At 42.4% G+C, this 144,179-nt stretch overlaps 1 protein-coding gene across 1 annotated transcript; it reads right to left on the bottom strand.

Annotated features, from left to right (window-relative positions):
- Window positions 1-54,768: 54,768 nt before the first annotated feature.
- LOC149463177 (opsin-5-like) lies at window positions 54,769-117,071 on the bottom strand. Its single transcript, XM_089675745.1, has 7 exons — window positions 117,009-117,071; window positions 97,425-97,556; window positions 83,192-83,276; window positions 82,323-82,485; window positions 71,597-71,724; window positions 69,616-69,950; window positions 54,769-55,452 (listed from the first exon to the last, which is right to left on the bottom strand). The coding sequence occupies exons 1-7, from the start codon at window positions 117,069-117,071 to the stop codon at window positions 54,847-54,849; spliced, it is 1,512 nt and encodes a 503-aa protein (XP_089531871.1). The 3' UTR covers window positions 54,769-54,846.
- Between the last annotated feature and the right edge of the window lie 27,108 nt (window positions 117,072-144,179).

Below are 144,179 nucleotides of genomic sequence, written 5' to 3'. Positions count from 1 at the left end.
CACTGTGGCTGCTGTATTTATTTCAGCATGTGCTGCTGGTGAGTGTTCACTTTGTAAGGTGGTGCTTGGCCATCTCTGCACACAGAAGGATGAGAACTTGTCTGGTTGGTGGAAGATCCTTTTCTCCCCAAAATGTCCTTGGGATATATCATAGACTCTTAATTATTTGATTTGCAGACACTGGATTTATTAAATGCACTTACATATTGACGTTCGGGATCGTATTTTAATAGGCTAATGGTTGTTGGTATAATAATTATTTGATACTGCATACATTTGTTTTATGCTATCTTTGGTTCTTTTTTATATCAACCACCTGTGCTATACTTCTGCCACAGAGCAGATTCATTATTGAGATATCGTTTGTAACTTTGATGGTGACTTAAATTTCAGGGGAAAAAAGTGTTTTGTTTTGCTGTGTACAAATATGTTACCTCTAATGCTGGTTATCCTGGGCCCAGGTGACTGTGAAAGGTAAAAATGTTCATTTTATTAATGCTGGATATTACTGTCAGTGGTGATTTTCTGGTGTTTTATGACCAGTAGTACTATTAGCAACATGGTTTAAATGTAAAATATCCAATATTCACTTACACAATATTGATTTAACAATATGACTAGTGGTGCTAAGATTACTAGTGGTAAGAATTCAATTTAGTACTAAAGCAACCAATTTTAACTTAAAGTGTTACTAAACCCTCAACAGTAAAACCAGTCATTATATGCAGTAAAGCATGCTTGTTATACTCAATTCTCTGCATTGTGTAAAAACGCTGTTTGATCCTGACGTCTCTGATCCTCCCCTTATTCCAGTGCCCCTCTTATCTCCTGATAAGACATATCATGTGGAGACACTCTCCACATGCTCAGTTTGGTGTGTATTGCTAGAGAGTTTTTTTTTTACCTTGGGAGAGTGCATATGATCAGCACAGGGCCAATCAGCACTGTCCAGACAGAGGTCGGGGGTTCTGCATCCTCCTAGAGCAGAATGAAACCTACAAGCTGTAACCAGTGCTCTGCTGAACACTGATAGATGTCACAAGACTGCTCTAACTGCTGATGAGAAAAGGTATTTATCAGTTTATATTTGCTAAAATAATTGCATGTTGATGTTCTCTGTACTGTGGGAGACCAGATATAGTGACTGCAGGTGACTGGGTTTAGTAACACTTTAAGAAAACTATTACTACTAACCAGTAAAAAAGATAATATCAACGCAAACAAGATTCAAATAGGACAATGTATCTTAGGACATATATCTCCTTTATGGCTGGACTCCATTAAATTTATCCCTTCCCACCAGCAGCTCCGGGCTCTTTAGGAGGTTTGAGACACGTCATTTAGGTCATGTGACCGCAGTGATTGGCTTTAACAGTGGTCATATGATCGGAAAGCTCCCGACTGCAAGCAGAGGTCAGGAGCTTTCTGTTACCCACCGGTAACTGTGACGAGAGCGCACGCTCTCGGCACAACATTGATTACATTTTTATTATTATCATACAGGATTTATATAGCGCCAACAATTTGCACAGCAATTTACAATATAAAGGGAGACAATACAGCAACAATACAGTTCAGTACAGAAGGAATAGGAGGGTCCTGCTCCTGGAGCTTACAATCTAAAGGAAGTGGGAGGTGATACAAAAGGTGATAGCTGTAGACGATGTTCTGATGGAGGTGATTCAAGTACAGTTCTTAGGTAGAGGTGCAGTAGGCTTCCCTGAATAAGTGAGTTTTCAAAGATCGCCTAAAGGCAGACAGGGTGGGGGCTGACCGGACATACTGTGGTAGGGAGTTCCAGAGGATGGGAGAGGCTCTGGAGAAGTCCTGGAGGCGAGTGTGGGAGGAGGTGATGAGGGAGCTAGAGAGGAAGATATCTTGGGAGGAGCAAAGTGGGCGATTTGGGCGATATCTGTGGATGAGGTTGGTGATGTAGCTAGGGGCAGTATTGGGGATGGCTTTGTAAGCTGTGGTTAATATTTTGAATTTTATACGTTGGGTTAGTGCAGTGTTTCTCAACTCCAGTCCTCATGGACCCCCAACAGGTCATGTTTTCAGGATTTCCATTATTTTGCACAGGTGATTTGATCAGTTTCACTGCCTTAGTAATTACCACAGCTGTTTCATCTGAGGGAAACCCTGAAAACATGACCTGTTGGGGGTCCATGAGGACTGGAGTTGAGAAACACTGGGTTAGTGGAAGCCAATGAAGGGATTGGCAGAGAGGAGAATGTTTACATTTTGGTACACATATATGTGGCCTCTCAGTGTTAAGGCCCGCCCACCAAAAGGCTGCATATATGTGTATGACCAGCGGTTAGAGGTTAAAAACATTGATTGTGATCTGAAGGAGGTATAAAAAGATACAAATATACAACATTGTATATTTAAAATGAATGGTAAAGCTAAAAAATGAAATAAATATACAGAAGGTTCATAAATGATGTTTATATTTAGTCTCTGATTGAATAGATATTGATTGCTCTGGTTAGCAGATATTAGGGTTAGGATAACATGATTACAGAGTGCTGCACATATTAGGTTGTTAAATAATGGAAAATTAATTTGCAAAATGATGAATAAGAGAACATACAGTTACAGTATATGGTAAGCTCTTAACCAAAGGCAGCAGTATGGAACTAAATGTCAGGGAGCATGCCACTACTTAAAACAAAAAGTTATCAGACTTAACATGAGAGTGGGGATGAACAGAGAGAAGGGGAGCATGGAAGACTGACAAGTGGGAAGAAATGCATACAGTGAAGGAAATAAGTATTTGATCCCCTGCTGATTTTGAATGTTTTCCCATTCACAGAGAAATTATCAGTCTAAAAATTGAATGGTAGGTGTACTGTAACACTGAGACAGAATAGCAACAATAAAATTCAAAAGAAATGCATGTCTAACAAATGATGCACTGATTTGCATGTTCATGAGGGAACCAAGTATTTGATCCCCTTCACAAAACATGACTTAGTACTTGATGGCAAATCCCTTGTTGGCAATCACAGAGGTCTGATGTTTCCTGTAGTTGGCCACCAGGTTTGCACACATCTCAGGAGGGATTTTGGCCCACTCCTCTTGGCAGATCCTCTCAAAGTCATTAAGGTTTGGTGGCTGACATTTGGCAGCTAGAACTTTCAGCTCCCTCCACAGATTTTCAATCAGATTAAGGTCTGAAGACTGGCTAGGCCACTCCAGGACCTTAATGTGCTTCTTCTTGAGCTACTCCTTTGTTGCCTTGGCGGTGTGTGAGTGGGCAAACATGCAAAATCAGCAGGGGATCAAATACTTATTTCCTTCACTGTATATAAAGATTGGTAGGTGGAAAGAGTTGTGAGTGGGAGGAGTGACTTTTGACAGGTAGGAGGAGCTAAATGACAAGAACCAGAGGAGGAGAAAACAATGACAGGTGGTAGGGGCTAAACAACAGTAAACAGGGAAGGAGAACGAATGACAAATGGAAGAAATATAAACTGCCACAAAATGAAAAGTGGGGGGAAAAGAAAGTGAACAAGTGTGAGGGATTAGGATACAAAAGAATAGAGGGTGACTGGTGGGATATGTTAACTCACATGCCTGTCCATGGAACCATTGCATACCTGGGCTGCTTGCATGCAGCACCTGGTAGCTTCAGCTACATAAACAAATGGCTAATTCACAGAGTAGGGGCCTCAGAATCCATGTGAATGAGCTCTACAAGTGACCTAACTCTTTAACACAGGGGTGTCCAACCTTTTGACTTTCCTGGGCCACATTGGAAGACAAGGAATTGTCTTGGGCCACATATAAGATACACTAACAAAAAAAGGACAGATGATGAGCAGAAAAAGTTGGGCAGATCACAAGTTAATGATCACTGATATAGATAATGGACCTATCTGAGTAATAAAACTTCCTTTTTTCTGTGATGTTTTATTAAAAAGTAAAAGTAAGGACAACATAAAACTAGTGCAATATTTGATGTGGATATTGGATGTAGTAGCAATTTTCAATGCATTCTCAAGGTGCTCATCAGATATTTTGGTTCTAATTTTGCCCTTTTTGTGCTTCTTGAAAATAGCTGCTCACAAATATAGGTATTACCGAAAACTAATGACACAAAGAGTAGGAGATATTTCTTTGGGAAGATAAAACTTATAAAAGTTCAATAAAGAGACACAAATTTTTCTATTTAAATGCATTTTTACAAAAAAATTACCCCCAAAAAATCAACATTTTTAACTACTTGCCAACCACAAATAGCCGAATGACGGCTACACTGCGGCCGGCTAGTTCTGGGAGGGCATCATATGACGTCCTCCCAGAACGCGCTCGGCGCGCACCCGGCGATCTCCATGGTCGCTGTGTCCTACAGACACAGCTGATTACGTGATGTGGTAAAAGGCCAAACACAGCGGCCTTTTACCACTTGATCAGCCGTGTCCAATGACACGCTGATCACCGGGAAATGCAATTGCCGGTTCTTGGCTGCACTTTCCTCACGCTGTCAGATCGTGAGGAAAGTACTGCCGAGAACCAGCAGTTGTCAGAGCAAGGATCGGCACTGATCATCAGGGCACTGATGATTAGTGCCCTGATGATCGGTGCCCAGCAGCGCCACCCACCAGTTCTGCCCACCTGTGCCCAGCAGTGCCGCCCACCTGTGCCCAGCAGTGCACCCACCTGTGCCCAGCAGTGCCCACCAGTGCCACCCAGCAGTGCCACCTACCTGTGCCCAGCCTTGCCACCTACCTGTGCACACCCACCTGTGCCCACCTGTGCCCACCTACCTGTGCCCACCAGTGCCACCCACCTGTGCCCACCAGTGCCACCAACCAGTGCCCATCAATGCAGCCCAACAGTGCTGCCAGTCAGTGCCACCAGTCAGTGCCTAGCGGTTGTGCCGGTCAGTGCCCAGCATTTGTGCCAGTCAATGCCTAGCAGTGCCGCCAGTCAGTGCCCAGCAGTGATGCCAGTCAGTGCCACCTATCAGTGCTGTCTATCAGTACCCATCATCAGTGCCACCTATCAGTGCCGCCTATCCTTGACACCTCATTAGTGCTGCCTATCAGTGCCACCTATCAGTGCCCTTCAGTGCTGCTTATCAGTGCCCATCAGTGTTGCCTATCAGTGCCCATCAGTGCTGCCTCATCAACGCACATCAGTGAAGGAGAAAAATTACCTGTTTGAAAAATTTTATAGTAGAAACAAAGAAACCTTTTTTTTTTTCAAATTTTTTGCACACTTTTTGTTTATAGCACAAAAAGTAAAGTGCCCAGCCGTGATTAAATACCACCAAAAGAAAGCTCTATTTGTGAGAAAAAAATAATAAAAATTTCATATGGGTATAATCTTGCATGACCGCACAATTGTCAATCAAAGTGCGACAGCGCTGAAAGCTGAAAATTGGCCTGGTAAGGAAGGGGGTATAAGTGCCCGGTAGGAAAGTGGTTAAATAAATTTACAATTTTGTGTTGGGCCGCATTCATAGCTGTCTAGGGTTGCATGCATCCTTAGGCTGTAGGTTGAACACCCCTGCTTTAACCAATCAGACTGAAATAAACTTAAAGCTAAATAAAAAAGAACACAAATTATTGTGACTCACTAAATTCATAATTTAATCTTTAAAAGTACATGCAAGCAGTGTAAGCATTTGAATCTGATCTGATATCAGCGATGTAGTCCCTGTACAGCACACCAATAGATGGAGCTTATCACTGTGCTGCTTAAAATTTTACTGCCCAGTCAGAGGCAGGTCCATATCCTGGGCTCAGAAGAAGTGGATTAAATGATGATGGACGTCAGACTGAGGACATCTAGTGTCAGAAAAGAAGTACTGTGGGGAATAGCACTGGATTGAAATTGCATATTGCATCTAAAGCTGCTTTTTATTTTGTTTTTTAATGGGCTATTCATTTTATCTTGTTTTGTAGCTGGGATCTTGCTTTCAATATTCATGAACAGCCCCCGACACAACACATGTATACCTAGAAGCAGGGGCGGACTGACCATTTGAAAACTCGGGCACTTCCTGAGAGCCCGGGGTCAGTAGGGGGCCCCATGAGATGCCCCTGGTACCTTTTTCATAGGCTTTTTTGAGTTTGGGCAAGGATGCAGGGGCCCCATGATTCCCTATTGCCCGGGGGCCCCATGAGTTGTCAGTCCACCCCTGCCTAGAAGCATGACTGTGTGGTCACATGACATACACCTTTACTGTTGAGACTCAGCTGGATGAGTGAGAGCAGAACAGGTGAAATGCTGCAAGAAGACATTTTAAAGGACAACTTCATTTTAAGTGTTGTCCTTTAAAGGTTCCCACCTAAATATAAGCTACATTCAGCCTGGCTTTGAAGATCTTCACTGTGTGGCACAGTCTTTGCAAAAAAAGAAAGAAAACCACCCGCTCCATTCCTTCCTATGGTTGGGGTTGGTGAGTGGCCATTACAAAATGGGAGTGAAAAGATCAAGTGGAAACCATGGAGGATCAGCATTGATTTCACTGGACACTTGTGTGATGGACTTTTCTGCACATTAATGATTGGTGGACAATTTTCACATGTGTGGGCTGCACTATTACACTGTTTTTGTGATTGTTGACATTTATTGGCACTGTATAGGCATATGTGGAGTGAGCTCTATAAAATGATTTTTTTATATGATAATATATTTTTTAATTTCATATATTTTTCATGCTTGCACAGTAGTTGTACATACATCGCATGTCACAAGATTTGGTACTATTGCACTTTATGGTCATATATAAATTGAGCTTAATCAGATGATTTATGGTTTATTGATTTAATATATTTTTTTACATTTGCACAGCATTTGTATGCACTTTTTTCTTGCATAACAGTCAGTTCACACTAAAATGCGGTGCAGAAAACACACGTTCTGTGTGAGTTTCCCACGACGCATTCAAAATGCACTGCAGTTGCAATCTGCAGTGGGTTTTGTTTGCCCGCGCTGGATTGCATGGTACAAAAGTACCATACGATCCAGTTGCAGTGTGTTTGCAAAAGTAGTGCATGCACTAGTTTTGGTGTGGCGTGGTGCATTTTCCGCCCATTCAAAATGGATGTGCTGAAATTGCACTGCACAAAACTGCATGTGAATCATACTTGAATGCACTGATAGTTCCTTTGCAATCCCCGGTGTGAATTGGCACTCAAGGGAGATTGCACAATATAAGATTAGGGTTTGAGCTCTGCTTTTGGTAGATATAAACTTTGATTATCCTTTTTAGATATTTGCACAGCAGCTATATGGTTGATCTCTAGGGTTGCAGAAATTTGTGGTTTACAATCAGACACATATACTGTATATGGGGCAGCAAAGGGGCTAAATGGTTAGCACTTCCGCCTGGCCGTACTAGGGTCGCTGGTTCAAATCCCAACCACGGCATCACCTGCCTGGAGTTTGCATGTTCTCCCTGTGCCTGCGTGGGTTTCCTCCGGGTACTCCGGTATCCTTCCACACTCCAAAGACATGCTGGTAGGTTAATTGGATCCTGTCTAAATTGGCCCTAGTATGTGTATGTATGAATGTAAGTTAGGGACTTTAGATTGTACGTCCCTTGAGGGCTAGGGACTGATGGGAACGTACTACAGTGGGGATCGAAAGTTTGGGCACCCCAGCTAAAAATTTGTATTAATGTGCATAAAGAAGCCAAGGAAAGATGGAAAAATCTCCAAAAGGCATCAAATTACAGATTAGACATTCTTATAATATGTCAACAAAAGTTAGATTTTATTTCCATCATTTACACTTTCAAAATAACAGAAAACAAAAAAATGGCATCTGCAAAAGTTTGTGCACCCTGCAGAGTTAATATCTTGTACTGCCCCCTTTGGCAAGTATCACAGCTTGTAAACGCTTTTTGTAGCCAGCCAAGAGTCTTTCAATTCTTGTTTGAGGTATCTTTGCCCATTCTTCCTTACAAAAGTCTTCCAGTTCTTTGAGATTTCTGGGCTGTCTGTCACGCACTGCTCTTTTAAGGTCTATCCATAGATTTTCAATGATGTTGAGGTCAGGAGATAGTGAAGGCCATGGCAAAACCTTCAGTTTACGCCTCTTGATGTAATCCCCCGTGGATTTCGAGGTGAGTTTAGGATCATTATCCATTTGTAGAAGCCATCCTCTCTTTAACTTCAGCTTTTTCACAGATGGCATCAAGTTACCATCCAAAATTTGCTGAAATTTTATTGAATCCATTTTTCCTTCTACTCGTGAGATGTTCCCTGTGCCACTGGCTGCAACACAACCCCAAAGCATGATTGATCCAACCCCATGCTTAACAGTTGGACAGAGGTTCTTTTCATTAAATTCTGTGCCCCTTCTTCTCCAAACGTACCTTTGCTCATTCCGGCCAAAAAGTTCAATTTTAACCTCATCAGTCCACAGAACTTGTTTCCAAAATGCATCAGGCTTGTCTATATGTTCATTTGCAAAGTTCAAACGATGATTTTTGTGGTGAGGACGTAGAAGAGGTTTTCTTCTGATGACTCTTCCATGAAGACCATATTTGCACAAGTATCTCTTTATAGTGGAATAGTGTACCACAACTCCAGTGTCTGCCAGATCTTTCTGGAGGGATCGTGCAGTCAAATGTGGGTTTTGAATTGTTTTTCTCACAATCCTGTGAGCTGTTCTGTCTGATATTTTTCTTGGTCTTCCAGATCTTGCTTTAACTTCCACTGTTCCTGATGACTGCCATTTCTTAATTACATTCCGAACAGAGGAGATTGACATCTGAAACCGCTTTGCTATCTTCTTATAGCCTTCTCCAGCTTTGTGAGCGTCAACTATTTTCAGTTTCAGTTTTCTAGACAACTGCTTAGAAGAACCCATGGTGCTGATTGTTGTGGCAAGGTCAGATGAGTCTGGGCATTTAAAACCTTTGAGATTGACATCACCTGGTCTTTCCAGATGATGATTGAGAACAATCCATGACACTGGCAGGTCTCAGCTTGGCAAAGGGGGCAGTGCATGCTATAAATTCTGCAGGGTGCCCAAACTTTTGCAGACGCCATTTTTTTTTTTTTCTGTTATTTTGAAAGTGTAAATGATGGAAATAAAATCTAACTTTTGTTGACATATTATAAGAATGTCTAATCTGTAATTTGATGCCTTTTGGAGATTTTTCATCTTTCCTTGGCTTCTTTATGCACATTAATACAAATTTTTAGCTGGGGTGCCCAAACTTTCGATCCCCACTGTATATGTAAAGCACTGTGTAAATTGATGGCGCTACCTGAAATAAATAAATAAATAAATAAATAATGTATCCCAAGGTTTAATTCACATAGTTTTTAGTCGGGACCACTGGATCTCTTTACGTCAAAGGAGATTGGCAGAGGGACCTTGACAGAGCAGAAAAAAATTACATGTATTTGCAAATGTATGCAACATAAACCTCTGCTTTCGTCTTGAATAGCTGAAACAGTATAGTTAGGTTTTTAATAAGATAACTAGATGGAACTATTTGCTTGGTCTAGGGGTTTTCCTTACAGAAGGGCTATTTAACCTATATGAGCACACTTTGGGGTGCAGAAGGAAACCAGAGTACTTGGAGGAAGCCCATACAGGCACAGGGAGAACATGCAAACTCCACGCATGCTCCATGGTTGGGATTTGAACTGGTGGCCCTTGTGCTGCTAGGCAGAAGTGCTAACCACTTATCCCCGGGGCTGCCCATGGCCTCTACTTTGGACTTGATGATGCCAGAGAACTTGCAACCACCAGGGAATTTTAACGTCTGGACGAAGGCTGAAGAAGGAAAGGATTCGGTAGGTGAAAGTGGTTTTTTTGTCCCCCCCCCCCCAAAACCTAAACAAGCGTTTAATTCTTGTTGTGGGGTTGCATTTTTAATTCCCCTGCAGTTCGGCTTTAAGAAATCAGACTACAGGGATACACTGTGTGGTAGTCTGCTTCACAGGGTTAGTGCTTCACTAGGGTTCCAGTAATACCTGGAAATAGGAGAAATTAATAAATTAGGTAATTTAATTCAGTGAATTTCTACATATCTAAATAATCTGGGGGGGGGGGGGGGTGGACCTGATCTTAAAACTGAACCTTAACTGACTCCTGCACTCCCCTACCTCTACTCTTTTTCTTGATATCTTTTTGAACTGCACAATTATAAGTTAAAATGGTGACCAAGGATGGTGAGTCTTTCAAGAAGGGTTCCCAATATCAAGAGGGTACATTGAAAAGAAAGTGGGTTTGTCATTAATTTTCATCTATGGCAGGGGTGTCAAACTCAAATTTATCATGGGCTGCATCAGCATTATGGTTGCCCTCAAACGGCCAGTTGTCCAGAGCCTTCCCCTTCCATCAGATGTCAAGAGTCCCCCATCCTCCCTTATATCACAGTGCCCCCCCCCCCCTTACCACTCTTGGGAAGAAGCTGGGGTGGAGCTAGGAAGCAGAAAGTGCAGGATCTGGAGGAGGACCAGAAGAGGGCTAGAGTCTGCTGCTGGAGTCTGTTGAAGGCTGAGACCAGGGGATGCAGTGTCTGCACAGAGAGGTGCAGTATCTATAGGAGGAGTTCTGTCATCCTTTCTGCTGCCAACTGCTGAGACAAGGTGGAGGTGCAGATGGAGACAAGGGGGCTGCTGCAGCTGCAGAAAAGGTGTAAGGGCCACATGAAATGGCCTGGCAGGCCTGATTTGGCCCCCGGGCCTTGTATTTGACATGTGATATATGGTGTAAAGAAAGAGGAAGTGTGCTCAGAAATGCACGGCACAAACATCTGAGCAAAGAGCCATAATTTGGGGCAGCAGAGAATGGTTAAGAAGTTTCCTACAGTCAGTGGATTTGAGTTTCGGTATATGTATCTGCATAACGTGTGTGGTTTTAGGACTTTGTATGCTACAGTTCCTCTTTAACCTATAAAATGCTAAAGCTGTACTCAACGATATTTTTATATAGGGACACATCATACTAATGAAATCTAATAATAAAGCAAGTTTTCATTCCTATTATAAATCGAGAACATACACTTTCCTAGAAAGAGCCTTATATGGCAATGTATACTGATGAGCAGGCAATGGTAATGGAGGTTTGTGGATCTTACTATTAAAATAATTTGTGAGCTGTTTGTTGTTTGAGTAACCATACAAATATTGGAACACGCAACACCTGATATGTTTAGTCCTTCCTTTGACATCTGCAGTGTGTACATTGACAAACACTGCAACATTCAAACACAAAATAATGTATATGCAGGTGACAGCTCCTGAAAACAAGACTGCAGACCATTATGTCCTCAACCTGAGCATGTTTGAAGGGCAAAATACAGAAGCAACAAAGACTAGATATATGAGATATTTTATTTAACATGTAATGAATTGTATAGTGCTGACAACTTTCTCTTAGACATATGTGAAATCAACTTGATTATTAATTGAGACCCCAGGAGGCATTTAAAATGAAAAAGCGGCTCTGGCTTCAATACTCACTTCCTGTCCGGTACTGTCCTCAGGTGGTGTGTTTACCACAAGGCATTTGCCAAGGGCAGCATTTTTCAGCTGGGCAGCACTGCTCTCCGGAAGAAAGGACAGAAGAAGAGACACGTGCCATGGGGAATTAGGTGGGATCTGAGAGAGGCTGCAGAGCCTGACTCTCATTCCAAGGGATGTCTGTAGCTGGGAAGGTGAGTATCTTTCTCTCTATCGGTGGGGTGGGGGGTGGTGTATGGAGGATGGTGGTAGTGGAAGTCTTTCTCGGGTGGGGGGGCCAGGGGGGAGGGGGTGTAGGGGAGGTGTTGGTTAGTGTCAGGCTCTCTCCGTGGGGGGGGGGGGGGCTTTCGATTTTTGTGTTGCCTAGGGAAGCACAAAACCTAAATACACCACTGCTGTCCTCCACAGTAATTCTTTCTCCCACTAGCCCTACATAATTTAACCTGGAAGACTGAGGACATACTGTGAGTGCAAAGGTTCATGTCACAATTGTGCCCACATGCAGAGTGTGGCACTGACATCACAGCAACATCACTGTCTGTATAAAAACTGCCCATCGCTGGAGAAGATTCAGAGAGGAAGAAGAACCTGCGTGCCATGTTATTGGCCTGAAGGCATCTGGAAAAGACAAGTATAAAAAAATATAATATACAGCTGCGGGGACCACACAGATGAAGATAGGAGCCGAAAATTAGTCTTTGATATTTTATAAACTCTACATGAAAAGAGGTTTTAAGCTCTATTTTTTCCCCTTCCTTATTCCTGGTTCACACTGATGCAATTTCTGATGTGTTCCAGAATGCATGGAATCTCATGACAAGTGAAATAGAATGAGTTTCTGTGGATGCCATTCACATATATGTAGTAGTATTCCAATGTGAATTTAAAAAGGGTCGGTGCAGTTTGAAGCTACATAGACTTGTATGGAAATCGCTTATCTGTCCTAAGATAACATGATTCCAGTACATTTTCTGCAAGTCTTTGCTTTGTTCCTTATCTCCCATCCCTGGTCCATGTCAGGAGAGAGAGAAAGAGAGAGAGAGAGAAAGAGAGAGAGAGAGAGAGAGAGAGAGAGAGAGAGAGAGAGAGAATATGAAAATGCTGCCAAATAGCATCAGAATCCACCTGAATCGCTGAACAACTACCCCTTGAAATCGCACTGAAACTGGCAGGAAAATTGCACTGAATCTATGTGAACCTAGCCTTAAAGTACACCCTAAAAATAAACTTCTCTTATTGTTTGTAAAATATACCTTTGAAAACATTTAATTATATCTGTTCAGTAATCGCAAAAGGTACCTGTTGTTGTTTCTAGGATTCCTGTGAGCGGATACCATCCTGTACTCTCTGCTGTGCTGTATTATTATCACTTAGCATTGTTACCAGCTCTCCCTGTGGTCTACAGAACATTATCCCTCTATATTATGGAGATTAGAAGAGGGGAAGGTGTTCAGCAATCCTGTCCTAGGGTGACAGCGCTGCTCAGTACAGTACAGTAGGTTGTCATCCTCGGACAGAAAGTTACTGGCAGGATCACCAAGTTAACTAGTTGCAGACTTTGACCGAGCTACACACGCCCAAAAAAAAGTAATTGCACACAGGGCATGTGTAACACAGACCAGTCCTTTTGCCCTTTCCCCCCATTTCACTACAATTTGACGGTGATTAATCAAAGTTGTATTGCTGTGAACACAGAGAAGGTTAGCTATCAAAAAAAAAAGCAGTCTGACACTGTTTATAAATAACACTGCGCAGACACTACAGTTAGATACAATGTTACATATTGTATCTCCTTAACATATATTTACATATATGTGTAAACTTGAAAAAAAAAAACACTTTGCTTCATTTGCAGATAACTTTGCAATGCTTTGTACCAGAATCATGATTTCAGTCATTTTAAATATGACAAATTACAGAATAATATGTTAACTTTGTATTTGCATTAACACTATTTATTTTTTAACTAAAACTGGTCAAAAACAGAAAAAGTGAATTTGGTTTAGTTTTGTTATATTTAATTCTCTAGGGATTGAAAAAACACATTTTTTGCATGACAATAATTATTAAAAAAAATACTTATTTTTCCTTAAAAACAAAACATGGATATTACCAAAGACTGGGTTTCCTCCTTTCTGATGCTTTGCCAGGCTCTAACTGCAGCTGTCTTCAGTTGTTCTTTGTTTGTAGGTCTTTCTGCCTTTAGTTTTGCCTTCAGCAAGTGAAATGCATGCTCAATTGGGTTGAGATCAGGTGATTGACTCTGCCATTGCATAATATTCCACTTCTTTTCCTTCAAAAGCTCCTGGGTTGCTTTTGCAGTGTGTTTTGGATCATTGTCCATCTGTACTGTGAAGCGCCATCCAATCAACTTTGCTGCATTTGGATAAATCTGGGCTGACAGTATATCTCTAAACACTGCAGGATTCATCCGGCTGCTTCTGTCTTCTGTCACATCATCAATAAACACCAATGACCCAGTGCTACTGGAAGCCATGCATGCCCATGCCATCACACTGCCTCCACCATGTTTTATAGATGATGTTGTGTGCTTTGGATCATGAGCTGTTCCAAGCCTTCTCCACACTTTTTTCTTCCTGTCATTCTGGTACAGATTAATCTTAGTTTCATCCATCCAAAGAATGCTTTTCCAGAACTGGTCTGGCTTTCTTAGATTTTTTTTTGTCAAAGTCTAACCTGGCTTTTCTATTCTTCAGTCTTATGAATGGTTTTCAATTTGTGATGAACCCTCTGTATTTGCTCTTGTGAAGTCTTCTCTTGATTGTAGATTTTCACATTGATACGCCCACCTTCTGGAGAGTGTCCTTCACTTGTCTGGATGTTGTGAATGGGCTTTTCTTTACCATAGAAAGGATCCTGTGATCATCCACCACTGTTGTCTTCTGTGGACATCCATGCCTTTATATGTTGCTGAGCTCACCAGTGCGTTCTTCTTTCCTCAGAATGTACCAAACTGTTGATTTAACCACTCCTAATGTTGCTACTATTCTCTAATTTTTGAAGCCTTACAATGGCCTGTTTCACTTGCATGGACAGCTCTTTCGAACGCATGATGTAGGTTCACAGCAATGGATTCCAAATGCAAATATCACACTTAGAATCAACTCCAGACCTTTTACCTGCTTAATTGATGAAGAAATACCAAAAGAGTAGCCCACACCTGGCCATAGAACAGCTTTTGATTCAATTGTCCAATTACTTTTGGTCCCTTGAAAAAGGGGGGGTGGCTACTCTTAAGAGCTGTAATTCCTAAACCCTTCCTCCAATTTGGATGTACATGCCCTCAAATTAAACCTGAGTGTGCACTTTCAGACCATATCCATTGTATAACTATAGCTTGAATATGTTTTGGTAAATACCCGAAAAAACTAAAATTGTGCTTGTGTCCAAATATATATTGATCTAACTGTATATTATTCCTTCTCTTTCTGTATTTGGATGATGGCACTGTAATTATTTTATCAATTTAAATAAAAACCATCTAAGTACCTTTTTTTCCAAATTGGTATGATAATATGTTTTAATTGATTACTGCTCAATGTTGACCAGTCATTGACTTTAGTTTTTTCCATGTATTTACTGAATGTTGCTTCTATTTTGACACTTGCCTCATTTATGGTACAGCGCATTGCTTTATATGCGCCTTTTTCTCTTTTTATAAATTATATAAATCTTAATAAAAAAATAAATTCAACCCCAATATGCAACTGTACCTATTGTGTAGTTACACTTGTGCTGTGTTGTCACCCCCAGTATTCTGTATTCACATTGTTGCGTAGGGAGCCATTTATTGGGCATTCACTGCAATTGCACCCTTTTTGTGTTTTTATCAATTAAGAACAGGAAATGTCAAATGCTTGTTAAAAATAAATATTTCCCATCCGCCACTGCACTTCCACGCTTCCGGAAGAACACAGCAGTGAAGGTCTCATCTCCCTTTGATACACATATGCCTGTAGGTAAATTCATCGTGTCACATATATATATATATATATATATATATATATATATATATATATATACACACACACATTTATCACTTTTAAATGTATTCCGTGTGATTTGTAGGTAGCTGCTTTCAAGAAATGTATTCATTGTATGATTTTGTGAGAGACGTGTACAAGGAACAGTTTATGTAATTGTATTGCAATTTTACAGAACTATTCACAGAAGTAGATTTAGTTATGCAATGAAACACAATGCTGCTGCTGTCAGTTTTGTTAGCTAGCTGTCGGCTATTTGTTAGTAGGACAGCATACCCAGTCTTCCCTGCCACTTACAGAATATTTAATTATTCTTGATCATTCAAGATTGAGAGGTTGGCTGTGTGGCTTGTCTATGCTGCCATACACTTGTAAAAATCTGAACCCATGCAGGTGCTCTGCACTCTCCATTCAATTCTATGGCAATTTTAAATTCCTTGTTCCAAAAGAGTAGAGCTGGCCATACACTTCTCAAATTTTTGCTGATTCATGCTGGCTGGACCAAAATTCAAGCAGTGTATGGTCCTTCAGTGCATTATATTGTTCCAGCATGGACCAGTGTAAGTATACATGTCTCATACCTGACCAATTCCTATGGAATCTGCAAATCACTGTAGTAGTCACCATTACTACATTGATAGAAGAAGTCATCCAGGTCCAGGGCCAAGCGACTGTCCTTCTTCGTAGTATCTGCAGTTGTTTGGCACTACTATCATTCACAGAAAACTTATTATTTTTTTTTTCTTCCAAGCTTAACATGATGGTAAATGTAAATGTTAAATGTACTTGAACTTGAAGAAGCGTGTCCTGAAAATGTGGATGTCAGTGCAAATAAAAAAAAGTATCACAAATATTGATAGATAATTTTTTTTTTTCAATGAACTCAAGTCGTTCTCTGATTGGACAAAGTGAAGAGCTGAGGCGGTGACATCACAATCAAAGAACACCTTGGTTGATTTGTCAAAACTGGAGAGTGCAATATCTGGTGCATTTCTGCATGGAAACCAATCAGCTTCCAGGTTTTATTGCTAAAGCCTAATTGAACAAGCTGAAATTAGAAGCAGATTGGTTTCTATGCAGAACTGCTCCAGATTTTGTACTCTCCAGGTTTAGTAAATCTTCCACACTGTACTCATTGAAACAAAATACATGGCCCTGCATGGATAGAGGCAGTGCTGACTGAGTGACCCCCCCGTTGTTACTATGCAGAAGGGAAGCCACTCGGAACAAGAAGACTGCTGCTATCACTGTAGTATTGGTGACTACTACAGTGATTTGCAGCTTACGTTTCTGTAATGGGGGAAATCTGTGATTGGTGTGCTTTTGGATGGGGGGATTCTGATGTGATGGAGGTACTCTGATGTGATGAGGAGGCTCTGATGTAATTGAGGGATTTATCTATAGGGGGCCTCTGATGTATAGGAGCAATTCTGATGTGATAGGGGTGGCTCTCATGTACAGCTTCTGATGTTTAGAGGGGGCACTGATGTAAATGGGGGCCTCTGGCATGATTGGGGGCTTTTGGCATGAAGACGGATCTGATGTGATGAAGGAACCTATGGCATGATGTGGGGGGCCTCTGATTTGAAGGGAGGACCTCTGATGTTAAAGTAATTTCAATAAGGTGGTTGTGTGCATTGTGCCAGTCCCAGGTTTCCCATTGATAAGTAACATTTACGTTGTTTATTACGTTTTAGACTGTGGGTGCCTCAAGATTTTGAATATTTTTAAAGGTTGCAGCAAGAAAGGTTGCATGCTTTTGCTAGTTAAAGTGGAGCTCCACCCAAAAGGGGAAGTTCCGCTTTAATGCATTATCCCCCGCTCCCCATTAAGGATTGGCACCTTTGGGGAGTGGGTACCAGAATTTGACAGGTGCCCACTCCCACTTCCGCTGCGATCGCATAAGGCGATCGGTAGCGGAAGTTGTTCTCCCCCCCTCCCCTTAGTCTTCTAGGATACTTGACAGGTCCCAGAAGACTACTGGACCATTCTCAAAGTGCAGCACTTCTCACGCATGCGCAGTGGGCACCTGGCTGTTAAGCTGCAAGCTGTCAAAGCCGAATGCCCACACTGAGGATGCCAGCTCCGGGGAGAGAAGATGGCTGGTGAAACCAGCCATGGTGAGGACACCGCTGGATCGTGGGACAGGTAAGTGTCTGTATTTTAAAAGTCAGCAACTACATGTTTTTGTTTTTTTTTTAAATCAACTGGAACTCTGCTTTAAAACACAAACAGGAACTGTAACAAACATGTTAAATCTCTAATATTTGCATGTTTATCTATAGCTCAATATTAATTCCTGGATCAGTTATGAATGATTTGACCTATATTTACCCAGAACCTTATGTCAAGGAGACAGAAATACATAAATGGATCATAACACAAAGGAGCCTAGGTGCAACCTGCACGTCACTGAAAAGAAATGACCTACAAAATGACAGCAAGCTTTGTATTGTGTTGGGACACAGTTTGCTTGGATAGGAATTTAACCTTATAATCACAAAGCAGACCTTTGTTTACAAAATGCAATGAGTGACTATGAGCAGCAGTGGTTTTTGTATCCAGGAGAAAACAGTGTTAAAGGTAATATATATAAACAATGGGGTATGAGTCATCCATTCTTCATAGATTAGTTAGTCACATGAAACTCATAGGAAGAAATGAAAGAACATGAATCATGTTGTAATTTTTGGGTTAACATTAGTTTATACCCACATGGAAGAAAAATATATTTGAAATATATGTTAAAAATATTCTTCCCAAATATATTGACATTTGAAATGCTACAATTTTGGCCATATTCAATATATTTCAAAATATATTTCAATAAATATATTTATTGCATGTTGAAATGCATTTTATATATATATATTACAAAATATATGAAAAATATTTTTAAAAATATGTTTTTTTAAAAATATATTCTTCAGATTTTTTTGCAACATATAAAAAAGTCATTTTAACATATATCTGTAAATGCATTCCAAAAATGTAGAGTTGTATATTTAAAATGTATTTTTAAAAATCTTTTTCATATATTTTGTAATAAAAACACATTTCAACATGCAGTGTTTATAGATATACAGTATATATTTATTGAAATATATTTTGAAATATATTGAATATGGCCAAAATTGTACCATTTCAAATATATGTCAATATATTTGGGAAGAATATTTTTAAAATATATTTCATATATATTTTTCTTTCATATGGGTATATGTATAATATGTTGTACAGGGTGCCAGAGATGGGTTTTGAAAGGCAGATTTGTGTCCCCACTTTTTGGGTTGTGGTTCCTTTAGGGGTCTGAAAATAAGTACAGTTGGAGTCATCCAAGCAGGGTGAGAGGTTCCAGGCTTATTTGTAGCTTTACCAGGATTATTAGGTCCTCATATGGGGTCTAGAATGCGGAGCATCAGAGGAATTTTGGCTGGGAAAAAAGACTCTAATCCTGATTGCAGGTACTGAGGTACTGAAAGGGTTAACCTGCCTTCAGGAGAGAACTGAAAAGGGCAAGAAGCAGCCAGCAGGTGCCAGTGAGGTGTGATGCCAAACAAGAAGAGCTGAGTGCTGTTCATTGCTGAGACATGGTTACTGTGGTGTCATTTTCTTTGGATCACCTGAAGTAGGAAGGGACATTAAAGCCCTGGTAAGGGACAAGCTTTACTGGCTATGGGACAAAGTTTTACACTGTTCCAGAATTTATGAACTGCTTTTGTTTTTTAAGCTAAAGAAAGCTATTTTTGTTTGCATATTTTTAAAAATAAGGACTCTTTGAATTTACAGAGTTAGCTGGCTGGTGATCCAGAACCCATAACATCACAATGTCTACTATGAATATGCATAATAAATATTCCAATACAATTAAATAGTCTCTTCATACCCCCTCCTGCTGCTGAAAGTTACCATGTGTTGTTCTTGAACAAATAATATGGGATATCAAAATAATCAGAGAATCAAGCAAGTTCTTGTATTGACATTGAATTGTTAGGCCTCATTCACAATGGCAATGAATACATGCATTTCCATGCATTCATTGGACATTTTTAAATTCATATGCTGTATATCAGGGGTAGGAAACCTTTCAGAGGTTGATATCTACCTGAACAACATGGAGAAAATCAAAGATCCCCAGGTGAGGGGAGCTTGTACAGCGGTGTCAAGCTCCCAATAAAAAGATGGCAGGAAGAACACACTGTGTCACAGTACCGTCCTATGCCCCACTTCAAATCACCCCCCCCCCCCCCACAGTAATATCCTCTGCCCCCTGCAGTGATATCTTCTGCCTCACATCATTTTCCCTCCAGTAATGTATTCTGCCCCCCCACTGTAGTGTTCTCTGCCCCCCCATACAGTAGTGTCTTCTGCCCCCCCACACAGTGGTGTCCTCTGCCCCTCCCCACACAGTGGTGTCCTCTGCCCCCACACACACACAGTGGTATCCTCTGCCCCCCCCCCCACACACAGTAGTTTCCTCTGCCCCCCCACATGGTGGTGTACTCTACCCCCCACACACATGCGCGCGGTGGTGTACTCTGCCCCTCTCCCCCACTGTAGTGTCCTCTGCTCTTCTACACACAATAGCATCCTCTTCCCCCACCCCTCACATGGTAGTGTACTCTGCCCCCCCACACACACACACACACACATGGTGGTGTACTCTGCCCCCCCCCCCCCCCACTGTAGTGTCCTCTGCTCTCCCACACACAATAGCATCCTCTGCCCCCCCCCAATGTAGTGTCCTCTGCTCTCCCACACACAATAGCATCCTCTGCCCCCCCCATTGCAGCGTCCTCTGGCTCCCCATACTAGTGTCCTATGCCCCCCATAGCACTGTTCTCTGCAAATCCCCACTCATCCCCAGAGTAGTGTCTTCTGCCCCCTCCCAACAGTAGTGTCCCATCCCCTCCCCTCCTAAAGAAGTGTTCTCTGTCCCCCACAAGTAGTGATATTTGGCCCCTTTACAACACACAGCCGTGTGTAGGTACATCTCTCCTACTTTACATCGGCTGTACATCAGAGCTGAGTCGGAGGCAGCACAGTGCTGGATGGTGGGTGAGAGCTGCCAGAGTTAACTTTTCATGTTAACAAGCTGATGATTGGTTTCTATCACCACCTAGTAACCAATGACCTGCTTGTTAACTTGCAAAGTTTACTAAAGCAGTTCCCATGCTCCCGCCCTCCATCCAGCACTGTTTTGCCTCTCACTGTCTACCTGTTAGCTTTCCTCGATTGACAGGTAGATTGGGTTTGATGGGTAATTTAAATAGTAGAAGTCATACTGTGCATTTACCCACGTTTAGGTACATTCATTGTAAAGAAAATAGGATTCTGTACATCCAGGAGCAGATCAGAAACTCTGAAGAAACCTATGATAACATCTGTTATGTGAAAAACGGCTCCAGACTCTGCTTGCTCTTCCCAGCATGAGGTGCTGACCATGAGAGTGTGTTCTTATGCCCCGTACACACGATAAGAAAACTGTACGAAAAATTTAGTGGAACCACTGATAGAACGATTTTCTCTTTGTTGATGAGCAGGATGTTTTAACCAACAACAATATTGTAAACGAATAAATCCGGTTGAACAACAGTGAAAAATGTTGTCGTTTCGCATAGGAACGACCGATTTTCTATGCGGTGGTATGACGGTCCTACGAAAAAAATGTATCAAGCGCTATCATGCATGAGTGGAAACAGAAGATGACTCAGATGTTTATGTCCAAGGAATCTTCGTAAACGAAAAATCCAAATGTTAAAAGTAGATTTTCCTAATGAGATAATGAAAACATAATTCTGCATATTATGTTATATGTATCACTATTTATGTATATAGGTCATGTAATAAACTATATTATACTCATTGCTGTTAATTGTTGTGTATATCGCTCGTTCTGGCTGGAAGGGCGTGGCTACAAGGTCACACGCACACTGCATCACTTCCACTTGTACGGAAAACGTCAACACTATGTATTAGTCAACACTATGTATTACGAACGATTATTTTAGATTGGTTAATGTGGGCCACGATTTTGATCAACGAACGAACGTCTCTCGGTCGTCGAATGACCGATCGGTTGATTTTCTAATTGTGTACTCCCACCTTTACTCTAACACTCTGCACAATCTTTACAAGGAAGGCTGCACACTGAAGACCTTCTCTATGAGTAAGCCCTATCATGGTGAAATGTGTCGGGGGGCATGGCTTCAGGTGGGGACTGTCAGTGTTACAGTCCTGGAATATACTTGATCTAAGAGAAAGATGCTACAAGAAGCTACTTCAACGTGATACGCCACTGCACGATGGACTATCCGCAACAATGCGCCCTGAGAAACCTTTCACCTCCCTCACCTGTCCGCCACTCCGCATACCCTCCTAAAATGCCACCTGTATTCCTCCTCCTCATACTCCTCTCCTCCATTCCCCAAATCTCCTTTCTCTACCCCCTTTCTCCTCCAAAACAACTCTACATCCCACCCTCACTCCTTCCATCTCCCCACTACGGCTCTCACCACCTCTTCCTAATACTCCACTCTCCCACCGACCCACACGCCACCACTGGCAGACTCACACGCTCTTGCACATCCCGCTCCCATGCCACCTTTCTCACCCTTCTTCTCCTAACCGCTGGGGACATCTCCCCGAACCCTGGTCCCTCACCACCTCACTTACCCATTAGGCACCCTTCTACTTCCACGAACTGCCGCAAGACCCTCAACCTAATACCTGTCCCCTTACTCCCCACAACCACCCCTGCATTCTCGTGTGCACTCCTGAATGCCCGATCGGTTTGCAAAAAGCTCACCGCCATCCATGACCTCTTTATCTCCCGCTCCCTCAACCTCTTAGCGATCACCGAAACCTGTTTCCAAGCCACTGACTCCACCTCCCCTGCAGCACTCTCCTATGGAGGTCTCGTCTGGACCCATTCACCCAGACCGAGCGGTCGTAGAGGTGGTGGGGTCGGCATGCTCTTTTCACCGCTAAGCACCTTCCAGGTCCTCCCAAACCCCCCCTCTCTATCCTTCTCCTCCTTTGAGGCCCACTGCATCCGACTCTTCTCCCCCACCCCTCTGAGGATTGCAGTAATCTATCGGCCTCCTGGAGCCGTATCCAGCTTCCTCGACGATTTCTCCACCTGGTTACCCTTCTTCCTCTCCTCAGAGCTACCCACCATCATCCTTGGAGACTTCAATATCCCTATCAACGTCAATAACCCGGCTACATCCCAAATCCCCCACCTAACCTCTTCTTTTGCACTCACACAGTGTACACAGTCCTCCACCCACTCCGACGGGAACACCCTGGACCTTGTTTTCTCTCATCTCTGCACCCCCCACAACCTCACAAACACCCCTTTCCCTCTCTCTGACCACAACCTCATTACATTCTCCGTCTTCCCGTCCTCCCCCCCAAACGTCAAACCATCACCAGCCGTAACCTCCGCAACCTGAACCCTGCCCTTCTCCACTCTGCAGCTGACCGACTTTACGACAGTATCCTTCCACTGTCCTGCCCTGACCTGGCCACTACTGCTTATAACAACTCGCTGTCAGCCACCCTAGACTCCTTAGCATCCCTAACCACAGGTAGCATTAGACCCCGACCGCTTCAACCCTGGCAGAACGACCACATCAAAAATCTTAAATGACGCAGTCGTGCGCTGGAGCGATTATGGCACAAAACCAGATCCCAACAAGCATTCACCCTATGCAAATCTTCCTTCCTCACCTACACCTCCTCCCTCCACGATGCCAAACAAACCTACTTCGTAACACTCATCAACACCCTCTCCTCCAGTCCTCGCTGGTTCTTCTCTACTTTTAACTCCCTACTCTCTCCCCCCCCCACCTCCACCCAGTACCTCACTCACCGCCCACGAGATTGCCAACCACTTTCAAAACAAGATCGACGCAATTCGTAGGGACATCTCCAATGCTCAGACTTCCACCCCGCCTAGCCTCCCTCCCATGATAACCCCCTCAACACTCCCCTCCTCTGACCTCGCAACTGCCCAGACCCCCACCCCACCTAACATCCCGCACACTAAAACCCCCCCAACACTCCACTCCTTTGACCTTGCTACCACTGAAGAGGTCACTAAGGTCTTCTCCGAAGCCCGCCTCACCACCTGCCCCCTTGACCCTGTCCCCACACAACTCCTACGGTCACCCTCCTCCTCCATCCTACGCTCCCTCACTCACATCTTCAATCTCTCCCTCTCTACTGGTACATTCTCCTCCCCCCTAAAGCACGCGCACATCACTCCCATACTCAAAAAAACCCTCCCTGGACCTCACCGACCTGAACAACCTTAGACCCATCTCACTGCTGCCATTTACATCCAAACTCCTCGAGCGCTTAGTCTATAATCGCCTAAGCTGCCGCCTTAACAACAACAACCTCCTCGATCCCCTACAGTCTGGCTTCTGTCCCCTACACTCCACCGAAACCGCCGTACTCAAACTCACCAATGACCTGCTAACCGCCAAAGCTAATGGCCACTACTCAGTGCTCCTACTCCTAGACCTCTCCGCGGCCTTCGACACAGTCGACCACCCCTCCTCCCTAAAAAACCATACTCCCTTGGCCTCAGAGACTCCGCTCTCTCCTGGCTCTCCTCTTATCTATCCCAGCGCTCCTTCAGTGTTACCTACAGTGCTGCCACCTCCCCCTCTCTCCCCCTCTCTATTGGGGTCCCCCAAGGCTCTGTCCTCGGGCCCCTTCTCTTCTCCATCTACACCTCCTCCCTTGGCCAACTGATACACTCCCACAGCTTCAACTACCACCTCTATGCCGATGACAGGCAAATCTACCTCTCTATCCCTCTCCTCACCCCTTCAGTCTCTGCCCGAATCACCCGCCTACTGAACAACATATCAGATTGGATGTCACTCCACTTCCTCAAACTAAACCTTTTCAAAACCGAGCTCCTAGTTTTCCCCCCAGCCCACGCCCCCTCCCCTAACCTCCCCATCACGACCAATAACGCCATCATCAGTCCCACCCCGCAAGCCAAAGTTCTAGGTGTCACTCTAGACTCAAATCTGCCCTTCCAGCCCCATGTCCAATCGCTGGCAAATTCATGCAGGCTCCACCTCTGCAACATCTCCAAAATACGTTCGTTCCTAACCCCAGACACTACTAAACAACTCATTCACTCCCTTATTATCTCACGACTCGACTACTGCAACTCCCTCCTCAGCGGCTTACCTCATCACAGACTATCCCCGCTTCAGTCTACCCTGAACTCTGCGGCCAGACTCATCCACCTTCCCAACCGCTCCGTATCCACCACCCCCCTCTGTCATTCCCTCCACTGGCTTCCAATTGCCCAACGCATAAAAATTCAAACTTCTAACATTGACGTACAAAGCTACTCATAATACTGCCCCAAACTACCTCACCGACCTGATATCCAAATAGCACCCTATACGTACTCTTCGGTCCTCACAGGACCTCCTACTCTCTAGCTCTCTGGTCTCCTCCTCCCATGCCCGACTCCAGGACTTCTCCAGGTCTTCCCCCATCCTCTGGAACTCACTACCCCAATCCATCAGACTGTCACCTACCCACCTCACCTTTAGGCGCTCCCTGAAAACACATCTCTTCAGGGAAGCCTACCGTGCTCTCACCTAACTGCTGATCTCCTCCACTCCTCCTACCACTCCATCCCCCACAGCCATTTCCCCCTGTACCACTATCCCTTCCCTCCTAGATTGTAACCTCCAATGAGCAGGGCCCTCAAACCCCTCGTGTATTGTATTGTTACTGTATTGTCTCATGTCCTGTCTCCCACTGTAATGTACAGCGCTGAGCAAACTTTTTGGAGCTATATAAATACTGTATAATAATAATAATAATTAATGTGTGGCCTTCCTTGAAAAGATTCTGAACACATATAAAAGCATGTAAACACAAGCGTATTTAAAGTGTTACTTAACCTAGGACCCTGCATTCACTATATCTGGTCTCCCACAGTACGCAGAACATGGAAGTGCAATTATTTTAGGAAATATAAACTGCTAAACACTTTTTCTCATCAGCAGTTAGAGCAGTCTTGTGACGTCAGCAGAGCAGTGGTTAAAGCTTGTAGGAGGAGTTTTCTTTCTGCTCTAGAAGGAAACCCTTGACCCTCTGTCAGGACAGTGCTGATTTGCCCTGTGCTGATCACATGCATCCTCCCAAGAAAAAAAAAAACCTCTCTAGCCATACACACCAAACTGAGCATGTGCATGTGACTACAGATTCAGTCTGAATCAGGTGGTCATTTCAACAAGAGGAGGGGCAGAGAAGAAAGGATGAAACAGCCTTTTTACACAATGCAATGGATTAAGCTAGTAGGTTCCACAGTGAGTATAACAAGCCTACTTTACTGTATATACAGACTGATTGTACTGTTGTGGGTTTAGTAACACTTTAACCACATGAGAACTTGGTCTGGGAAGGATAAAGGTTATTAAAACTTCAATTTCTTCTGTGTTTAAATAAACCAACAGCAGGAAGCCAGTGTGAATGTTGCCTTAAAGTGGGCCTTTTCCCACTTTCTCTAAATTTCACATCAGCATAAGTCTCTAGATGCTGATGTCAAATCGTTTAACACGTTTTTTTTTTTTAGTTTTTTTTTTTGCTTTACTTACCTTTTTTCATTTCCCTTTTTCCCCCAAGCCAGTGGTGACATAGCCCCAGTCCTCTTTAAAGCTCAACTCCAGCCAAAACCTATTGAAAAGTTGTGAAAAGGCTTGGAAAGAGTAAAAAGTGCTGTTATGGTTATGTTGGTTCATGACCCTGTGGGGAAATGCCATCCTCCAGGCAGAAGGATGTGAAATGAGAGAAATGGTGGTAACAGAGACAAAAACCTCAGAAACTAACTTGACAGATGCTCTAACCCTTCCCCATTTTACTGTCCCTGTCCCTAGTGGAGAGATTTCCCACCACTACCTGTCCCACCAGGAAATGAGGGGATATCTCTCCAATGGGGTCATGTACTGCAGTAAAAACCTGAAAGGGGTTCTACATCTTTACTTAAAAAAAAAAAAGTTAGTACGAGCATTGGTGATTAAAGTTGTAATAAACCCAAAACCAAAAATGTATTATATTGCAGATTACCAATCATTAGATGTGGTGGTTGCATCAGTTTTCTATTCTTTGCCTTTTACATTCTGTTTTCACCTGGTAATCTGGCCAGTAATATAGTAATACTGCTTTGGAGGATACGTCCAATGTTTATGATGCCATCTATAATACATTAAAGAGCGCTGATTGACCACTCTTAGCAGCGGTCACAAGCTTTGCAGTAAGCCTTGCATGAGAGTGGATTCTGTCATTTTTGGCTATCTCTGGAAGTTTCCTGTTTCCATCACGCCATGTGGGACTAATCATCTTCACTACTATTATAATACTTTTTATGGACAGTTTAATTATTATATATTGGACATCTTAATGGCTTTATTTTTGGTTGGTTGAGGTTTTGATGAGTAGAGCGCTGCACTTTTTGTTGTACACTTTGTGAATGCCTGGTATCAGGGTATGGTGTTCAGCTGTTATTTTTTTAGTTCCCCTTTTTTCCAAGTGCAGATTTTAGCATATACTAGCCAGTAATACACGTCCTGTATTAGTGAGACACAACTCTAGAGGAATGAGGCCAGGACACAGCAGACAGCACCATTATCTGTCCGGGGGGAGGAAAGTTCAAATGTATCAGCAAATTTGAATACACATATATAATTAAAGCCAAACTCCAGCTCACACTTTATAATCAGTCACAACAACATTTTTTCCTTTTGGGATAAAGGCTTTACATGGATAAATAAAAATGGATCACTGTAATCACCCCTGCCAGTGGTAAATGGATGACCTCATCCATGTAAGCTGATGCATTCTGCTGCAGCAGGTTCTATACATTGCACAGATGTGCATTTTTAATTTTTTTTTTTTTACTTTAAACAATGATAAATGACTGCCCCTTTAAAAACAGTACTTCTGAAATATTTTTATTCACTGATTCAAGTCCCTCGGGGTAGTACCCAAGTCCCCATATCCCTTTTATGGCCAATAACTTGCTATAAGCCTTCAAAATTGGCACTTTTGAATTTACAAGTTTGAGTCCTATAGACTTGCATTATGTTCAATGTTCACGGTAGAACTTTCTTTAGGTTCGAATGTTCTACTGTGAACTGAACAGGGGGTATTCGGTCCATCACTACTGGAGAGCTTGAAGTTCTGAAAAATAGCAGAGTTGCTGACTGAATCACCAAATAAAATGGAAGAAAGAAAGCCTAAAAAGGAAACTAATACCGCCATCACATCTAAGAATTGGTAAGCTGCAATGTAATAAATGTTTGATTTTGGGTTTAATACTGCTTTAAGTAATTTTTTTTATCAGCAGCACAATGTTTTTTCAACTTTAAACACAACCAACCAGCTGGAGAAATTTGCTATACTGCAGAAAAAATATAGAAACCATTATTTTCATTATATAAAACAAGATTCCCCTAGGGAAGGGACATACAATTTTCTACATAAACAATTATATATAAGAAAAGGAAGTGTCATTATTTGTAATTAAACTGTAAGTTATTTAAGGGGCTCCCTGCTAGGTGTTTTGTATAAGGTAAATGCAATATGAATAATGACAGTGAGTGCAATTTCCTGTCATTATATTACAGGTGGTAAATGCTTACTAGGCAAACTTATTCCACACCTCTGACCATAAAATTTGTTGGCAGCTCTCAAAGAACAAACTATATTCCATAATAAATCTTTATATTATCTAGTAAATAGCATATTAGACGGCAGTCACTTTTGGTCTTAGATACTGAATAGCCGGGTACGTGTCAGGACTGGAGGGAGGGCCAGACTCCTGTGTGTTTCCCTGCCTGCACTCTTCTCTCCCCACTACTGGCTGTGCAGGGTGGCTGTGTGTGTACCCCCTTGCCCATTCCTCCCCATATCTTCTGGCTCTGCAGAGCGGTGACACTGGGAAATGTAGTCCAGAAGGTGAGCTGCACTGTGAAAGTGAATGGAGCTATCAACTACAAGAGCCAAGGACACTCTGTAATGGGAGGAAATATGAGCAAGTTTGGGCTTTGAAGAAGAACTTCCTCTTGCTGCTGGAGACTGGAGCTGTACTACATACCTGTGTGTGCCTATGTCGGAGTGCGGGAGACTGGAACTAGAGAGACCTGCATGCTGTGTAAGCAGAGTGCTGAAATCAAGATTGTGAGGACCTAGTGGTGGGACTGAGCTTTTGAAGACCAGATACCTGAGGACAGAGCCAGAAGGACTGCCGAGAGACAAGTATCCGGGCCAAGGCCTGCTGTTTGCGAGAATTGATGAGCAACTGCAGATGTGTTTATTCCAACACTGTTTTGCAGTTCAGCACAGCAGGAGACTGCCTATTTGACTAGTAGCCCAAAAACAATTCACCGCATGGAGTCTTACAGAGATGCACTGCCACACAGTTTGGGTCCCACTGTTAGCCGGCTGAAGTAGCAAGTCAAGAACCATATACAGAACAGTTATATTACAGGGGTATTCCTTTTCAAGAAAAATAATAATAATAATAATAATAATAATAAAAATATATATATGTGTATATGTAGCAGGCTCCTTGTACAAGAGGATTCAGAAGGAATCACATGATCAGCAGTCAGTCCTTTCTCTCTCTCTCCTATTTGTAAAACCTGGGCATTCTGCCAAGTTCATGACTCATCCACTACACAGCAAAGAACGCTGGGAGGGGGAGGAAGCAGGAAGTGAAGGGGAGAACAGAGAGACAGGAGGCTGGAGAAAAGACAGGGACACGTGGAGCCCGTCCAAGCAGAGGAGGAGGCACTACAGCACCCAGCGCGGATAGAGGGACCCTGCTGTGTGTTCAGAGTCTGGTGAGCTGTCCCCCTGGAGAGACTAAGACACACCATTTACACTTTGCATATAGACTGGGACATCCGCACCCCACTGCTGGGATCTCACCCATCCGGGGCCCTGTGCAAGCCACAGATCCCTCTGCCTGCTTTGCCCCTCACCACCAGTGTAATTGAGACTATCTGCCCCGGGGACTGACACATACTGGGAGATTGCATCCTGCGACTGCCCCTGGTCTTGGGGTGCTTTGTGTTGCGTTTAGACACTGAGGTTGGACCCTCTCAGCCCAGAAACCTAGTGAAATTGGATGTAACCCACACCAGCTGAAACTCCAAAGAAGCCTTCAGCTGCTATTTACTTCATTGTAAGGACTAAACGTGCACCAACTAGAGCTCCACCGTTACAAGGACTAGAGTGGGGGAATCTGGCTTAGTAGCTTTATAAGAGGTACCTCTTTATTGCATTCTGTTCTGACTCTGAGGTGATTTTTGGCTAACGCCCCTCAGAAGCAGAATCATACACCGGTGTGGGTAATACATTTCATTGATAGAGCATAAGTAAGTTTATTTGTTTGATATCAGTTGTATTCTGCTTAAAGTGCAACTCTGCCATCCGGAGACTCTTGGCTGTGAAGCCCTCTAGTGGCAGACCAAATTTACTGCATTGCACAAAGAAGAAAAGTAAGTTTTGAAGTTGAAAGGGGAACCCCACCCCTCTACACTGCATTTCATTCTCCATAAAATTGTTCTTGTTTCATTTAACCCTGTGTCAGCAAATTTCTTGGCGGGGTATTTGCTATTCATTACCAGTTGTGCCAGAGGGATTGGGTTTGCTTAGGGTTGGATCTATTGAGCGCAGGACCCATAATATATTCCAGCTTGTCCCAAGGGGCAGTGCTACACGTGGGGGCTCGTCCGGGATTCTTGCTGCTCAATTACCCAACAACCACTCAAGCAGTGCCCTATACCAACTCCTAAGATGGACGTCGCAGCCGCGACCAAGTGGTGCAGCAGGGAAAATGCTTGCCCAGAACGGAGTGTAGTGGTCGAGTTCCCCAGAGAAATTGGGACCGAAGAACAGATTACCAAGATAGTGAATGCACTACCCACAGAGGGAAAGAAAACGTGGGTGATAGATGTGATACCCGCCTCAGACACCACCGTGGCATATGCCCTGCTAGAGTGGAAGAAGGGGATCCCTGACAGTTTCCACGGAGCCAATATCCAAATAGAGGATGGGACAAGGCTCCAGTTACTTCAGTTGAACACCCCCGGGCCTAGTTGTGCAAGACCTGAGAGGGAAGAAGCCCTGTCCCAGACACCTCTAGCCACCATAGGCCCGGAATTCCTCACTGCATTGGGGGACTTCATGTTAAAATGCCACAAAGACCCCTCTCCATACACAGGAATGTATCGGAAGCTCCGATTCTTCTCGATTAGGCAACCAATACCTACCGGGGAGGATGGCTTTGAAGAGTGGCTAGACCAAGCCATGCAAGCACTAAGTGAATGGGACATTCCTGAGGCCCACAAGAAACAGAGGATTACGGAGAGCCTAAGGGGCCCTGCATTGGAGGCCATTCGCAACCTAAAACTTAGCAAACAGGATTGCACTGCTCAGGGCTATCTAGATATTTTACAAGATGTATTTGGGCGTACTGAAAAGGCTTCAGACCTCATCTATCAGCTAGAGCATACCTACCAAAATGAAGGGGAGAAACTCTCCAGTTACATGGGACGTCTAGACAAGATAATATACCAAATTCTGCTAAAAAGGGGAATAGGCCCTGAAAGAGTAGATGAGGTTCGGGCGCAACAAGTCCTACGGGGAGCCAGGCCCCTAGACCCCATTGCCATTCTATTACGAACTCGACGAGATGGTGGCCTCCTGAACTATCCAGACTTGATCCGGACTGTGAGAGAGGAGGAAGCCATTTTGGATGACAAAGAGAGACAGTCAGACTCTGTTGTAGGGGTCCGGGTAGTCAATGTGGGAGGTGACACCCCTGAAGTTGAACTCCTTAAGACTCAGGTGTCCCAACTAATGGAGATGGTGACCTTACTAATGGCGGGACCGTCGGGTTTAGCGAGAGAGACGAGAGCAGTTTCGGAAAACCTGTCAGGAGTTGCCCCAACGCAAGCATCTAGTCCCACCATTCAAATGACCTGCTTTAATTGTGGAGGGACCGGACATGTCAGGAGAGTCTGTCCGAGCCCCAGGAAGCCTGAAGCTAAGCGCCAAAAACCGGCGGAAAACTTCAGAGGGCCCTGGTGAAGGAGCAACCCAGGGACCCCACCACCGCAGCTAGCTCCACTCAACCAAGTAAAAGGGGGGTGAGGAGAAAATCTGGCCCTATCCAGAAGGACCCCACCATCCCTTACAAACAGCCTAGGGAAAATGCCACTTCACCTCAGGGAGTCAGTGCACACCTCAAACCTGGGAGTCAACCACGGCTTAGGCCGAGCCAAAACTCCCCCAGGAGGAGAGTAAGGATAAGAACTGCAGAACAGAAGAAGACGGCTACCTGTTCACCACTCCCTGATAATTTAATGGGACCCTCCCCTGTCGTCCCGATTCAGGTAGAAGGGATTTATACCAGGGCTCTTCTGGACACCGGAGCCCAAGTAACCCTTCTGTACCGAGACTTCTATGACAAGCATCTAAAGCATTTGCCCTTGCAGAAGCTGGAAGATCTGGAAATATGGGGCATAGGAACCCAGAAGTTTCCCTATGATGGTTACCTATCGGTCAGACTAACTTTTGATCCTTCCATGACAGGGAAGGCTGAGACTTTCGAAGCCTTAGCCGTCATCTGTCCCCGGCCGCCTGGGGCCAATGGGAGTCCCCTAATCATAGGGACCAACACCAATCTTGTCAGAAGGCTGCTGGCGCCATTGGTCGAAGAGCCCAATGATCAACCCACTTCTGTACATCCCATGCTGAGGCAAGCATATCAGCACCTGGTACAAGAGAGGAGAGCCCCAGCGGAAAGAATAGGGAAGATATGGCGCCTGGATCAACATGAGAAGGTGCTACAACCCGGAGAGGTGGCATGTTTACAGGCATCAGTCAAATTGACCTGGAAGCAGCCAGGCCCCTTCATTGTCCTTGAGGCTGGTGGCTGTGAAGAGAACACAGGAGTGGAGATCCTCCCGGAGGTAGTGTCAACAAAAGCGCTACGGAGGAGCCACGGAAAGGTTTCGGTCAGTGTTCATAATCCAACTGCTGCCCCAGTGAAAATCCCAGCTCGGGTGCTGTTAGGACATGTGGATCCTGCAACCCCAATCTTGCCCACTGAGCTAGGGGACAGAAGAGAGAAAGAAATCCCTGTCGATGCGTTTTACCCAAGGAACACCCCCCTTTCCCCGAAATGGAGAGAGAGAGCGAAGAATCAACTCCTAAGGTGGCGGGCTGCATTCTCCAGAAGTGAGTTCGATGTGGGGTGTGCAGAGAGTGCCCATCATCGGATCCGGCTTCGAGAAGATGCCCCATTCAGGGAAAGGGTTCGAAGAGTTCCATTGGGAGATTTGGAAGACTTGCGTGAGCAATTGGCAGAGTTGAAGAGGACAGGCATCATCAGAGAGTCCTGAAGCCCATACGCCTCTCCGATAGTGGTGGTCCGGAAGAAGAACGGATCTTTAAGATTGTGCATCGACTACCGGACGCTAAACCAAAGAACTGTTCCTGATCAGTATACCACCCCCAGGATAGAGGATGCTTTGCAAAGCCTATCAGGGGCAAAGTGGTTCAGTGTGCTGGACCTGAAGAATGGGTATTACCAGATCCCCATGCACCCAGAAGACCGAGACAAGACCGCGTTCATAACCCCAATAGGGTTCTTTGAATTTGACCGGATGCCTCAAGGTTTGTGCAACTCTCCAGCCACCTTTCAAAGGCTGATGGAGAAGACGGTGGGTGACATGAATTTAATTGAAGTACTGGTATACTTGGACGACATCATTGTGTTCGGGAAGACCCTAGAGGAACATGAGGAGAGATTGGAGAAGGTGCTCAAGAGACTTCATGATGAGGGACTGAAGTTGTCTTTGGAGAAGTGCCAGTTTTACCAACCCTCGGTCAATTACCTGGGTCATATCGTATCTGCCGATGGAGTGGCCACTGACCCCAAGAAGCTGGAAGCTGTCACCTCATGGCCGAGGCCCACAAATGTCACCGAGCTCAGATCTTTCCTGGGCTTTTGCTCCTATTATCGCAGATTCGTCCAGGGCTTTGCTCGGATAGCCCGCCCACTCAATGAACTGCTCAGAAACGAAGAAGACAACGATGATGCAGATCTTTCTAGAACTGCGAAGCCAGCAGTGGGACCCAGGAGGCCTAGGGAATCTATTCAAGGACAATGGACAACCCAGTGTGACGAGGCCTTTGAACGGCTGAAAAAGAGTCTAATCACCGCCCCAATCCTGGCCTATGCAGACCCAGCCAAGCCGTATGAATTGCATGTGGATGCAAGTAGAGATGGGTTAGGGGGAGTCCTCTATCAAGAACAGAATGGATGCTTGTGACCTGTCGCCTATGTGAGCCGGGGTTTGGCGTCCGCTGAGAAGAACTACCCCACCCACAAGCTTGAATTCTTGGCCTTGAAGTGGGCAGTAGTGGACAAACTTCGAGATTACCTATATGGAGCAGAATTTGTGATAAAAACAGATAATAACCCCCTCACATACATTCTCACTACAGCTAAGCTGGATGCTACTGGCCACAGGTGGTTAGCTGCCTTATCGGAGTTCAATTTCAGCCTCAGTTATCGGCCAGGGATTGGGAATAGGGATGCAGATGCCTTATCCCGAAGACCTCACTGTTCCAAGGATTCCCCAGAAGAGTGGACTCAGGTGCCCTCTGAAGGGGTACGAGCCTTATGCCAAGGAGTGGAACACCGAACAAGAGGTGGGTCCAGGGCAGAAGACATTGGGATTTCGGCGTCTGGCGTTCCCAGGTGTTATTGCAATGTCACCCAGGTTGGGGGTGAAGGCCTGCCCAAGCTTTCCAGGAAGGATCTGCTAAGAGATCAGTTGGAAGACCCCCTCTGCGGCCTAGTATTGAAGGCTTTAGAAAGCAAAAGCCCTGATTTGCTTCTTACATCGTCAAGGGAGGCCCGGCGGCTACATCGTGAGTGGGATCGGCTACAGTTACGCCACGGAGTGGTCTACCGAAGGGGCCCCTCTGATGATCCTGAAGAGAAATGGCAGATATTTTTGCCCGCAAAACACAGAGAAACGGTGCTGGCCGCTCTCCATGATGACCATGGCCATCTGGGACCAGAAAGAACCTATTGTTTGGTAAGAGACCGCTTCTACTGGCCCTGCATGCGGACAGAAGTTGAAAGTTACTGTCACTCCTGCATCCGATGTATTCAGAGGAAGACTCTGCCTCAACGAGCTGCCCCAATGGGCCACCTTCAAAGTCAGGGACCCATGGAGTTGGTGTGCATTGACTTCCTGTGCCTGGAGTCGGATCAGAGTGGACAGGGAAATATCCTGGTAGTGACTGACCATTTTACCAGGTATGCCCAGGCTTTTCCTGCTAGAGATCAGTTAGCATCAACTGTGGCAAAGATTTTAGTAGAAAGGTTCTTTGTGCATTACGGACTACCACAACGTATCCACTCAGACCAAGGGAGAGATTTCGAGAGCAATCTCATCAAGAGACTCTTGAGTCTACTAGGCATCCAAAAGTCGAGGACTACTCCATACCATCCTCAGGGAGATCCTCAGCCAGAGAGATTCAATCGTACCCTCCTAAATATGCTCGGGACTTTGACTTCAGTGCAAAAGCAACACTGGAGTAAGCAGGTAGCAGCCATCGTACATGCCTACAATAGCACTGCCAACAACGCTACAGGATACTCTCCTTACCGGCTGATGTTCGGCCGGGAAGCCCAACTGCCAGTAGACTTGGCTTTTGGAACCTCTGTAGACCATACCTCTGCAGCTTCCCATAGAGGATGTGTGGACCGCCTAAGGAAAAGCCTGAAGATTGCTTATGAGAAGGCTCAAGCCACCTCAGACGTCAGGGGACAGAGAAACAAAGAGAACTTTGTTCTCAGAGTGCGAGTACAGGACTTACAATCTGGAGACAGAGTCTTACTGAGAAATCTGGGTATCCCTGGAAAACACAAGTTGGCAGATAGGTGGCGATCAGAACCCTATGTCATCTGCAAACAATTGCCTGAATTGCCAGTTTACCAGATTCGACCGGAAAAGGGTGTTGGCCCACTCAAAACCTGGCACCGCAACCACCTTTTGCCTTTGTCAGATGCAGTCCGTCTATCATCACAATCTGATCCACAGTCTACCCCCTCAACTTCTCAGAGGACTAGACCTGTGACCAGGTCACAACCCACACCACCTCCTGCAGATGAAGAGGACAGTGAGAGTGAGGAGGTAGGGACAGATTTGCTGTGGCCATCTGACATTTCCGAACCCACCATTCCTTCTTCCACTGGAGTGACTGACGTAGTTCCTCTTAGGCCAGAGGCTCCTGAATTTGTGCCTCAGGCTCAACCTGCAGAAGACTTGCAAGAACTTGAAGACTGGTGGTCCATTGTTGATGAGGGAGAAGATGTGGAGGAAGCTGAACTGGGAGAGACAGAGAGCGTCGAGCAAGAAGCGAGGGTTGATGAGTCAGTAGTGTCAGAACCAACATCGGAAGCAACGCCAGAACCATTGCTAGAGCCCAGAGAACAGAGAGAGCGTAGAGTTATTCAACCCCCAAAGAGACTGACATATGATGTGTTGGGTGAAAACTCTGAGGAAGTAGTACATGCTTCTCAAAGGAATCATGTGACGCCTGGTTCTCCTACAGCAGTTTCGGTAGAGAGCAGCCCCAACTCACCCCCTGGCACATCTGGTTGGGCCATTCCCATTAGTGTGGCCTATGGGCAGGACAACCCTCACTCTGCTACATGGTGGGAGGTTCCTCTGCCAGATTCTTATGCAAGTGTGAATAATTTAATTTCCTGTGTGTACTAACTTTGCTTTTTCTCCGCGTGTATATAAAAAGCATGTAACAGATTGCTTTTACTGCTGTCTTTGGAGGACCAAAGCTTCTCTGGTGGGGGGAGTGTGTAGCAGGCTCCTTGTACAAGAGGATTCAGAAGGAATCACATGATCAGCAGTCAGTCCTTTCTCTCTCTCTCCTATTTGTAAAACCTGGGCATTCTGCCAAGTTCATGACTCATCCACTACACAGCAAAGAACGCTGGGAGGGGGAGGAAGCAGGAAGTGAAGGGGAGAACAGAGAGACAGGAGGCTGGAGAAAAGACAGGGACACGTGGAGCCCGTCCAAGCAGAGGAGGAGGCACTACAGCACCCAGCGCGGATAGAGGGACCCTGCTGTGTGTTCAGAGTCTGGTGAGCTGTCCCCCTGGAGAGACTAAGACACACCATTTACACTTTGCATATAGACTGGGACATCCGCACCCCACTGCTGGGATCTCACCCATCCGGGGCCCTGTGCAAGCCACAGATCCCTCTGCCTGCTTTGCCCCTCACCACCAGTGTAATTGAGACTATCTGCCCCGGGGACTGACACATACTGGGAGATTGCATCCTGCGACTGCCCCTGGTCTTGGGGTGCTTTGTGTTGCGTTTAGACACTGAGGTTGGACCCTCTCAGCCCAGAAACCTAGTGAAATTGGATGTAACCCACACCAGCTGAAACTCCAAAGAAGCCTTCAGCTGCTATTTACTTCATTGTAAGGACTAAACGTGCACCAACTAGAGCTCCACCGTTACAAGGACTAGAGTGGGGGAATCTGGCTTAGTAGCTTTATAAGAGGTACCTCTTTATTGCATTCTGTTCTGACTCGGAGGTGATTTTTGGCTAACGCCCCTCAGAAGCAAAATCATACACCGGTGTGGGTAATACATTTCATTGATAGAGCATAAGTAAGTTTATTTGTTTGATATCAGTTGTATTCTGCTTAAAGTGCGACTCTGCCATCCGGAGACTCTTGGCTGTGAAGCCCTCTAGTGGCAGACCAAATTTACTGCATTGCACAAAGAAGAAAAGTAAGTTTTGAAGTTGAAAGGGGAACCCCACCCCTCTACACTGCATTTCATTCTCCATAAAATTGTTCTTGTTTCATTTAACCCTGTGTCAGCAAATTTCTTGGCGGGGTATTTGCTATTCATTACCAGTTGTGCCAGAGGGATTGGGTTTGCTTAGGGTTGGATCTATTGAGCGCAGGACCCATAATATATTCCAGCTTGTCCCAAGGGGCAGTGCTACATATATATATATCCCTATCTACACTTAAGGGTATATACACAGAGTGCACTTTGATACCACTGTTGGTGATTTATTGCAGAGTAGATACTGTGAGACTGATCCTTGCTCTTTATGCTGTTCATTTGTTTATGCAGTTCACTGTTTACACTGCCCTTTATCAGTGCTGCTGATATTTTTTTTTAGTACCACTAAGATCTGAATTATTGTGGTATTAAACACAAAACCAAAAATATTATATATTTATACTTACCAATCATTAGATGTGGTGGTTGCATTAATTTTCCTTTTTTAAGCCTTTTTCCGCTGTTTTCACCTGGTGATCTGGCCAGTAACATACCTCCTGCATGAGGCTCCATTCACACCTGGTGTTTCTGCAACGCGCAACAAAGCACACAGAGAAGGCACATTTTGTTGTGCATTTCAGAAAACATGCATTGCGTTTATGGTGTCATTAATTGTTAATGACACCCCAAATGTGGGCAGCAGATGCATGTTTTGTCGTGCTTCAAACATGCCACAAATGCGGAAAAACATTCAGTGAACAAACACATCACACTCCACTCCAGAAAAGGTTCTGGAGCTTCTTTGTGTCATTCACAGGGCAGCCCATTCACCTATTCACAACATGCAGGAACACTTGAAAAAAAAAACATGCAAAAAAAAAAACATGAACAGAAATGTTCTTACTATGCTATACATGTGAATGGGGCCTTAGAGTGCCTCCGCTCTGGACGAATGAGCACAGAGGGCATATTTGGACAGCAGCATTGTCAATCTGTTGAAGGAGTGTAGGATGTTCTAGCTGATTTAAATACACTAACAAATTAAAGCAAAACTTAAGAACACACTTTATAAACAGTTACAGCAAACAGTTTTCTTCCTGTTTAGATAAAGGTTTTATATAAATAAATAAAAGTTGATCATTGTAAACACCCCTGCCAATGGTAAATAGTTTTTCTCCTCCCTGTGACTGACACATGCTGCTGGAGAGCCTGTCCTTTTGAAAAACAACACATTCATGGGCTGGATCACAAGGTGAAAATAGAAGATGAAAAGCCTAAAACAAAAACCAACACAGCCATCACATCTAAGAAATCCTTCCTCTGCCTTCCTTTTACACAAATAGTTTAAAAGTGTGGCCTCCATTTTCTGATCCCTTGCCTAGGTGAAGATGATATGGGAACACCGCCACCCACTGCCTCTTAGGTTGTTCACATACTACATCCCATGAAACAGTGCTTTAACCGCCTACCGCCCGTCATATAAGGAAATGAAGGGGCGCAAAGTGGTTCTCTCGTTCTAACCGCACTCTAACCGCACGTGCGCTGCTCCGGGGTCATGCAGCGCGGCGATTGGTGGTGCAATGTGTCCCTCAGACACAGCGGATCACGATCAACGGAAAGAGCCGAAGACGTTGTCTCGGTCATGTGATCAGCTGTGTCCAATCACAGCTAATCGCATGTAAATAAGGAATTGCCGGTTATCGTCATTTCTCTCCCCACGAGCTGTCATGCTGGCAGCTCGAGAGGAGAGGAGAGCCGGTAATCAGCATTCCTCAGAGGGGACATGTACACTGATCATCAGGGCACTGATCAGTGTAGCCCCAGCAGTACCACCTGTCAGTGCTCATCAATGCCACCTGCCAGTGCCCATCAATGCCACATCAATGCCATATATTAGTGCCTACCAGTGCACATCAATGCCCATCTGAGCTACCTTTCAGTGCCACCAATTAGTGCCAGTCAGTGCCACCTATCAATGCCAGTCAGTGCCACCTATCAGTGCTGCCAATCAGTGCCGCCTATCAGTGCCACCTATCATTGCCAGTCAATGCCGCCAATCAGTGCCAGTCAGTGCCGCCTAACAGTGCCAGTCAGTGCCACCTAACAGTGCCAGGAAGTGCTGCCTATCAGTTCCAGTCAGTGCCGTCTATCAGTGCCACCTATCAGTGACATATATGAGTGCTGCCTTTCAGTGCCCATCAGTGATGCCTGTCAATGCCCATCAGTGCCACCTACCAGTGCCTTCTCATCAGTGCCCATCAGTGCCACCTATCAGTGCCCATCAGTACAGCCTATCAGTGCCCATCACTGCAGCCTCATTAGCGCACATCAGTGAAGGAGAAAAATCACTTACTCGCAAATTTTATAACAAAAACTAAGAAAACATTTTTTTTCAGTTGTTTTAGGTTTGTTTTGCAAAAAATAAAAAACCCAAAGTTGATTAAATACTACCAAAAGAAATCTCTATCTGTCGCAAAAAAATAATAAAAATGTCATTTGACTACAGTGTTGCATGACTGTGCAATTGTCATTCAAAGTGTGACAGCGCTGAAAGCTGAAAATTGGTCTGGGCAGGAAGGGGGTATAAGTGCCCTGTAGGCAAGTGGTTAAGGAGATGCTCAAATGCCACAAGATCCCACACATGCGCAGACATGCCGATGATCTCTGTCTAGCAACCTGCAAAATGTTTGCTCACATCATCTGTGACATTAGCTGTTGTCATATTCCTTGTATCAATTTAGTGTTCTTCCATACGTGGTTGATACTCCATCCTCCAAATGTTACCCTTAGAAAAAAACGCACATAGTGTATTATCCTCACTACACTACACAAGTCCTCAGAGGGGGGTCGACCCCCCTCTGAGAATTTGTTTGTACATGATACGCATCAGGAGGAGCCACACCACGCCATGACGTCACGCCGCCAGAGCAACGTGGAACTCCGGCGGCCATCTTACAATAACAGATGGTTAGTCCTCATCGATCTCTGTCTGCTGTTTTACATTATCTACCCTTTGATGCATCACAATAAAGTAATTTTATACCTACTACACTATGGAAGTATCTCTGTTCCTACCCCCTGGGGGAGTTCTTTAGCTCACAGACCCATCACTCCAGGACGGATCATTACTTCCTAGTGGAGATCTGCACACCTAGAGAGATACAACAGGTCTTGGCAAGGGGACCCCTAGAGGACGAGGATCATCTACACCAACCTCATAGTATCCAGTTTGATGACCCACCATCCCTTAGAGGGAGGACCACCCATCTCCTGACCTTCTCTTTATCTGATGACACCTAGAATATTTACATAAGGCGCAATTATTATGCGCGTCCAGTGAGTGCGCATTACCTTATCATTATTGCACTGATACTGATATTGCACTGATTGTCCAGAGTCACCAAAGCACAAGAGTCACTTTATCTTGTTTATATTGTCTGCATATCGGAACTTTATTTATTTATTATTATTTAATCAGAGATGGGATACTTATATACATAATCTTATTTATATTTGCTTGGATAATATATATATATATTTTAGCGTTGCACTTTGCTATTTATCATAAAATAGAAACAGCTCTTCTTAGTCAGTAATATTCCCGGTTTCCAATGGCAGTATATAATGGGTCAGAATAGATCAATAGATATAGCGCAGTATGTTTTTTAAAACAGCTATTTATTCTAGTAAAAAAGCACTTACAGACAAACACAGCATAACAGCATTAGGCATATCTCCTCATTAAAATCAGCAACAGCGTTTGTTCACTATAGACCTCATCCAAGATGGCCGCTCCTCAACTTCCAGTCAACATCCGACGTCACTTCCTGACACGTTTTGTCATTTCCGACTTTATCAAAAAGTATTTTGTACACAAAAATCTATGAGGCTAAATATGCACAAATCTGCTCAAAAAGAGGCTCTGGTTCTTCTTCCTGCAATGGGTGGCACGCTACAAGTCACAGCTGCAGTGTATCCCCCTGGCGCTTTAGTGCCCGGGAGAGACAGGTATAGCATTCAGACCTGCTGCAGGCAGCCTGTCATATCAATGGCAGACTGTGACTGGACAGGGCTTAACCTCCCTGGCTGTATTCCTGAGTGTAGCTCGGGTAAAGTTTCAGCACCACAAGTGGTAACCCCGAGCTACACTCAGGAATACCATGCAGCATTCCTCGGGGATCTCTTCTTCAGTTACCTTGTCCTGCGCTCCAGCGATGTCCCCCCTGCAGTGTCCCTGGCAATGTCCTCCAGCCGATGCCAGCATCTGTCTTCCGGGTTCCGTTTCCTGCGACGTCAGGACATACGGGGGATGGAACTGACGGGAATTTTGAAAATTTTAAAAGTGACATTCACTAAATTCACTAAAATCACATAGTAAAACATTACTGTATCAAACCATTTCACATACATTTTGTGCCTAGTGCTTTGTCCTGTGCCCTGCCTGCATTTTTACTGTTCTTTCTGCCTGAGAAACTGAGAAATGTCCATGGCGTCCAAAAAGCGTCCCATTATGTCAAAAGAGGTTTTAGACCGGCTAGAGAACAGCGATAGTAAATTAGAACCACTTGCAGAATTGAGTGATAATGATTCGTGGGGAAATTCGTCATCAGACACTGAAAACAATTTTGCAACTTTCCTCAGTGATGTGCAAACTTGGCGCTCTATTTCAAATGTCAGTGTTTTTGGTGTGATTATATTATTGAATTAAACGTATTATTATATTATTATTTTTTATGATTATTTATTAAATTATAATTTATGATTTTGTGTTTCAAATTTTAACATACCTGGGATGTTTACTAGACTCTTGTTCACACAGATTTCAGTGAGTTATTCCTAAAAATTACAGGCCTACAATAAAAAAAACTACATATTTCCATGCAAAAAAATGTACCGCTTTGAGCACAGAAATACTGACATAATCAGACCGCTAGGGAGGCTACTGCTGCACCCAGCCATGTAAGGCCTGGTTAGTGGTTCTAGGATGCAGGTCTGTCCCTCCAGGGCTCCATAAAGCTATCATAGTTCTAGAAGGAAATGATGAGCTGAAGATCAGGAAATAATGACATTTCATGCAATGTTTTGAGCGTGGTCTTATTACCTGAAAGCAAAAAACACTTTTCGTTTGCACAGCCTTCTAGCATCCAACCATGAGCTTCTACAAAGCAGGCATGTGTCAGTGTTATTTTGTACATTTGATTCATTATATTCTCAACAGGGAAAAAAATATCAACGTGCATTATTGATGGAAACTGGAACAATGTGCTTTGAGGGGGTTCACAGATATACAACCGGCTCTGAATAACGATGGTTAACGACTCCAGCTTTCTGAGTGAAAAGTGAACGCAGACTGCATGAAGCATTATAAAAGGCAAGAAGAAGGTATTGTTTCTGCTTGCAGGGTGCACTTTTCAATGCAGTCACTGATTATGTGTGGGAAGCATTAGCTTTGAGCTGACTTTATGAATTGTACAATTACAGTGCATCAGCAAGAGAAAAGCTTCAAAAGTGGACTCTTATGCCATCTAGTGGTTATAAAGCAGATTCATACTAGTTTCCATATAATATAATAGTTCAGTGTTTCTCAACCTTTTTCAGGCAAGGCACCATTTAAAATTATGTATAGTCCCGAGGCACCCTTTAAAATTATGGACAGTCCCTCCTCTCAGCTGAAGGATTATTCATGAAGTGGCAGCGTCTCAAACAGAGAGTGTGCCGACCTGTGCTGTGCCCAGGCACCCTAGGTGGTGGTGCGCCATAGGTGGCCGCCTAGTTTGCCTAGTGGAAGCACCAACCCTGCATGCCCCTAATTTAACCACCTTCTGCCCGCCATATAGTACAATGACGGGTGCAAGGTGGTTCTCTCGTTCTGATAGGATATCATATGACGTCCTTCCATTCTCACCGCGCATGCGTGGCTCAGGGAGCGTGCAGCGTGGCTATCGCCGGTGCACTGTGTCCCTCTGACACAGCGGATCACGGAAAGAGCCGAAGATGTCAGCTCGGTCATGTGATCAGCTGTGTCCAATCACAGCTGATCACATGTAATCACGGAAATGCCAGTTATCGGCATTTCTCTCCTCTCAAGCTGTCATGCTGTCAAATTGGCCTGGGCAGGAAGGGGGTATAAGTGCCCAGTAGGCTAGTGGTTAAGTAATACTCAGCCTTTCTGTACACACAGAAAAAAAGGAATCATTAAAAACATTTTTGAAATGTTGACAACTATGCTGATACAGCACCATTTTTTCCTCTTAGCAACACCACTGATACAGAAACATTTTTCCTTCCAGTGACCTGACTGACAAAGGTATATTTTTTTTCTTCATCACTGTTAGCTCCTTATTTGCTCACTGATTTTAAACTCTGCAGTTTGTTACAGGGCACCACAACTATTGATACTATTTTGCACATGCCACAAACATTACACATATTTAGTTTCCTGTACCACTATTAGCCCTGCCCCCTGTGACGGGGGGGAGAGGCGCATTTTGCCATCCTCACCCTGGGCACTGGATGACCTTGTTCGAGTACAAGAATTTTAAATATATAGAGTAAGCAAACTACTTAACAAAAATGCTTTAGCAATAAAGTTTTATTAGGCGTACACATACAATTATACAATAGCTAAAAATGTTCAAGTATGTCATATCACATCAAGCATAATACAGCATAGGTATGAGAGGGATGTGTGTACTGGAGAAAAAGGTAGAATGTTTCTCCATATACAGTATTCATCAGACCCATCTCTGCTGTTCACTTTGCCAGAGGTGTAACGTGGTCTCCCCATTATTCTAGTCTGTTGTCAATCAACTTAGTGCCAGATTCATAGTGGAGTTAAATCATTGTAAATAGATTAAACAGACCGCATAACAAAATGCTTTAGCAATAAAGTTTTATTAGGCATATACATACAATTATACAATAGCTACACATTTTCAAGTACAGGCATACCTCGGCGTCCTTGTACAGTACTATATTTAAAGTGCACTTTATAAAGAGTTTTGAACAGATAAGACTTTTTTTACTTTTTTACTGACCTCTGGATCAGATTAATTGGTTTTCAATGCATTTACAATTTTTTTTTTAATCATGTCCTTGTACAGTATTTATGCCTTTAAAGTGCACTCTATAAAGAGTTTTTAACAGATATAGTAAGACTTTTTTTTACTTTTTTCTGACCTCCGGAACAAATTAATTGGTTTTCAATGCATTTACGAATTAATTTTTAATTATGTCCCTGTACAGTATTTATGCCTTTAAAGTGCACTTTATAAAGAGTTTTGAATTGGTAAAATACTTTTTTTACTTTTTTCTGACCTCCGGAATGGATTAATTGGTTTTCAATGCATTCCTATGGCAAACCGTGTTTTGGTTTACAAACTTTTTGCAATATGAAAAGTCCCGCAGAACGCATTATATTCGTAAACCGAGGTATGCTTGTATGTCATATCACATCAAGTATAATACAGCATAGGTATTTGCTCCACTGTTGAATCACACCAACAAATATACATGCATGTATATCGGTACAGTAATACTACACCTATACATATAGCAACTGATTTTCAGAAATACATACAGGATGTCAGGACTCAGAATAGAGTAATGAAAAGGATAGCTGAGCCAGACCTTGGTGGAAAGAGAGAGGAGGAGGAAAAAGCAATGTTTCAGGAATGTAAGTATCGCCTGTCTCAATAATCTCCTACCTAATTTATCATTTGATCACATGTCCCTTATATTAAATAATGCTGCTAACACCTACTTTCCCCAGCTGGCCGTAGGTGAAATCACTTTCACTTCCTGTTTCCAGGATTTACATCACTTCTGGTTCCTCCCTGACTTGCCAACCAGAGCATGGCTGGACCATGTGCCAGCCAGCTTCTGATAGGGCAAGACTGCATGGGTATGGGGTGAAAGTTAGTTTGAGCACAATGAAAATAAAAAATAAAAAGATGCGTGCACAAATAATGCTTAACAAGAACTCTAATGGAGAAGATAGCCGCTTCCAAAAGATGGTTTGTCAAAGATTCACAATCTAAAATATAAACAAAATGACCATGATCAGGAAAGGGACAAGTGCACAGCAGGTAACTATATTAGAAAAAGCAATGTGCACCCAATTCAGAACACTCTACACTGGAGGGATCTCCAGCACACAGCTTGTGATTGACAGCCTCAGCTCTGTTTCTGTGTGATAGTGAAAGGGGGTTTGGCCCTTCCATCCAATCAGCTCATTGAGCTTGGTGGTTTGTAACTTCAGCTCTCTGCCCCCTGTTTTCTGAAAGCGCAGACAAGCTTTATAAATTCTGGACTTTGAAGAAAAGAGCAGACTGCAGATAAGTAGTTACAACTTATGTAGGTGGTTTTGCTTCATCTCTGTATATCACCTGAGGCCTGTCACTTCACTGGGTATATGTAAGGGTTTACAATACCTTTAAATATGGTCATTTGGTTTATATTTTAGTTTGTGAACTTTCAAAAAGCCATCTTTTGGAAGCTGCTATCTGAAATTGCCCCATGAGTTTTTGCTAAGCTTTATTTGTACCACATAACATGCAACTTTTCATTTTTTATTTTCATTGTACTCAGACAAACTAGGTTTCACCCCACCCCTGTGCAGTCTTGCCCTATCAGAAGCTTTTTGGCACATGGTCCAACCATGCTGTGGTGGGCAAGTCTTGGGAGAAGGGAGGAACCAGTGATGTCACTCCTGGAAACAGGAACTGAAAGTGATGTCACATATAGCTGGCCAGTGGAAATAGCTGTTAGCAGCTACCATTGTATATAAGAGAGATGTGCTCAAATGTTAAATTGATAACATACTTGGATATTTGTACCTATTGTATAATTGTATGTGTATGTGGAAGACTTTCATTGGGGTGTATTCATTTTTGCAACATGGTCTTGAATTAATTTGTTAGGAAAAATACTTTTTTGTGTGTGCAAATTACCAAATCTTGTTTGCAATCAATGGCCCACATTTTTGAGAATATTTTGTAGTACAGTGTCCCATAGAAAATGTTGAATCTGCAAGGAAAGTAAAGATTTTCTGACAAATCTGTTGGGTTGTACTCATGTATGCTGAGCACTATATATATATATATATATATATATATATATACAGTGGGGATCGAAAGTTTGGGCACCCCAGCTAAAAAATTGTATTAATGTGCATAAAGAAGCCAAGGAAAGATGGAAAAATCTCCAAAAGGCATCAAATTACAGATTAGACATTCTTATAATATGTCAACAAAAGTTAGATTTTTATTTCCATCATTTACACTTTCAAAATAACAGAAAACAAAAAAAATGGCGTCTGCAAAAGTTTGGGCACCCTGCAGAATTTATAGCATGCACTGCCCCCTTTGCAAAGCTGAGACCTGCCAGTGTCATGGATTGTTCTCAATCATCGTCTGGGAAGACCAGGTGATGTCAATCTCAAAGGTTTTAAATGCCCAGACTCATCTGACCTTGCCCCAACAATCAGCACCATGGGTTCTTCTAAGCAGTTGTCTAGAAAACTGAAACTGAAAATAGTTGACGCTCACAAAGCTGGAGAAGGCTATAAGAAGATAGCAAAGCGTTTTCAAATGTCAATATCCTCTGTTCGGAATGTAATTAAGAAATGGCAGTCATCAGGAACAGTGGAAGTTAAAATAACATCTGGAAGACCAAGAAAAATATCAGACAGAACAGCTCGCAGGATTGTGAGAAAAACAATTCAAAACCCACGTTTGACTGCACGATCCCTCCAGAAAGATCTGGCAGACACTGGAGTTGTGGTACACTATTCCACTATAAAGAGATACTTGTACAAATATGGTCTTCATGGAAGAGTCATCAGAAGAAAACCTCTTCTATGTCCTCACCACAAAAATCATTGTTTGAACTTTGCAAATGAACATATAGACAAGCCTGATGCATTTTGGAAACAAGTTCTGTGGACCGATGAGGTTAAAATTGAACCTTTTGGCCGGAATGAGCAAAGGTACGTTTGGAGAAGAAGGGGCACAGAATTTAATGAAAAGAACCTCTGTCCAACTGTTAAGCATGGGGTTGGATCAATCATGCTTTGGGGTTGTGTTGTAGCCAGTGGCACAGGGAACATCTCATGAGTAGAAGGAAAAATGGATTCAATAAAATTTCAGCAAATTTTGGATGGTAACTTAATGCCATCTGTGAAAAAGCTGAAGTTAAAGAGAGGATGGCTTCTACAAATGGATAATGATCCTAAACACACCTCGAAATCCACGGGGGATTACATCAAGAGGCGTAAACTGAAGGTTTTGCCATGGCCTTCACAATCTCCTGACCTCAACATAATTGAAAATCTATGGATAGACCTTAAAAGAGCAGTGCGTGACAGGCAGCCCAGAAATCTCAAAGAACTGGAAGACTTTTGTAAGGAAGAATGGGCAAAGATACCTCAAACAAGAATTGAAAGACTCTTGGCTGGCTACAAAAAGCGTTTACAAGCTGTGATACTTGCCAAAGGGGGCAGTACAAGATATTAACTCTGCAGGGTGCCCAAACTTTTGGAGACGCCATTTTTTTGTTTTCTGTTATTTTGAAAGTGTAAATGATGGAAATAAAATCTAACTTTTGTTGACATATTATAAGAATGTCTAATCTGTAATTTGATGCCTTTTGGAGATTTTTCCATCTTTCCTTGGCTTCTTTATGCACATTAATACAAATGTTTAGCTGGGGTGCCCAAACTTTCGATCCCCACTGTATATATATATATATATGTTTTGGGATTTTTTCTTTACTTTTTTTAATCGCAGTATAGATTTACTGTATATATGTCCCAACCATGTTTAAATCCACTTACTGTTGACTAACTCACTGCCTCTGCTTGAAGTTCATTCCAAGCACCAATTTCTCCTTTGGTAAAATAATACTTTTTAAAAATAGTTTTGAACTTCCATCTTGCTAGTTTGAGGTCATGTACTCCTGTTCTTGATCTCAACTTCATATTGAAAATACTGCCCTCCTGAACCTTATTCATCCCCTTGATGAATTCAGTCATGGTTTCAGTGATGTCTCCTCTTCCCCTTCTTTCCTCCACACTGTATATGCTACGTTCCTTAAGTTTCTCCTGATATGTTTTGTCCCTCAGACCTTTCACCAGTTCACACATTCTATCCTATCAGTATGTATTTCTAAATGAGGTCTCAAGAACTGGACAAAGTATTCTAAATTAAGTCTAAGTAAAGAATTATATAAGGGAATCAGGACCTCTTTTCTCTTGATGCATAGAATTCTATTTGCTTTCCCTACTGTAATCATCTGAAATAAGTACTCCCAAATGTCTTTGTAGGAGCTAAAAAGACTTTGAATGGCAGTATGCTCACGCCTATATTTGCTATTCTGGCAGAGTTTAAACATTTTTACAAGTTTTTGTATGCCTCTAGCTACTACTCAGATCATGAGGATCGTATAACCTTTTTAACAGCTCTTACTCTTCCTTGTCTTAAATGGATAGGTCAAAATTCCTTAGAGTCCCCTATTACACTGGAAGAGATATCTGAGGTGGTATTGTTTTTGCCCCAAAATAAAGCACAAGGCCTGCACAACTAACCAACCAAAATACACCATAAATATAAAATAAATTTCTAGCTGAACTTTTCCATGCCTTTAACAAACTGGCAGAGATGAAAAAGCCTCCTTACTCTATGGAAGATGCAGCAATATAGGTACTAAGCTAAGTAAACATCCCAGGTAATTAGATTCATATAGACTGATTTCACTCCTCACCACCGAAATGAAGGCCTCAGCCAACCGACTCTTGAAACACAGTACTAACTTATTCCTCCAAATTTTTACCAAACAGACCTACAGCAATTAATATCCAGCAAATATATCTCACTTTGTAATCTCCTTCAGAGCCTTCTCTTTAGATACCAGCAAAACCTTTGACAGTGTAGAAGTTAATTATTTATTCGCAGTCTTGAAAATGTATGGCCTGGTTCCTAAATTTATAAGCTGAATAGAACATTTATCATAGCCAAGCTACTCACTACTGATTCCATGGCAGAACTTTTTATTCCAACAGGGCTGTCCCTTATCATCCCTTTAGCTGAAGTGATTAAAAAAATCTACTGAAATTATAGGTTTCCAATGGGAACAGTGAGAAGAGAAAGTAGCTTTCTATGCTGATGGAACACTTCTATTCCTGTGGGACACAGGAGAATCTGTAACATCTTTGATATGTTTGATAGAGTCACTTTATTAGGTACACCTTGCTAGTGCCAAGAAAATATCCCCCACACCATTGCACCACCAGCCTGAACCATTGATGGATGGATCCATGCTTTCATGTTGTTCACGCCAAATTCTGACCATACCAACTGAATGTTGCAGCAACCAGTCTGCCCATTCTTCTCTGACCTCTGACATCAACATTTTCATCCACACAATTGCAGCTCACTGGATATTTTCTCTTTTTTGGACCATTCTCTGTAAACCTTAGAGATAATTGTGCATTAAAATCCCAGTGTATTTGCAGTTTTTAAAAAAAATACTCAGACCAGCCTGTCTGCCACCAACAACCATGCCACGTTCAAAGTCACTTAAATCCCTTTTCTTCCCCATGCTCAGTTTGAACTTCAGCAAGTTGACTTCACCACGTCTAGATGCATAAATGCATTGAGTGGCCAGTAAGTGTACATCATTTGGAAATTCTAACCTGCAAAAACTGCAGAACATAGATATTTGGAAAATATTTGAAGTACAATAAATTTATCATATATTCCAAGATAACACCTTAAAAATCTTCCAGCAATTGAGGGAGGAGTTCTTGGTGCCAAAGGAGAGACTCTACCCCTATTTTAAACTCATATTTTCCTTAGTACATGGTAAGGTGCATCCTGAAACTCCTATTGCTACATCCCACTATCTAGTAAATCTCAACATTTTACTCTAATAAACAAGAGGGCCACTCTGGTATTATTACGGTATAAAGCAGAATGAAAAGACGACATAGGGCAGGTAACAGAATAAACTGAAACAAAATATTAAGTAGCGTCCCATAGGAAGGTGCATATGCTATTAAGACGTTCCAAATTGTATGGATAATGGTAACAAATCATACTTAAAACCAACAGAGTTTTCTCTTTGATGATAGGGCCAGACCCTAAGTTGCGCTTATTGGCCATTCGTGACCTGCCAGAATTAGATTGGTTTACCAAATTAGCCTTAACTAGAACCTTCTGAGCCAGGCAAATGATTACATTGAAGTTGATTTCCCCAATCCCACCTATGCTATCAATGTGAAGAGATCAGTTTAAATCTTCACTGCATGTTGCATTAGTGTACAATGTAGTAATGTGGGCCTTTTACTGTGGTGGTTTGAACAGGCTCAAAAGGAGAATATACAGTACAATCAGATTGTAATTTGTATGGTCAGCATTAGAGAGTGCTTCTGTTATTTCCTCTCTATTTGATGGACATGATAAGGAGTGAGCAATATTCTTTCCAATGGGGAATCAGGAAACAGGGTCCAAATAACCTACCAGCAGTCCTAGTGCTTTTACATGCTTCTTAAAACTAAAACAAATATGTATTTTAAATGAAATTTGACATTAGGCCTCAGTGCAGCATTGATAAGTCAGTTATGGAGTATTGAAAGTCAAGTTAATGTATATCTTGCATTGTTTAAAATGAGTCTGATTAATGATAGTACAGGTAGCACAGTGGTTTATTGGTTAGCTCTCATGCCTTACAGCACTGGTGTCTTTGGTTCAAATCTTGGCCACAACATTACCTTTGAAGTTTGCATGTTCTCTCTTTGTTTGCATGAGTCTCCTTTTGGCACTCTGGTTTCCTCCCACACTCCAAAGACATGCTGGTAGGTTATTTGGCCCTAGTATATGTGTACAAATCAGCTATTCACATGTGTTAGCACATTCTGCATGCTAGTCGTAAACCTGCGTAATTAGGGAGGGTTGAAGAAAGACCTGGTGACCACACCTGAAAAAAAAAATTCCAATAAAATTCTATGGAAAACGTGTCCTTGAATCACATAGAGTTGGATAAAACTGAATATACTGTACACAATCATACATAAAATGATTATATTAGGATTTAAGTATAGAGTGATCAGCAGTGAAGTGCTTCTGTGAGACGGGGATTGCTAATTCCCATATTCTGGTATGGCTGGTGTTAAATCACTTGCCCTTTACATTGAATATTAGACAAAATAGCTTTATACGGTTTATGGCCAAAGAAGTGTTAAAAACAGGTATTTCAGAAACCAGTCCCATTTAATATGTGGTTGTTTTATTTATAACTGTGTTTCAAAAAGACAATGTACTGTGATTAAAACATTCGCGCAACAAGTTATTTCCATATAAATAGATTAACAAAATACCATAAATAGCAAGCAGAAAAAAAAACAAATATTTACTATAAAACAATTCTGATTTTGTAATCATTTCTTAATTGGAATACTTAAAAAAGAAGTATGGGGTTTAAAAAAAACTTTATGCTCACCTAGGTGGAGGCTAAATCTGTCCCTGCTGACTCTACACTGAGAATGGGGTGATCAGACTACGCTGATTGCTTAGTCCTCCCCTTCGCTCTGAGCAGAGAGCGATGACTGTCAGTCTCCAGTTCTCTGCTCTGTTCCTCCAGCACTCACTGAAGCACCAGGCTGGAGAGAGGAGGGAACGGCTGGTTCAGGCTCTTATGCAGGCCATAGACGGGTCGAAAATCGGCCGATTTTCACACCGTTAGTGGGTTAATTGGTTGGCCGTTTTTCGGGATTTTGGCACATTTTTTTATCAGTGAAGTTGGAAAAAAGCAACCGATTTTGCCGATCGTGATGGGCCAATCTTTTTACTGATAAAAAGTCTGCGCATGAGCCGTGACCTGCAAGAAGAAGAAAAAGAAGAAGAAAAGAAAAAGAATAAGAATTCCAGTCGGCTATTATATTTGACATGAAAAAGCATTGCGGTTGCAACAATGTATCTATTTGTATCCGAATAAAAACATTTGTGTCCGAAATGGATCAAATAGGTATATTTTTGCAACCGCAATATTTTTTCATGTCAAATATAATAGCGGAGATCTCTGCAGGGACAGAAGTAATTAAATGCCGGCCGTAGACGGGATGAAAATCGGATGATTTTTTTTACCGTTGGTGGCAATGTCGGCCTATTGAACAACCGATTTTTTGTTTTTTAAAAACTGCCGGCTTTCAACCCATCTATGGCCTGCATTAGTGGCTAACTCATCTGCCAATCCATGCATCTGGGTACAATCCGGATCTTTCTCCAGCCTGCACCAGCTGATTGATGTCATCTGACAATGGATTGTCAACTGAAAATGGGTCACAGGAGTTCAGAATGAACTGCACCCCTGTGATCCATAAGAGAAGTATAGCCAAAAAAGCTTTGTATAGTATAGCTAAAAATGCATATGCTCTTTTATACCAATAAGTAAACATACTGTATATACAGAATTAGACATATTAAAAAAAAGTTCTGTAGTATATTGTCATGGTGTTGTGTAAAGAAAGTGAACTTTTATAGAAAATGCACATACTGAAACAACCTCTCCTAAAATATGTAAGCTGTCATTACTGATATTTTATAAGGAAAATGCTAGCTGACTGGGTAGCATGTCAATGCTCCTGTAGCACTCTCCTAGACAGGCTGCTATGATGCTAGAAAATATGGTTCTTTTTGGCTCCTCTGTAATCACTGGAGCAACTGTTGATTTCTTTTGGCTCTTCTGGTTTCATAGGTTGCATGTTTGTTTGCTTTCCCCTATATTCAGGAGACTTCTGGAACATAGTAGGCTGAGCAAGGCAGCCTAAATATTTATTGTGCTGCAGCCAATCCTTGGGAATATGTGCTCAGTAGGTGGCTGAAGAGCACATAAATAGTCTGAAGCATGGTGCAGTCCTGTTATAGTTCTGGATCTAACCCTGCAGTAGGAGTCCCCAGCCTATAGGGCTTTGCCCCTCTGCCGTGTGTTCATCGAGGTTCAAGTTGTGGCATATCCAGAGAACCTACTTCTAAAAATCTTTTTTTTAAGTTAAGCAAGGGAACCCTCTACTAAGGTCCTGTTCTGGAGAGCTCACTGAAGAGTGACTGGTGGAAGTTAGCAGGAGTCTAGGGGCATTGCGAGCATTATGCAGTGAATACTGGAAGGAGGTATATAGTGATCCTGTGACATTGTGAGTACTGACCTAAGCTCAGGGTCCTAATGGCAGTGTGCATGTTTAATATGGGTAGAGTAGCCAGTGGTAGGCCTGACTAGCATAGATTTTTAAAAAGTTCTGCCATCTGTACTTGTTCCTACATATAGATTGTTCAGGGAGGCTTAGCAAAGTGGCGTGTTCTCCTGTGAATATTCAATGAATCTGGAGCATGCTACATCATCCTATACTCCATCCACATTCTTCAGCAATAAAACTTCTAAAAATACATCCCCTAGACTGATTACTGAGGCAAGAATGAATGAAATATTTCTGTGTGCCTGGTTGCCTCTGCACTAGTTTTGGGAAAGAACCAGTTAACTTACAGGGGCTCCTTCAGGGATAGAAATGGCAGGTCCTATATTTCTCCCTTGATATTTTAATCAAAGTTTATAATAAAAGTTAAAAAAAAAAAAAAACCCACTGCCTTTAACGTGATTACCTGTTTGTCTGGCAAACATTTGTATATTACCCCCTTAAAAGCACAGAGAAATGCAGAAAGCATCATCTGATTACCAAGAAGGGTAATAGTAATGGTGTACTGAAGCATAATGAGTAGGGCATTGTTCCCAAGCCTATCCACAAATATTGTACAGTATATTGTACGGTATGGGCACCAGTTCATACTCTGTTGCACTGCTCTCCACCTTTAGCAGCCATTTTCAAAGCTGTTTTATATTCAATAATACTTTTTTGCCCTCAGCAAATTATAGCAACTGGACAGGCCGGCCAAGCTCAATATGTGTATCAACAGCAGTACTGAGCCCAAAGTTTTTACAGACAGAAGTTATTAAGGAGTCAAGACAAGTCAGGTGTTGATGTAGTTACAGGAGATATGAATTTGCATGTTCTCGCTGTGTCTGTATGGGTTTCCTCTGGGTACTCCTGATTCCTCCAAAGACATGCTGGTGGGTTAAGTGGCTCCTGTCTAAATTGGCAATAGTATGTGTATGTATGAATGTGAGTTAGGGATCTTAGACTGTGCTCTCCTTGAGGGCAGGGACTGATGTGAATGTGTGATAAATATACACTGTATGTAAAGCACTGTGTAAATTGACGGCCCTATATAAGTACCTGTAATAAAAAAATAAAAATAAGAAGAAGCAAGAAGCACAGTTGTGATCAGCAGGAGTAAGTTGAAGGCAGGAAGAGACCAGGGATGGTAAGACAAGGGAGGAACCAAAGAAGTATGGAATACTGAACAGGCTGGGGGCTGCAGCACTGGAATGAAAGGAAAATAGGAGACAGGGGTTACCAGAGGGGTGAATATAATGGCTCTTCTTTATTTCTTAGTATATACATTTACTAGACCCAGGGATCACTTCTAAAGTAATTTCAAAGCTGTCCACGCCAGTTATTTTCTGCCCTCGCACACTCACTCTTAAAGACTTCTTGGCACCATGTTTGAGATCTGATGGCTTCATGTCTGAAACAATACTGGTTTGTTTAGGATAAGGCAAAGCTGGGAGTACATTGTGGCAACATCTTGGATATAGTTTGAAACATTCAAATGTATCTTTGCACTTATCACATGGGAAGTACTGACATCCTTCTTTTGATTTCACTGGAAGAAAGTTTGATCTTCTGCCAAACAATTTGTGGAATAGCTCAAGAAGTGATACATGATGGCAAACATTGACATGTTTCCTGCACAGACAGTGTAAGGCACAAACTTTGCGTAGAACTGTAAAATGCTTGGCAAGCGTATTTCGGAAATTGGGCTTCAACAGAAGATAAATAATGGGATTGTACATTGTTGATGATTTTGCAAATACTGCAGGCACTGCAAATGCCAAAGGAGGAATGATATCAATAGACCCAAATGCTGTCCACATAGCAATAATAGCATATGGACTCCATGCTGTGAAGAAACCAATGCACACAGCGATGCTTAGCTGAAAAATATGAGAAGACTTTGTATTAGTTAGAAAACAACTACATTATAAATATTGTTACCAAGAACCAAGAACATATAAAAAAAATGTGATATTACAAACCGTTACAATGAAAAGATCATATCTTCTAAATTATAGTTTTGATATGCAAATTATCATTTTAACACAAATAAAACAATTGATTGTGACAGAATATCCAACCAGATTTAGGAAAATCTATTTTTGTTTCATTGAATGATTATGATTGTCTCTTTTTACTCAATTGTTAAACCTCTGAGACTAAGTCATCCCTGCAAAAAAAATAAATAAATCAAAAAATAATCACCTGCACCACCAATCTTCACTGTCTTCTCAAGCTAAGCTGATTAAAAAATCTTCAGCATTTCACTCTTCAGGGTGTGTCAGATGCCTGGTCCCCCATAAAAAGTCTGTGGTTCCATCCTCTAATTCCTACTACAGCTCATAGCAATTATGTAGGGGCCAGAGGAAGATGTGCGTCAGAAGACCAGACAACCCACACAACTGGAGGTGTCATAGGATTTGTAGTAGGGATCAGCTGTATGGCCAGCAGGGAGAGTAAGTATTAACCCTGTTCTTTGCAGGGATGTCATTGATTCGGAGATTTAAAAAAGTGGCAGTGTCACTTTAGGTTAAGGATTATTTTATGATCAGTAAGTTGTGATTGTTACATGTATGGCTAGCATAGATATATCATAAGGAAAGGCAGCGAGACAATGTATATATTGTTTGTACATTCATAGCTGGGACTAACTCATTAGTTCGGCCAACAAATTGAGACAAGTGCCATAAAAGCTTCCCCATAGGAGTAGCAGTTTTTGGCTGCAAAGAGGTTGCAACATGTTGTTACACAATGATGATGCCTCACCAGCAGCAGGAACACAGAAGTGCAACTGCCACTATCATTAATCAAAGCCACTCCCTTACAGGGCAAATGCTGCATAATCTAAGTTTATAAGAGTTTAATAAAATACCACATAGATGAGTTCTTGCTGGAAAAATATATTTTAAGCAACATACAGCATGGATTCATGAAAGACAGAAGTTGTCAAACAAATCTGATTTCTTTTTATGAGGAGGTGAGCAAAACCTCCTTGGACAGAGGGGTGGCGGTGGACGTGGTATACTTGGATTTTGCAAAAGCGTCTGACACAGTTCCCCACACACAGCTATTGTGTAAGGTAAAGTCTATGGGCTTGGAAAAATCTGCATGCAAATGAATAGAAAACTGGCTAAAAGATTGTATTCAAAGAGTAGTGGTTAATGATTCATACTCTGCATGGTCTAGGGTATTCAGTGGTGTACCCCAAGGTTCAGTGTTGGGACCCTTACTTTTTAATATATTTATAAATGATATAGGGTCTTGGATTAAAAATACAATTTCAGTCTTTGCAGATGACACCAAGCTGTGCAGTGGAATTACATCCTTACAATTTACAAGCTGACCTCAATGCACTGTTTAATTGGGCAACTATGTGGCAAATGAGGTTTAATGTTGATAAATGTAAGGTTATGCACTTGGGGACTAAGAATATACATGCATTATACATACTAGGGGGAGAGAGAGATATCATTTTACCCCTGTACAAATCATTACTAACACCTCATCTAGAAAATGTAGTTCAGTTTTGGGCACCAATTCACAAAAAGAACATTGGAGAACTGGAGAAAATCAGGAAGGAATTTTTTTCCCCTGCAGGAGCAAATTAGATCATGTTTTGATGGGTTTCTTTGCTTTCCTCTGAATCAACTGTGGGTATAGGATTATAACTTCTTTTTTTTTAAATGGTTGAACTAAATGGACTTTTGTCTTTTTTCAGCCAGACTAACTGTGTAACTGCTCTAATAATACCATAATCTTAGATTTGGAATCCTCCTATCCCCTCAAAGCACTTTTCAGGTCCTTCATTCACCTCCCTCTCTGTCCCTCTCCTCATTTAAAGTTCACTGTATTCATCTATTCTCTCCAGTTTCTTTAAGTATTGCTGTGATCTATCGGCCCCCTGGGCCAGTATCAAGCTTCTTTGAGGACTTCTCTGCCTGGCTGCCTTACTTTCTCTCTTCTGAAATTCCCACAATCATTCTTGGTGACTTCGACATCCCTGTTAATCTTAACACTCCTGCTACCTCTAAACTTCTGAGCCTAACCACTGCTTTTGACCTAAAACAATGGACACATGCTTCTGCTCACTCTAATGGTAACTGCCTCGACTTCCAGGGGCGGACTGACAACTCATGGGGCCCCCGGGCAATAGGGGATCATGAGGCCCCTGTGTCCTTACCAAAACTCTAAAAAGCCTGTGAAAAAGGTACCAGGGGCATCTCATGGGGCCCCCTACTGACCCCGGGCCCTTGGGCAGTGCCCTGCTCTGATCACTCCCTTATTAGCTTCACTCTCTCCTTGGCTTCCTCCTCCTTGTCTTCCAACTACTGAACAGTTAGCTGTAGAAACCTTCGCTATCTTAACCCTTCTCTTCTTTTTTTGGCAACAGATTGTCTCTATGACAAAATCTCAGCCCTGTCCTGCCCCAAACTGGCCACTTCTGTCTACAACAGTTCACTGTCATCCACCGTGTACACATTGGCCCCTCTTACTACACACAGAAATAGGCCCCAACCGCTACAGCCCTGGCAAACAGCCAATACCAGATGTCTCAAAAAACGTAGCCATGCTCTTGAGCATTTATGGTGTAAGCCTAAGACCCAGCAAGACTTTGACCAATATAAATCTGCCCTTCAAAAATATAATTCCTGTCTCCACATTGCCAAACCGACCTATTTTATCATTCTCATTAACACCCTCTCACGCAATCCCCATCAACTCTTTTCTACCTTTAACTCTCTATTTCATCCTTCTTTACCTCCACCAACTAAGTCACTCACTGTCCAGGAGATAGCTAATCACTTCAAAAATAAGATTGATACAATTCATGATGAGATCTCCACTGTATAGATATTTCCCTCACCCTACACTCCTTGTCCACCTTCACAATCTATACTTCCCTTGTTTAACTCAGCTACTATAGAGGAGGTTGGTAAACTTTTTTCTAAAGCCCACCTAACCACCTGCCCCCTAGACCCTGTTCCCTTGCAAATACTATGGTTAACCTCTGACTCTATCCTTTACTCTTTAACTCATATCTTCAAACCCTCTACTGGCATCTTCCCCAACTCTCTAAAATATGCACTAGTCACCCCCATACTTAAAAAGGCCTCACTGGACCCCACCAATCTTAGCAACCTAAGACCTATCTCCTTACTCCCTTTTGCCTCCAAACTCTTTGAACGTGTAGTCTACCAGTGGCTAAGCTGCCACTTTATTGAGAATAACGTTCTTTATCCCCTTCAGTCTGGATTTCTCCCACAACACTCCACAGAAACTGCTCTCCTAAAACTCACAAACAACTTACTAACCGCTAAAACCAATGGTCACATATTCCGTACTCTTACTCTTGGACCGCTGCCTTTGACACAGTTGACCACCCCTCCTAAAAAAACTCTATATACTTGGTCTCCATGACTGTACTCTCCGTTGGTTCAAATCTTACCTATCTCCCCACACCTTCAGTTTCACTTACAACTCTTCTTCCTCCTTTCCTACTCCTCTTACTGTGGGGGTCCCCCCCAAGGTTCTGTCCTTGGACCTCTACTATTCTTGAGCTACACTTCTTCCTTGGGTCAGCTGATAGCTTATCATGGTTTCCAATACCATTTCTATGCTGATGACATACAAATCTATCTCTCTACTCCTCAGCCCATCCCATCAGTTTCCTCACGTATCACCAATTTCCTAACAGGCATATCAGACTGGATGTCACACCACTTCCTAAAGCTCAGTCTATCCAAAACTGAGCTCATGATATTTCCTCCCCCGTGTGCCTCTTTCCCTGATTTCTCGGTCAGGATCAATAGCACCACCATCAACTCATCCATGCATGCCAGGGTGCTAGAGATAACCCTGGACTCTGAACTATCCTTTCAAGCCCACATCAGATCCCTGTCCAAATCATGCTGCCTCAACCTCTGCAACATCTCCAGAATATGCCCCTTTTTAACCAATGATACCACAAAGCTACTAATTCACTCCCTGGTTATCTCTCGCCTTGACTACTGCAACTCCCTCCTCATTGGCTTACCTTTACATAGGCTATCCCCCCTCCAGTCCATCATGAACACTGCTGCCAGACTCATCCACCTCACCAACTGTTCAGTGCCTGCTGCCCCTCTCTGCCAATCCCTTCATTGGCTTCCAATTACCCAACGTTTAAAATTCAAAATACTAACCACAGCATACAAAGCCATCCACAACACTGCCCCTAGCTACTTCACCAACCTCATCTGCAGATATCATCCAAATCACCCACTCAGCTCCTCCCAAGACATCTTGCTCTCTAGCTCCCTCCTCACCTCCTCCCACACTCACCTCCAGAACTTCTCCAGAGCCTCTCCCATCCTCTGGAACTCCCTACCACAGTATGTCCAGTCAGCCCCCACCCTGTCGACCTTTAGGCGATCTTTGAAAACTTGCTTATTCAGGGAAGCCTACCCCACCTCCACCTAAGAACTGTACTTGAGCCACCTCCATCGGAACATCACCTACAGCTATCACCTTTTGTACCACCTCCCCCTTCCTTTAGATTGCAAGCTCCATTAGCAGGGCCCTCATATTCCTTCTGTACTGAAAAGTATTGTAAATGTACTGTTTTCCTTATATTGTAAAGCGCTCTGAACATTGTTGGTGCTATATAAATCCTGTATAATAATCCCTCTACTGGCTTCCACATGCCCAATGAATACAATTCAAAATACTAACAACTTACAAAGCCATCCACAACTCTGCCCCCAGCTACATCACCAACCTGGTCTCAAAAGATCAACCAAACCGCTCTCTTCGATCCTCCCAAGACCTTCTGCTCTCTAGTTCCCATGTCACCTCCCCCATGCTTGCCTCCAGGACTTCTCCCAAGCTTTTCCCATCCTATGGAACTCCCTACCCCAATCTGTCCGGCTGTCTCCTAATCTATCCACCTTTAGACGATCTTCTTCTTTAAAGAAGTCTATCCTGCTTCTAACTAGTAAACTGCCTTTTATTTCCTCCATCAGCTCTCATCCCCCACAGCTATTACCTTTTGTAAAGTGCAGCGCTAAATAACACGATATAAAATTCTACAAAATTTGATCTAAATTGTTCGATCAAAGATAAATGTTCATAAAATCCTGCGATTGATTCATGAATGTGGTGAACACAGCTTATAACAGATCCGGAAAATGGCAGAAATGCGCACTCACCGACCGCGCATAGGAAATGCGCATGTGTGTATCAAATCCCACAGATGTCGTTATCCTCCGGGAAGAGGTGTCATCAGTCGATCTGCTGAGCTAACAGGGCCTCCTTAGATTTGGATCAGCCAGGGTACACGTTCCTTCCAAGTACAGGATTCCCTCCTCTGGATAAAATAAGTAGCTGTGTCTGTCGGCCCCTCAGTGAGGGGTAAAAATTGGGAGAGTACCCATAGTGTACTATGCTGAGTATTTTATTGATACATGAAATCTTTAAAATCAGGTCAGTGAAAATGCTGGCAAATTGCCAGAAAAACACACAGTGAGGAGTTAATATAAAAAAGTAAAAGAACTGACAGCCTGTGATGCCTGATCTTGCCGTCCAGACCACGTGGAGGTCTGGCGGCCAACCATTGCTAGGGTCAGTAATTTGCTTTTACTTTTTTATATTAACTCCTCACTGTGTGTTTTTCTGGCAATTTGCCAGCATTTTCACTGACCTGATTTTAAAGATTTCATGTATCAATAAAATACTCAGCATAGTACACTATGGGTACTCTCCCAATGTTTACCCCTCACTGAGGGGCCGACAGACACAGCTACATATTTTATCCAGAGGAGGGAATCCTGTACTTGGAAGGAACGTGTACCCTGGCTGATCCAAATCTAAGGAGGCCCTGTTAGTCCAGCAGATCGACTGATGACACCTCTTCCCGGAGGATAACGACATCTGTGGGATTTGATACACACATGCGCATTTCCTATGCGCGGTCGGTGAGTGTGCATTTCTGCCATTTTCCGGATCTGTTATAAGCTGTGTTCACCACATTCATGAATCGATCGCAGGATTTTATGAACATTTATCTTTGATCAAACAATTTAGATCGAATTTTGTAGAATTTTATATCGTGTTATTTAGCGCTGCACTTTACTCATTTATTTTTATCAGAGGTGATTGTGATCATCTTCAGTGCTTTTAGCTGCTTATTTGACAATGAACAATTTGTTAGTAGCGCTCACTTTGTTTTATATTACCTTTTGTATCATTCAACCCTTCCTCCTAGATTGTAAGCTCTAACTAGCAGGGTTTCCTCTTGTACCAAATTGTATTGTAACTGTAATGTCTACCTTCATTTTGTAAAGCGCTGCACAAACTGTTGGCGCTATATAAATCCTGTATTATAATAATAATAATACTTTACAAAGTACATTTCTGGCACAGTGGAAGAGATCAGAGAGATAATTAGTGGTGTCAACTACCAGGTATACCAGCTCAGAAGAGGCATCTGGGTGGATCCTGTAATTATTATCGGGATCCCTGCAGAGATGGACCGGCTCTGTGACATCATCTGACAAGTGCTAAGTGCACTCCTGTGACCCACATGAGAGGTTTGGCAAAAAGAGCTTTGGCCTTACTTCTCCTTTATTTTATTTTTATAATATTTACTTATTAGTGAACAACCTATTGATGTATTGATCATGTCCCTGAATAGTGCAAATGTATCTTTTACAATTTTTGTGCAGTGGTGATCCTTTTCTTGAATCTGTCATCAGCTACTACTTGGAAAAGGCGAATAGCAAAGAGTAAAGAGATGAATTAAGGAAACCAGGAATAAACCAGAGAGTTGGAACAAATAATTCAGCTACAATTACAGAAATGCATATAAAATCCATACGTGATGACACTGCCGTCTGCCACCTTGCTTGTCCTTAATTTGTGATTGCATTTGATTTTTCTCAGCTCAGCCCAAGGCGATGACAGTAGAAATTACTTTGCTTTTTGTATATTTCTTGATCGTAATGCTTTTCACATTAATTAGACTTCACTGAACTGCTGAGATTACAAAGTCTTAATACCCTATTCTTACTTTGTTCTAGAAGCCACATGAGATATTATCTGTCTTTTTTGAATGCATTTTTATTAACCTGGTGTGAGAATAGAGACACAGAATAATATTTATTTCAGTGTTAGCTTGCAAAAATATCAGAAATGCGAAAAGGAGATTAAACGTAACATGAGTTATACTGTATATATGTTATAAGTTATCACACATGTTGACAGACAGGATTTGGGATGCATTACTGTAATTTCTACAATAATTCTAGTCTCTTACCTCATGTGTAGTCATTTGTACACAATTCTTTGCCTTGCATGGCATAGGTACTGAAAGCTTCTTTGAATGGGTAACGTACAGGGTTCCTTTAAATTGAACATTGCACTACAATGCAAGGTTCTCTTATTCAGTAGTGGAGCACCCAACATTTAGAATGCCTGTTCTTCCAGTAGAAAAAAAACTATAAAAAGTAAAAAAAATATTCTTATATCAGGATTCCACCTGTGGTGCCCAGGCAAGTATGACATCACAATCTATCCAGCAAGATCCTGAGAATACAGAAGATCCCAAATCTCCCCCGCATTGTGCTGGAGAGTCTTCTTATGAGCTTTGCAATACTCAGGATTCACCCTCTACTGCTTGAAAGCTGGGTGCAAGGTATGTTTATATTTAATTTTTTATCTGGAGGTGTTTTATATCTACAGGAGGAATAATGGCTTTTCCATGGGGGGTCCACTACTGAATGAACAAACCTTGAATTTTAGTGCTGTGTATTCCCCTGCAACCAACCCTCATGAAGCTTAATGGAAGTGTGCTGGTAGTGTACTTCCTGTACAAGGTGCTTCCAGTATCACCAATCACATTCACAATTTCAACCCAGGTTTGAATTTGATTGGTCGCTAGAGGAAACCTTTTACTTTTTTACATTGTTTACATAAAGCCTACTGTTTATAAGAAAAAAAGACGTCTGCATTGGGAATGGCTGAGAAATAGTTAAGATATTTGTGTGGATTTCTGAATATTGCAAAGTGATAGTTTTTCCTAGATAACATTAGTGGTTCATTGAAGGATTTTACTTATCATTTAGAGCAGGGGTACTGGATTAAAATTCATGGAGGTCCAGTTGGTAACATTTTCTTTCTGAATCTCAATTTTCTTCTATTACTCAGGTCTTTCACATCACAGTCCATAATTAAGGTCCTCAGTCCCCCCTTTCCCATCATAGCCCCCCCCGTACATCACAACTCCCTTTCATGTCAGAGCCTCCCCAGCATTATAGCCCCACTTACACAGTCACCCTTGCAATCACAAACCCCCACATCAGTTTCCCTCCTCCTGACATCACAGACCCTTCATATCACAGCTTCTTCCTCTCACATCATAGCCCCCCATATCACAGTTCCCCCTCTAACATCACAGTTCTCCCATATCATAGCTCTCCTTCTCACATCTCAGCCCCCCATATCACAGCTCTCCTCACATCACAGCCTACCCAGTAATACAGCTCCCCCCTCTAGCATCACTATCCCCCTATCACAGCTCCCCATCTCACAGCTCCCCCCACCCACAACTCAGCATTGTGGAGAGTGGGAGGAATGGCAGGGTGGACTCCTGTTCTACATGTACTCACCTGCCACTGCCATCTTTGCCACTGCTGCTGAAGTCACAGCAAGGAAGAGGGTGGGAGGAATGGAAGGAAGGACTCCTCTTCTGAATGTACCAACTTGCTGCTGCCTCTGCTGAACTCAGAGCAGGGAGGAGGGCAGGAGGTACAGAAGGTCTCCACTGAGGGAGTAAGCTGCACAACTCTTCTCGTTAAAAAGCAAGTGACCCACTTGTTAATATGGAAGGTTGGCTCCCCTCCCCTGCTCCCCCTATAGACCTGCAGTGCCTCCTGCCCTCCTCCCTGCCCTGAGTCCAGCGGCGTTGGCAGCAAGCCGGTACATTCAGAAGAGGAGTCTTTCCTTCCATTCCTCCTGCCCTCTTCCCTGCTATGACTTCAACAGCAGCGGTGACTATGGCGGTGCCAGGTGAGTACATACAGAATAGGAGTCCACCCTGCCCTTCCTCCAGATATCTCACAGCTGCAGCGGCGGGAGGATAGGAGTCCACTCAGGCTGCTAAGTGGTGTGGCTGCAGTCCAGACAGGACTGTCAACCAGTCCGTATTCGGACCACGGTCCGACATTTAGTGGTGCCTGCTATAATCTAACTTAGATTAAATTGTCCATCAGCCATTCCTGAAGTCTTAGAATAAACTATGTAGAATATTCCTGGCAGTTTATTATGCATATATTTAATATTATCCATAAAACATAATTCCATGATCAGTAGGACATGAGGAATGCTGTGATGCTGGAGCCCAGAAGTGTAATAACATTGAGATGTCACTTGTCAAGCTACGCATGATTTATATGCTGTAATGGTAGATTGTCAGGACCAAAACATTCTTGGCACGCAGTTCCACACTGCACTTTCAGATATGATAGGCAGTATTATTCAAGATCAGTTTGCTAGCTGGAAAACATTTTTATTAATTACAGCACAAGACATAAATGTATTGCTTTTGGAGTATGTTACCATTAAATTACCCAAATATTTTAAAGAACATTCTGAAAGCCCTGGAAAATTATTGTAGTATTTCCACATAATTTATAAAACCTCATAATCTTTAATAAGAATATTTTAATACAACTTATATGATCTAGAGTGGTGAGTGATCACTGATCAGACTTTTGGTCTTTCTGTTATTACATAATTAAAAATGTATGAGCTATGAAAACCAGCAAACCTCCTCGCCACATCTCTTTGGTGTTCTCTGTCCTCATTACCTCCATTAAAATTCCATGTTCATACAACCAAGTCTTATGAAAGAAATAATGAGCACATTTCACCAACAATATTGCCTTGCCTCAAATAAAGAATATAAATGCTCTGACATTATTTCCTATTAGTTGGGACACAATTAGCAAAGATTGAAATGGTCCTTTTTTTAGCTATACCATGATTAGACATTTAAAGAATTGGCATTTATAAACAAAATGCTCCTTTTTTCATTTCAGACCATCAATAAATAGAAAACAATAATAATAACTTGTTTTAAAAAGCTCTAAACCAGTCATCACTAAATGGTGGATTGCGGTCCGAATACGGACCAGGTGACAGTCCTGTCTATAACGTGACCACACCACTTAGTAGCCTGAGTGGATTCCTCTCCTCTTGCCTCTGCAGCTGTTAGAAATCCGGAGGAATGGCAGGGTGGACTCCTATTCTGTATGTACTCACCTGGCACCGCCATAGTCCCTGCTGCTGTTGAAGTCACAGCAGGGAAGAGGGGGAGAGGAATGGAAGGAAGGACTCCTTTTCTGAATGTACCGGCTTACTGCTGCCACTAAACTCAGGGCAGGGAGGAGGGTGGGAGGCACTGCAGGGCTACAGGGAGAGCAGGGGAGGGGAGCCAACATTTCATATGAACAAGCTGGTCACTTGATTTTTAACAAGAAGAGTTGGCCAACTCACTCCCTCAGTGGAGACCTACCTCCTGCCCTTCTCCCTGCTCTGAGTTCAGCGGTGGCAGTGGCAAGTCGGTACAGTTAGAAAAGGAGTCCTTTCTTCCATTCCTCCTGTCCTTTTCCCTGCTGTGACTTCAACAGCAGTGGCGACGCTGGCGGTGGCAGGTTAGTACATGCAGAATAGCAGTCCACTCTGCTATTCCTCCCGCCCTCCACAATGCTGAGTTAAGGCAGGGGGAATATTATGGGGGGAGGAGGTTGTGATGTCAGAGGGGGGATCTGAGATATGGGGGGCTGTGAGAGGGGGAACTGTGATATGGGGGAGCTGTGATGTGGGGGGGCCATGAGAGGGGAAAGCTGTGATATGGGGAGCTATTAGAGGGGGGAGCTGTGATATGGGGGGCTGTGAAATGAGAGAGGGGAGCTGTGATATGGTGGGCTGTGAAGTGAGGGGGGGCTGTGAAATGTGAGGGGAGGCTTTGAGGGTGGAGCTGTAATAAGGGGGGCTCTGAAATGAGAGGGGTGAGCTGTGATATGGGTGGCTGTGAAGTGAGGGTAGGTGGAGCTGTGAAATGGGGGGCTGTAATAGGGGCGAAGTTGTGATGTGAGGGGGGGAGCTGTAATACTGGGTGGGCTGTGATGGGAGAAGGAGAGCTGTGATATGGGGGCCTGTGATGTGAGAAGGAGAGCTATGATATGGGAGAACTGTGATGTTAGAGGGGGAGCTGTGATATGGGGGGCTGTGATTTGAGAAGAAGGAGCTGTGATATGAAGGGTCTGTGATGTCAGGAGGAGGGAAACTGTGATGTGGGTGGTTGTGATTGCAAGGGGGACTGAGATGTCAGGGAGGAAATGTGAGGTGAAGGGGGCTGTGATGTAAGCGGGGCTATAATGTTGGGGGGGCTCTGATGTGAAAGGGAGTTGTGATGTACGGGGGGCTTTGATGGGAAAGGGGGGGACTGAGAACATTAATTATGGACTGTGATGTGAAAGACCCGAGTAATAGAAGCAAACTGAGATTCGGACCTGTGCAGAAAGAAAATGTTACCAACCGGACCTCCGTGAATTTTAATTCAGTACCCCTGCTGTATAGTATGATTTAAAAACAAAAAAAGCCTTGTATAAAAATGTGGGCATCATGACTGAACTCCCGACAGTCAAGGTTGACCTTTGTGATAGTTTTTGGAAACATTTTAGATGTACTTGGTACTATGGGACGTGGCCCCTTTTGTTTAATATTAAAGGTTTGGAATGAGGGAACCTCATTCCAAATCCTAGTGATGAAGTGTTAGCTTACTATGCTCTATTTAAACTGGAGACCCTTTGCTTCTATAATATTTTTACCTATGACCCGATCTTTACTGTTCTTACTATAAAACAATCATCTTTCACAGAAATCCTCAACCAATTGGAACTCTTGATAAACGTCACCTTGAGGTACTCAGTATTAGAGACCTTACCACATAGATGTACCTATTAGCTGTAATTACTCTTGTTGCTAATGTGTTTGTACTTTAGGGTGCATATTGTGAACCAAGAATGTATTTTTGTATCATTAAATTAAAATCTTCAATAAACAGATTAAAAAAAATACTGCTATACTCTCTCGGGTACTGTCCCCCACAAACTCACCAGCTCATCACTCCAGTGCCACTCGTTTTCCAGACTGAATTATGTCAGGCATCATTAAACCCACTTCTTTCCTACTCCCCCAGCCCTGGACATATAGGACAATGCTGCAGACAACAGTGCTATATCATACTTGGCATTGCTATCTGCAGCATTCAGGATCTGCCCACCACCGTGGGAAGATAGGGGTGACATTTTTTTGCACCTCTATTACATAGACTCTATAGTGATCACCAGTGAAGAATTCGGATGGGTCTAATTTTGATTCACTGAAGAACAATTCAAACTTGACACTTCAGTTCTCAGAAAACATGGGGAAGCTTGCCATTAATTAAGCAAATGCCATGGCCACTGTGCAACTTGGGCTAGATGGTTAAAGTGGGACTGCACTGCATCTGAGCACCGCAAACAAAAAATACTATTTAATTCATTGTTAATATTCAAAGCATACTCTCCCGCCCATCCATGTCTTCATGTTTTATTTTGCTGAGAAATCATTTTGAAAAATACCCCCTTAGCATATCTGGCTGTGGCCATCTTGAGTAAGAGCAGATGATTCATGTAGCATTTACTTCCTGGAATCCACTTGCCCTTAGCTCAGGTATTGGCTGAACTGAGGACCCTCCCTCCCCTCCTGAAGATTCCTGGGATGTATGACATCATTTGTCAAAGCATGGAAACCAGGAAGAAAAAACCAAAGCATGCAAACCATGGAAACTGAAGAAATGTCATTAAAGTTTAAAACAAGTAAATATGATACACTTTCCTATCTATTTATTTACTAATGCTAGCAGCAAAGGATTAAAAATAGTAGATGTTGATTGACAGAGTAAAGTTCTACTTTAAGGTGATGCAGCTTTCCTCAGATCTGGGTATCCAGTACTGCATAAACAACAAGAAACAGAGATGGCGCACATGCCTAGTGTTCTTGTAAGTTTTGCATTTAAGGAGAGTGAGGTGCAGGGTGCACCAGCCATTGCTCTGAGAAAGGGGGCCAGTCCCCCAAAACTCGTCATCTGGTATTGTCATCCACACAATTCCTTGAGGTTGGAGAGCAGACATCTGGATTCTGTTATCTTGACATGCCACTATTTCATTTTGGTTTGTGAGTATAATATGTACTGTTTTATCCCTTAATATAGTACTTGAGATAATACACTAGACGTGTGCTCCCTCTTTTTTTCTTGTTGTTTCTACTTTTGGCTCAGATAATGCAGTGTGTAACAGCTATCATGACCCAGAACATGCAGAAACCCTTGTTTTCAATTTATTTTGGAGTTCTAAATGACAAAATATTAATACAGACAATCAGCTTCTCTCTCAAACATTGCATCCAGAAACAAAATGCAGATGTTAGGTTAAGCAGATCTCTTTTATGGTCTTATGTATTGCCCAGTTTGTATTTCTGATATAAACTTGCTATAGACAGAAGATAGTGGTTGGACATTGGGGGTATGATTCAGCTGTCACATTGCTTTTTTTGTTACAATGGTTGCATTTTGATGCCCAGGCAAGCATGTTAATGTGCAGACAGAAGACTACAAGGAGTGTGCAGACATCATGTGTGTCATAGGATAAACAATATTGAATTAAAAAATTCAGCTAGGTACTCAAATATTTACCCAGGAAAAATAAGCAGGGCTGTTACTACCTAATAAGTTATGTTATTAATTTGGGTGCCTTCACTATGTGATTAAAGCGGATTGGTTGGTATGAGCAACAGAACCAGTTGGGATAAAATCTGTTCCTGGCACTTTTTATACATTCCCCCTTGGGGTGTTCATTTTTACCAGCAATTGGTAACTGCTTTCTGCAGACCGAGGAAGTTGCTACTATAGCCATGCACCATGATTGATCCCAGTTTCTAAACATTTCTTCAGAGTAATTTACCTTTACTATGATGATCTGCATATTGCTCATTCTTGCAGGAACTGAATGGTGACGTTCCACAGCTTTCCGAGACTCTTTCAACGTTATCGATATAAGTGTAAATGAAGTTATTATAATTCCACAAGGAAATAGGAAACAAAATACAAAAAGAGCTATAGTGTAAGACATGGCAACTTGGCTCACGTTAGAAGAGCGCCAATCGATGCAGCAAGCTGTGCCATATGGTTCTGTTCCATAACTGCCCCAGTGAACTAAAGGTGAAGTGGCAAAAACAGTCGAGTATGCCCAGGCGCAGCAAATGAGAATGCTTCCATGTTTATGACCAAATCTATTCCCTAAAAAAAGATGAGTTTTTTAATTACGATTCATATACAGTTATACTGTGTACACAAAATTAGCATTTTACTTTGCATAATCTTATATAAGAGGTAAAGTGAAACTTTCTCTAACTTCATGACTAAGCTTCATCAGCTGCCATTCCTGTGACAGCTTCAGTAGGCAGTAAGGAAATCATTCTCTTTGAAAAAGGGGACAAATCAGCAGTGTTAATTTGGACGTCAGATTTAGTTTTAGTCAGTGTCTTTTGATTAAAATGCCATTTAGTTTTAGCCATATTTTAATCATCTGAATTGTTTTAGTTGTATTTTAGCCAACTAAAATAATGTTAGTTTCAGTTTTCTTTTCTGGTTAATACAGTTAAAAGATAAGTATGGGTTTTAAAAAAAAAATAAACATTTATGCTCACTTAGGTGAATGTAGCATCAATGCAATGCTGTTTCTGTCCTGAGCCACTTTGTAGACTGAGAACTGAGTGATCAAAGACTGCTGATTGCTCAGTTCTCAGTCTTCACTGAGCAGAGAGCCAGTGACTGTCAGTCACCGACTCTCTGCTCTGCCCCTCCAGCACTTCCTGGAGTGCTGGGCTTTGAAGGGGGAGGGAGCAGCTGGTTCAGGTTCTCAGTGGTTCAGGCTCTTGCTAGGAGGCTGAGCCTGCTGCCAGTCCAGGCATCTGGGTGGATCCCGACTGTAAAGCTGAGCCTGGACCGGCTGAGTGATGTCAGCAGGCTTTAGCCCACTGTTGGCTATAAGGATCTCCTTTTTCAGTCATGTAACTATAATTTAAAATTTCTTTGGATTGTTATTTTTGGAAAATAAACATTATTATCTTTTTCTTTTTGCTTTGTGATTTGAAGCTACTGCATATTACAGTGTCTGGTAGTAGGGAAGATGATTCCTTAATAAGTTAAATTTGAATGGAGTAGAGGCTCATTTAAAAGGATAGTTCCACATATTTTTTTGGCAGAGTAGAACACGATTTGCAAGACTTTTATTGCCAGACTTCCATTCCAATATAAGACTAGCCCTAATTCATGAGGACAGGCATACTTTAAATAGTGTGATATAGTATAATACCCTGAAAGCTAAAAGAATGCTAGAAACTCATGTTTTAGAATTCTGGGGGTTTTTTTGTTTTTTTTTTAAAGTTCCACTATACTGCCTTATTTACAGCATCATCATTATGCCTGCAGCATTTTTTCAATATCCCTTTACTAACCGGCTTGGTGTGAACCAGCTCCTTTAAAAGCTGTTCATTTTTCTCATGTCTAAGAAAACTGCCAGGTCTGCAAAAAGTTTAAAGAATTTCTTATGGTGTGAATCACAAGCTTTCAGGAAATCCTTTCCCTACTTTTGGTCTAGGCAGTACCAAGTCCACAGAGAACTGCTTGGCCTGGAAGAAGGAAGAACATTTTCTAAAAGCCTGTTCTGGAAAATGAATTGTTAGTATAGATAACAAAGTATCAGTTACATTGCTCAGCTGTATACTTATAGGTGAGTGGCTAGAATCACCTGAGGGCCCATTCACACTTGAGCATTCCAATGTGGTGCATTAACGCACATGCAGAATGGAAATGTGCATGTAAATGGGCCCTAAAGCATTTTTAATACTGAAAACTGTGTTACTCTCAATAAGTAAACTTACCATAAGTAGGAAAACAAACTTTAATGCAGCACACGGTACTTAGTAATGTTACAGTCGACAAGCTACAAATTCCAAACAGAACACCACAAAAAGCATAAAACAAACAAACATATGTTCCGTATATCCACCTAGAAACAAAGGCAGAAAAATGTGATAGATGAAATAGCACTTCCAAAATAAAAATATATACAGTATATAGAAAATGTCATTCAAATATACTATTTCACAATTATTTTGTCTCCAAATGTGTTTTAAAGTATATGTAAAGGCAAAACTTTTTTCCTGCATACCTGAGTGACCACCCACCTACAAGGGACAATACAGAGGGTTATTAAATTTAGGTCATGCCACCTTAGTTATTCTCCCAAGGGCAGGATCAGATGGAGTTATTCCATAGGACCTCAGGAGGGAATTCCTGTATGCTCCATTTCTGTGGATCCCTTTAAACTGGTCCCAACTTCCTCCTTACAGGTGTAGCTAGCGGGAGAGGGAGCCAGTCAGGGTCCCAGGCTAAGGGAGATACAGGAGGTTGGCTGTACAAGGGCACAGTGATCCAGCTCCTAGGAATAAGCCCTGGAGAACACAGCCTTTTAAAGTGGGATCCAAACATGAGTTTTTGTTTGCAGTAGTTTATCTAATATTTTTAAAAAAAATGTTTTGAATGGTTCCTACTTCACAAAAGGTAAGTTTATCTTCTTGTTTTAGTGCATTGCTACTGTATCTTTTTTTGGACTCTTATTTTGTGAAAGCCAGACTGGTAGATTTTAAAAAGGTAGGCAGGGAGCAGCAAAATGGGAACCTGGTTCTGTAGGCAGTCTGGTCTTTTTAAGGTCCACTGATGGGGTAGCTGTAAGATGGGAAGAAATGGTGGTGGTGCTGCTAATAAGGAGATTAAAGATGTGAGGGAAGCATCTGGCTTGGAATGAGTATTGCTCTTCTCTTTTCTACTACTTTTCTTAACAAAAAAAAAAACAGTGCTTGCAATTGCTATTTTTCTCTTGCGTTTTCTTTTAGAAAAGTGGAGAAATCCTCCTCTAAGTCTGGGGAGATGGATAAGAATAGGAAAAAATACTACTTTTCATTCTAAACTGCCAGAATCTTATTCTGTGCTCAAAGCGGTACATTTTTTTGCATGGAAACATGTATTTTTTTTATTGTAGGCCTGTAATTTTTAGGAATAACTCACTGAAATGTGTCCAAACAAGAGTCTAGTAAACATCCCGGGTAGGATAAAACTTGAAACACGAAGTCATAAATTATAATTTAATAAATAATCATAAAAAATAAAATATAATAATAAATTTAATTCAATAAAATAATCAAACCAAAAACACTGAAATTTGAAATATAGCCCCAAGTTCGCACATCACTGAGCAAAGTCACAAAATCGTTTTCAGTGTCTGATGAGGAATTCCCCCATGAATCATTATCACTCAATTCTGCAAGTGGTTCTGATTTACTATTGCTGTTCTCTAGCTGGTCTACAACCGCTTTTGACCTAAAGGGACGCTTTTTGGACGCCATGGACATTTCTCAGTTTCCAGGCAGAAAGAACAGTAACAATGTAGGCAGGGCACAGGACAAAGCACTAGGGACAAAATGTATGTGAAATGGTTTGATACAGTAATGTAATACCATGTGATTTTAGTGAATGTCACTTTTTGTCATTTTCAAATTTCCCGCCGTTCCGTCCCCCGTACGTCCCGACGCTCGCAGGGGACGGAACCCAGATGACAGATGCCGGCATCTGCCGGATTACATTGCCGGGGACACTGCAGGGGGGACATCGCGGGAGCGCAGGACAAGGTAAGTGATCAAGGGAATGCAGAGCAGTGCCGCATGGTAAGCCCGAGTGTAGCTCGGGGTTACCGCTTGTGATGCTGAAACTTTACCCCGAGCTACACTCGGGAATACCGCCAGGGAGGCCACGGTCATTTTAGTGACAGAGAATAAAGACATTAAAGATCAGATATATGAGGGCCTAGAAGCAAATGAAGAGGTTGTCTTTTCCATATACAGTACTGTAATATCAAATTGATGATAGAAACATAATAGAAATATCTAGATAAATCATTGTGTATGCTCAAATCCTATAAGAAAGGGTTTCCCTTCACTTTAGAGGATTCAAAGTTTTGGGATAAGTCCCACTAATTGCAAAGTCTCACATTTTCCAAAAATGATGTACTCCTATGTCTGCTATGATGAAAGGAGTGATATCTTTGATATAATGTACTTGATCCATTCTTTTCCCAGGCTCCTTTCTATTGCCTCCAATGGGAAACCAATCTTAACAAAACCCCCTTTCCAGAGGACACGATTTGGCTTGCTCAATCTAAATGCTCTCATAATAAGCAAGCACTGGAAAATTCCTATGAAAAGTAATGTCTAATCGATATCGCCCATACTTAACTATCAATAGTAATCCATGTGTGCTTTCCCCTCCCCTTCCTCTTTCAGTGCCTAATAAATAGCTATCCTTTTGTCCTTTTCCTTCTCATGGTTTGACAAAGGACCGATTGTATGTTTCGGAACATGTTTATACCCATCATGCTTTGACATCAATGCGTCACTTCTGATTCCAGTCCCAGCACTGTCTTTCTTTTTTTGTTGCTGGAGGAAGACACAGCCTGTCATACAGACTTAATCTGCATTCTGACAGTTTTCAGCTTTATTCCACCTATCCTGCAGAGCTGTTTTAAGGATACATCTCATCCATCCTTCCACCCGCTGTCCACCGAGGCTTGCCAGCAAATAAGGACTGATGAAATGCCCATTTACTTTCATCCTTGTGAGTGTATTTTAACCCTTTCCTTTACTTGCTTTTAATTAAATTGATACACTTAGATGGTGGCGCCTTCTGTTTCTTTATTATACTGTTCTCCTGGCAACTGCCAAACCCAGACATGTCCATCGGATTGCCAGACAGAGAAGCATGATTTGTTACTCCAGAGAACGCGTCTCCACTGCTCTAGAATCCAGTGGTGGCGTTCTTTACACCACTGCATCCAATGCTTTGCATTACACTTGGTGATGTAAGGCGTGGATGCAGCTGCTCGGCAATGGAAACCCATTCCATGAAGCTCTCTATGCGCTGTTGTGCTAATCTGAAGGCCACACAAAGTTTGGAGGTCTTTAGCTATTGACTCTGCAGACAGCGACTTCTGTGCACTGTGCGCTTCAGCATGTGCTGACCCTGGTAATTCAAATATGAATTCTAGGGAGTCCCGTATTTAGTTGATAGTACAGAATTCTGCTTGAAACACAATTATTTTACCTTTTTAGATCAATTTTTTTTATATTAACAATTTTTATTAATTTTCACAAAGATATATATATACGTACAAAAAACATCACAGGAGAGACAGAGAACACATCGATGGTGAGATCTGCATGGTTACAAACATAATAATGACATCTAGTTACATTGAGGAGGCCGTCAAAACTAAACATCTGTAGAAATGCGGGAGGAGAAGAAATTGTCCCATGGGTGCCACACTGCCTCGAACACAGCAATCGAACAGGCATGTATAGCAGTCAGGTACTCCATCTGTCGCACATCAGCAATAATTTTAAACAGCATTGACATCGAAGGAGGTATAGAAGATAGCCAACACATAGGAATGCTTCTTCTGGCCGCAGTCAGAATATGTGTGGAGAGTTTCCTAGCCATTCTGGGAAGACCTGGAAATGGTAGGCTCAGTAAAAAGTACAGAGGCTCAAAAGGGAGAGAGGTCTGCAATAACAATTGTAAAAAAGACAAAACCTCTTCCCAAAAAGGGACAATGGAACCACAAGTCCAAAAAATATGGAAGAGGGAGCCAATGTCTTTCCCACAACACCAGCAGGCAGAAGAAGCACTCTGATTAAAGGCATGGACAACCTCGGGAGTTTTGTACCATAACATCAAAATGTTCTATGTGTTTTCTTTATAAACCACATAGACGGAAGATTTAGATGTGTTGTCCCATATTTTCTTCCATTGTGTAAGGTCAATGTCACATTGCAAAAACTGGAACCACTTGCGCATGTAGTGATGAGTGTCCCTAGCGAGGGGAGGAGCATCCATAAGAATTTTATATATATTAGAAACTATGCCCTTTGGATGTGGACCTTGTATACAGAGACGCTGAAAGGGAGTAGGATTCCCAAGAGTCAGCGTGGGAGATATAGTGGAGAAAAAGTGACGTATCTGGAGATATATATAAAAATGGTGGGAGGGCAGATCTTTTTTCTGGAGATATGAGAATGGTTGCAGCTTTCGAGTAACAGGATGTACTAGGTGACGAAGTTGGAAAAGTCTGGCCGTGACCCAAGGAGACATTTGGGGAACTGTCAGACTATCTGGAAGGTTGGGGTTAAAAAGGATATTAATCAGTGGGGAGCAATCGGAGGCCAATGCAAACCTGGTTTTACATTTCCGCCATATACTCATGGAGAATTGCATAGGGCCAAGGAACAGACGGCGAATAGGGGAAAGGTCCACCTTCAAAGATGACCATAGGAGAGAGCAGGGATGAGTCGGGGTCAATTGTAGGGATTCTATCTCAGTCCACAGATTAGGAGGAGATAGAGTGGACCATGATGTAAGAAAGGTGGTGAGTAGCGTAGTAATAGGTCACAATATCCGGTGCACCCAGGCCTGCTCTAGAACGCAGAGAAAGCAGTACACTATGTGCAATTCTATGTCGCTTATTATGCCAAATGAAATGTAGAAGAGATTTCTGCAGAGAGTGTAGCTTTGACATAGGGACAGGGACAGGGAGGGTCACAAATAAATACAAAAGTTTGGGTAAAACAGTCATCTTTATGATGTTGATACGTCCCAAGAATGATAAGGGTAGAGTATCCCAAGATTTCAGGGAACAGGAAATAGTTTGGCTATAAATAGGGGGGGAAGTTGGCGTCATATATTGAACTATTGGAGGAAGTAAGGTTAGTACCCAGGTATTTTAGAGAGCGGGTGCACCATCGATATGGAAAAGATTCTTGAAGGGACGAGAGGACAACTGGTGAGATATGGAGTGGGAGTGTTTCAGTCTTGGAGGTGTTAACCTTATAACCCGAGAGAGCCCCGAACTGTCGTAAAAGTTTATGTAGTGTTGGGAGGGAGATTTGGGGGTTCAAGAGTCTAAGAAGGATATCATCTGCAAAAAGGGACAATTTGTATTCACAACCATGAGACGTTATGCCTTGTATATCGGGATGGGACCGGATTGCAATAGCCAGTGGCTCCAAACAGTGAATAAACAACAGAGGAGAGAGAGGACATCCCTGACGCGTACCATTCGACATTTGGAAAGGGGGCGAGAGAAAAGAGGCCATTCTGACCTGCGAGGGATTTCAAAGCTGACACAAAGGGGTTTATTTACTAAAGCTGGAGAGTCCAAAATCAGACTCCCTTCTGCATAGAAACCAATCAGCTTCTAACCTCAGCTTGTTCAATGAAGCTTTGGCAATGAAACCTGGAAGCTGATTGGTTTCCAAGCAGAAGTGAGTCTGATTTTGGACTCTCCAGCTTTAGTAAATAAACCCCAAAAGGTCCGTGGAAGCCAAACCTCTCCAAAACCATAAACATATAAGGCCAGCTGAGACGATCAAATGCTTTTTGGGCATCCAAGTTCAATAAAATGGTGGGAATAGAAGACCGGTTAACCAAGTCAACCAGATCAATAGATCTCCTGGTGTTGTCAGCTGGGACAAAGCCGATGAAGATGAGTTTAGACAGCCGATTGGCTAGGATCTTAGTAAAAATCTTGTAATCAGAATTCAGCAGAGCAATAGGATGGTAGTTATCTAAGATAGCTTGATCCTTGTCAGGTTTAGGAATTACAGAGATGTAAGCACGGGAGAAGTCCGCTTGTGGAGTATAGATCAATTTTATTTGCAGACCAATGGGACAGCTGGTTGCGCCAATTTTGCCCCAGGATATGCTAATTTAGCAATGGGTTTGTGGCAAGAACAATACATTTGGGCCAACAATCCCTTTGCTAGATATATCATCTTTTATAGATGATATATCGATGACATCCTCCTCAATTAGGATGGTGACTTTGATGTCTTTTTTGGCTTTTGTTGCTCATTGCAATTCTAATTCTTTAGGTGTTAATTTCACTCATATGTTTGACCCAGATTCCATTTTTTTTAATCTTATACTGTTTCGTGAAGATAGTTACATAGTTAGTCTAGCTGAAAAAGACAAAAGTCCATCCAGTTCAACCATTAAAAAAAATGTTGTAATCCTATACCCACAGTTGATCCAGAAGAAGGCAAAAAAACCCAGCAAAGCATGATCCAATTTGCTCCTGCAGGGAAAAAAAATTCTTCCTGATCCCCGAGAGGCAATCAGATATTCCCTGGATCAACTTTACCTATAAATGTTAGCATCCTGTTATATTCTGTGTATCTAAGAAAGAATCCAGGCCTTTTTTAAAGCAATCCACTGAGCTGGCCAGAACCAACTCTTGAGGGAGTCTATTCCACATTTTCACAGCTCTCGCTGTGAAGAAACCTTTCCGTGTTTCGAGATTAAATTTCTTTTCCTCCAAGCGTAAAGTGTGCTCCCTTGTCCTCTGTGATGACCTCAGGGTGAATAGCTCTACACCGAGTTCACTATATGAACCACTGATGTATTTATACATGTTGATCATATCCTCCCTTAATCTCCTCTTCTGAAGAGAGAATAAATTCAGTTCCTCTAATCTTTCCTCATAGCTGACCTCCTCCATGCCTCTTATCAGTTTGGTTGCACTTCTCTGTACTTTCTCCAGTTCCCCAATGTTTGTTTGTGATTTGGTGCCCAAAACTGAACTGCATATTCCAGATAAGGTCGTACTAATGATTTGTAAAGGAGTAGTATGATATCTCTCTCTCTGGAGTCTATACCTCTTTTAATACAAGAGAAGATTTTGCTTGCTTTAGAGACCGCAGCTTGGCATTGCATGCCATTATTAAGATTGTGATCTACCAGAACCCCCAGATCCTTCTCCACTATTGATTCCCCCAGTTGTACTCCTCCTAGTATGTATGATGCATGCCTATTCTTAGCCCCCAAGTGTATAACCTTACATTTATCAACATTAAACCTCATTTGCCACATAGGTGCCCAATTAAACAGTCCATTGAGGTCAGCTTGTAAGTTGAAGACATCCTGTAAGGACGATATTTCACTGCACAGCTTGGTGTCATCTGCAAAGACTGAAATGGTGCTGGAAAGATAAGGCCATATGTACTAGTAATCATACTAAACCTATTGGAGCTAATTCTTATCTCCACTACTCCACTCCAGTTGTTACATCCAGCCTGGAGATATAACATTCCTAGTGGACAATTTAATAGGCTTAGGAGAAATTGTTCTAAAATTGAAGTGTATAAAGAACAAGGGGAAATTCTATCATCCAAATTTATTGATAAAGAGTACCCTTCATCTTTGATAAAGGAGGCTTTTGATAAATATCAAAATCCTCAAGTTAATAATAAAAGATCTACCAATAAACAAGATCGTAATAAAGTGAGATTTATTACGGGATACAACAATGCATACGGCAAGATCTCTAAGATCATTCACAAATACTGGAATATTCTCCAGTTAGAACCCAAATTGGCCTCTGTTCTATCTCCAGCTCCTCAGGTTACCTTTAGAAGAGCACGTACATTAAAAATATTTTAGCCCCCAGTAAATTATCAAGATGGAAAGAGAGGGACATGAATATTCGGTCCTATTTTGATAAAAGGACTGGAAATTTCCAATGTAAGAAGAGGCTATTTGACTTGTCAATTCATCACACATGGTCGTTCTGTAATAAGAGACAACAAGGGTAACCAATTTCACAAAAAACAATTTATAACTTGTGTAACAGATTCTGTAGTATATGTACTAGCCTGCCCATGTAATTTATCGTATGTAGGACGCACCATACGCCCTTTACAAAAACATATTGGTGAACGCTTATTAAAGACGGATGTGATAAACACAGTGTGCCCCGGCATTTTCATCAAGCCCACGGAAAAAAATTTGAGGGTCTTGAAGTCATGGCAATTGAGCACATTGAAAATAGATCTTTGACAGATAACGAAAGGTTTTCCCTCTTACGTAAGAGAGAGACGTTCTGGATTTAAATTGGGCTCAATGTCCCCAAATGGTCTCAATGAAGATCTTGAGATCCATAGTATTGTTTAAATTTTTAATTTTATATAAATTCTTTTTTGGCATCTAGTCATATACATATTTATAGTTATATGTAGTTATTTGCATATATTATTATTATTGTTATTTCTATTTTTATTTTTATTTACATTTTTATATTTGTTTTTATCTTTTGGTAATATTTTCTAATTTATTACAATCCAATGCTCATTTACAAGTAGTATTTAATTTTTAATATTTATGAGTTTCTATAGCCCAATACCATTTATGTACTGTATATTGTATATTTTATAATTTTTGGTATTATGTAAGTTCCTCTATAATTTAATTTATTTATGGATTATTATAATATAGACAATTGTGTATTAATAATCTCTTTTATAGTGGGTTCCACAAATGCAGTGATGTAATGTAGTGGTGGAATACCATGTTCAGTTCCACCCCTTGTTGGCGCCAACCCATTTGTTGTGTTCCCCTATATAAATAAGCTGGCGTCCACTGAGATCTATGACTTGAAAAAGCGCATGCACACAAAACGCATTGTCGTTTGAAGCGGCTGACTTCCACTTCCTCCCGGGACCTTGTGCCATTAGTTCCAGAGTGCCGCGGTCCCCGGGTGGGATAGCTGCATACTGTGATCACCGTTACGATACATCCCAGCCCGCGGAGTAGGTGAGGGGTTATTCCACCTAGCCAAGCTATGAGTTCACTGCTGTTTCTGGATGAGTTTTTTGCTTTTAATGAATTACTTATGGAATAAATGTATACCCCTTATGAAGCATATCTCAGGGTCATTATTGAACATAAGCCACAGCTTCCTCAGCGCTGGTCTTTTTGAAATTGTTTATCACTTTACTTAGTGTGGTACTAGCAGCTGTGGGCAAGTGGCTCCCATACATCTGGGTTCTTATTGCTTGAACTTTTTACTTTTATATATAATATGAAGCTCCTGAAGCTGTAACACATTAGGCATGTGTACTGGACATCATTGTGTGAAAGGTTTCATTCTGGCGGATGCATTTCGTAAAAAATGGTAGCAGTAACTAGGGCTACCAGGGACAAATGTATGTCTCTCTACCTGCTTTTTACGAGGGGCTGTTTGTCTATGGCTAGTTTGAATCCTGCCAGTAATTTGTTATGGGTTTATCACTGGGTATTCTAGTTATTTTATTTATATATTTCACAGGTACTTACAACATATAGCACGGTCAATTTACACAGAGCTTTACATATATATTGTACATTCACATCGGTTTCTCTAATATTTGAAAAAGTATTGGTGAGTTTACTGTACTCACCTCCAAGTCTGCCTATGCCTATGTGATGCTGAAAGGGACATTACACTGTAAGATATTTTGAAGGCAGGGGCCCATGTGAATGTGCACTGTAATGGGCTGGAAAAAGTGTAGACAATATTATTTTTATTATTATTATGGAATAACACAAAAAAAATAGCCGCAGTTGTCAGTGAGTGGGACTGTTTTTTAAAGGCACTGCTACAAATATAATACTAAGGCCCTAAATGTTAACAATAGCTATTTGTATATAGGCAGGACAAGGCAAACTAGGCAGCCACCTAGGATGCACTGCCACCTAGGATCGCCTGGGTGCAGCACAGGCTGGCACTCTTTACAGTGTTCCTCTCAGACTCAGTCCCTTATTGCAAGCTGGCTGGCAGCTGCTGATCACTGTGGAGTTCCAGCCTTTTTCTTCCCATTCATCAACGGAGGCAGGGCTGCGCCTGTGGAGGAATGTAATGTCTGATTCTGATGTTCCATGTCTGTGTATGACCCAGCCGGCCGGCCGGACATCCATCACATGTGCAATGTGTCAGTGACATCATCACGATCCCACAGCCTGCCTGCGTCAGTGTTGGTGGTGGTGTGTTGTGTCGGATATGTCACTGTGTGGAATCGCTCAGTTCAGGTGTTCTCTCCGTGTGTGTGTGTGTGTGTGTGTGTGTGTGTATGTGTGTGTGTGTGTGTGTGTGGGCTGGGCTGCCTGCTGTCACAGCGTTTTATCTCCCCCCATTGCCTGGGGTATTCCATCCTGGGATCTGTCAGAGTGTGGATCCATCTTCCTCCACTCACTGCAACTGTCACCCTGCCACTTCCAGCCACAGATACAGTTCGTCCGTGACAATGATTTTGTCTTTAATATTGGAGCTGGTGGCATCTTATAGCATCTTATGGGGGGGGCGCAAGTAGCTGGTTTTGCTTAGCGTGAAAAATAGTCTAGCAATGGCCCTGGGGGAGTCTCGGAATACATACTAGCAAAAATATATATCCTCCAAGAAAGAGACGCATATTCTCATAACTGCATTGTCTGGAGTCATGAAACATCCAAAGTACACAATAATATATACATTTTGGAATAATGTGCTTTCTCGTGTAAAATATTGAATACACAGGCTGTGCTATACAGTGTGTAAATTGGAAAGAAACAACTATTTACTGGGGAAAAATATAAATGTGTTCATTTTTATTTGTGCCAGTTTATTATTTTCCATCAAAAATGATCTAATACAAAGCAGAGAATTGCACTACATTATCAGGGTGAATTGTAGCACAGCTGTAGACCAACCTGTGTGCAAAGCTGGAGGTGATGGCTAGAGGGTACAGGACCACAGTCATTCCAAGGTCACTCAAAGCCAGATTCACTATAAAGTATTCTGCTGGCTTTAACAGCTGCTTCTTCTGGTAAGATATGTACAGCAAGATGCTATTCCCAAACAGTGATCCCAGACCTGTGTACAATCAGGAGAAGTGCAAACCATAAGAAGTCTATATTGGACTCTAAGTTATCCATACAATAAGGTGTCATAAGGATATGATATAACCATCTGTATGATTTCAGTCAGACCGGCTGAGGATCACGTGTCTGTGGGTACTATGCAACTGTTCAAGACAGCTGCTAACATACTAGTCTTTGGTTTGAATTGGCTAGGTGCGATTTTCAATATTTGTTATGTTTGCAATAGATCGAGCAGGCTCTAGGGGTATGTGCATGGAAAAAATAGTTGGAGATTTAACCACTAGACAATCATTTTTACAAACAATGATTCGGTATTCATATTTTATGATTTCTCTGTTTTCTCTATGAGCCTCTTTTAATCCTTGAGTAGTAGCTCTGCCTTGAGCCCAGAGGGGCCCTCATAATCTTTACACAACCGCAATTTGCATAATGTATGCAATAATGTCAAAATGTTCAATATTACTTTTAACAAAGGATTTTTTATTGATTTGGTTACTGCTTGATGGGTGGCGTCAGGGGGGTGCTTGCTGCTACTTGAGCACTGGCAAAAGTTGCCCCAGCCCTCCTGTAGCACCCTGCAGCGCCAGAGTCTATTACAATTACAATCTACTGATTTGCCATCACGTAGTCAATTTTAAATTGTATATAAGTTAACCATTTTACTGTTTTTATAGAAATACGTATTCAATAAAGCTTACCAAATATTAAGTAAGCAATTCCAACAACAATATCAGCTGTTTTGGGAATATTTGAATGGTGAGAAATATTTCTTGCAAGCTCCATCTGAAAAACAAAGTTATCGAAGACAGTAAACAGTAAAACAAAATCTAATACAATGGCATTTTGAGATTTTATCCAGAGTCTTGGCAAAAAGCATAACAGTACTTCTCTCATCTAGAAGCCCTCATTGTTCTCAATGGATAATAATTCCCTCTTGTTCATCAAGCTCAAGAAAGATCCAAGCAAGGGGTCAAAAGTCATGATTTCTGTGTATTTTAAGAACAGTTAAGTCTACTTGTGTAATTGTCATCTAACAGAACGATGCTAACACTAACCCCTTCACCAATAAAATGTAAAGCATTAGGTCTTTGTATTTGTTTATTGTGATATATTGGGTGCAGTTTCAGCAGTGATGGTATCAAATCTATGATGAAGAAGAGGGAATTTAGTTCAACCAACTTCATTATATCTTCCACTCCCAACTGAATAAGTAAGGTTTGTTCCAATACATTTTTGAGTCTGAGTCTTGTGACTGCAGCTCTAACAAACCTCTGTTTTAGAAATTTATGTAGTCCTTGGGGCACTGTTGCCCCCTCTGATATGATGCACTATTGCTCCCACTGACACCAACACTGAGGCACTATTTCTTCCACTGATATCAACAATAGGGCACCATTTCTTCCCCTGACACCGACAGTGGGGCACCATTCCTTCCAGTGACACAACAATGTGGCACTGTTCCTTCTCGACACCAACATTAGGGCACTATACCTTCACTTACTAGCCACTATGTAATTTGTTTACTCCCATTGGCCACTAATAGAGTGATATCCTGTTGCCCATATAGATGATGCTAAATCTCCTTTGGTTCTCTGATGTATATACTATAGACATTTCTAAGCTTCATTGAAAGCGCTGGAGTATGACAGACCCCCTTCCTTGAAATTGGTGAAATTAGACTCAATGTTGGCTAAATGGGCATGGACTGATTCTTTAAATGAATGTTTCAGGCATCAAAAAACACTAACTGTGGTACTAGAGAACTAGTATTTTACTGCTCCAATGCTAAAAAACAAAATAAGGTATTACACAACAATCTGAGAAAACATATTAGGTTCATATAAAACACAAACCTTAAAATATACTGTAATTTATTGAACTTACAAAGTATACAGATCATAATACAATACATAATACTTTATGTACATACATTTTACGAAGCACAATACTTGGAAATATGTCAAATTAAAAAAAAAATGTCCCATAGCAGGGCATTATAGAGTGAGTCAGCTGCAAAATAACAGTGTACATTCCAGAAATATCATGTCCCTGCAGGCTTGGTTAAATTATAAGCTCAGAGAATGCCTTTCTTTTTTTTTACCTAGGACATGACTGTAGATAATACAGTGGTTTGAGGAATTTGTAACTGTGTAGATCCATATGATTATGTCAGAAGAGTAAGAATGTCCTAGAACTGATTGATTAGTTTCTTTGAGGCCTGTGTCTATTGTATAGTGGCTAATTTCTTCAAATATTGTTTAAACACATTGAACTTTTTGGTAAATACCAGAACATGTCAGGGCCCATCTCAAACCATCTACTCCTCACCACCAAGTTGACTATATGTGGATATATACTACCCCAACCATATTTGATAGTCACCCTTCCATTTTAGGATCCAAAAATGTAGACTGATGGGAGCTATGATAACATATAACAACACTGGTCATTAGTGAAATAACTTCGACTTGCACATGGATTTTTTTGGGAACCAAAGTTCAGTGCATAAAAAACTATTGTGTAGGTCAATGTTTTTTGAACTTATCAAAGATATTGCTGGTGTGATGTTCCAACCTAAGCTGGTGTCCATTGACAACACCTGACCATAAGCTACTCAGACAGCCAGTACGTGTAAGTCAGCAGGGATACCTATTAGTCAACATGTCAGGATCTTCATAACTGGGATAATTATACTTTAAATTACTAGAATCCAGTTAAGGTGAGTCTGGAGAAACAGTACCACAGGCTCGACTGCTTCTATGACTAGAGGCTTGCTGCTCTCAAACAGCCCCTGATTCTCTCCTATAAATCAACAGTTTTGTTTCAGTTTGCTCCCAGCTAAGTAACATCATGACCTTTCTACTTATTTGAGTACAGTTTGTGAAGCAGTTAAAAAAAGTGTTGCATGCCTGAAAAATTTAAACTAGAGGTTACCTTTATCCCCACTTCATGACGAGCACAATTTTTTGTTATTCAGCACTGTGCTACTTTAACTGGCAATTGCGCTGTCATGCAACACTATACCCAAAATAAACTTTTTTTCCACACAAATAGAGCTTTCTTTTGATGGTATTTAATCACCACTGGATTTTTTTATTACAGTATATAAACAAAAAATTTTGGAAAAAAAACAATATTTCCTACTTTCTGGTGTAAAACATATCCAATAAAAAAAATATCCAATTGGCAGGCAATCTGGCACTAGCTGACGCTGGCTGGGAACAACACTAACTGACAATGACATCAGTAGTGATGCTAAGGCTCTGTCCACACTATTGCAAGCTGTGCAGTGCACATTTGCTTGGGCACAGAAGCCTATTCATTTGAATGGGCTGCAGCTCCCACGTTTCTCACAGAAAAAAAGGTGCATGCACCTTTTAAAAAAGGTGGATGCAGGGAAACCACATGGCCTTTTTGACCATGCAATTTCCTTGCAGTTTCTGCAAATGCACTGTGGCCTGAGATGCAGGTGGGTGCCCTTCAGAATGAATGGCAGCCACCTGTGTCCTGTAAGAGCAGTGCGATTTCACTGTGGGTGTTTGAGGGTACAGAAATAGGTGCGACCACAGACTGTGGGCAAGTGTGAGCCAGGGCTAATACAGTGATTAGTGATAATACTGTACACTGTCTCTGTATTAATGACACTGACTGGGAAGGGGTTAACATCTTGGGGCAATCCAGGGGTTAATTGTGTGCCTAACAATGTGTAATGTGTGCTGTTTTTACTTCATCATATGGCTGTTCCCTGGCAGCCAGATTGCTGTTGCCTGTACACAGAGTTCTGTGTTTTGTAAACACAGAACCCTATGTGTGATTGGACAACAATCTTTCTTGGTCTACCTGACCTTGGCTTGGTATCAAGAGATCCCTGAAGTTTCCACTTCTTAATAGGTGATTTAACGGTATTGATTGGCATATTCAAGGCTTTGGACATCTTTTTATGTCCTTTTCTATCTTTATAAAGTTCCATTACCTTGTTAGGCAGGACTTTTGACAGTTCTTTTCTGATCCCCATGGCTCAGTATCTAGCCTAGTCAGTGCTTCCACGTAAGAGCTAACAAACTCATTGACTATTTATACACTGACACTAATTGCAATTTAAAAAGCTACAGATGTGGGACATTAACCTCTAATTGGCATTTTAACCCTTGTGTGTCGGTACCAAGGCCAAACATTCCAGCGTATGTAAACTTTTGATCATGGCCATTTGGGTGATTTCTGTTATCATTATGATTTAAAAAGGAGCCAAACAACTATTTGATAATAAATGGCTTCATATGATCATCATCCTTCAATAAAAGAGCATTTTTGGCATGATCAGTCATATTTTCAATGCAAAAATTTCACAATTTGCATTCTCTGCATTAAGTTAAAAAAACCTGCTCTGTCCAGGAATCCCCCCTACCCCCATTTCCCCTCAAGTCTTCCCTTACCCCTGAGCCTCATCTCGATTCAGCGCTGTGCATGAGAGTGGCTCTGTTCTCTGCATCCTCACAGGGAAGATTGATAGCAGGGGGAACTATTGGCTCCTGCTGATGTCAATCAAATCCTATTATGAGGGTGCAGGAGGTGGAGCAACGCCCCGTTGTCTGTGTCAATGGACGCAGGCTGTGGGGTTCGGGAGTGAACCTGTACAGGTACCCCCTTAGCAATCAGCTTGCTGGGGGGGGGATACACAGAAGGGAAGAGGAGCAAGGAGCACCAGCAGGGCACCTCAAAAGAGGAGGAGCTGGCTGCTCTATGCAAAATTATTGCACAGAGCAGGCAGTCATAATAAAAGTACAATATGTTTGTTAATAAAAAAAAGGCTTAATATCACTTTAACTTCTGTTGCAAAAGATCACCATTCCTTGCTCTGCTCTTTCCAACTTTTGAGATTTGGGTGGTCTCAGAAATTCTTCATCACAGAAATTAAAAATCCAAAAAAGACACCAGTTTCTCTTCAATGGCTATGACTGTGGTGCTCTGGAAACTCAAGTGCCAGGATCTTGGCATGAGTGAAATATTAGAAATCACTGTCTTGTAAACCCTTTGAATCTCCTACGTTTTACATGTTGCTAATCTGCAGACAATCACACAATTTCGAAATCCAGACAATTGTGATCCATTATTTGTATGATTCTTTGTAGACTGGAGGTTCACATGTATTTACAGCATACAGGAGAATCGAAAAATCACAGTTTGTCTGATCTTTAGATGGCTTCACCTATCACTAGTGTCATTATACATAATATGAACATAACCTTGGGGGAACAACAGTATTCATTCATTTCATTCCCTTTAGCATTATTAATTGAATGGTGGAAATAGTTAAACACAGTCTCTGTTTAGAAATTCCCAACTAAAGGATGTGTCCAGGAATTCAAACTCAAATAAATATTTTACAAATGACATTTGAATTCTTTAACCGAATCAGACCCATACATAATACATGCTTGTTTTCCTGGGGCAGAGACATGTTTTTAAATAAAAAACTCTTTGGGAAGATGTGGCTTCTGATTTCTTTGAAGCATTTTAATTTGCATTACAATGTTTATAATGAATAATTCATGCATATATGAATAAGCAGAAAAAATTTCCTCTATGTTAAATTCTGAGATTTTTCTATAAACGTTGAATACTGCACATGTATGAAATATGTAAAAGTATAAATTTTTATATCTTTAATTAAGCCCTGGTTCACGCCACTGCGACTTCAGGTGCACCATGCGATTTACAAATCGCACTTGAAGTTGCACCTAATGTATTTCTATGGCACTATCTTAATAGGGGCAATTTCAAGTAGTGTGATTGGAAATATAGTTCCTGCATTACTTTTTCACCACTTCAGTGACATAACTTTCATAGACTATAAAGTAAATGGCACTGAAATTGCACCAGTATCTATATCAGCGCTACTATGAAGTCGTGTTTTAAATAGGACCAACCAGCACCACTTTGAAATCACATTCGGTTTATACTAGAGCTTAGAGTGCAGCTGAAATGATGTACTGTATGTAGCCTTTTCTTAAATTTTTTAGAATGGTGAGGGTTGAGAACACCTGTTTTTATTTTCTGTGCTCCCACCAGGGCGATATACTCACTCTATTTGTCCTGAAGACCAATGTCACCAGGACAGAAAAGGAAGCAAAATCTACTTGTTCAGGCAGTCTCTCGCCAGGTCTATGACATTACAACCGGAACTGGAACACGTGACTTCTGGCAGATGTGCCATCTTAGTGATCTCTGCGACTGCCATCCACACACCCTTTCCACTGTCCTGAGGCTCCTGGGCTGAGCAACCTACTGTTGGATCGAGGATCATGTGCCATCCTCCAGCTTCTGGGAATATATGTTTCTCCTCTCCACTGGCTTGGTGATGTATCAATCTGGGCACTCATACATGTCATGCTTTTTAACCCAACATTAAAGTGAATTTCTCATTTAACTGTTCCTGGGCTCGTGGCTCTATTGACTTCCACAGGGTTGGAAGCGCTCCTTTATGGGGGGGGGGGGTGTTAGCAAATTCCTATGAAAAAAGCATTATGTTACAGCACTGAGTCAACAATTAATCTATACCACCTGTGCCTAGCCAAAGCTGAAATATCACATTTCATCAGAGACTGCACAAGGGCGAGTCAATATTCACAAAGTTATATAATTTATTGGAACAACAGTAGAGAATGTACAGTTACATCATTTTTCAACATAGTCCCTTTGCTTTTCAATGCACTTGCTCCAGTGTTCCACAAACCTTTATACACCCTCAGAAAAAATGTTATTGGCTTGTTCTTACGCCATGTATGCACCACTTCTTGCACATGTTGGTCAGTGGCAAATCAATGACCTTGTAAGGCATTTTAAGTAGACACACTTTGCTGTGATAAAACACTGTCCCCTGATGAGAGCCTTCAATGGATTTCGGCTCCTGGCACACCTTCAGACCACAAAAAAATGGATCACTGTTTGTTGTACTTTTTTGGTGCAAATGGAGAGTGGCACTGCCATGTTTACTGTGCAACAGCGACAAAATGATGAAGTTCAAAGTTAGGATAAAGTGACAAATAGGCGACAATGTACAGCAATGTACAGCCAACCTAAAGATTATTATAGCAAAAGTGCAGATAATTATTGACTCACCCTTGTATAATAGCTGAATAGTTGTCTCTTCCCCAGCTCATGAGCCATACAAGTTCTATGCCGCAATGCTATGATTATTCACAGCATCACTAATCGAGAACTAACTTGCTGCTTCCATCAGAGCCTTCTCACAAAGGTGTTCTGTTTCCCAAAAGTATTCTCCTAACAGTTCTTATTTCACCTTACAGATGACATAGGAGTTTGATTAAAACTAATAAAATAAAGGTAAATTAATGTATAAAACCTAACAAATAATAGTTATTGGCATGTATTTATTACATATTGCAGAGCTTGTTAACCTTGCATTATAATGGAGAATGTAAGCAGGCACTTTACGTCTTTTGTGTCAGTCTAAGCTAATAAACATTTGCTAGACTGATATCCCTTGACTGGATTTTTTGCATTTACTGACACCTACATGAGAATTACTGTATGTTCACATGAATGGCTTAGGAAACATTTTGGTGCTTATAAAATGTGTGAGATGCCACAATTGTGAGCATCAAAGAGCTGATTAGAAATATGTATTCCAAAAATCATTTTTGCATGCATAGAGTTCATTATTTTGCTTTTATTTCTAGATATTATAGATGCAAGTGATGGAAAGGCTATTCTCCAGAATAAAATCTCTGTATTCTATAGGATGTATTCTCTGTATTCTAATAAGATATATTGCAAGAGAGTAAATAATGATGCGTCATGCAGAATTCAGAATGAAATGGTATATCCCAATCAGATATCAGCAGTAAACATTAATGTATATTACTCAGAATCTTGTACTGTCTAGGGCTCATCCACAGGCTTTACAATCTGTTCAGATTCTGTATCCATGCCTCAGCAGTATCACTGCTCTAAACCGGATCCATATCTCAGTGTAGCCTCTTTTTCCTTTTGGACAACTCCACCTCTTTGTTAGAATACAAATCACTCACCCAAAGATCTATACAAAGCTTTTGGACTAGGAATGTGTCATGTTTTGCCCTGCCACATGTCACCTGAACAGATTACGCAAAGAAATACACTTATTGGGACTTCATATATCTTCCAGTAAATATTCTCCAATCAGTTTATTACCTCATAGACCCTAAAGAGAAACTGTCCCTTCTACTGTTCAGCTTAAAGTAAGTGTTTTAAAGACCCCTCAACCTAGTTATACTGATTGTGCCAGCATTCACTCGTGTATGGGGGGATATGTGACATCCTCCAGTGAAAGTGCTCACATCTAGCAACCAATCATTAGACTCAAGTCACTGTCACAGAGGGAGCGAGGCCACCACTCCCCTTAACTTCTGACACCACCAGCTGACACTTGTGATTTTAGTTCTGAGTGCGACAATGCGCTGCGAGAGGACAGACAAGATGAATAGCAGGGGTTCAGGAGAGGGGAGTCATTGGTATTCATCTGTAGGAACCCTGCCCTATGAGGTTGTGTCCCAAACTAAATTCAGAGAGTGTTGTTGCTAAGCTGTGATTAGTCTAAGCTGTTATTTACCATTTTGTAAGCTCTGCAAGTCTTCCCCAAGCTCAGTGGTTTGATTTCTTCTCCTTGTTACTGTAAAATAAGAGCCAGTAATCATGGTGGGAAGGTCAATCACTGAGTTATAAATATGTATCTCACCCTACCAATCCCTGAGAAGTAACAACAATGAGGTTCAAGGAATCCCAACACTGAGTAAAAAAAATGGGGAATCATAATGATTAAAAAAGATATCACCCTTATTTTTTTTTTTAAAGTTCATAATTCAGCCTGTATATAGCACAGACACTTACTGCGGACAATCTTGGTCACATAGCTTTATTCACCAAACACTTGAAATCTATGAATGTCTTTACTGCATGCAGAATACTAAGGCAAAGAAATGAAGGGTAATCTTAGGTGTATTTTAAATGATAGTGACAGAATATCAACCAAAAATCCAGAAAAAACACATGATACAAATGTTTTAAACTAAGTTGCAGTTCAGTGAGTAAATTAAGTATTTTTTCCCCAAACATGACTTAGTACTAGGTGGAGAAACCCTTGTTGGCAAGCACAGAGGTAAGACGTTTCTTGTAGTTGGTTACCAGGTTTCCACGCATCTCAGGAAGGATTTTGCTCTCTTCACAGATCTTCTCAAAATCCTTAAGGTTTCTTGGCTGACGCTTGGCAACTCAAAGTTTCAGCTCCCTTCATAAATATTCTATAGGATTAAGGTCTGGAAACTGGCTAGGCTACTCCATGACCCTAATGTGCTTCTTCTTGAGTTACTCCCTTGTTTCCTTGGCTGTATGTTTTGGGTGTCATGCTGGAAGACCCATCCACGACCCATGTTCAGTGTTCTGGTTGAGGGAAGAAGGTTCTCATCCAAGATTTTACAATACTTGGCCCCATCCATTGGCCCTTCAATGCGGCAAAGTCGGCCTGTACGTTTAGCAGAGAAAAAGCCCCAAAGCATAATGTTTCCACCTCTGTGCTTGACTGTAGGGATGGTGTTCTTAGGGTCATAGTCAGAATATTTCTTCCTCCAAAAACGACAAGTCAAGTTAATGCCAAAGAGCTCAATTCAGGTCTCATCTGACCACAGCACTTTCTCCCAATCCTTCTCTGAATCATTTAGATGTTGATTGGCAAAATTCAGGCGGTCTGTACATCTGCCTTCATGAGGAGGGGGGACTGCAGGGTTTCAATCCATGGCAACGTATTGTAATATCAATGGTTTGTTTGGTGACTGTGGTCCCAACTGCCTTGAGATCATTCACAAGCTCCTCCCGTGTAGTTCTGGGCTGATACATTACTTTTCTCATGATCATCCTTACCCCATAAGGAGAAATCTTGCATGGAGCTCCAGACCTAGGACGATTAATGCTTATTTTTTATTTCTTCCATTTACGAATAATCACTCCAACAGTTGTCTCCTTCTCATCAAGCTTCTTGCTAATCATCTTGTAGCTCATTCCAGCCTTGTGCAGGTCTACAATCTTGTCCGTGATGTCCTTTGACAGATCTCTGGCTTGCCCATGATGGAATGGGCATTTGAACGGAAGAAAGAGATTCTGTGGACAGGTGTCTTTTATACACATAATGAGTTGTCATTAGGAGCACCTTTGTTAATTGACAGGATTAATCTGTGTACCACATGAGCCAGTCTTTGGGAGCTAGAATTATTGTTGGTTGGTAGGGGATCGAATACTTTTTTTACTCATTGAACTGCACCTCAATTTATAACATTTGTATCATGTGTTCTTTCTGGATTTTTGGTTGATTTTCCGTCTCTATCATTTAAAACACACATATTATAAAAATTATAGACCCTCCATTTCTTTGTAAGTGGGCAAACTTACAAAATCTGCAGGGGATCAAAATATTACTTTCCTCACTGTACAGTATAAGTGTTTTCGGCAGTCAAAATGAGTATTGGCTTTTTTTTAGCCCTAATGTGTGTCTTGTAGGGGGAGGGATAACAGAAGCCCACACAAGGGGGAGGGGGGAGGAAATACAGAAAATTATATGTAATACAAGGAATGGTCAAAAGGTGGCAGCATAACAATACAAAGCAATTAATCAGAGAACAACTTAGCCTACACATATAGATGCAACTGCATTTCTGGTATACTGTGGAGGCAGCACAGTCTTGCTGACAGCATCTTATCGTAGAAACACTCCCTTTACTGATTCCGAATTTTCCATGCAGCTGTGAACTTCTGGCAATGCATTGGTTAAAAGCAGCATCTGCAGCTGTAAAAATCTACCCCCCTTTCCTCTCCCTTCTCCATTAAGAAAACTCCTCATATTGCTTTCATAGAAGGCAACACTTTCTGTGAATGGGGGAGAGGCAGACTAATGGCAGGAACCCCCCTTCCACTCCACACATATAATGTTTTAGTTTATGATAATATCATGAGGAAGAGTCTATATTCCAAGTAATCAAAACTATGCCAATCTGTAAAGCTTTTGATGACAATCCCAGTTGTTGAACTAAACATAAATAGGAATGCGCTGAGAATAAACAGAAAAGAAGTCCATATATCAATGTGTGAAAGTCCAAACACCATATGAACACCAAACATATATAACACCAAAAAAAGTCTGTTTAACTTTGTGTAAAACTCAAACACCAAAACATCTTCATATATAAGTCAAAACACCATGATCAATCCACCACCAGGTAAATGGGATAAACTCACCAGAGCTAGATGCTGATCAAATTATAAATCAGCACAGACGTTTTTGCTCCTGGAGCGATGAATGAATCCAATATAAAGAAGCAATACTCAGTGGTTTTAGGTGGAATCCAGCATTCAGGAGCAATACTCTGCAGCCACTCTATAGCCTGAATATCTATATCGATCATTTCTCCACATGTGTGGGGATAGCATTCAGGAACAAAGAAAAGGCATGATGGTGCAGCAAGTTTAAAAATGTTTCACATTTATTAAAATATAATTTGCACTCACAAGCGAGGTGTCCTAACCGACACCAGTGTAACCAGCATAGAGGAGGAAAGAAGATGGCCAAACCCCGCTCACCGATGACAAACTGCTGACAGCCACAGGGAATGTCCTGACGTCATCCACTAAGCTCCTCCCTACGTGTTTCGTCAAACCGACGTCCTCACAGAGTGGCATGGATACTGACGTCAACTCAATCTAATATATACCGCTCACACTCTGCATAGCGGCAAACCCCAACCAATCACAGCGGCGCTCCACCAACACAGCGCTGCTCGATTAGCACAGGTTTAACCTGATAACCAAGCTTATCAAACATGTTTAATCTATATATACATTATCTTATACATATATTGCTGAACAATTCAATCCATAAAATTATAAAAAAGACAAAAAATACACACAAGAGAGTGAACTTGTTGCATTATAGGATCATTCACTTACTGTAAAGGGACATTATCAAATATTTCAAGTGTCCTATTGAAGAGGAACTCTACCACCAAGCATCAAACCAACTATAAATATCCAGTTATTCCCCAGAGCAAGTTCACCTAAAAAATAAGATATTATAAACCCAGGGAATAGCATAATCATACTCTTTTCTAATCCAAAAGATGTATATCTCTCTCTGAACTAAGAACAACCTAACATACCAACCCCACCATCATATTGACTATGTATGTATAGGGATTTTAAAAATTTGTTAAAAAACAGTTTAAGTCGATGTCTATATTTAAACCGTTAGGTTTCAATTAATTTAATTCACATATCCAAAACGTCTCCCTTTTGGATATTTCATTAATCATATCTATTCTTCTCCAATATTTGTTCACTCTATCTATTCCATAAAAGGTTACTAAACTTGGGTCACTGTTATGTTTTAATTTGAAGTGCCTTGACACACACTGTTTATCGTATCCCTTTTTTATATTATTAAGCTCTTCACCAATTCTAGTTTTAATAGCCTCCCTGTCCTCCCCACATATTGAAAGTGACATGGGCACTCCAAAACATAAACCACATGAGATGAATTGCAGGAAATTAACGAATCTATCTTATATTCTTTATTCATACACATTGAAACAAAGTTTTTTCTTTTTTTCTTCAAATCTTTCTTCACTGTTTTACATGCTTTACATTTATTGCAATTGAAAAAACCTCGAACATCGGGGAAAAAATTGGTTTCTTTAGGCGGATCTAAAACATTATGGACCAATTTCATCTTTAAAGATCTATTTTTCCTATATATGAACCTGGGTCTCTGAGGAATAATCTCTTTCAGAGTCTCATCTTTAAGTAATATGGGCCAGTATTTTTTAAAAATACCCTCAATGTTCTTATATTGATTGTTAAAATTAGTAATGAAGGCAACTTCTTTATTATCATTCCTAACTTTTCTATTGGATAGAAGAAGGTCCCTATCTTTCTTATCAATAACCTCCCTTTCAGCCTCCAAAAAGGGCCTCTTACAGCCCTTTTCAATAAACCTCTCTATCAAAAGTCCAGTTTGATCCACATAATCTTCCCGTTTACTGCAATTTCTTTTAATCCTAGTGAACTGACTTCTTGGTGTGTTAAATAACCATCTCGGATGGTGTCCACTAGAAGTAGGAATGTAACTGTTTTTATCAACATCTTTGAAAAAAGTCTTGGTGCAGATACCGCCTTCATGTTTATATAATGTAAGATGTAAGAAATCCACTTTGTCAAAATCACTTATAACTGTAAACCTCAACCCATATTGATTTATATTGATGCTGTTGGTAAACCTATTCAGATCTTCCTTTGAACCCCTCCAGATCATCACAATGTCATCAATATAGCGCCTATATAAAACCATTTCTGGCCATTACTCTTCCCATTTATCCATAACAATGTTTGCTACACTGGGAGCATGTTTGGCTCCCATTGCAACCCCTTTGCATTGTTGAAAGAAGGTGTTGTCATACCAGAACAAGTTGTTCGATGTAGCGAACTCTAACAATTCAATAATAAATCGTCTTTGAGTGGCTTTAATCTTGGATTTATATTTTAGAGCCCATTTCACTGCTTTGATCCCATCATCCTTGTTAATGCTAGTATACAACGACTCAACATCAATGGTGATCAAAAAAGGTTAAGAAATATAATAGAGATACAGATGATTATAAAAACAACAGGGTTTATAAATGGCAGGATAATTTGAATGCTATAGATTGTGATTCCAAACAATCTACACCTGAGAAAGTACCCGGTGGTGACCCCAAATCCCCAATTAGTGTTAGAGCCTCTAGCTCTTCTCAGAGCAAACAGAATGTACAGTTTCAAGAACATATGAAAGAGCATTTAACCACACTTTGAAAGGAATAACCCCATTCAGTTTGAACTGGCTTTCTTATCCCCCTCTTTTGATAAGTTATACTTATCCATGTTCCTTGCCGACAATAGCCATTATTACACTGGGGTAGGCTGGCAAGTTGAACTGGATAGTCCTATTTTTTACTTTGTGACGCCTTCCCTGTTCACTGTTTAAAAAGCCAGTTATAGACCTGGGTAGGTGACCAGTTTTTTCCTCGTATGTTAATTTTGGAGGTTCAGTGGGTGCATTGGACACCCCGGCTGCCGTTGTGCTACATGCTGGGTGTCAGGTGCGCTCCCATGACCTTAATGAGGGGTGGGCTCCCTCAAGTTCACCTGCCCTTGTTTCTATCCATTTAAATGCATGTGCCTCCATTGTGAGGACTCTCAAGATTTATAGAGTTAGGACCACAGATACTCAGGGTGCCGTGATGTGGCTCTGTTGCTTACGTATATATTTGCAAATGTGTGCTACCTAAACCCCTGTTTTTAAATGCATGTTCTTAGACAGGTTAATTTGGTTTTTGATAGTTGGCTAACTGGCTGGCAGTTTGAACTGGCTTTCTTATCCCCCTCTTTTGATAAGTTATACTTTTGCATGTATGGCCGACAATAGCCATTATTATACTGGGGTAGGCTGGCAAGTTGAACTGGATAGTCCTATTTTTTACTTTGTGACGCCTTCCATGTTCACTGTTTAAAAAGCCAGTTATAGACAAATACATTCTTTAAAAATCATACAATGTGATTTCCTGAATTTCTTTTCTGTCTCTCAGAGTGGGAATGCACCTACAATGTGAATTTCAGACCCCTCCATGATTTCTAAGTGGGAGAACTTGCAAAATCGCAGGGAGTTCAAATACTTCTGTTCCTCACTGTAAGTAGATGCAGACTAGAATAGAAATAATACAAGCTTTATATAGGAAGAGATTAATAACAGTACATACATCTAATGTACAAACAGATATTATAGGCAAAGGGTCTGATAGGATTCCTGGAAGAATTGTGCACATATACTTGGGTATATATAGTTATTAGAAAAGATACCTTCAGATGAATTTTGCAGCAAAGTCCAGTTGCAGATGCCCCTGAGGATGATATGCTGTTTGTCTTTGTGCTGTTGACCTGAAGACAAGATCTGGGGTCATGGGGAAATCCTCCAACTGTTGTCCAACCAGCCTGGAATGGAGATTCTTATCAACAGGACCTGGGGTGTGGCACTGGAAGTCAGAGTCAGACTATCTACTCTGCGTTTTATTCCCTCCCTAGTAGTTTTGCAATCTAACATGCAACTGGACCTCTAGCTACCAGAAGTGGCCATTGGATGCTTAACCTGGCTCTAGTCTTTGATGGTTATTGAGCCCTAAGCTAAAACTAGCTATAAAATCCTAGACTTGAAAGAACAAGCTTAATTAATAAAAGGAGATACATATAAACTATATTTCAAAAGACAGGTTCACCTACTAATATACTGGAAATTGACCACTACATACATAGAGTAACACAGACCTAGCTATCTTGCACCATGCATGTTAGATAATGACAATAGGACAAAGATACTCTGTTATGGGCATTTACACTTACAATTACCTAACAGTCTCTCCTTCTAGCCTGAATAAAATATAGCATTGCAGTAATGCAGCTCATGTACATGAACTTACCACTTCCTCCCAGGATTTTTACAACCCAGAGATAGGAAGTGACATAGACAGAAAGTGACAGGTAGGGACATAGACAGGAAGTGACATACACAATTAACTACGTGGTAAGTATCAAACAAAAGCTAGTTACAAATTCAGACAGCAGAGGACAGCAGATCCCTACATAACTAATAATTATTTCTGTACAAAACGTTTTACGTGGCTGCATAAATTAGCTTTATGTTGCTATAATATAGACACATATTAGTTACAAGTATTCATGAACATGTGAACACCCATGTGATGACACAGTAAACTCAATGTGCAGTATGACTAGCATGCACAGGGGCTCCTATGTGGTCACATGGTTCTGAGTATCATAATCAGCATCATGCATCTACAGAAATAGGAAGACTGGGCTGAACTCCTTAGCTGATCTTTCCCTAGTATTTTCTGTGAATAGTTATAAAATGCTTTCCAGGTAAGTGAGACTGCAACTAAAATTTCAGTTAGAATCAGAATCTTTGTCAGGTTTATATTACTGTGTCTTCAATGTGGAGACTGTAATGCTAATTTACTAAAGGTTTTGAGAACGTCACACGATAAAATGTGTGTAGATTCTTTCAATTATCTAATCATTAGTAAAGAAAATTTCTGTTTACTTTTTTCAACAGCTCATGATTGGATAATTGAAGTGAACATTCCCAAATCCTTGAGTAAATCAGCCACATCACATCAGTATACAAGAAATCTGGTGCAAAACACCTGACATGGTCAGGATGTATCTTCCCCATCTATGAGTGCTATATATCAGATGGGTTCCCCTTCTGCATTTCACACCGCTACAACAGCTACATGCAAAGCTCAAGCTGTGATTGGCTAATGATTCTCAGCCACTTCTACAGACCTATTCTAGGTACAGCAGAGAACTTGCCTGCTAAACTGACCATGAGAGATACAGGTACAATATGCATAGGTACGGTGTCATGTATCTCTTAGAAGGATTCACTGATACACCAGCACATATGCAGGGGCATAAATAAAAGGGGGATAGGGGGGTGCAAACCCCCAAGACAGGCCATGGAGCTAGTTATGACAGCCATGCTGAAGCAGGAGCTGCTCTTGCACCCTGTCAATTCAGAGTAAGGGAGGCTGCTTGTCCCTGGCCCCAGTCACATGTATGGAAGGAGGGAAGCTGTAGTGTAAAGGGAAAGCTGTACTGAGTGGGCAGGACTGTACTGAAGGGGCAGAGCTGTACTGGGGGAGGGGTAAAGCTGTACTGAGCAGGTAGAGCTGTAATGAAAGAGTGGCTGTACTGAGGGGGAGTGCGGTACTGACTGTTCACCTAACCTTTGCGCTCTGTTCATTATTTACTCCTGACCCCTGGACTCTGTATGTTACTCTCTCTTGACCCCACTACTAAAAAGTAAAAAAAATCCCAAAGCAGTACTCAGCCTCTCCACATTCACTTTACTGCAGTGCTTCCATGGCCTACTGCTATTCTTCTTCCAGGTTGAAAGATGCCTAGCATCATTCAACATGCTTCCTGCAAGGGCCATGCTCTGTATTAAGGACTGCTCACTGCAGCCATAGAAAGAAAAGGACCTGTAGTATCATAGGACTTGGAGCTAAGCTTTAAATAATGGGAATACATTTTGACCACTATAATAACCCTTGACAGGAGCCTTTTTCCAAGCAGACTGAATGTTAAATTGTCAGGGTATGAATGTATGTAACAAATCTTTTAACCTGTATATTTTAAAGCTGAAAAAAGCACAAGCTTTTATTGTAAGTGCTCATATTCATGCATCTCCTTCGGCTGGATAATGAGGAAGAGGCATTTGTTGTTTACGCTGGCATTTGTATTTCATAAGTTAATGCCATTTCAGCTTAGGAATTTAATTAACTCTCATAAAAGCTAACTTGAAAATTACGCTTAGTTACAGTACATAATTTCCTTCTGCCTTATCTGTTTTTCATTAAATTACGGAAGCAGAACTGATACATATTAAAGCCATACTTACAATGTAGTAATTAATTGATTTAGTAGAAACTATGGAAATTCCTTTAGACTGGCATTAAAGTGTTGGTTTACTTTTCAGTAAAAATGCTATGGGCTATGATCTACACTACCCTCCCACAGTCCCTGGGGGAAAGGGGGGGGTGGTTCTTAAGTTTCACCTTTACAGGAAAAATGAAAGGTAAACTAACACCCTATACTTTCCTTTCCCGGTCCCCGCTGTACTTACCACACTGCTGCTTTAGTGGTCTGGGGTTTGAAATCCTTGCCCTTCCTTCTCTTCTTTCTGTAGGTCTTCCAGGACAAATCAAAGTGATCCTATGTGCCAGTGCTGACCAATCAGAATTGCTCTGATCCATCCCTGCAGAAGAAAGGGGAGAAGAGTGGGGATTTCAAATCCCTGGCCTACTTCCCCAGCTACATGGGCAATGACGGACAGTTCATCACCTGCAGAGGTAAGTACAGCAGGGACCTGGAAAAAGGGGGGGGGGGTTGTAGGGTATTAGTTTACCTTTTCATTTTTCCAGAAAAGGTGAACTTAAACTTTAACGAGGATCACTATTAAGGTTTATATTAGACAGATAAATAATGTCTTATAGGCTTATTCAACAAAGGAAAGTGCATTCATCTATAGCGGCCAAGTGACAAAAAATGAGAGTGGAAGCCTGACTATCACACCGTTATAAGCTTGAGTAAATAATGGGCATTAATATGGAATTGCCATCCCTCTTTGTAAAGTATCTGTGTGAACTGATTCCGGTTCAAACAAAATAGAATTTGCGAGATCAGGTATTGATGTTGGACAAAGAGTTATGGCTCACAACTCACCCCCTAGGTGTCCAGTAGGTTGATATACATTTGGACATACACCAATCAGCCATAACTTTATGACCACTAACAAGTTAAGTGAATAACATTGATTATATCCCTAAAATGCAGTGCTGTAGATAATTTTTTTTCGGGGGGGGTCAGCTCGCAGCTGAGCTGCATTTTTACCGCTCCCCCACCAACTTCTCCCCCTTGAAGGGAGGGTTGGGTGAAGGAAGGAAGGCGTGGGTGGAAGAAAGGAAGAGAGGGGTGGGTGAAAGGAAGGAAGGGGTGGATGGAAGGAAGAGAGGGGTGGGTGGAAGGAAGGGAGGGGGTGGGTGGAAGGAAGGAAGGGAGGGGATGGGTGGAAGGAAGGGAGGGGTGGGTGGAGGAAAGGAAGGGATGATGAGTGGAAGGAAGAGGTGGGTGTAAGGAAGAGAGGGGTGGGTGGAATGGAGGGAGGGAAGGTTGGAAAGGAGGGAGGTGTGGGTGGAAGGAAGGGAGGGAGGGTGGAAGGAATGGAGGGGAGGGTGGAAGGAAGGTAGGGGTGTGTGGAAGGACTGAAGGGAAGGAGGGTGTAAGGAAGGAAGGGAGGGGTGTAAGGAAGGGAGGGGTGGAAGGAAGGAATGAAGAAGTGGATGGAAGGAAGAGAGAGGTTGGAGGAAGGAAGGAAGGAAGGAAGGGAGGGGGTGGAAGGAAGGTAGGGGTGGAAAGAAGGAAGGAAGGGGTGGATGAAAGAAAGGGAGGGGTGGGTGGAAAGAAGGAAGGTTGGGTGGATGGAAGGAAGGGAGGGATGGGTGGGTGGAAGGAAGGTAGGAGTGGAAAGGAGGGAGGGGTGGGTGGAAGGGAGGAAGGGGTGGGTGGAAGGAAGGGAGGAAGGGAGGGAAGGAGGGGTGGAAGGAAGGGAGGGGAGAAAGGATGAAAGGGAGGGGTTGGTGGAAGGAAGAGTGGGTGCAAGGAAGAAAGGAAAGGAGGAGTGGGTGGAAGGAAGGGAGGGGTGGGTGGAAGGAAGAAGTGGGAGGAAGGAAGGGGTGGGTGGAAGGAAGGAAGGGTGGAAGGAAGGGAGGGGTGAGTGGAAGGAAGGGGTGGGTGGAAGGAAGGTAAGGAGGGGTGGAGGGAAGGAAGGGAAGGGGTGGAGGGAAGGAAGGAAGGAAGGAAGGAAGGAAGAGAAGGGTGGGTGGGGGGAAGAAAGGGGTGGAAGGAACTGAGGTTGGACTTACATCACTCATTCAGATGCATCAGAGCTGTCGGCTGCTGTGTTCACTTTCTTGTCCACACCTCCTCTGAAGCTGCATGGACCAGAGTGTGGGCGGGCACAGGGGGAGGCAGAGCAGATCCAGCCTTTCTCCCCTCTTCTCCTATTGGAGCAGAGGATGGAGGGAGGGTCTGGGCACTGAGAAGAACACAGCGGCGGTGGGGGAGGGGCAGAAAGAAAACGGAGCAATCAGGTATGTTTTGTGCAGCAGTAGTGACAAGCAGAGATCTCCTGTATGGCTTTCAATGAGGCAGCTGGAAGCTCTTCTCCTCCTCTCCCTCCTGCGGCTTCCAGCTGCTTCATTGAAAGCCATACAGAGATCGCTGCTTGTCACCGTCGCCCCTCCCACACCCCTCTAGTTCCGGCACTGTTTGCCCCTGCCACCTTATTTCCACTTTGGGGCGAGTGGAAATTTTGAGAGCTGCAGGGATGGTTGGCAACTCTCCTCTGGGGGGGGAGGCTTCAGACCTCCTGACCCCCCCCCCCTTATCTACGCCCCTGCTAAAATGGCATCTAAAAGTCAGTGGCATATGTTAGGCATCGAGGAAACATGTTGTTCCTGAAATTGATGTGTTGTAAATCATGTAGATGACCCAGAAGAGATGGCACCAGGATGCAGTATTGGGAAGAAGGCAAGCCAGCAGAGGCAGTGTGATGCTTTGAGTAATGTTCTGCTGGGAAACCATTCTGTTGCCATTCATTTGAATGTTACTTGACACATACCACCTACTGCACCTAAACATTGTTGGCGACCAAATACATCCATTCATGGAAATGGTATTCCCTGATGGCAGTGGCCTCTTTCAGCAGGATAATGCACCTTGCCACACTGCAAAATGGTTTGAGGAACATAACAATGAGTTTGAGGTGCTGATTTGGCATCCAAAAACTCCAGATTTCAAACCAATCAAGCATCTGCGGGATGTGCTGGAAAAACAAGTCTGATCCATGGAAGCAACTTACAGGACTTAAAGGATCTGCTACTGATGGCTTGTTGCCAGATACCACAGCATACCATTGGAGGTCTAGTGGAGCACATGCCTTGATATGTCAGGGCTGTTTTGGTGGCAAAAGGGACCATTTTGGTTGCAAAAAATGGCAAAACAAAAAATCACTGAGCAACACGGAGTTTAAGCTCCCTCCAAAGATGTTCTATTGGATTTAGGTCTGGAGACTGGCTAGGCCACTCCAGAACCTTGATATGCTTCTTACGGAGCCACTCCTTGGTTATCCTGGCTGTGTGCTTCGGGTCGTTGTCATGTTGGAAGACCCAGCCACGACCCATCTTCAATGCTCTGACTGAGGGAAGGAGGTTGTTGCTCAAAATCTCACAATAAATGGCCCTATTCATCCTCTCCTTAATACAGGGAAGTCGTCCTGTCCCCTTCACAGAAAAGCACTCCCAAAGCATGATGTTACCACCCCCATGCTTCACAGTAGGGATGGTGTTCTTGGGATGCAACTCATCCTTCTTTTTCCTCCAAACACGGCGAGTGAAGTTTAGACCAAAAAGTTCTACTTTGGTCTCATCTGACCACATAACTTTCTCCCATGCCTCCTCTGGATCATCCAGATGGTCATTGGCAAACTTCAGACGGGCATGGACATGTTATGACTTGAGCAGGGGAACCTTCTGTGCAAAGCATGATTTGAAACCATGACGGTGTAGTGTTCTACCGACAGTGACCTTTGAAACTGTGGTCCCAGCTCTCTTCATGTCATTGACCAGCTCCTCCCTTGTAGTTCTGGGCTGATTCCTCACCTTTCTTATCATCAGTGATACCCCACGAGGTGAGATCTTGCATGGGGCCCCAGTCCGAGGGAGACTGACAGTTGTCTTTAGCCTCTTCCATTTTCTAACAATTGCACCAACAGCTGATCTATTTTCACCAAGCTGCTTGGCAATTGCCCCGTAGCCCTTTCCAGCCTTGTGGAGGTCCACAGTTTTGTCTCTGGTGTCTTTTGACAGCTCTTTGGTCTTGCCCATGGCAGTAATTGGTGTCTGACTGACTGTGGGGTGGACAGGTGTCTTTAAAGAGCTCAGACAGGTGCTACTAAGTTAGATTAATGAGTGGAGTAGAGGTGCACTTTTCAAAGGCACAGTAACAGGTCTTTGAGAGCCAGAATTCTTGCTGTTTCTCAGGTGTTCATATACTTATGTTCAGCAGTGCAAGACAAATAAATTCTTTAAAAATCATACAATGTGATTTCCTGAATTTTTTTTTTAATTCTGTCTCTCAGAGTGGGAATGCACCTACAATGTGAATTTCAGACCCCTCCATTTCTAAGTGGGAGAACATGCAAAATCGCAGGGTGTTCAAATACTTCTGTTCCTCACTGTACATACACTTTAAATTTACAGCAGAAGCAAATGAAGTACACCAACAGCAACAACTATCATGCAAATTAACAGAGAAAATCATACAAGCATTTAATACGAACAAATGATCTTACTGAGTCTAAAACAAATCAACAACTGTAACTCAGAAAATCATTTAAAATCCCAAATGACAAAATTCTAAAACCCTTCTACTTAGAATGAAAATATAATTATACAGTATAAGGCCTCATTCAGATAGCCTGTGATACCCATAGGCTGTGAACTGGCACCTTAGGTGTTGCGTATAAACAGCCCATTCCATTCATGTCTATTGGAACTATGCAGTTGCATAGAAACGGCCACACATCCAAATTTGACAGCTACGTGGGCTCAGATGAGCAGCCCAAAATGCAGACTGTCTCAAATTGGGACCAGCAGCTGTGTCCATGCAGGTTCTGCATCCCGGTCACCATGAATGGACTGCCACGCAGCACCTGTCAGCTAAATCTGAATAAAAATGGTGCTCATTCTTGGTCTATGGATGCAAGCCACCTTCTGAATGAGGCTTAAGAGGCTATTATTACCAATATGTAAAAAAAGAAGACTTTCAATGCCTCATTCAAAAGTATATAGCGGAAAAAAGGTAAAGTTGGATATAACAACCAGCTTACCCAACACACAGGACTTTAATGGCACAGCATAAGAGACAGACTTAATTTGATAAAAGAAACGGGGGTAAGTGAAACCATCAACTGAATTTGCAAAAAATACAAGTGAATTGACTCCATAAAGAGATATGCATATTTAGAATTTAAGCAAAAGGCAGGAACAAAAAAATTTGTAAAATAAAGAAAATATATCCACACTGTGTTTACTGGTGCGTGGCAGTTCTCACCAATAGGTAGTATAACAAACCTGCAAGAATATAGAAAAACATAAAAGTGCAGCGCCACCTAAATAAATAAAATGTAAATAGTAGAATATTCAATAGAAATGTACCACAATACAGAAATAAAACTCAGTCCATATAAGGTGAAAAACCAGTGACAATCGTGAAGAAAACAGTCCTCAACCTTTAGCACACGTGATAGCACTTCAAATAATGTGTTTAAAGGTCCACCACTGCCTCCCTGTGAATTTAAAGCTCACCAGAAACGTTGGCTGCCATTACAAAAGCATAAATGGCCATGTGTCATAATGACAAACAGCCAAAATAAATGCAATTCTGGCAGTCACTGAGTCCACCAGGGCTGTGATAAATAAAGCTCCCCCGGAGCCAAACAAATCTCCAATAGTGTAGTATTTATTAACAGTAAGTGTAAAAACACTCCATACAGGACAAACAATAAATATTGCTTTGATATGCAGCCGCTGCTGACCCAGGATCGTGCAGCGGCATGACGTCAGCACTAGACACTCCTCCCCTCACCATGATCTCAGGTCTGCAACGGCTGCATGTGTAAGCAATATTTATTGTTTGTCCTGTATGAAGTGTTTTTATACTTACTTTTAATAAATACTACACTATTGGAAAACATTTTGTGCAATCATTTCCATAACTAATGCATTGTTGTTTTATTCAGTTTTGCCATCATCATTTGTTTAGGTCCTGAAGAAGCAAAAATTGGCGTAACATGTTGACCATCATGCACTGGAACGGCAAATCTTACCCATACTGGACAATCACTATTTCATTCTTCTACATGTGGTTGATCAAGTGCTTTGCTCTCAGGACTACTTACGATATACTTTATATAGAGGGCTGTCCCCTCTATTATTATTGGGAGGCTTTATTCTGCTTTTATATCTCTTTTATTATTGTGAATAAAGACTTGATCAAATTAAGGTTTGTCTCTTATACTGTGCCATTAAAGTCCAGTTTGTTTGGTAAGCTGGTTGTTATATCCAGCTTTTACCTTTTTTTTCTCTATAACCAATATAGTACTTGTGTTGTCTCTAAATTGGGTTTAAACCCTGGATTCAAGTGTAAATCATATTCAGTAATGAAATGTGAGACTTAAACATCTCTGAATATTACAAGGAAACAAAATGTTCTGTATGTATCTGAAATACATATGTATGTGCCACTATGTGTAATAGATATATGAATATGATTAACTGGCGTAATTAAATCCTGCAGTAAGCACAAGTTTAAATGTAAAAGACACTGAAGAGACCTATTTAGCTAATGGGAATTGTTGTAATTAGAGACATACCAAAGTTCCCTCACTAACTATATGCAAGTAACATACATCCAAGTTTAGGAAGTTAAACAAAGATATCTAGTCATAAGAAAGAAACAATAAAGTTTGAAAGAACTACCGTACTCAATATGTTGGTATATATGTAATTCAAACATATTACTCGAACTAGTACAACATAATCCACACTATTCCAATTTCCAATGTAACAATATAGGAAACAAGTGACAAGTACTAGCAGTGATAATGTTATAAACGATAAATCTGACTTATCGAAATCAGTGGTGTGTGTATGTGTATGTAGATATATATATATATATATATATATATATATATATAAACTCCTAGAGTCATCGGAGAAACAAAAAGAAAACCAAGGATTCCATGTTTATGAAAGCGATCAACCTTATCGTATGCTTGTGCAAGTGTTTCCTCCATATGATTTAAGGCATCAACTCTACTAAGCCATTCTCAGATAGAAGGGGCACAGGATGATTTCCAACATAATGGGACAAAAGATTTGGCCACATTCAAAAGGTGTTTAGACAAAGAATTTTATTACTTTTCAGTGAGAAGTTGGAAATATGCAACAAGCAACAAGCTGCATTCAAGTTAAGAGAAGTTTCAGTAATTCTATAAATGAGTTCCCTTACTTTGTCCCAGAAGGGAACAATTATTGGGCATTGCTACCATATGTGGAAAAGTGTGCCCTTTGCACAGTTACAATGACAATAGACATCTGAAACCTGACTATTTTGGAAGGGGTGTCATACCAGTGTGTTAATAATTTATACGCTGTTTCCTGAGTTCTTATACTGAGAGAGCATTTATGAGACAAGATACAGGCTCTTTCCCACTGCTTATCAGAAATGTCAAATTTTAGAGCCTTAGCCCAGGTTTCCCTGAACCTACCTCTAGGTGACTTTTGAGCTTGTGTAACCATGCATAAGTGGCCAAAGTGGCTCTTTGGAACTCCTCACCACGTAGGCACACTGACTCTAATTCTGTTAATGTTTTAGGGAAACTTTTTCTTAGTCTGCTAGTTAGAAAGGTGTGCATTTGCAAATATGTCCAAAAGAGTAGCCCAGGGATCATACAATCTGATTTTAGGCTGGAGAACTGTTTGACACAACCCGCTTCCATACAATGTCCAACCAAAACAGGTTTCCCAGGATGGCATGGTCGTAAATAGTGATGATTTTTTTAGCTCAGATGGAAAACAATCCCATGGTATTCAAGGAGAGAATTGCAAGGGTATGAGGCTGAGAGTCGACTCAATGTCAATCCAGTCTTTGAGATGGCTATGACGATGCCAGTCAATAACTCTAGTAAGATGGGTTGCATAATAATAGTTCCAAAAAATTGAGCAGACCCATACCCCCACATTCCTTGGGCTTTGTAAGTCAAATCTAATTCTGTCTTTTATCAGCCCAAATAAACTTGAGGTGTAGGGATTAAAGTTTCTTGAAAAAACTTTGGGGAATTTTGTTGGGTAAGGTGCACAACAGGTATATCATTTTAACTATGGCAGCGCAGTCAAACCAAGAAAAGCATTTGAGATTCCAGAGCTGGAGATCTCCCTCAATAGTTTTAATAAGCAGCGGAAAATTGTAGTACAAAATGGCAGGTAGGCAAGGTGTTATCCATATCCCCAAATATTTAAGAACTGAGGGTTCCCATTTAAAGGGGCAATTGTCTGTGACAGTGGCAAACATTGTGTGGGGTAACATGCGGGTTTGTCAAAGAGAACAGTATCAGCATAAGCTGCGATTTTAAATTCCCTACCAGCCAAAGGAAATCCCCTAACAGACTTGTCAGCATTTATCATCCTAATGAATGGCTCTAAAGATAGAATGAACAGAAGAGGCAAAAACGGGCAGCCTTGCCTAGTGCCATTTTTGCTTATCACATTTTCAGCTAGGGAGTCATTAATTTTAAATTTAGCAGACAGGTTTCTATGTAAAGCATGAGTCCCAGACATCATATGCAGGCCCAAGCCAACAAATCTACAGGTTTACAGCATATAATCCCAGGCCATCCAATCGAAGGCTTTCTCCGCATCTGTGGATAGGAGAAATCCCTCCAATTTTCCTGTATGTGTAGCATGTATTAGATTTAAATCCTTGGTGACATTATCCATTGCTTCCCTACCAGGCATAAAACCTGACTGTTCAGGACCAATTAGTCTATGGAGCAAAGGGCTCAATCTGGTGGCTAATATTTTTGTCAGGAGTTTTACATATAGACTGAGTAAGGAAATTGGCCTGTAGCTGGAGCACTCTGATGGGTCTTTGTTTGGTTTGGGTATAACTGTGCTAAACACTGAAAGAAAGGTTGAGGGTATATCTCTCTGACTAGATAACGTATTAAGCGCCCTCAAAAGGGGATCTATGGGAATGTTCTCAAAGGTCTTATAGTATATGGAACATAACTTGTCTGGGCCTGGGCTTTTCCCTAGTGAATAACATCGGTAACGCACTATTAGCTAGATACTCTTTTATGATTTGTAGCCTGTTGCCTTTCAGACCTGTGTTCTGTGTTGTTGTGGCAGGTTATAAAGTTTTGTGTAGAAATTGTGAAACTGCTGTGCAATCATTTCCGTGCTGAAATCCAATTTACCTTCCTTGCTTCTAATGCCAGGAATGTTATGGTTTAATTTAGGATCTTTGAGTGCTCTGGCCAAGTATTTACTTGTCTTATTTCCAGACTCATAATAGATCTTTTTCTTGAAGAATAAGATACAATTGGCCTTAGCATACAGTATTTTCTAGATTCTAGCAGGTCCTGTGTGGATTGTAGGCATAAGGAGTATTTGTGCAATGTTTCAAGCTTAAAGATTTTCAAAGAAAGTTGCTTTATTTCCTTTTCTCATTCACTTTTGCGTTGTGCCCCCATCCTAATAATTTCCTCCCCTGCACTTATGGGCTTCCCAAATTGTTAAAGGATCCATCTCTGGCTTCACGTTATGTGTAAAAAATTCAGAACATTTTTTCTCACAGTTGTTGGCGTAAATCAGGGTCAGTCAGCAAGGAGAAATTCAATCTCCAAGTAAAGGTCTTAGAAGTGGATGGTTTCAAGTCCAGAGTAATAGAGACTGGCGCATGATCCGAAATGTATGGGCTACCTACAGTCAGGTCCATAAATATTGGGACATCGACACAATTCTGACATTTTTGGCTCTATACACCACCACAATGGATTTGAAATGAAACGAAGAAGATGTGCTTTAACTTATAACTGTCAGCTTTAATTTGAGGGTATTTTATTTACGTCCAAATCAGGTGAATGGTGTAGGAATTACAACAGTTTGCATATGTGCCTCCCACTTGTTAAGGGACCAAAAGTAATGGGACAGAATAATAATCATAAATCAAACTTTCACTTTTTATTACTTGGTTGCAAATCCTTTGCAGTCAATTACAGCCTGAAGTCTGGAACGCATAGACATCACCAGACGCTGGGTTTCATCCCTGGTGATGCTCTGCCAGGCCTCTACTGCAACTGTCTTCATTTCCTGCTTGTTCTTGGGGCATTTTCCCTTCAGTTTTGTCTTCAGCAAGTGAAATGCATGCTCAATCGGATTCAGGTCAGGTGATTGACTTGGCCATTGCATAACATTCCACTTCTTTCCCTTAAAAAACTCTTTGGTTGCTTTTGCAGTATGCTTTGGGTCATTGTCCATCTGCACTGTGAAGCGGCGTCCAATGAGTTGTGAAGCATTTGGCTGAATATGAGCAGATAATATTGCCCGAAACACTTCAGAATTCATCCTGCTGCTTTTGTCAGCAGTCACATCATCAATAAATACAAGAGAACCAGTCCCATTGGCAGTCATACATGCCCACGCCATGACACTACCACCACCATGCTACACTGATGAGATGGTATGCTTAAGATCATGAGCAGTTTCTTTCTTTCTCCATACTCTTCTCTTTCCATCACTCTGGTACAAGTTGATCTTGGTCTCATCTGTCCATAGGATGTTGTTCCAGAACTGTGAAGGCTTTTTTAGATGTCGTTTGGCAAACTCTAATCTGGCCTTCCTGTTTTTGAGGCTCACCAATGGTTTACATCTTGTGGTGAACCCTCTGTATTCACTCTGGTGAAGTCTTCTCTTGATTGTTGACTTTGACACACATACACCTACCTCCTGGAGAGTGTTCTTGATCTGGCCAACTGTTGTGAAGGGTGTTTTCTTCACCAGGGAAAGAATTCTTCGGTCATCCACCACAGTTGTTTTCCGTGGTCTTCCGGGTCTTTTGGTGTTGCTGAGCTCACCGGTGCGTTCCTTCTTTTTAAGAATGTTCCAAACAGTTGTTTTGGCCACGCCTAATGTTTTTGCTATCTCTCTGATGGGTTTGTTTAGTTTTTTCAGCCTAATGATGGCTTGCTTCACTGATAGTGACAGCTCTTTGGATCTCATCTTGAGAGTTGACAGCAACAGATTCCAAATACAAATAGCACACTTGAAATGAACTCTGGACCTTTTATCTGCTCATTGTAATTGGGATAATGAGGGAATAACACACACCTGGCCATGGAACAGCTGAGAAGCCAATTGTCCCATTACTTTTGGTCCCTTAACAAGTGGGAGGCACATATGCAAACTGTTGTAATTCCTACACCGTTCACCTGATTTGGATGTAAATACCCTCAAATTAAAGCTGACAGTCTGCAGTTAAAGCACATCTTGTTTGTATAATTTTAAATCCATTGTGGTGGTGTATAGAGCCAAAAATGTTAGAATTGTGTCGATGTCCCAATATTTATGGACCTGACTGTATGTGGGTTTCTTTGATCGCACTTACAGTTGCAAGAAAAAGTATGTGAACCCCTTGGGATTACATGGAGTTTTGCATGAATTGGGCATAAAATGTGCTCTGAATGTCATCTAAGTCACAACAATAGAAGAACACAGTGTGCTGAACATAATACTACACAAACATTAGATGTTGCCATAGTTTAATTGCACATAACATGTAAACATTCACAGTGCAGGGAGGAAAAAGTATGTGAACCTTTGGACTTAATAACTGATTGACCCTCCTTTGGCAGCAATAACATCAACCAAACGTTTCCTGTAGTTGCAGATCAGACCTGCACAATGATCTGGAGTAATTTTGGACCACTCCTCTTCACAAAATGTTTCAGTGTAGCAATATTCTTGGGATGTCTAGTGTGAATCGCTCTCTTAAGGTCATGCCACAGCATTTCAATCGGGTTGAGGTCAGGACTCTGACTGGGCCACTCCAGAAGGCGTATTCTGTGCTGTTGCAGCCATTGTTTTGTTGAATTAATTGTATGCTTTGGGTCATTGTCCTGTTGCATCACCCATCCTCTGCGGAGCTTCAGTTGGTGGACAGATGGTCATACGTTTTCCTGCAAAATGTCTTGATAAACTCTGGAATTCATTTTCACATCAATGACAACAATCCGTCCAGGCCCTGAGGCAGCAAAGCAGCCCCAAACCATGATGCTCCCTCCGCCATGTTTTACAGTGGGGATGAGGTTTTGATGTTGGTGTGCTGTGCCTTTTTTTCTCCACACATAGTGTTGTGTGTTTTTCCCAAACAACTCAATCTTGGTTTCATCTGTCCACAGTATATTTTGCCAGTAGTGCTGTGGAACATCCAGGTGCTCTTTTGCAAACTTCAAATTTGCTGCAATATTCTTTTTGGACAGCAATGGCTTCCTTCGTGGTGTCCTCCCATGTACTCCTTTCTTGTTTAATGTTTTCCTTATTGTAGATGTGTCAACAAAAATGTTAGCATGTGCCAGAGATTTCTGTAGGTCTTTAGCTGACGCTCTGGGATTCTTCTTTACCTCATGCAGCATTCTGCGCTGTGCTCTTGCAGTCATTTTTACAGGACGACCACGCCTAGGGAGAGTAGCAACAGTGCTAAACTTTCTCCATTTGTAGACAGTCTGTCTTACCGTGGACACATGAACATCAAGGCTTTTGGAGATACTTTTGTAACCCTTTCCAGCTTCATGCAAGTCAACAATTCTTGATCGTAGGTCTTCTGAGAGCTCTTTTCTGCGAGGCATGGTTCACATCAGACAGTGCTTCTTGAAACCAGTAAACCCAAAACAGGTGTGTGTTTTTTAAGGGCAGGACAGCTGTCAGCAACACATCCAATATCATCACACTGATTGGAGTCAAGGTTGGCTCACTCCTGGCTCCAATTAGCTCTGGGAGAAGTCATTAAGCTAGGGCCTCATATCCTTTTTCCTCCCTGCACTGTGAGTAACGGTCTTGGGGCTTACAATAAAATGTAAAATGTAAAGTCCTTACCATCCGGGTATTTTAGGCGCTAGAAATCAACCAACTGTAAGGAGTTTAAGAGTAATTTAAGTCTTTTCAAAATCCTATAGGTAACAGTTTTGTGTGGTGAGGTGTCCAGTCCTGGATTCAAGGGGACATTAAAGTCACCACCCAGGACAGGGCATCCCGAACTAAACCCCTGGAGTTGGCAGACAATATGTGGACAGAAAGTGATATGAGATGTATTTGGAAAATAGACATTTGCTTACATAATAGGTGCCCCAGAAAATGTACCCTGGGTCCGCCAAGCTGTCCGTCAACTCAAAGGGGGCACTTTTACTCACAAGTATTGATACCCCTTTTGATTTAGAAGTACTATTAGTGGCATGGTAAACCTTTGTGAAGAAGGAGTCAGTGAGCCTAGGAATAGGATGGATCTTAAAATGGGTTTCTTGTAAGAAAGCAAAGCTAGGCTTTCTTTTTTTAAAGTTCTCTCAACAGTGTTGTCCTTGGTGTTGTCTCTGGCATGTTCAAACCTTTAACATTACATGACACCACTGTAAGACAATGTCCAAGAGATGAGTATGCCATTCAGGCCCGGACTGGGACAAAAAATAGGCCCAGGCATTTTAGACTGAGCAGCCAATTTCTGGGGGGGGAGCATTCGCAGGGGCAATTGGTGACGGAATATTCATGGATTCAGTCCTCTGCACTGTAATATAAAGGGGACTGCACTGTAAAGGGGCACTGTACTTATTACAGTGCCCCTTTACAGCACAGTCCCCTTTATTGATTACAGTGCCCCTAGAGATCTAATTACAGTGCCCCTTATATATTCAAAGAGATGGCCCAATTGAGCAAAGAGACATCCCCACATAGCAAAGACGGGATGTCTCTTTGCTGGATGGGGATGTCCCTTCTTGGACTTGGCTGTCTCTTTGCTGGATTGGGATGTCTCTTTCCTGGATGGGATGTCCCTTCTTGGACTGGGATGTCTCTTTTCTAGACCCAACTGGGCAAAGAGACAGCCCAGTCCAGCAAAGAGACATCCCCATATAGCAAAGATGAGATGTCTCTTTGCTGAACATGGATGTCTCTTTGCTGTATGGGGATGTCCCTTCTTAGACTGGACTGTCTCTTTGCTGGATTGGGATGTCTCTTTGCTGGACCCAACTGGGCAAAGACACACCCCAGTCCAACAAAGAGACAGCCAGTCCAGCAAAGAGACAGCCCATCCTGCAGAGAGAGCCTGTCTAGGAAAGAGACAGCCATCCAGCAAAGAGAAAGCCCACCCAGCAAAGAGACAGCCCATCCAGCAAAGAGACAGCAAGAGACAGCTCATCCAGCAAATAGACAGCCCATGAGGCAAAGAGACAGCTCCTCCAGCAAAGAGACAGCTCATCCTGCAGAGAGAGCCCGTCCAGCAAAGAGACAGCCATCCAGCAAAGAGAAAGCCCACCCAGTAAAGAGACAGCCCATCCAGCAAAGAGACAGCAAGAGACAGCTCATCCAGCAAATAGACAGCCCATGAGGCAAAGAGACAGCTCCTCCAGCAAAGAGACAGCTCATCCAGCAAATAGACAGCCCATCCAGCAAAGAGACAGCTCCTCCAGCACAAGACAGCTCCTCCAGCAAAGAGACAGCCTCTCCAGCAAAGAGACAGCTCATACAGCAAAGTGACAGCCCATCCAGCAAAGAGACAGCAGTCCAGCAAAGAGACAGCTCATCCACCAAAGAGACAGCCCATACAGCAAAGAGACAGCCCATCCAGCAAAGAGACAGCTCCTCCAGCAAAGAGACAGCTCATCCAGCAAAGAGACAGCCCATGCAGCAAAGAGACAGCTCATCCAGAAAAGAGACAGCTCCTCCAGCAAAGAGACAGCCCCTCCAGCAAAGAGACAGCTCATACAGCAAAGTGACAGCCCATCCAGCAAAGAGACAGCAGTCCAGCAAAGAGACAGCTCATCCAGCAAAGAGACAGCCAATCCAGCAAAGAGACAGCCCATCCAGAAGAGACAGCCCCATACACTGCCGCTACAGACCTGTCACAGTTTTCCGGCGGTGAAGAAGAAAGGCCGCCGTTCTCCCTTCGGTGCAGTGACTGGCCAAGGAGGTGTCCTTGTATCAGTGGCGCTTCCTGCTTGTCTTCAGGAGCTGTCACTGCCGCTCCTCCTTAACATTTCACAGCCATTAGGTAATAGAGTAGACAACGCTATTAAATCATCCTTGCCCTAACTGTATTCAACATAGGTGTTGACCGCTTCAGATACTACTCAGTGAAGGGCTAGAATGACCATAGAGTTACGAGACTGCTCAATGAGTCTGAGCTTAAGTCAGGAGACAACCTGTATTGGAGACAATAGGTCCAGTGGCTTTACTGAAAACCATGTATCTAAACTACTAGGCAGCTGAACAGGTGAACACAAAGCCTATGCAGGATCTGTGGCAGAAGCATTTGATACATAAACCAAATGCCTGCGTCTTCTTTATCAAGCAATGACCAAATAGTAAATTATCAAGGGGTGATGAGCATTAGTTTTATTTTGGTCATACGACCATCATGTATAATAGCAGAAATTCCAAGTAATCTGAACGATGGCCAAAAATGGAGGTAAGTTAGGGATAAGCCCCATTAAAGCCCCTGAGTCCAATCTATCTATCTACAGTATCTATCCATTCAGTCGTATCCGACCCTTGGCGATTGCATGGACCATCAGTCGAAAGTGACTTTTTCCATGAATTCTCTTAGCAATTATTTTACAGGGTAGGTTGCCAGGTCTTTCCCCAACCCCTACCATGCAGGAGATCCCACATGGCCAGGGATGAAACTAGGACAATTTAGACAGGAGCCAATTAACCTACCAGCATGTCTTTGGAGTGTGGGAGGAAACTAGAGCACCCAGAGGAAACCCATGCAAACACAGGGAGAACATGCAAACTCCATGCAGGAGGTGCCATGGCTGGGAATTGAACCCATGACCCAATTACTGCAAGTCAGAAGTGCTAACCACTAAGCCACTGTGCAGCCCTCCTGAGCCCAATACCATGAACCTAAAGAGTGGGTTGGTTATAAATGTTAGCAAACCAAAGTCTGAGGTAAGTAAAAATGAAGAAGTTCTCAGACTAGTAATAAATTAGCAGAAATATCAAAAACTGGGTAGGAACTTCAGTGTGTCCCTTTAAAGATAAAGAACAGGTGTCCACTCAAAAGGATTTGCTAAAGGCCTTCTCAAGTGGCTTTTAGTCAAGTATCTTCAGATGCCCTGGAGGGTTGAGGTCTTTCAGCTTGGGTCCCAGCAATTGATCCACCATGTCGGCCGTGTTTCATCTTCTTGGATTGCAGTTTATCTGGAGATGCAAAAGGGGTGCGAAGTGGACTCCTTTCCATGGGAGGTATTCTGAAGTCCTGATACCACTATGGCAATTCCACTGGACCCCATTGTAAGGCCTCGCAAAAATAATGAAGATCTGGTGTGTGGAGGAAGTGTTGCTTCCTATTAAACATGACACTCAGTGCAAAGGGAAATCACCATTTGTATGTTAAGTCTTTTTCCTTCAGTCTATCTAGTAGAAGACGCAAAGCTCTGCGATTCTTTAGAGTTATTTGAGATAAATCTTGAAACAACGTAATAGTCTCTCCATTAAAGACAATCTGGTCATTCAGTCTTGCTTTGCGCAAGATGTCTTCTTTCAATGTAAAATTTTGAGGATAGCAAATTATATCTCTTCGCAGAGCAGTGTCTGCTTCGCATGCCCTAAGTGCCTAGTGGGCTCTGACAAAATCGATCTCCATGTCTTCGGGCCTTTCTAGCAAGCTATTGAAGATTTGACCCCCTTCCACTGATTCAGGGATTCCCCACACTCTATTATCATTTCAGCATCCCCTATTATCTAAGTTCTCAAGGTGTCTGTTCATTTCAGTAAAATGGAGTGAGTGTGTGGCAGTGACCCTCTCTATCTATTTAATGGTGCTCTCTCTTGTTTTCCCGCCACCTCCGCCGAGGCCAGCTGCTCAGGGAGCACCAGCAAGTCCGCTTTGAGATCTGTAATGGCTGCAGAAAATGTGGATTTTATGTCAGCATCAAAGCTGGACATGTCTGCATAGGTGAGTGGGTTCTCTTACTGCATCCTCTGAAGCAGACAAGGAGCCTTCACTATATTCATTCTCCTTCCAGCTCGGCGTCATTTTGCCTCAGCCACGCTGCCCCCAAAGGAAAATTGAGGTTTGAAGAAGTCGGAGATATTTCTCACCAAAAAGGCAGTTGAAAAGCAGCAGGTGTGGGTGAGGGAGGAGTGGTGGATCAGTTTACCCATGGTAGCAGCGGAGAAGAGCAAGGAGTCAGGCATTGGGCTATGTAAATTTCGGAGCTCCTCTAATGTGCAGACATCCATGCCGCACACCAAGCCACGCCCCCTGCAGTGTTTTTTAAAGATCAGCTACTCCTTTGGTTTAAAAAAATATTGCTCAGCAAGTTCTAACTTATTTTCCTATAACACCATAGACTCCTGGACACACCCAGGAAAAATAAATGTATGTGTTTTCCTCCCCCAGCAGATCAGACAGACCAGAGCTGATAAGGCAGAGGCAGCTGGGCAAGTGATCTTCAGCCAAGTGAGCAGCCCTCCACTGTCTGAACCAGTATGTGGGCAGCAAGGCAGGATTCCAATATTAAGCAGCTTCTCCAAAAGACCCAGTATACTGTACTCACTACAGAATTCCAGTGGCTTGGCCCTTTGTCCTTGGAGCTTGGATCCCTCCAGCTGTTTGCCTGTGTTACCACAGTTTGTTTTTCAATATGTATTGTTTGAGAGACTTTATTCTGAAATTCAGTATAGCACAGTGTTGAAGTTCCCATGTATTGGCTATTGCTGAAAAAATATGCAAACTTTATTTCACAAATTAACATGAACCAATGACAATGGTATCAAACAATATTTTGGATTTCTATAGAGAGCACAGCAGAAGAGTTTTGCTTTTAGACTCTCTCTAAATGACATTTCAGAGGTCCTCATCTGAAGAAGGTAACAAGGAAGGGGGAAGGAACTTGGATGAGTCGCACCTCTGATTTATTAAGTTGTACGTATGTACATTTGAGCTTGGCCTATTGAACACTAAACAGTAGATGTTCTGTTTAGTAAAGCATTTATGGATAGTTTGAAAAATGTGAAAATAAACTTAGATACCAAACTGCTAGCTGTAAATATAAATTTGAAATATCATACACATACCTACCTATAAATTTAATACTTGTATTTTTTAGTCCTGAACATAACAACAAAAATATATAAATGCAATTTTTTTTTAAGCCTGTGAATTCGCTATTTTTTATTTTATAAAAAATCGGAGATATTGTCTAGCATGGTCACGCAATTACCAATTATTGTGTTAGTAAACTGAAGTGCAGACATTACCATGAAATTATTCAAACTGTATCCTTCCAACTGGAAACCTTGTGGCATATGGAGATATTCATGTGCCTATGTATTTAGTGGTTACATGCTCTGTTTAACAGCAGAAGCAAGTGGATGTTCAACAGTATGCTGGCCGGTTACCATACTAAGAGCTCTACCATTGACTTCACATACAGTTGCAAGAAAAAGTATGTGAACCCCTTGGGATTACGTGGAGTTTTGCATGAATTGGGCATAAAATGTGCTCTGAACGTCATCTAAGTCACAACAATAGAAGAACACAGTCTGCTGAACATAATACTACACAAACATTAGATGTTGCCATGGTTTAATTGCACATAACATGTAAACATTCACAGTGCAGGGAGGAAAAAGTATGTGAGGCCCTAGCTTCATGACTTCTCCCAGAGCTAATTGGAGCCAGGAGTGAGCCAACCTTGACTCCAATCAGTGTGATGATATTGGATGTGTTGCTGACAGCTGTCCTGCCCTTAAAAAACACACACCTGTTTTGGGTTTACTGGTTTCAAGAAGCACTGTCTGATGTGAACCATGCCTCGCAGAAAAGAGCTCTCAGAAGACCTACGATCAAGAATTGTTGACTTGCATGAAGCTGGAAAGGGTTACAAAAGTATCTCCAAAAGCCTTGATGTTCATGTGTCCACGGTAAGACAGACTGTCTACAAATGGAGAAAGTTTAGCACTGTTGCTACTCTCCCTAGGCATGGTCGTCCTGTAAAAATGACTGCAAGAGCACAGCGCAGAATGCTGCATGAGGTAAGGAAGAATCCCAGAGTGTCAGCTAAAGACCTACAGAAATCTCTGGCACATGCTAACATTTTTGTTGACACATCTACAATAAGGAAAACATTAAACAAGAATGGAGTACATGGGAGGACACCACGGAGGAAGCCATTGCTGTCCAAAAAGAATATTGCAGCACGTTTGAAGTTTGCAAAAGAGCACCTGGATGTTCCACAGCACTACTGGCAAAATATACTGTGGACAGATGAAACCAAGATTGAGCTGTTTGGGAAGAACACACAACACTATGTGTGGAGAAAAAAAGGCACAGCACACCAACATCAAAACCTCATCCCCACTGTAAAACATGGCGGAGGGAGCATCATGGTTTGGGGCTGCTTTGCTGCCTCAGGGCCTGGACGGATTGTTGTCATTGATGGGAAAATGAATTCCAGAGTTTATCAAGACATTTTGCAGGAAAACGTACGACCATCTGTCCGCCAACTGAAGCTCCGCAGAGGATGGGTGATGCAACAGGACAATGTCCCAAAGCATACAAGTAATTCAACAAAACAATGGCTGCAACAGCACAGAATACGCCTTCTGGAGTGGCCCAGTCAGAGTCCTGACCTCAACCCGATTAAAATGCTGTGGCATGACCTTAAGAGAGCGATTCACACCAGACATCTCAAGAATATTGCTACACTGAAACAGTTTTGTGAAGAGGAGTGGTCCAAAATGACTCCAGATCGTTGTGCAGGTCTGATCTGCAACTACAGGAAACGTTTGGTTGAGGTTATTGCTGCCAAAGGAGGGTCAACCAGTTATTAAGTCCAAAGGTTCACATACTTTTTCCTCCCTGCACTGTGAATGTTTACATGTTATGTGCAATTAAACCATGGCAACATCTAATGTTTGTGTAGTATTATGTTCAGCAGCATTTTATGCCCAATTCATGCAAAACTCCACGTAATCCCAAGGGGTTCACATACTTTTTCTTGCAACTGTAGATGGTGCTTTAATGCAATTTAAGTGTATTTTTGTCTCAATTACTGTGATTTACTTAGACTATGTGCCATTGTAAAATTTGTAAACATGCATTAGATTTTAATGTATATCTAAAGACAAATTATTTTTTAGTTCTGAATTGTATATGTACTATTGGTATATGTGAAGGGAAAGCTCTCTAAAGAGAAAATCCTCTGTAGACAGCTGTTACCTAAACAGGTGTCCCCATTAGAAGATTTTTCTATTATTTCTATCTCTTTAAGAGCCCTCTATTCCTGTTTAGATGCAAACTGTAATAAATTTAGACACTTTCTACGTTAATGTCAATTATCACCCAAACAACAGAGAGGGACACATTCAACAATATAAATCTAAGATAGGATCTATCCCATCACCGCTCTACATTCTGCAAAAAAAAAAAAAGTTTTGGTTAAGATATATTTTAAATATAAAATGATACACTGCTCAAAAAAATTAAAGGAACACTTTGAAAACACATCAGATCTTAATGGGGAAAAATATCATGCTGGATATCTATACTGATACAGACTGGGTAATGTGTTAGAAATGTAAGGATGCCCCATCGTTTTATGGAAATTAAAATATCAACCTACAGAGGACTGAATTCAAAGACACCCCGAAAATCAATGAAAAAATGATGCATGCAGGCTAGTCCATTTTGCTTAAATTTCATTGCAGCAACTCAAAATGGTACGTAGTAGTTTGTATGGCCTCCATGTGCTTGTATGCATGCCTGACAACATCCCAATGAGACTACATATGGTATCCTGGGGTTTTTCCTCCCAGATCTGGACCAGGGCATCACTGAGCTCCTGAACAGTCTGAGGTGCAACCTGCTGGCGTTGGATGGACTGAAACATGATATCCCAGAGGTGTTTTATTGGATCTAGGTCTGGCAAGCATGGGGGCCATTCAATGGTATCAATTCCTTCATCCTCCAGGAACTGTCTGCATACTCTCGCCACCAGTGGCCTGCTGGAAGTCATTTTGTAGGGCTCTGGCAGTGGTCATCCTGTTCCTCCTTGCACAAAGGAGCGGATACTGGTCCTGCTGATGGGTTAAGGACCTTCTGCTGCCCTGTCCAGCTCTCCTAGAGTAACTGCCTCTTTCCTGGAATCTCCTCCATGCTCTTGAGACTGTGCTGGGAGACACAGCAAACCTTCTAGCAGTGGCATGTATTGATGTGCCATCCTGGAGGAGTTGTACTGCCTGTGCAACCTCTGTAGGGTCCAGGTATTGTCTCATGCTACCAGTAGTGACACTGACCCTAGCCAAATGCAAAACTAGTGAAAAATTCAGAAAAGATTATTAGGGAAAAAAATGTATGTGGCCTCCACCTGTAAAACTATTCCGGTTTTGAGGGTTATCTCAATATTGCCCATCTAGTGCACCTGTTGTTAATTTCATTAACACCAAAGCAGCTGAAACTGATTAACAGCCCCCTCTGCTACTTACCTGACCAGAATAATATCCCAGGAGTTTAATTGACTTGATGCTATAATCTGATTAAAAAGTGTTCATTTAATTTTTTTGAGCAGTGTATTTATGAAATATAAAATAACTATATAAAATACCTGATCAGAGACCAATATACAGTATTTAAAACAGAGCTCTGGGCATTTATGAAAAATGCGAATGAATCCAGTTATGTATTTCTTTAAAAAAATAAAATTTTTAAACACTGCTAATTTAACTACCAACATCCGCCTTTATATTAAATTCTGATAAAATTGTACAGTGTTGTCAGTCTAACACAGGGAGCCTATGATGTACTTTAACTGTTTGCTTAAAAAGCAGTATTAGTTTGCTGGAGTGGAAAAAATTTAGCTTACTATACTAAACTAGGCTATCTGACCGGGGTGCCTAAAGCCAAAATTTGAGAAAATCAGAGATACAACAGGGGGCACCAACTAAGTGTAGTAAAAAATAATTTGGTTATTAATAAAAACAAGTGGCACCTTACTATGATAATAAACAGATTGCTCATCTCATAATAATTGCTGTATTCCCACCGCAGGAAGTTAGAGTAATTGTTCTTCTAGTGGAGCCGCTCTTGCAGACACCAGCCAATGGGGATACGCTGTGGATGGGAATTAGGTATATGGAAGCCACCTTGTTGGCAATCACAGAGGTCAGACGTTTCCTGTAGTTGGCCACCAGGTTTGCACACATCTCAGGAGGGATTTTTTTCCCACTCCTCTTGGCAAATCCTCTCCAAGTCATTAAGGTTTGGTGGCTGACGTTTGGCAACTCGAACTTTCAGGCATCTCCACAGATTTTCAATTGGATTAAGGTCTGGAGACTGGCTAGGCCACTCCAGGACCTTAATGTGCTTCTTCTTGAGCCACTCCTTTGTTGCCTTAACTGTATGTTTTGGGTCATTGTCATGCTGGAACAGTCATCCGTTACCCATTTTCAATGCCCTGGCTGAGGGAAGAAGGTTCTCACCCAAGATTTGTAAGTACATTGCCCCGTCCATCAATCCCTTTGATGCGGTGCAGTTGTCCTGTCCCCTTAGCAGAAAAACCTCCAAAGCAAAATGTTTCCACCAACATGTTTGACAGTTGGGATGGTGTTCTTGGGGTCATAGACAGCATTCCTCCTCCTCCAAACACGGTTAGTTGAGTTGATGCCAAAGAGCTCGATTTTGGTCTCATCTGACCACAACACTTTCAACCAGTCCTCTGCTTCATTCAGATGTTCAGTGGCAAACTTCAGATGGGCCTGGACATGTGCTTTCTTGAGCAGAGGGACCTTGCAGGCACTGCAGAATTTCAATCCTTGTCGGTATAGTGTGCTACAATGGTTTTCTTGACAAGATCCTCACGTGTAGTTCTGGGATGATTTCTCACTGTTCTCATGATCATTGACACTCCACGAGGTGAGATCTTGCATGGTGCACCAGTCCTGGGGAGACTGACATTTGTTTTGTGTTTCTTCCATTTGCAAATGATTGCACCAACTGTTGTCACCTTCTCACCAAGCTGCTTGGCGATAGTTTGGTAGCCCAGTCCAGCCTTGTGTAGGTCTACAGTCTTGTCCCTGACATCCTTGGACAGCTCTTTGGTCTTTGTCATGGTGGAGAGTTTGGAATCTGATTGTTTGATTGCTCCTGTGGACAGGTGTCTTTTGTACAGGTAACAAAATAAGATTAGCAGCACTCCCTTTAAGAGACTGCTTCTAATCTCAGCTTGTTACCTGTATGAATGACACCTGGTAGCTGAATTATAGGGGATCAAATACTTATTTCCCTCATGAACATGCAAATCAGTGCATAATTTGTTAAACATGCATTTCTTTTGAAATTTGTGTTGCTATTCTGTCTCTTACAATACACCTACCATTTGATTTTTAGACTGATCATTTCTTTGTGAGTGGGCAAACATTCAAAATCAGCAAGGGATCAAATACTGATTTCCTTCACTGCACATATGTGTTAGATTAGAACACGTTCCTCTTTTCCTAAAAAAATTGCTATTTTTAAACCCTTCTCAGAGTTAAAATTGTGGTAAACCTCTGAAATGCAAAAACAACAAAGCATATCCTTCTACAGAGTGTACATGCCTTGATTTAAAGCACCTAGTGTGAACTTTGTCTATTCTCTGCTTCCTATGCTATCTGCATGATTCACTTCTGACATTTAATCATCAAGCAGCCCCTCTCTACTCCATCCCAGCATACAGCAGCTTACTGATAGCCTCAGCTGTGCATGTTTCCCTAAGAGACTGAGTAGAGGGGTGAGTGTCTGTTCCTTCCACTCAGGTCTTAGGTTACACTCAGCTGTCTGCTTTGTGCTGTACAGTGTGTGATGTCAAATCTCCACCCTCTGCTTTCTTCAACTGAGAAATAACCTTTGATGTGTGCACACGGAATGGTTATAGAGAGGAGAGGGCTGATAATAAACAGGTACAACTTATGTAGGAGGATTTGTTTCATTTCTGTGTATCACTTGAGGCTAGTCACTTCAGTGGGTATATTTAAGTCCCCTTTCACACTTGTGTACCATTCATTTCATCAGTTCAGTCATGTTTTTTCAAAGAAAAAACGTATACTTTTTCATCACTGTTTCATCAGTTTTTCATCAGATTTTCTTCAGTTTTTACATCAATTTTAGGCTCCTTTTACACGGGGCGGACCCATCAGTGGATCTCTCTGCTGATCCCCGTGATCCCCCAGTGTGTACAAGAGGAGGGTCAGGAGAGGCAGGAGAGGAGATGAACAGTGTATATACAGTAGTGAGTGTATACAGACAGGCTCCCTCACTTGTGCTGTTGGTTCTTTATATAATGGTTTTTTTCTCATTACTTTATAATGCAGAGAAGGAGCTGTCATTCGCCCCTCCACTAAAGTAAACAAAAGGGTGGAGTCACCCAGTCACATCCCCGGTGACCCTGCCCCTTTGTTTACTTCAGTGGCTGCTGACAGCTCCTTCGGCGCTATAAAGTAAAGGAAAAAAAAGCCGGTAATTACATTTAAAACCGGAAATGACACGCAAGTGAGGGAGCCAGGGCTGTGGATAAGGGGGTACCACCAGGCCTCCTGTACAGTGAAGAGGCAGCTGGGTGAATTGGATGTGGGCAGAGAGGGTGATTGACACAGTGGGGGGGGGGGCAATTACTGGAACTGATCCCCTGTATGGCTCTCTCTGCAGAATCTGAAAGCTGGATTCTTCTCCTCTCCCTCCCGCTGGTTTTCAGCTGCTGCAGAGAGAGCCATACAGGGGATCAGTTCCATTAATTGCCCCCCCTCCATGCAAATCACTCTCCCTGTGCACATTTGATTCATCTAGCTGCCTGGGCCCCACAGTGCCGGCTGCCCTCCTCTCCTTCCCAACGGCAGCTGTAACCACACAATAGGATCCTTCAGGATGGAGAGTGGGGGAAGGGTCTGATATATATATCACATTAACCAGCTACTTCCTTTCCTGAATGAACACAATTGAGTGCTCAGCACTGATCACTCACTGTGTTCATTCATAACTAAAGAGTAGTAAAACTGTGGTTTTTTTGGTGGAGTTTTTTTTAGGGGGCCCTGTCAGGATGGCTGTATGGGTGTCAAGGTCCTATTTTTCCTCAGACTGTGTTGCTCCATGTGCTGGCATCCATCTTAAGGTCCTGCAAAGCATGGTGGGAGCCTTTATGTTTTCAGGCATCTACGGCTCCTCCTCCAGAAGGGTGTGGCTGATCACATTTAAGCCTGCTGTCTGCAGTTGCTCTTTGCATTCGTGTCCTGTATGTTCCTTTGCAGCAAGCTCTTGTTCTGTTCTCATTGCTCTCCTGGTAACTGACTCGGCTTGGACAAGACTATTCTCTGCTTTATCCCATAACCTGACCTCCCGTTGCTGAACCCGGCCCGTGACCTGAGTATTCTTGTCTACCGTCTTGTACTGTTTGCTCCGTTGTTATCGACCCGGCCTGTCCAACCACGCTATACGTTTTCCATCTGGCTCCCACCAGCTGTACGCCATTGGCGGCGGTCATTACCGCAGCTGGGGTTACTCGGGGGCCGCAACCTGGTCTCAGGCTGCGTCAAGTCCATCCCCACCATCAGGGGCCCTGGTGAAGGGAAGCCTGGGGCTTAGACTCCGCGCCCTGAGGGACTCCGGTCTGTGGGTGGTGGCTGTCGTCAGTCGGTGCGTGACCCTACCATTAGGCCTGCCTGCCCATTCAACCGCTCCTGCCCTGACAATGGGGCCCGTGGTTTCTAACAGCAGCCCTGAAGGAAGCCTATCTGTGTACACTGTTCCCTCACTATTTACACTGTTCCTCTCCTCTCCCCACTCCCCCCCCTCGCACCTTGTCTGCAGTGGACACAGCCCCCCAACCCACAGCCCCTTCCCCACACACACACACACATTCAGTCTGTTTTTTTTTTTTTCTTTTACTTTCTGCTGTTAGCAGGAATCCCGCTGACAGCAGAGATAAGTCACAAGTTGTAACGGTGCGTGCCGTCTCCTAACAACCTAAGCAAAAACGGATGCAAAAATGGACCGTTTGTCCATCTACATCCGTTTTTCATCCTTTCCGTTTTTGGACTGACCAAAAATAGGGCTTTCATCGGTTCAAAAAAACGGATGTTGACAAAGTGGACATAAACGGATTAAATTCTTTTACATCCGTTTCTACATAGAGATGCATCGATGTCTGTTTTTGATCCGTCAACGGATGGATGAAAAACGGATATATGATCCGCAAGTGTGACCAATCGCATCTGCCTGTCTGTTTTTCAAGCGGCCCCAATTGGATTCTCAATTTCTTTCTATGGAGCGGCGGGTGTAGACAGACATGTGTCCGTTTACACCCACCTGCATCTGATCCGATCCTGTCTGTTAAAAACTAATGGGGATCCTTTCCCCATTCATCTGGCTCATCGGACAGGCGGTTCATTTCTATCTGACAGCCCATAGAGGACAGTAGGCTGTGTCCATGTCTGCTCTGCATAAGTGGAGCGGACACAGACCTGTCACCCTCTTGCTCAGTGGGCAGATCCCCCCGCTGAGCAAGCGGATCTGCTGATGCGTCTGCCCCGTGTGAAAGGGGCCTTTAACTGAAGATGTTTTGTGCGCTCATTTATTCATCATAGATTTTAGACATTTCTGAACACAGGGATGTAAGCAGGGAGGCCCAGGGGACACCTGTTTGGAGTACCTGACCTGTAGCGTTGCCACCTCATCCCTTTAAAACCATACACATATTAATTACACAGGTTCTGAGGCTAATTTAATATAGGTAAGGCATTAAGTGAGTTTAATTACCACCTTAATCAGCCACAGAACCTGTGCAATTAATATGTGTTCAGTTTTCAAGGGATGAGGTGGCAACCCTACTGACCTGACATGTCTCAGCCAGAGAATTGGGATGTGTGAAGCTGTGATCATATTTTCTGTATCCTGCTAGGCACACCTAGGGTTTCAACCTCATCCCTTTAAACCCAAACACATCAATTACACAGGTTCTGTGGCTGATTAAGGTGGTAATTAAACTTGCTTAGTGCCTTATCTGTATGAAATAAGCCTTAGAACCTTTGTAAATAATATGTGTTCGGATTTAAATGGATGAGGTGGCAACTCTAGGCACACCCAAAGATTTCTTTTACACTTAATAAAAGTGTAATCATTTATTGATATAAAGGATATTAACATTTGTAACATATTTACTTGTCTTTCCTGTATAAATCCTCATCGGTGCTCCTGTTTTATCACTAGAGCACTGCAGTGTGAAAATTAGTTCTTTTCTTGCTTTTGACAGGTAAATGTGCTATTGTGATTCTTATACCCAAAATTATTTTCTTTTTACCTTGTAAAAATCCTCCTGAATCAGATCTGAAGATCAGCTTGGAATATGTGCCTTAATATTGCATGAAAATTTGTGCTCCAAAAAGTCCAGGCATTAAAACACCTGATGCCTATATTTCTGAATTGGACCTTATTATTGCATCTGTTATTGACACTTTTAGCATGTTCTATTTTTCATTGCAGCTCCATGCATTGGGCTCTTTGTGTGATAGCTAAGGCAGCTGTTGGTCACAATAGCTTTGTTATAAATAGTGAGAAGAGCCGCAACAATAAAGAAGGATGACCAATCTTTTTAGAAAGATACAATTACTAAACATGCATACATGGAAAAGAGAAAACTACAGATGTAGAGGCGTGTGCCTACCTGCTAGCTTTTGTTCCTGGCTGTCAGATCCTCCCTAGATATCTTTCTTTATGATAACAATAGTAAAATATTTTGTTGGCCCTTACAATGAGCATCTCCTTGAGAACTTGCCCTCCTTAAAATCCTGAGCACAATACTCTGAAAGCACTTACCTGTACAAATGTATATGTATACATATATATATATATATATATATATATATATATATATATATATACACAGAGAGCACAATATATATATATATATATATATATATATACACATAGAGCACAAGAAAATCCATGTTGTAGATGTTGAGAACCCCTGGGTGAATCTAGATACAGTATATAGTAGATAAAAACTATTCCTTAGCTTTATGGCGTGCTGCATGGTGAACATCCTCTGCACTCATGGATGGAATGCGACTGATCTGCTTGCTGAGTCTAATTAGAGAAGATTCTTACCTTATCAATGGTTTAATTTGATGCTCCTAGGAATGTGTCACAGGGGAGATGGAGCACAGGTCCAAGATGCTGCTGAATGGAGCTGTGCACAGGGGTCCTATGATGAGCTGCGCAAAGGGGTCCAATGTTGGGGATCCTGAAACAAGCTCACTGCTGCCTGTGCATACGAGCAGATACATCAGAACTGGCTGCTGTGCTTCAAGCAATGAGATTAGGATGCTTTGTGTGTCTCAGCGACTTGTTGCGCTCGCCTACACTGTTAATTTACCCATGCAGGAATCAGAAGGTTAGAACATTGAAAAGCAACAGAGGAATGTTTAAATAGTCAGGTCATATAAAGGAAGAGAAGGAACAGGCATTCAGTTTGATTTTTTAATTTTCTTCTCATCTAAAGTAAAGTTTTCTAACCCTTTCACTAAAACGCAAATCAGCATGCTTCTTTGTAATTAATGTGTTTTTATTGCCTGGCTGTGGAGAACTAGGATAATTATTTGAACACCCCCTCTTCCACACAAAAATGTTGGAAAGAAATAAAGCTGCCCAAACTATATCCCCCTTAGTACAGATCTCCCCTAACAGCCCTAAATCCCCCCTTCCAGCCCATAACCCCAAGCATAGACTGACCCCCACACACAGCACACTAACACAGACCCCTCAGTACAGACACCCCTCCCCAGTACAGACCCCTCAGTACAGAAACTCTAAGTACATACACCCCTTCTCAGCAGACCTTTCAGTGCAGACACCCCATCCCAGCACAGATCCCTCAGTACAGACACCCCTTCCCAGCACAGACCCCTCAGTAAGACACCTCTCCCCAGCACAGACCCCTCAGTACAGACACCCCTTCCCAGCACAGACCCCTCAGTAAGACACCTCTCCCCAGCACAGACCCCTCAGTACAGACACCCCTACCCAGTAAAAGACTCATAAGTACAAAAACCCCTTCCCAGCACAGACCCCTCAGTGCAGACACCCCTTCCCAGCACAGACCCCGCAGTACAGACACCCCTTCCCAGCACAGACCGCGCAGTACAGACACCCCTTCCCAGCACAGACCCCTCAGTGCAGACACCCCTTCCCAGCACAGACCCCACAGTGCAGACACCCCTTCCCAGCAGAGACCCCGCAGTGCAGACACCCCTTCCCAGCACAGACCCAGCAGTACAGACACCCCTTCCCAGCACAGACCCCGCAGTACAGACACCCCTTCCCAGCACTGACCCCTCAGTACAGACACCACTTCCCAGCACTGACCCCTCAGTACAGACACCCCTTCCCAGCACAGACCCCGCAGTACAGAAACCCCTTCCCAGCACAGACCCCGCAGTACAGACACCCCTTCCCAGCACAGACCCCTCAGTGCAGACACCCCTTCCCAGCACTGACCCCTCAGTACAGACACCCCTTCCCAGCACAGACCCCGCTGTACAGACACCCCTTCCCAGCACAGACCCCGCAGTACAGAAACCCCTTCCCAGCACAGACCCCTCAGTACAGACACCCCTTCCCAGCACAGACCCCACAGTACAGACACCACTTCCCAGCACTGACCCCTCAGTACAGAAACCCCTTCCCAGCACAGACCCCACAGTACAGACACCACTTCCCAGCACTGACCCCTCAGTACAGAAACCCCTTCCCAGCACAGACCCCGCTGTACAGACACCCCTTCCCAGCACAGACCCCGCAGTACAGAAACCCCTTCCCAGCACAGACCCCTCAGTACAGACACCCCTTCCCAGCACAGACCCCGCAGTACAGACACACCTTCCCAGCACAGACCCCGCTGTACAGACACCCCTTCCCAGCACAGACCCCTCAGTGCAGACACCCCTTCCCAGCACAGACCCCGCAGTACAGACACCCCTTCCCAGCACAGACCCCGCTGTACAGACACCCCTTCCCAGCACAGACCCCTCAGTGCAGACACCCCTTCCCAGCACAGACCCCTCAGTACAGACACCCCTTCCCAGCACAGACCCCTCAGTGCAGACACCCCTTCCCAGCACAGACCCCAGTGCAGACACCCCTTCCCAGCACAGACCCCGCAGTACAGACACCCCTTCCCAGCACAGACCCCGCAGTACAGACACCCCTTCCCAGCACAGACCCCGCAGTACAGACACCCCTTCCCAGCACAGACCCCGCTGTACAGACACCCCTTCCCAGCACAGACCCCGCAGTACAGACACCCCTTCCTAACACAGACCCCGCTGTACAGACACCCCTTCCCAGCACAGACCCCTCAGTGCAGACACCCCTTCCCAGCACAGACCCCGCAGTACAGAAACCCCTTCCCAGCACAGACCCCGCTGTACAGACACCCCTTCCCAGCGCAGACCCCGCAGTACAGACACCCCTTCCCAGCGCAGACCCCGCAGTACAGACACCCCTTCCCAGCGCAGACCCCGCAGTACAGACACCCCTTCCCAGCACAGACCCCTCAGTGCAGACACCCCTTCCCAGCACAGACCCCACAGTACAGACACCCCTTCCCCACAGAAATCATTCAGTACAGACACCCCTCTCTAGTATAGACCCCTAAGTACAGACAAGCCTCCCCAGGAGAGACCCCTCCATACAAACACCCCTTCCCAGCACAGACCTCTCAGTAGAGACTACCCTTCCCTGAACAGACCTCTCAATACAGACATTCTTCTCCAGTTCAGACACCCTCCCCAGGGCAGACCCCTCAGTACAGACCCATTCCTCCCCAGTACAGACCAACCCCCAACCAGCACACTAGTACAGACCCCTCAATACTGATGTCCCCACCCCAGTACAGGCCCCTTAGAACAGACACCCTCCCAGTACAGACCCTCAGAACAGTCACTCCCAGTACAGACCCCTCATGACACTGAACCCCCCAGTACAGACACCCCTCCCCAGTACAGACCCCTCAGGACAATCACCCCTCCCCAATACAGACCCCTCAGGACAGTCATCCCTAGTACAGACCTCCATCCCCAGTGCAGACCTCCCAGTGCAGAGACATGCTCCCTTTCCCAATACAGACCTCAGGAATGGACTCACCACCTCCCTAAACTCACCAGACCAGCGGCAGCATCTCAGAGTGAGGGGAAGAAGTCCTCTCAACTCTGTCATAGGACAAGAGCAGGGAAGGAGATGTCCCCTTATTCTGAACTGCTGCTGTCAGGGGAACACCCTGACAACAGCACCAGATCTTGTACTGCGCATGCCGGCTTTTATCTTTAGATGTTATTTAAATATCTATAATACTGTAATGGGAGTATTATCTGACAAGGGGTAGGGAGGGGAGGTCTGCTTTAAAGTGGACCTTCAACCCCCTTATTCACTTTCCATTATTTTACTCCAACCACTTTAACATAATCAAACATTTATTTATTTAAATACCTTTTATGATAACTGTGACATGGGGTTGGATAGCTCAGTGGTAGGCACTTTGAAATCTCCGAACTACGGAGCTCAATCCGAGAATACCAAAATCCAGGGAAAGCTGTAAAAACAGTTTTCTATGCTCAAAATCAATGCTCCAGAGTCCTTCACTCAGCACACATTCGAACCTTATGTCATTTTCCACCAATTTTTTCAGTGGCAGGACCTTACAGTAAGCCTCTCCACACTTTCAGGGTTCTCACCTAGAAGAGCCTTATGTCCCCAGCTACCCACAGCAGGGGTGTACATTCAGGGGTTGCAATTGAGACCCAGCCCCATGCTCCAGGTGGAAAGGGGGAACCCAGCAGCTCTGTAGGAGATGAGGGGGGCTAGGGGATCACACAGGGGCCCAATCACAGCAGGATGTGGATAGGAGGGGCAGGAAGCGGCATATAGAGCAACCAGTGACCTCCAATTTCCTCCTGCAGCCCTTCAGCAGCTGCAGGAGGAAAATGGAGGGGATTGGTTCCTCTGCATTCCCCCACCACCCCTCCTATCCACCTCCTGCTGTGATTGCACCCTTGTGTGATCCCCCGGCCCCCCTCAACCCCCCGCAGAGCTGCCAGCTTCCCCCTTCCCTTCTCCCACCGGCTGCTGCGAGGGATGCTGTCAGGATGGTAGGCAGGGAAGGGGCCAGTAAATGTGTCATTAACTGGCCCCTTCTTTGTCTTAATGAATAGAGTTAGTGATCAATTGGTAGCAATCACTGACTCTGTTCATACTGTTTACTATGCTTCAGTTTGTGAATGAATGGGAATCTCTGTACAGAGCTATTCCTGTCCAATAATTCTATGTGCTGGAGACTCAATCTCCTCTGTCTGTCCTAAAAGTGAAACATCAGAGGACTGTATAGACCCCTCATATCTCACCAAAACCCCCAAATGGGGTCCTAAAATATTTTTAAAAATAACTTTGAAAAAAGAATAAATAAACTAGTATGATAAATGATAATTAAAAACAATAATAATAACAAAAATTAAAAAACTACTGACACCAAGACAGAACTATCAGGGTTGCAAAGGTCGCACTTGCGTTCTGCCAATGTGGGGGAGGCCCAAGATGGAAAGGAAGGGATCCCACTGCAGAACATGTGAAAGGGTCCTGTTTCGGGACCGTAATAAAGGGCCCTGTGACAGGAGTAAAGGGCTCCATGATCAGTGGGAAGGGCCTGGCCAGGGATCAGGGGAGCCCTTTATGGTTTCCTGCACTGTGGCCCTGAAGGTTCCAGTTCTGCCTCTGATGCACAACCTCCTGGAATACTCTTGTCATGCATCTCAGGAGGCCCCAGGGTAATCTACAGCACATGTCATGGTGCTTCATCAGGGATGCAGCTGTTTCTTCCTGGTTTTTGCAGCTAGTCCCTTGATAATGTGCCGTAGTGCATGCGTGTCATCAGGCAGTAGGCTGTCACAACCAGATAGAGACAACCATTTTCCAGATGATGTAAAAAGAGAAGATGTTGGTATTGGACCCAGTGAGTAGCAGCAAAAACAGGAAAGGGGGGGTCGTACTGTAAAGTAATGCTAGATTTGCGGGGCATGTATATCTATGAAGGACAAGTGTAGGTAGGGTAATTGGGTATGAAAAACAAAATATGAAAAAGGGGTGAAGATCTTTTTTAGGTTTCATATTCCAGAATGCATGTGGGGGAAGTGCAGCATGGTGCAGCGGCACTGAACACAGCGAGTCCGCTTGCAAAAAACTTGAAACTAGTGTTGAGCAAACACATCCCTAGGGACTCACAGTTCAATGCAGTCTGATGTGGCTAGGACAGATGCCGACAGTATCTGTTTCAGAGGTTAAAGTGTGACCTGGCAGGGAGGCTTCTTTACAGGTAGCAAGTCCCTAGCCTGTCCCTTCTCATCAGGAACCTTTACCTACTGCTACTTTCCCTAACAAGCAGGGTCACTGTCCCTACACTAGCCACTTACATAATGCATGGCAAAATCCATGGGCAGGGACTTATATAGACCCTGCCAACCCAAGATGGCTACCAAGGGTCACATGGCTGCAGTGTAGCTAACAGGAAGGCTGCTCCATTGCCCCAGGAATCCATAGATAAACTGTGACTTTCCCTTTGACTTCCTCTCCAGCTGTAGCACCACTCAGGTTGAGCATCACCTATAGTGGAGAAAACAGACTGCACCTGACTACACATGTAAATGGTGATGAAAAGGCATCTTAGAAGCTGAACCCCATGTAAACAGCAAAAACAGAATGTCTAGCCTTACATTTTCACTGTTGCAATTAAACAACATGGTCTGGTCACCTCCTTGCCCCCAGCCTGTGATTGGACAGTAAAAGGGCAGCGATAGAATGATGGGGCATTGTCTTTGCTGTCTTCTCCAGTGGGCTTGTTTCTTGTTAGTACGTGATGTGAATGCAGGACACCTATGAGCTCTGCTACTTGACGGGGCAGAAACTGTGGTCTTCTTTTCTTCTTTCCTCTTAACCCCATGGCTACCCTAACACGTCTTTAAATATTATAAAGCCAATTTAGGCATCTAGAACACAGAATAGACATTCTAAATTTAACAAGTATTACGCTCCATGCACACGGGGCGTTTTGATAACGCTGGTAACGTTAGCTGTGTAAAGTCATGTTAAAAACGTGAGTTTTTCAGCTTTCTTTTAGCATTTTTGCATTCGCGTTTAGTGCCGTTTTCACACGTTTTTCTGCGGTTGCATTTTTTAGCATTTTGTTACCCAAAATAATTATTTTTTTTGTCAAAAAAGTCCAAAAACGCCAGTTTGCAGCGTTTTACTGCTTTTTGTTGCGTTTTTCAGCGCTAGAGCATTTTTACAGCTAAAAAACTCCTCCAGAAACCCAGTTCTGGGTTTTATTTCCAGCCAAGAAACGTCCCTGCCAAAAAACATTGATTACAGTCTATGTGTGCATAGACACATAGGATAACATGCTGGGGGGGTGTACTAGCTGTACTAGCTGTAGAAAAAAACGAAAAAAACGTCAAAAGCCAAAAACAGCCGCTGTAGAAAAATCCAGTGTGCATGAGGACTTAGAACTGTTCATGATAGGACTTAGAGATGTTTATGACACTCAAGGCAAAATGGCAGACTTCAACAGGATTGAATGATGTAAAGCAGATCACTGAATCTTCATGCACAGAAATCAAGTTACTGCGGCGTAAGCATAATGTACAGTTGTGACCAAAATTATTCAACCCCCACTGAAATTGAGTGTTTTGGCCAGTTTGACATTGCTTTTGATCATTCAGTCATCTTGCTTACATTTACATTAAAGAGGCACTTGTAGGTCAGACAAATATAACATAACAGTTATAATGAAATAACCACAAATGTCTTTTCTGTGCTCACAGCATTATCAGTTTTATTCAACCCCCAAGTGACATTCAATCTTAGTACTTAGTACAGCATCCTTTTACAGTTATAACAGCTTTTAAACGTGAAGCATAGCTTGACACAAGTGTCTTGCAGCGATCTACGGGTATCTTCGCCCATTCTTCATGGGCAAAGGCCTCCAGTTCAGTCACATTCTTAGGCTTGCGCACTGCAACTGCTTTCTTTAAGTCCCACCAGAGGTTCTCAATCGGATTTAAGTCTGGTGACTGCGATGGCCACTCCAAAATGTTCCAGCCTTTCCTCTGCAACCATGCTCTAGTGGACTTGGAGGTATGCTTGGGATCATTGTCCTGTTGAAAGGTCCAACGTCTCCCAAGCCTCAGGTGTGTGACGGACTGCATCACGTTTCCATCCAATATCTCCTGGTACTGAAGAGAATTCATGGTACCTTGCACACGCTGAAGCTTCCCTGTACCTGCAGAAGCAAAACAGCCCCAAAGCATGATTGACCCTCCACCATGCTTCACAGTAGGCAAGGTGTTCTTTTCATCATAGGCCTTGTTCTTCCTCCTCCAAACATAGCGTTGATCCATGGGCCCAAACAGTTCTAATTTTGTTTCATCAGTCCACAGAACACTATCCCACAACTTTTGTGGTTTGTCCACATGGCTTTTGGCATACTGCAGTCGACTCTTCTTATTCTTTGGAGACAGCAAGGGGGTACGCCTGGGAGTTCTGGCACGGAGGCCTTCATTACGCAGTGTGCGTCTTATTGTCTGGGCTGAAACTTCTGTACCCACATCTGACAAATCTTTTCTCAGTTCCTCAGCAGTCACACGGGGACTTCTCTCCACTCTACGCTTCAGGTAGCGCACAGCAGTCGAAGTCAGCATCTTCTTTCTGCCACGACCAGGTAGCGTTTCAACAGTGCCCTTTGCCTTGAATTTGCGAATGATGCTTCCTAAGGTGTCTCTTGGTATGTTTAACATCTTTGCAATCTTCTTATAGCCATTGCCCTTCCTGTGAAGAGAAATCACCTCTTCTCTTGTCTTCCTGGACCATTCTCTTGCCTTCACCATGTTTGTAACCACACCAGTAAATGTCTAGAAGGAGCTGAGTATCACAGTCATTTTAAAGCTGCCTAATTGGTGCTTATTATGCTTGATTGCTGCTCGGTGACATCCACAGGTGTTTTCAATACCTGATGGAAAGCACCTGTATGAACCTCTGTTCTTCAGAGTGGTAGTCTTTAAGGGGTTGAATAATTGTGGCAATGAAGAAACCACATAAGAACCATTTACTACTGTATTACATAAACAATTGATGTCATTTTAGTTGCATTTGGGTAGTTACAACGTCCTTGTAGGATTTGATTCTGAATACAATTCCAAATGTACACTATAGTCCCTAAACCCCTTTACAGCATTGGGGGTTGAATAATTTTGGTCACAACTGTATATCCAATGGGAAACACAGAGATCTGCAGGGGGGTTTTTAAAACCAAGTGGAAGACAGCAGAAGTGCATATTTATTAATTGCTTACAGATTTAATATGAGATTTTTGCTAACATCATGCTTTGAACACCAGAAGAAGGGTTTAACAAACATGTTAAACAAAAATCTAGACAAACAAAAATCTAGTATGAATGTTTACAAAACTGACACAGTCTAATAACTTCTATTACAGGTTTAACGCCATTTCAAATTTTATTTCTCTATTAACCACACACTTCATAGACCAAATAATTTACAGTTGAAATTAGCTAAAGGCATTCTAGGTGCATAGAAACAAAAATGTGTGCAAAGTTGTACAGTTAATTTCCTTTAGAAAGCCAGTAGAGAAGGAATCCATGCTAGAATACTGCAGAAACAGACCCTTACTCTCTGTGTGGAAGCAGTGGTCTCTCTGCAGAGAACCAATACACTCCCGACTGAGTATGAAGTACAGCTCTCCAATCAGCAGGAGGCAGTGTCAGACCTCTACAGAGACCACTGCTTCCACACAGAAATCAAGGTTCCTTATCTACAGCATGTTGACATAGGCAACGCTTATTCTACTCAGGATGTGACTGCTTTCAAAATAAAGATTTGTAATGCCTTTTGATTTTACCACCTGGAATGTATTTAGCTGATTTAAAGCGGTATTAAACCCAAAACGAAAAATGTAATATGTTGCAGCTTACCATCATTAGATGTGGTGGCTGCATAAGGTCCCTTCACACGACTGCTCTGATTTGGTCCGCCTGATCAGGTCTGCCTGAGAACCTGACAAACGGATCTGATCAGATGGTCCATGTACCAGTGGGTGCAAAGGGACTTTTACACCCCCTTCCCAATCTGATTTGGTCCGCTAAGAAAAAAAGAAAGAACTGTCTCTCTTCATCTAGGCAGAGTGGATGGGAGGGCAGTCAGGATTGATCCAATCCTTGAATACCCAGACACCCATAGAGCAGAACGGCTCTTTCCATCTCTGCATAAACAGAAATAGTCCTGTCATCCACCTGCTCTGCTCTTCTCAGCAGGGAATCAGAGGACAGATCCTGTCCTGAGCAAATTGGATTGCGCCCTGTGGGAAAGGGACCTTAGTTTCTTTCAGGCTTTTTTCCCCTGTTTTCCCTGGTGATCTGGCCAGTAACACACCTCCTGTAGTAGAGTTCTCCCACTCTGAATGAATAAGCACAAGGACACCTTTGAGCAGCAGCATTGTCAGTCTAGGGGGAGGGGAGTGCTAGATGCACTTGAGATTTAAATACACAATAATCCAAACTCCAGCTAATACTTTCTAAGCAGCTACAGCAAACAGTTTTTTTTTCCATTTGGGATAAAGGTTTAACATAAATAAATAAAAGCTGATCATTGCAAGCACCCCTGCCAGTGTTAAATGGTTTGTCTCATCACTGTAAGTTATGCATTCTGCTGGAGTGCTTGTTCTTTTGAAAAACAATGAATATAGAAGAATGAAAGCCTAAAAAAGAGAATGAAGCCATCTACAAAATGGTAAGCTTCAATTTAATAAATGTTTGCTTTTGGGTTTAGTAACACTTTAAGCTCCCCCAAATACTGTGAAATTTTTTTTTTGTGCTCCAAATTCCGATTTTTTAAAAAAATATATTTTTAAAAAATTTAGCTGTATATTTTTTCATACTACCATTACTTACCTACAAAGGACAACCCAAAATAATTTCTTCTGCTCTTGACAATCGCAGCGATAGCACATGTGTGTATGTTGTTGTTTGAACCCGTAATACAGCCCAGAAACCATAGTGCGCAATTTACTTTTTTTATCCTGCCATTAACTGACACTGATACTAATCTAAAAAAAATCCTGACAAAAAAAAACTGACCCTGACTTTTGACCCTGACCCAAACATTAACCCTGGCACAGACCTAGATTAAACCTTGATCTAGGCATTTTTGTTTATTATTTTTTTTTTTTTTTTACACATACTTTTTTTTTCTCTCTGAAAGAACAGAGGGAGATACAATGTATCTCTCTCCTCCATTCAGAGAAAGAAAACAAAGGGGGCGGGCTTCACAGTGACTGATCACTGTGATAGAAAATTAGAGGCTATCACAGCGATCAGGTGACCTGGAATTTTGAGTTCCGGGTCCCAATAGTTAGAATGGCCCCGGGGCTTTCACTGGCACCCCGGTCTTTGTGCTGGGAGTAAGCTATCTGGCACGTTCCCAGCACAAACACAGCTACACAAATTAGCAGCCCCACGGAAAAAAAGCCCAGTTCTGTGAGGCCACTAATTTGCGTACAGTCGGCATCAAGGGGTTAATAAACAGCTGCACAATGACAAAGAGCATGTTTACATTGTCGAATAATACAATACAGATACAAAAGTGTACAAACATGGACTTTTCAGAGCAATGTTCTTGTGGCTCTATCAGGGTAATACAGTATGTGTTGGAATACAGTGTTCATGTATTGTTGTGCAACTACACCATCAGTATTCAGTAGAGATATATTCTTCAACAAGTAGATAGCAGTGTTTACAGTATATGTTTGTAGCTGCATCTATGGTTAAACGCTATGTCTTTTCTCTATAATAAAATTCCTGTTTTCTGTTTGCAAAGAAGCAGCAGATAAACACGTGGACTGTGTACGGTCAGGTCTGTAGGGATATATACAGAATCTCTAACAATATGGCTGCATAGCGTAATCCTTATAAGACTCTGTAGCAACAGTCTAGCTGAAAATCATTACTTCAGTAAAGCAGTTCAGAACACAAACAGTATTCCTCTTGGTGAAGTCCAGGGTAGATCTTGTAAAACAGGCAAACAGATGGAGGGATCTAAGGCACAAGGGCACAGGGCCACCCCACTGAAATTGCATTACTTTGATAGCAGCTGCAGTGAAACTCTATACAGTTGGGTCTTCTGGAGAAACCGTATGCTCTTAGACCCCCTACCCAGCTGCCTGCACTCTGGTTCTGACAGTGGAGGGCCTATCACCTGGCTGCAGATCATTTGCCCAGCTACTTATGCTTCACCAGGTGTTTTCTTTCTGAGCTGCTGAGAAAGGAAGCAGAGAAACTAATTTGCATCTGAGCATGGTGAGGAAATGGGTAACCCGCTACAGTATTCTTTAACCACTTCCCGTCCAACCCATGTACATAGACGGCCAGACGGAAGCAGTGCAGGAGTGGGTGGCCATTTATAAAAGGCCTCTGCATTCACTGAATGTGCATGCTCCTTGGGAGCATACAGCGGAACACCGATCGCTGTACGGGACCTCTGTGTGAGGTCCTGATCATGCGATCACTGATTGGCCAATCAGTGATCACATGAATAGTATTAAACAAGGTGTCACTTCCTGACATCTTTGCTTACTACTAGTGAAATCTGTGAATGATCACAGAGTTCACATGGTACAAGGCTATTCACAACAGCCTTGTACCATGTGACAAGCTGTGACCAATCACTGTATTTTTCAATGGCTGCAAGAATGCAGCCAAAGAGAAGGAGATATGATTGGTTTTACAGTCTTTATGGGTGTAAAAGCAATCAGTGTAAAAAAGAAAAAATCTTCAAGATCCCCCACAAGTAGTACAGTGTCACTATGGTGACACTGTACTGCTAGGGTGACAGTATGTTAAAACAATACATAAATATTATTTAAAAAAATTAAAATGTAAACAATTTTTTTTAAAATTATTTTTGGTTATAAACTAATTTGGGTTATTTTTTTTTTTTTACTAAAAAGATAGCTGAATACATTTTGGCCAAGGTTTATGAAGAAAGATTATTTATTTGCAAAATTTTATAAGAAAAACACTTTTTTTTAAAAAAATGTTTGGACTTTTTATTTATATAGCAAAAAACTAAATAAATCATGCTTCAGTTCTTCACCTTTGTGTTCAACGATCCCACAGAAAGATTCATCTTGTGTGTAATTTCACGACAGGTTATGTGCCAGTTATCCAGGATCAGGTGTTCCACGCACTAAATGTTCACAGGAATGACTGCTGTGGGCTGGGAATCGCCATGGCCGGGATCGTCATTGATGGACGTATGGTATCACCATTCAAATGTCTTACTGCGGCTGATAGTCTCAACACAGTACTGTGCTTGAAGTCTTCTGTAGATATCCATGGGATTTATGTCTGTCATCTTGATTAACGACCCTTGGACTGGCCCGTGACATGTGCGCCGCCTATCAGTAATAGGACACACTTGCCACTTACTACTGCATTTAGTACCGCCACGGGCTACCTCCAAGTGCCACCACATTTATACTGTAGATACCACAACTTGAGATACAGACTTGTTCACTTTTGACTTTTTAAAACTGACATTCCCTATGAATTGTATGAGAAAGTGACAGGGTGAATGCATTTATCTGTGTGTGTTGTGAAGGAGGTCAAATTTCTTTGGCCTGTTCACAGTAAAATGACTTAGCAAAAGTTAAAAGAGTTTTTAGTGAATCATATGTTGGTGGGAAGTGCCCCAAGCATGATCAAAAATGTACATTCTGAGTATCCTGTAATCCACTGTATTAGAATTTAGCACATTTCCTTACATATGTAACATTCATGTCTTCTATCTGAAACCTGTTCTGCTTGATTTGTAAATCTCTATCAACGGTCCAAGGCATTTCGGAATCTAGATTGTAATGAACAGGTAACAGTGGGAGGAGCTTAAAGGGGTATGGTTAGATAAAATCTAGCCCAGTCTGGGTCACTCTGATATTCTCTCCTTTCTGCCATATCAGCAGCCTGTGAACTTCAGTACTGTAAACTTTCTGTCAGCCTTCCTCTTTAGCTAAGCCAAGACATACAATCAAGGCTGGAAATTAACACATTTTAATTACAGAAAGTGTAGTATGCAACGTGTTCAAGATGGTGTATCAGTGATGGTACTAGCTGGTGACACAGTGTTCTCAGAGCAGCCTCTCTCCTCTGTTCTGGAGTAAGTACTCTACCCTCTTATACTGCAAGTTTTTCAAATACATGTGGAGCTAGGATTAAGTTGTCCTAGGCATATATATGATCTCTTTTGGTTGTGAGGTTCTTTGAGATTGGGTCCCTCCCCACGGGCCCAGCAGACTATATCAGCAACCACACTTTTTTGCAAGTGCATTTAAAGCAGTCTTATATTGAGATCCGAGGCCCTGATGAAGTGGGGGTTTCCCTCGAAATGTGTCGACCATTTACAAGTTGATCTTAAGACTATATGAACAGCTACTTTGGATTGCTAATATGCATATTTGGTTTTAAATTATTTTAACTGACAAGTTTGTTATATATCAAATAAAGTGTTAATATTTTATATTTTCGTTGTTTGTTTGTATTATACCTTTGGAGGTATACACAAAATCCCATTTTCTATCTCCCTTTTATATAGATGTAGTAGGGATGATATCTCCCAAGGTTAGAAATGCTTAACATCTTGCCCCTACATATAATACAGGTGAAACTTGAAAAATTAGAATATCGTGCAAAAGTTCATTTATTTCAGTAATGCAACTTAAAAGGTGAATCTAATATATGAGATAGACTCATTACATGGAAAGCAAGATAGTTCAAGCCGTGACTTGTCATCATTGTGATGATTATGGCTTACAGCTCATGAAAACCCCAAATCCACAATCTCAGAAAATTAGAATATTACATGCAATCAATAAAACAAGGATTGTACATAGAACAATATTGAACCTCTGAAAAGTATAAGCATGCATATGTACTCAGTACTTGGTTTGGGCCCCTTTTGCAGCAATTACTGCCTCAATGCGGCATGGCATGGAAGCTATCAGCCTGTGGCACTGCTGAGGTGTTATGGAAGACCAGGATGCTTCAATAGCGGCCTTCAGCTCTTCTGCATTGTTTGGTCTCATGTTTCTCATCTTTCTCTTGGCAATGCCCCATAGATTCTCTATGGGGTTCAGGTCAGGCGAGTTTGCTGGCCAATTAAGCACAGTACTCCCATGGTCATTGAACCAGGTTTAGGTGCTTTTGGCAGTGTGGGCAGGTGCCAAGTCCTGCTGGAAAATGAAGTCAGCATCCCCATAAAGCTCATCTGCGGAAGGAAGCATGAAGTGCTCCAAAATCTCCTGGGAGATGGCTGCGTTGACCCTTGACTTAATGAAGCACAGTGGACCAACACCAGCAGATGACATGGCTCCCCAAATCAACACAGACTGTGGAAACTTCACACTGGAAGCATCTTGCAGTGTGTGCCTCTCCATTCTTCCTCCATACTCTGGGTCCTTAGTTTCCAAATGAGATGCAAAAGTTGCTCTCATCAGAAAAGAGGACTTTGGATCACTGATCAACAGACCAGGTCTGTTTTTCGTTAGCCCAGGTAAGACGCTTCTGATATTGTTTGTTGTTCAGGAGCGGTTTGACAAGAGGAATACGACATTTGAAGCCCATGTCCAGGATCCGTCTGTGTGTGGTGGCTCTTGATGCACTGACTCCAGCCTCAGTCCACTCCCTGTGAAAGTCCCCAACACTTTTGAATGGCCTTTTCCTGACAATCCTCTCCAGACTGCGGTCATCCATGCTACTTGTGCACCTTTTCTTCCACACTTTTCCCTTCCACATAACTTTCTATTAATGTACTTTGATACAGCATTTTGGGAACATCCAACTTCTTTTGCAATTACCTTTTGAGGCTTTCCCACCTTATGGAGGGTGTCAATGATGGTTTTCTGCACCACTGTCAGGTCAGCAGTCTTTCCCATGATTTTGATTCCTACTGAACCAGACTAAGAGACCATTTAAAGGCTCAGGAACCCTTTGCAGGTGTTATGGCTTAATTAGCTGATTAGAGTGGGACACTTTGAGCCTAGAATATTGCACCTTTTCACAATATTCAAATTTTCTGAGCTTGTGGATTTGGGGTTTTCATGAGCTGTAAGCCATAATCATCACAATTATGACAAATCACGGCTTGTACTATCTTGCTTTGCATGTAATGAGTCTATCTCATATATTAGTTTTACCTTTTAAGTTGCATTACTGAAATAAATGAACTTTTGCACGATATTGTAATTTTTTGAGTTTCACCTGTATATATCTCCCATTTTAACTGACACTTTTGTGGGAACCAGTGACACTAATACAGTGATCAGTGCTAAAAACATACACTGTTACTGTACTAATGACACTGGCTGGGAAGGGGTTAAACATCTAGGGTGATCAAAGGGTTAAGGTGGAGCTCCAGTCCCCATCATTTTTTTTAAAAGCTGACCCAGTATTGTTTAATCTTTCACATTAGTAAATTAATCAAGTTATTTGTGATAGCCTGCTTGTTTGTTGTAAATAAGTAAGTTTATCTTGATCTCGGAAGCAGGCAGGCGCCATGATGGATGTGGGCATCTGAAGCTTACAGGTCTGTATTTCCAGGAGTAGGTGCTGATGACTATCCCAGGATGCACCTCTCAATCTCACGCTTGCATAGTAATAACACTACTCGATGCAACTTGTGTACAACAGGTTGCCATAACAATGTCGGAGATGGTGGAAGTTCCCTCCCCGTTGTTATGGCAACCTGTCCATTTCCGGTTTTGAGTTCACATGATATGTAGCAACTAGGAATCCCAAGGACTCCTGGGATACAGGACCCGACATCCCAGGAGACATTGTAAATTGCCTAAACACGTCATCACCTAGGTGGCCAGGACTGGAAGTGCAGTATTTCCACATTATTTACAGGTATTTAGAAATACACTACAGGAACAGTATTAACAGAGGAACATTAAAAAAAAAAAAAAGGTGGAATTCCGCTTTAACTGTGTGCCTAGTTATGGGCTTTGTG

This window comes from Staurois parvus, unplaced genomic scaffold (assembly GCF_062004578.1).
Source record: "Staurois parvus isolate SC_StPar_1 unplaced genomic scaffold, SC_StPar_1.0 ptg000157l, whole genome shotgun sequence".
Lineage (NCBI taxonomy): Eukaryota > Metazoa > Chordata > Amphibia > Anura > Ranidae > Staurois > Staurois parvus.
This window is presented reverse-complemented; position numbering and strand designations above follow the sequence as displayed.

Coding starts and splice junctions, on each gene's coding strand:
- LOC149463177 (XM_089675745.1), bottom strand. CDS start 117,071: ATGACGCCGAGCTGGAAGGAGAATGAATATAGTGAAGGCTCCTTGTCT. Junction 97,557..117,008: donor TGTCTGCTTCAGAGGATGCA/GTAAGAGAACCC, acceptor TCTCCATTCCAG/GCTGGTTGGACAACAGTTGG. Junction 55,453..69,615: donor TGCAGATCATCATAGTAAAG/GTAAATTACTCT, acceptor CATATTTTTCAG/CTAAGCATCGCTGTGTGCAT.